This window comes from Trematomus bernacchii, unplaced genomic scaffold (genome assembly GCF_902827165.1).
Source record: "Trematomus bernacchii unplaced genomic scaffold, fTreBer1.1, whole genome shotgun sequence".
NCBI classification, from domain to species: Eukaryota; Metazoa; Chordata; class Actinopteri; order Perciformes; family Nototheniidae; genus Trematomus; species Trematomus bernacchii.
Window position 1 is genome coordinate 4,368,303 of NW_022987409.1, and position 144,179 is coordinate 4,512,481.

The window sequence follows — 144,179 nt, forward strand, 5'->3', positions numbered from 1 at the left end:
TGTTGGAGGATACCCACTTCATTTCCTTAAATTGGATTGTTAAAAGTGTGAAAAAATGCAATGTTGCTGCATGGATAGGAGGATCAATTACATTTTAATGCATTATTATATCTTGGTTCGAGATAGACTTGAAAGAAAATTAAAAAAATCACCAGTTTATATTATTTTGCAACAGGATTAAGTGAATACTGGGTATATATCTTATTAAGAAAGGAGGTCAGGTCAAGCATGAGACATTTTAATGCGTTTTGATAAATGTAATACATTTCGCCAACAAATCAGGAAGGGTTTTCCTCTGACATGCAGCTTTCTGTTTTTGCTTTGGGCTGTTTTTTTTCTTGGATCATTGATATGAGTGGGCTGGCCAGGAGCACAGAGTAGAATGAGTACACAGTCCTCCCAGCCTTCAGGTCACTACACAACTGGGAGCCCTTAAATGTGTGCAACCTTTGAAAGAACTGTTTGCTGAACCAAAAACGCTGTGGCCACAGTGGAAAAAAATGAACACAAGTACTTTTTCTTGTAAGCACCAAGATATCACAATGAAGAACCTGCTGCTGATATTTCCTGTCAGTCTGAAGGTCATTTCACAAAAGCTTACAGTTAGGCTATGTGCTGCTTGTCAGCCATTGTGAGAGCACTTCTTCCCCTTCAGCCTTTCCTTCCTTGTGGCCTCTTTTATATCAAAATGTAGACTAGATAGAAGCGGTGAAGTGAATGAGGCATTTTCTATAAACTTGACTTGCTAATGGCGAACCTTTGACTATTATTAGTCTTTTCATGCTGTGATTTTAATTGGTTTTCAAATAGATTTTAGAACAACAAACATGTTGCAAATAAAGTTAAGACAAGGATAGTCCTTGAAAAGCAGCAAGGACACAAATACAAACTCATTTGCATGTCTTGATTTGAAAAAAAAAGTGTTTTGTATTAAAGACTAACAAATAGGATAATAACTGAATCAATACAATTCCTAAATATTTTAGACCAACCAATACATAAGTATTAATGTAGATTGTTTCACTAATTACTATTAATTGGGATAGATCTTTGTTGATGACTTCTTTTATTCTAAAGTTACCATCGTAATTGATAAACATGCTCCAATGAAAACAATTTGAGTTAAAGTTAGGGATTAACTTTGGATCAGCTCACATCTTATTAGTCTTCACAAACAAAGAGATAACGCCTGGGGCAGATTTTACTGACTAGAAACCTACATATGGAATTATGTTAGACCAAATTAATGCAAAATGCAAAAACTACAATGATACCTCAGGATTTTTTATTGTCAATAAACAAATTAAATAAATGAATCGGATGCAAATTAAAAACATAACTTCTGATCCTTATTGCCAATAGTTTGGTTTGTTTGGTAGATGTTCTAATTGCTATATATGTGAGTTTACAGTAACGGCCCCTACACATGGCGGCGTGCGTTGAAGCTTGCCGGCGGGCGTGTCTGAAGCTCGACCAACAACCAATCACATGAATCTCCCGCCCCGGACACACAAGCACACGGTTTGATTGGCTAAAGCTTGTACTGGCATATGATTCGATTGGCTGACGCTTCCGTCGAAGCTTCAAAAGTAGAACATTGCTCTACTTTTGAAGCGAGCAACGCGAAGCTTTGCTCCCACAATGCGTCATTCAAAGTGAATGGGCAGAAGCGTTGAAGCTTCAACGCACGCCGCCGTGTGTAGGGGCCGTAAGAAGTGCCGGTACTGCTCATGTTTCCCCTTGCAGATTTAGTCAACTTGCCTGTGTCTGCTTGTTCTTTTTTTAACTAACTAATCAATTATAACAATACATCAATCTGTCAAATTATTTTATCTCTATCCTAATCTGGATTTAGACCTATAATTTCCACAAAAACGGCTCTTCTGAAATTCAGTTAAGTGTTCCCATCCTTTAATTAATGGCTAGCTTAAAGGTAGTTATATCAATCTTCCCAAGGATTTGCATGAAATAATAAGTTTCACCCTTTTATGGTAAGTGGGAATGCACTAGGATTTTTACTGAAGCCATGCGCACATATTATGAGCACCGTTATTTAGGTCATCGGGGTTATGTAAAATACATTTTCTAGTATTTGTGTTTGCTCTGTAACTCCTTTCAAACGTTCCCTTTTATATCGTCTGAAATGTTTAATAGATCAATTACCTTTCGTACTGAATTGGTGATATTTAGTTTCTTCTTGGCATGAGGGAAAAAGTAACTAATAAGTTTAAAGTTTTGAGTTATATCTTAACTGTATTCGCAATTGGGTTTGTGGTTCCAGGCGATCATTATCACTGAATTTCTTACTTTATAAACACCAGCATGTTCACAGTTCGGTTTGCAGTTGTTTGTAGTGTTTTCAAACTTCAAAAGCCAAGATCTGTCTTCAACCCTTATTGAACGTGTGTTTTCCCACTCATCAGCTGTGCTCAAAACATGCTCTGTGAAGGGCACAAGAAAAATATTTAAATGTTCATGGTCCGTTATCCTTACTTTTCTTATTTTGACCCATTTGTAATGAATAACTTGAATATGTACGGCACCCTCTGCACTCTATTTCTATGCTGCTATGTTCCAATATCTTAACTTGTGTCGTAGCGCAGCGTTTAAATAATACAGGAACAATTTAGTAAAGGTTGGTCTGTTAGATCACAGATGGTATCTATTTTTCTTTTGCAAATGTGATGAATAATTTACCAGTGTTTTAGCTTACTGTCTCCTAAATGATGAAAAGACACCACGTTCTTGGTGAAAAAAAACCCTCATACAACAGAATTTAACAAAGAGTGGGATCGGATTTACGTTTTACACCGTCCTGGTGAAGCTGGTATCTGCTGACAGGTGGTTAGAAGTGGCTGGTGAAGCAAAACAACATGGAGGTAGCAGATGTCCAAATAGAGTGGGGATGTATGAGAAATGTTCAACATTGCTAGAAAAGACCATCCTGTTTTGCCCTTGTATCGTAAACCATTATTAACATGTGAAGCTGTAGGTACACTTCTCTTCCTTTATATTTGCCCCTAACTTACCTTTTATTAAAGGAGACATGTCATGGCCATTTCCACTGATCATAATTCCATTGTTGAGGTCTACTAGAATAGATTTATATTGTGCAATTTTCCAAACTCACATTGGTTTCTCATACAGCATCTTTGTAAACTACGTGTATTCACTGAATTTCACTCTCTGCCTTTAACAGCTCGTTGTAGCTCCAATAGCTCCAGCCCCCACCCTCCCTGTGAGCACAGTGTGCTCTGATTGGTCGGGACGTTGTGAATCGCGCTGAGCTCCGTGGAGGTGTTGTTTCCTTGTTTAGGATACATAGCGAAACACAGCCAAACTCATCCTGAGCACACACAAACTCACAGCCGAAGTAAAAACAATAAGTGTGGCTTGATATTGAGTAAGAAAAAGGTTGATAAACTCTGTGAGAATGGGTCTGCAGAGAGAATTTCGCCGCGATCCCAACTGTCTGTTATCAGCCTGCAGCCAGGGAGGAGAAATCAGCAGAGCTGCCTGCACTGAGTGTGTGTGAGGAAGTCCGTGGATTGGTCAATTTGGACCAATCAGCGGGGGCTTAACGTAACGGCTCCGCGGATGTAACGTAACGGCTCCACGGATTGGTCCATTTCGTTGGGATCAAGAATCAAATGGACAATGACGTATCTCCAACGAGGCGTTTTGGGGAGATATTTTCTGTGTTAGAGTTTTACTCGCTACAGGGTGTACTTTGAGGATTTTGACTCTGCAGACCGTTTACATCAGGGGTGTCAAACTCAATTTCATCACGGGCCACATCAGCAGTATGGTTGCACTCAAAGGGCCGGTTGTAACTTTAAGACTATATCATTAATTAATATAACTTCATAATTAACTACGTCTGAAAGCAGAAGTCTAGAGCAAATAATTGCAAGTCTTTTCAGTAAGAATGTCACAATATGATTTTAAAAGAAAAGCCACATTCTGGAAAAACATTGATTGTGACATTTTGAAAAAGAGAAGTGACATTTTGAAAAAAAAATCTATTTATGAGAAAAAGGCTAATTCTAAGAAAAAAGGCATATTTGGACAAAAAAAGTCAAATTCTAGATGCATTGTGGGACATGTCGTTTATGGGCAACGTGCTTCTGTAAAGTAGCATGTAACCGTATAATAAACATATTATATTCTTTGCAAGCTCTTGTGGGGCCACATAAAATGAAGTCGCGGGCCGGATTTGGCCCCCGGGCCTTGAGTTTGACACCCCTGGTTTACATGCATAAAAACCTTCATAACACACAAGGGGACGAGTAATAACCGGAAAAGCATGACATGTGTCCTTTAAGAAGCACCATTTAGTGCTGGCATAAGCCCTACAGCCAATGTCATCTTTCACGTGTAGAAGAGTCATCAGTGCTCTGAGTGCAGTGGATCAAAGAGATTGTGATTTGTCGGTTTATTCCTGTTATAAAAACCCCTATCAAAGGTATTCACACAGACTCAATCTAATTTTTCTCATCACTATGCATAGATTCAGTCCATCAGCAATTCCCAAAATGTCTAACATTCATATCCGTATTCATTTGGTTTGAAGGAAAAACTTTTTTTGATTATAATCAGGGGTGAGTGTTAGACAGCCATTTTTGGGGGATTCTGGACATCTTTAAATTATTCCGCTTGTGCATATTCAAGGTTAAAGCTCTCTGAATGAGGGATGATATGAAAAGAAGCGATGGAGGAAAGCATCAGTTGCGATGCTGATACCTTGTTGCTGCAGGCCCTGAGGCCGCTGCTCCTCTGCCTTCCAGTGGGAGGCAGATAAAGTCATCATTAGAAAAGGCTTGAGAGAGAAAGGCTTGAGAGAGAGGGGAGTCTGAATCAAACACAGGAAGGGAGCGAGAGAGGGAGAGGGAGAAATAACAGGTTTCAACTCTACTCCCTGCTCTCACTGATTCTCTTTGAACTCGCAGCCAATTTTGCATGCTTGCGCAGACCTTCGCCTCTAAGCCAGAAGAGCCCAGCGCTTCCGACATCTAACCCCGGTGCTCAACCTGTGGAGTCGATTCCCGCTCACCGCCTCAACTATCTGCTTCAGAAAAAGGGCCAAAGTTGAAGTGAGGAAGTTGACACACCCCTTAGCTCCAGTAATCACCTGTGGCATACGATTCTTTCTCTCCGCTGCCTGTGTGAAACAGTTTTAGCCTTAAGATGAGCGCTTTTACAGCAGTAAGCGCGGCAAAGCATGTTTGGAGGAAATGTGATGAATGGCAAGTGGGAATGTACTAGGATTTCTAATACTGAAGCCAAGCAAACTAAAAGTTCACACTTTATTCCATGCACACATATTATGATCACAGTTATTTAGGTCATTGGGGTTATGTAAAATCAATTTACTAGTATTTGTGTTCTCTCTGTAACTCCTTTCAAAAGTTCAAGTTGGTGGAAGTTAGTAAAAACTCCATAAATTAGAAAAAGCGTACTACAGTATATGAAATATGTATCACGATTAAATAATGTTCTGTTTCTGTTATTCATTTTTGGCAATAGCTACTTCAATATCCCAGCCTCCATATCCCATCTTAGTTATATGATATATAATGTAGTCATTTCTGTGCACACTGCCAGCATTTTTTTTTTTTAGTTTGCGTTCTGTTCAGTATCCTTACTTCTAATCTACATTCATATTATTGTGACTGTTAATCAGTACTATTAAACAGTGTATTCAGTATAAAGAGATAACATTACACAGAGAAAACATTGTCTTATCTTTCCTCAGTCTGTAATTACATTTTATTCAATTTAATTAGATTTTGTATTGTATTGTACTTTAGATATTGTAAATACATTAGTTTGTGGGATGTATGCGAAGTACATTCTGAAACACTGCAATTTTTCTTTTATCTTTCACTTCATTCATTTACACTCTGACTATGCATGTTGGTCGGATTGCCTTAAAACATAATTTAGCTTTGATTTGGAACTGATTTATTTCAGTTTCAGAAGTGAATATACTGTATAACCTGACCCTTCTCGACATGCTTCAACAACTCAGTCCATGTTTTTGTGAAACCTAAATTCCTCCAGTAGAAAACTCCCATAACGACTCCTGTCTCAGACATTGAGCAGAAGGTTGTTCTCCCTAAACCACCCAACAAAGCTCTCACTACCGTCTCCTTCCTCTCCTTCACAGATGTATCCCACATGAGAGGAGTGAGACAGTCCTGGATGAAGCATATATAAGGGCTGGATCGCAAATTAGTTGAGAGTGAATAGAAAAGGTGACAACACAGATCCCTGAGTCATCCCTTGGTAAGCCTTACACCGCTCAAAAGTTAGAGAGGAAGTCCTTTATGTTCACACCGTTCTCTGTTCTGATCCACTGCTCAGATCGGGTTTAGGTTGATGTTGTTGTTAGGCTGAAAACATTATTCTCCATGTGGAAATTATCTGATATCATTATTGAATAACTAAGGTTAAGTTAAGTTATGTTTTTAATTCAGTTTCCTTATTGTTTGTCAGAAAACTTCAGGTCAAAACTGCTTGTCGATTACAATCAAACTTGGTGGAAGGGTGGAACATGGGCAAAATATAACCATATTTAATGTTGCATCAGATCCAAATGACTGGTCAGATACACACATTTTTATTCACTTCTGTTAACATTGGGCGATAGGGCGAGGCATTGATGGAGGTCTGTGGTCTCCAAGTGCCGTTTGTTTTTGTTTCAGATAAACAAAACATATTTTAGTCATTGTGCGCTTTCACATTTTTGTTGTCCCTTAGCTCTCTGATCCTATAACTTTGTTTATTTGATGAGGACTTGCTATAGTGACAGTAGTTCTTGTCTATTGCGAGCTTAGCAGAAAAAAGTGCTGTTTATCTGTAGTACACTGTAATACAGAGTACGCACTCTACATCAGAAATACTGTTAACACTTTCATTGATAATAATAATAAGGTTTCAAAAGTTGACAAACTCTTTTGTTTTCCTACCAATAGCCTAGATTCTAGAAACACAAACAATGAAGAATTGGCAATGTTTCATTCAGTTTCTTAAAATGTGTTTTGTTACACCATAGTGTACGGTTAGAAAATTCTGGCATGTGGGAGGCGTGTGGCGCGTGGCGCAGTGGATAGAGCCTTGGTGTTGGGATCAGGGGGTCACAGGTTCAAACCCCACTGCAGTCAGCATGTCGTTGTGTCCCTGGGCAAGACACTTCACCCCAAATTGCTCCTGTGGGGATTGTCCACAGTATTGAGTATGTAAGTCGCTTTGGATAAAAGCGTCAAACAAGTAACATGAAATGTAATGTAATGTTGTCTTCTCTGTGTGTGTCTTGTGAATACGTATAGTCTATGAATCTGTTACTTTTGCTGAACAAATGTTCAGTTGCATTGGTGATTTGGTCCAGAAAAAAAGCTTCATAACTTTTTTTTTAATTATTCAATCAAAACTGGTGTCATGAAATATATATTGAAATCGTATCTTGGAACAAATGTAGTCTAACTCATTAAGAAACTCAAATAAAAGACGCATTGTCAGTTACACGGTTGTTTATAAAGCCACCTCTGAATTGTGTAAATCACACAACGGTTATATATATATATAAAGTAACTTGTCAGACTGTGTTTGTATTAGATGGAGACAAGATAGTGGATTGTGGACTTTGTACTGAACTTGTACGAGAATGTTCCAGTATTATACAAGCCAGACTCAATGTGATTGAACTTTTTCATTTTCCACTCATATTCTTTATTAAAAACAAGTGTGAGTCGCAGGGGATTTTCACCTGCAGCGTTAACGTAGCCCAGGAAATGAGGTTGTTGAATTATACCTGTTAAGAAAGAAGCTTCACTCTTTTGACCCTTACCTGCACCTCACCGCTATTCAGGGAAGGAGTTTATCCTTATAATTACAATATAATTGCCATTTCATACAGAGTGTGAAATAGAAATGTTCTTATACTGGAAGTGAACTGACATAACCTGCAGTGCACATACAGTATAAGTAATGTCATTAAAAACCCAGAGTGCAGGATGAGTCACATAACCTGTATTCATAAGACTGTTCCGGCATCATTGTGTACTGAGAATCTTTCTTCTGATTTTTTTTTACCGAGCTGTATTTGTGCTATAGGTTCACCATTTGTCATTTAATTAGGTCTTTACGAGAAAACCTGAGCAAATAGTTAAGTCGTTACGGCTGAGCAACTTCTGACTGTTGGCTAATCTATTTTCAGGAATCAGTTTAAACATAAAACAAATGTCTTTCAAATTACGCAGCAACAGCTGATTGCATCGTCCTGATGAAATCTTTTGTTTTTAGATACTTTAATTTAGATGCATATAATACTTTTGAAAGAATCACAGAACTACGTATCGACCTCGTTATTATTTTCACGATTCATTTGTGCTGCAGTTATTTTCTAGTTCCCTCTTCTAGTTTTGCCTATTACAGTTCAGACAATTGTGAAAAATCCCAATCAGAAATTAGTTGTCATATTTAAATTGACTGTCTTTAGGTGGGCAATGGTCCAAACCCAGAAGATCATCATATTGCTTTAATTAATGACCAAATACACCAGCAAAAATGCAACAAGGATTTTATTTTTCTTAAAAATGCAGTTGGTAAGAATGTAGCCCTGGACAATTAATGCTGATTACAATCTTGAGAGACAAAACACATTGAAATGCACTTGAATTTCTTTTTCTATCAAACACGACGAACATCTGTGGGGCAGAAGATCTACTCTGTGCTCTGTATACACATCCACCCACATGTAGAGCGCTGCCTTACTCTGCAGACATTGCGTGTAGTGAAAGGAAGCCTCTATTACAAATGGTTCTATTAAGTGCCCTCAATGGAGGATTTTTAAGTAGCCTTGTGGTAATGATGGCTCCCACCTTCTCTCTCTGCTCTCTCTTACTCTCTCGCGCTTCTCCTAAGCTCAAACCGACCCTGAGAGCACTAAAACACACTTGTCTCCTCATTTCTTTTCAACGACAGAGAAAAGAAGATGACTCCTCTCTCTTATGCCACCCCTTATGAATATCTTAGCCGCTTTTTAAAAGGGGACTTCAGGATTTTGCAGGGCCGTTTGGTATTCAGCCAGGCCGGCTCGTGGTAGGGATGAATGCAGATCAGTGCTTTTTACTTCAGAATGTTTGAAACATCCAACAATCCCTCGTAGAAAAGCGATTATGGATTCCGGGAGAATCTTGGGCGCTGTTTGAATAGGCCGAGCTGGAGGCTGATTCCACTGCTAAGAAGAACAGAGGAGATCAGCCTTCATTGTCAAGCCTGACAAGATTAAGCCGACCAAAAAAGCTGATCAAACCAGGCACGATTCTGCGTGGCGTGAAGCCGTGGCATAGGTGGCTTTTCTGAGGTGTAAACAGAGCTCTGACATTGACAGGGACACTTCATCTCACCCTGCAGGGCCAGACAGAGGCCACACCCCCCCTTGCAACACCGCAACCACCTTGTGAGGAGACGCGATGACCATGAAATCCTTATCTCCCTCACTTCAGCACTATAGCAGATATTGCTGCACAGCGGCATTGGCTGCTACGGTGAAGGAAGTGGCAGTTGGGTTTTATCTGTCTGCAAAGGAAAGAATCAAATACTGGTTGTGTTTCCTTTTCTGTCAAATTATAATTATCTTTGACCTCATTATTCTGGTGCGTCTATACGTGTGGATATTGCAGAAATGTCCCTCACCTCAACTCCAGAGCTTTTTTTTCTTCTACTCTCTGTTAATAATGGTCCACCCCTGAATGAGGTTATTAAAGGAACAGCTGTACAGAATGGTACGAACATAAATTGGGATTTCTGCCCATTTAATAGCATAGCAGATAAATACATCTAATTTGAAATGTCAACCATCTTCAGTTATTCTGTTTTTGTATGTGTGGTCGCTTATGAGCAGCCATGCTAGTTGATTATAACATTAGAAGAGTTGCCTGCTCAGCAGTCAAAAGTATTACAGCCTCCACTACTGTAACAGCCATGTGTCTTCCCCTCGACATTTTCATCTCCTATGCAAATACAGACCCAATGGAGCCGGTAATCATTCATCAGGAAACTGTCTCCAAATGGTAACTGCTTATGTCCTGCTCATTCATTATTCATCACCATGGACGGGTCAGGCAGCAAGAGGCTCCACTAGCACCACATACAGTCAGCCTCATTCCACTGTTTATCTCTCACTATGAGTGTGGAAATTAGGAAGTCCAATATTCTCTTACTTAGCTCTCCCCTCAGAAGTGAGAGCCTGGTTTGCTTCCCCGCCCTATGTATTGATAAAACACCTCGCCCGCTGCTGATACTCCTGTTCATTACTGTGCTTAATGAGAAACTTCTGCATACACTGCGCCGAACACACAGCGAGGGCGCATTTCACAAATAAGAGGGAAATGTGTTTAGGAGGAGGTGGAAGCAGAGTTTCATCACAAATGTGACAGGAAATATGACATGTGAGAAACACCCTCATAAACAGTCCAATAAACAAACACCTTAGTGGAAACTCGTATCTATAGTCTCTCTCCTGCTATCGTGTGCGGTGTTTGATTCAAATTACACACAGGCAGCGAAAACATCAAACCCAACATGTTAACCTAGCAAAGGGAGAAAAACGAGCTTTCTTGGATGCTGCTGCGCCGTGCTTCTGTGTCTTTCTGGTGTCTCGTCTTGATCCCTGCAGGAATTCTCTGTCTGTGTATTAATAACCACTTCAAAGAGAATATGCTCCTCTGAATGTGTTGTGCATGCATTTAGAGGTCTATCTTCCTCTGTTATGATCCCCCAAAGCCGACTACATGTAAACACACCAAAGGCAAATGCATGCATGCCGACCTGCTTGCTGTAGTCTTCCACCGTGTGAGTGAACTGTCTGGGGTTTTTAGTTTGATTCGTTTTCTAGCAAGAGCCCATACTTGTGATGGATGATTTCCATCCGCGATATTCATCAAGGCTGTTGAGAGGGTTACTTATCACTATTTAAATAAACGGTAGGAACTATTTGTATAATGCGATGGAACTATTGGCTGGCAACATTTGAATTTACTTTGCTAATGGAACACATCCAGAAATATGAAATGCGTCCTGTCTCAAGGTTGGCTGATAAGCTACATTTAATGCAGTTGACTTTTGCCCTATGGCGACAATGTCAGCGGGGGATGCCACAAGTTTTAGTTTGTAGCTGTGAGGGTTTTGTGAAGTTTATAGAAAAGGGCCAGGGTACATCCCCTCTAGTCTGTCATCATACTTAAGTGGAGCATTGTCTAGCCCCTGCAGCTCCCCCAGATAAAACTGCCAGTGGTGCAATTTCCCCAAGACCCCTCAGGGCCCATAATTCTCTTTGTAGGTTGTCTGACAATTTGCTAAGCAGTTGAGTCAGGGACACGGCAAGACTGAGAAGTCTCACAGAGCGCTCACTGAACAAGAGGTTCTGCAGACAATTCTGCTAGGTTATGCAAATCATTTAACTCTGAAAAGGGAAATGTCAGATCATCATTCATTACTAAGAGAAGCACAAACACACAGGAAGTTAATGAATTCAAATAAGACAACATGGCCGTTCCTTCAGGGAGCAAATAACGATCCACATAAGAAAAGAAAATCCAACAGATGTACAGTATGAGCACGAGGAGCCAGAAGGCAAAAGGTGGAAAGGATTTTGAGCAGCACTCTCATCTAGCCCTGGTGCTTTCTGGGCAACCCACATTTAGCGCCTCACAAGCGTTAATCACGTTGCCAAGTGTAAAATTGCACGGAAGGAGGGTGTAGGCTTTAAGCTAGAATGACATACATTCAACACGCATGAGACGCTCCGACTGATGTACTTCTGAACGTAAAGGGAGCCAAGTCCTCTAATGATGCGCAATGTTCCCATCCACTTGTCATGTTGCAGACATGATTATGAGGGAAGTTGTTTTTTTTCGGGGTGTTTTTTATCAAGCCATCTGTAATGCTGCAAAACTATCACTATGCTATTCACAAGCACACACTGAAAAGTTAAATTTATGCAAAAATCTGTTGTGCTGCCTGTAAAGAACTTTATATTGTGGTGATTTGTGTGTGCGTGTGCATGTGTGGGTGTGTGTGTGTGTAAGAGCAAGGGGAAGAGAAGGACAGCAACAGACAGTCATAAAATCTATTTTATTTTTATATTTTGGTACGATTACCCATGGATGCATAATCGTATTTCTAATCTTTATCACATTTTTCCCCTCACAATAAACCATTCACAATCAACCTGTAATTGATTGTAAGAATGAAATTGCCAGTTACAATCTGGGATGGAATTGACGAAGGGATGCCAGGAGAGAACTAAATAACAGATGAGAGGACAGGATGAAAGACACTGCTTTAATTTACCACAACTGATTTGATAATAAAACTCCAGCCCATTTCACAGTATAGCCAATTATGTCTTCAGTGTGTTCAGCCAACACTGCTTGAGTTTAATTCCTCACATACATTTAAAACCAGTGTGTTGTCTGTCACTTATCGAACATAGACAATTGTGCATATATTACACTAAATAAATCTGCAAACTGTAAATGAATACCTTGCATTACAATAACTTGTCAAAACATTTAAATGCCCTTTCCACTTTGAAAACTTTTATTTCACAGTGAGATCTCTTGCATTGCAAAACCCTCAAAGGGACCGCAAGGTGACATGAAGTATGAGTCAATTCTTCATGTGAAGGAAGTAATTAATTAGGATGTCAAATTTAGAGAGCATCCTTGCCTTCATTTTTCTTCTTAATTGGGGAATAATTTGGAATTTAGAAAGGCGGCAGATCCCATGTAATGAAGATTGACACCTGTTATCTTTCCCCGTCCCCACCACCCACAGCAAACTAGGATTTATTAAAGCCCCCTGCCCTTCTGTAAGGTTACATCCACGCGCCTCCTCTGAGCTCGGCGTGCAGTTACGAGGGTCACGTCCCGATAGACAGCCACGATTGGTGGGCTGCTGGGCGCCACCCTTCAGGGCACACCTGGATGACAGAACAAGACTGCTCTCTCGGGCTTGACTGCTCATATCCCAGCTGTCTCTCGCAGAGTGATGACTTCATTCTGACTGCGCCGATCCCTCCTTGAAGCCTCCTCAATGGGATTGCACCCCTTAAACTAATATCAGTGTTAACATATGTTGAAAGGTCAAATACGTGTGTTTTCACCTTTCACACCGCACCCTTGTGGTATGATCAGCCCACCCAGAAATTAAAGTTGCTTCTTGGATGTGGAAGGAAGATTAATTGCCCTCTACAGTCTGGTTGTACTTAATCTCACATCCTCGAAGTGTGGCTATGTGGGATTAGGTTGCTCTAAGCCACTAAGCGCTTGGTGAACACACAGACAGGGACATGTCTTATTGCATGCACACATATGTAAAACACACAGCTATGTGGATGGTTGCCCAGACATACATAGGTTCCACCTGAACAAACGCACATGCAAACAAATACACACAGGCACACACACACACACACACACAGCTGCTGAACCAAATGTCAATCTTCTATCCAGCTAAATTCAGCGGAGACGCAGAGCGCTGCTGTGTTGTCACAGGACAGAGAGTCTTAATCAAACCTGAGCTCTGTCAGTCTGTTGCTCACCTTTTTTGTTCCCACTAAACCAAATTAAATGAGAGAGGGTGGGAGGTGTGCGGAGAGTCACTGGTGTGGAACAACCTCATTGACTCCATGGAAAGCAAGACTAAATAATCATTGTTTGTGTGTTGCAGATTGGGCAGCTTGAAAGGGTTAAGCATGAGTGGATTAAAAACGCCGGCACACATCCGTTTCCATACTCTAATCCTCTTAGTGCCCACTCCTAATACGTTTTTCTATCTTTCCTATCTCTCACTGAGGTGAAATATCAGATTAGTTGCCAGGCTTTGACTATATCTTATTACAACCTTATCTAGCACTGAGGGGTTGTGAGCTTCCAGTGAGGTGGGGGACAGCCACTTCGCTGGGCACTGGCCTCACTGCCTTTTGTTTAGAAAATGCAGCATTAAGGCTTTAGTGTTGCTGTGATCAGTGAGATTAGCCTCTAACAGAGATGATTGGTCCATCATCCTCTGATTTGCACATGTATTATTTGTCTACATTCTCTTGTTTACAATGTAACATCTGAAATCTCTTCCTATCACTAGCGATGTGGCAGTTTGACATGAATCAGGAATGTGATACAGCTGTTGTTTGTAATGAGGAAGGTCAAAGTGAATCCAAGGCTGCCTCTTTATATCTGGAGCCCTCTGTGAGATAAACAATGTCCCCTGAGGACCCATCATGTACAGCCATGATGTCTATTGACTGACATGTATAAACCCAATTTTTGCCCCTCGCGTACGTACACCCACATACAACCGATGTAATAGGACACAACTGCAGTAGTGTAAATACTGTAAACAAATAGTCTGTCAACCTAAGAACTGAATTTATACAGTGCCCCCAGCTGAATTAGATCTCGTTCTGCTAAAATCGATCATTTTCTTGCTAAAGTTAATGACACATATGAGAACACGGGAGTCAAATCAATGGGTGTGTTCTCATGGAAGCATCTCTGCTGCCTTATAACATCAGAGAATGTTCCATATTTCCAACTACCCCCTACAGACGAGCCACGGCGTTGCAATAAGCTTTTGGAGTAATACGACTCGCCATTAACACCGAAGGTTATTAAGTGGTTCTGTAACAAAAAAGGTCACCTGTACAGATAACCTTTATTTAAAAGCTGCAAAATAAATACTTCTTACGATAGTTTCTCTCTGTACACGCAGCATCCTAGATCTTAGCACTTTGATTATCGGTCAGTAGACACGACCTTCAGCCTCCCTGTAGCCAGTAACCTCATCATGACCTTCACAGTTGCTCATTCAGATGCTAAGTGAAGCTTTATTTGTATGTATAGCGAATGGGAACATCCTGTTATTACGGCATAGGAGCGTTTACATGTCACTAAAAATGCTTACTTAAGTAGCTATCCCTGCAGTCAGATTGCGGAAGCAGCATGAATTAGCAATTGTAATTTTTACTTAATTCATGTGTATTTGTATAGGGACAAGAATGTAGCATAAACCAATGCCAAACACCACTGCATGTATACCCTAAGCTAATTTTGCGTTGGCCGTCCATAGATTTAACCACATATTTTTTGTTGTTAATTAGCAACTTAACCCAGAAACAAACTGTATGGGTTATATAGCTTCTTTAAAATTAAACAGAATGTGCCATTATGTTACATTGTATTATGTTGGATTCTGTTGTGTACATTGAACTGCCAACAATGCTGCTTCGCAAAAATGTTGGCACCATTCTGTTGACGCTTAAACCGCTCCATGTAGCAGGTGGGAGATATCGCAGCTGTCAAAAAATAGAAGAATAAACTGGGAGTCCAATGTGACAGTTTTTCATGCTCAGGCTTGTCAGTACAATGTGACGTGAATGCAGCAGACAGAATGTGCTTGAAAAGTCAATAAGTTGTAGCGGTAAGTGGCGGTTACTGATGGTGCAGGATGCTTTTATTGTTTCATTAATGTTGTCCTGCTTCCTTGTTGTGGTTCTGCTGCCTCGTTTTTCTATTTTTAGTTCTTTATTGTTCCTATTTATGGAATTGATGTGGCAAATTCACATGTATTTGGTCATGACTCTGTTCCTTTTTCATTATATGTATTTACACTGTTTAAAAAACAAACAATTTGATGCATCCATACCAGTCATCTAACAAAACACTGTGAGCCACCCATTCACACTGATATAATGCCAAACAATACACCTTTGACTTGTTCTGTCTGCCTGCAGTGCTCATATACTGTGCCTGCACTGCAGTGCACTTTCATATCAGCATAGAGAAGGCACCAGCTAATCCACAGGGTTATGATAGTGAAAGTCCTTTTTTATCCACCTTAAGATGATCCTGCTTTTGCAGTCCTGTGCAGCCCAGATATCAGTCAAGAGCGGAGGAGAGAAAAAGTACACAAGTATGCGTCAAATGTACATCCTGAGGTCTGCAAAGGGCCATGATGTCTCGCCCACAAACTGTTTGGAGTTGTTCCACCTTTGTGATCAGTGAGGGACACAGCAGAGGAGCGCCCAGGTTGCAGCACTGACAGCAGTATAAACACATATTGATGGGAAAGTTTAGCAGTGTAGGTGCAGTAGAGGCTGGAAGAAGCTGTTATTAGCCTCTCCATTGTGTGTCTTCACTTAATAAGGTGGGCAGTGGTAAGACAAATGGTCTGTGTGTTTGTGTGAGAGTTGCAGATTGCATAATTTAAAGACACCCTGCAGAGTTTTCGACCATTACTAATGCCATGGACCATTTTATTTGACGAATGGGTGTATGTATTGTACACAAATTGCGTCCAACTCCTATGCTATCCACTGATTGACAGTTGTCTGCAGTAATGTGCGAAGCTGTGCATCATGGAGGATAAAGAGGAAAAGTCTATTTATCAAGTAATGATGTCAACTCTGCATGATTCAAAAAGTCAGCATGTGTTTCATGAGGAAGAAAATGCAGTCAACATGTTGTTTGGGCATCAACGATACACACAATTAGTTTTGACAAGTAACACTGAATGTTTCCAGAGCCCCTTTAATATAGTTCTAAGTTTTATAGTTTTAGTAACATTTTAGTTAGTTGATTATGTTATATTCAGTCAACAATTAACACATTTCTCTCTGTGTTCTGTTATTTACATTACATCTGCAAATAACTCATTGTAACAGACAGTAACACAACGTCTATTGAAAGAAAGGTAAACATTAGTTTGATGTTAGAGTCCATTTGGGATACAGGAAAGATTATGGGAACATCAGTACCTCTCACCCCCCATGACATTTTTGAACAGTCTCCTTTTCAGCAGGCCAACAGAATTTAATCTGACCTTACCATATGTTGAACCTTCTGTATGTGCTAATATCAGCAAAATTCTTCAATGGGCAATTCATGGAGGATAGACAAAAAGGGAGGCACTCAAATTACTACAGGTTGTTGTTGTTGTTTTAGTATTTTTACAAAAACACTTTTTCCAAGTGTTTTTCCAATTGAGACATGTTTGCTGAGTTATATTTTATGTACTCAAAGTGTGCATGCTTTGAATTTCTGTATCCCTTCACAGACTGAATAGCTTGTAAATTATTGTTGTTTTTTCATCTCAAGGTGATATTTTCAAATGTTCTCAGTCATTGTGTTAATTGTGATGTCTCGTTTTAAGGCAGCAATTTCCCTACAATCCCCAAATTGTATTTCATTGAAATCAACAGTTACTTCAACTCATCTATTTATAATATTGACATATTTCTTTACACCTTTTTATTTTTGTTTTCATAGTTATCGTGGCTGGTTTGTTTGCTTTTTGTCTTGTGCTCAGTGCATTGTAGATGAATATATTTAATAAATCTGTATATTCCAAGAACCCGTATCATCAGATAACATTACAGAGACAGCACATTACTTATTAATGGCAATGCAACAGGTCATGTAGCTAAAATAACTTCTGAAGAAAATGTATTTTTGTGTGACAGAGGATACTGTTTTGCACATCAGGAATAGCTACAGTGAGTCAGCAAATGGATGCAAGTATTTGAATAGGACTTTGCTTTAAAACAATTGTTGGTTTATTTATCCATTCTTCCGTATTTTGCATTGTTGTTGAGTTTTATTAGTTGACCAAAAATTGAATCCATTTTGTGGTTTCGGTTTTTGTTTATTAAATGATTCTGGTTCTCGTCTTGTTGATGATTGTTAACAAATACATTTAGCTGGAGTTTGCAAATTCCCACTGCTTTAATCAATGGGTGTTAATCCCTAACAGTCTTTTCCTATGTTATATATAACCAACCACTATAGTGAGAAAATAAAAGAGAATGCATCAAAGAGCTTTATACAATATGAAATATCACATTTCTGAAATGTAGATTTGCACAGTCTGTGCACAGGTCTGAGTGAGTTTTACCTCCTGTGCTGCCATTCACAGTTCACTTCCACGGTGCATTGATCCCGAACTACATCTTGGAAAATAGCCAGAGCCCAGGGAGCAAGTAGAAAACAGTTGAGTAGCGTTTCTAGAAACTGCTGACATCATCTGCATCTCTCTCTCATAAATTGAAATACATGGTTGGTTAAAACACATGAATGAGAAGGAACAACTCAGGTGGAATATGCATGGGGAGGATTTACAACCGAATCATGGAGTGGTTTCCAGGGAGGCAGAGCACCTGACTGTGGACATCTCTCTTGCTATCTCTACTGTTCTCTCTGTCTCTGGCTGCTGCGGAGGGCTAGCTAAGGGGAAATTACCCATGAATGAAACAACTGTTGACACAAAGAGAATTATTTTTTTGCCCTTGCTCCACTGTACGGGCAGTGGATTATGAAATCCTGTGATCCATCCTCAGTCCTCAGGCCTCGGTAAACATTAGATGACACATGGGGGAAAGGAATTCCCATAGCCTCAGGGCCAAATTGCCTCTTGCCAAAATAAGCAGCAGCACCCCACTACATAGTAAGAGAGATAATAAAGCCAGGTGGTGCCAGAAAGAGCAATTATCTTAGATGTTCAGGTATTAAGGACCTAAGCATGCCTGGAGGTTGTATGGAATAATAGAGGAACATGTGGCTGAAATAGAAATGGAAAGAGATATTGAATGTGAAGTTGATATGAATATATGTAACCTTGAGACTGGTCTGAATGACTTTGTGCTTATAACAAAGACACCAGCTGCAACGTTTAGTTGACTGATCAATTAGCTGATCGTTAGAAACAATTTTTAAAACTGTTATCGATGAAAAAGTATTAAATACTTGGATGGAAAATAATCTGCTTATTTATCAATATTTAAAATAATTGTTAGTTGCAGCCGTTATCATGGGATGGTTGAAACCAAAATATTTAAGAAGCATGTTACAAACAAGCTGTTAACAGCCCAACATTAGATTAGAACAGCACATTTTCACTATATATATATATATATATATATATATATATATATATATATATATATATATATATATATATATATATATATATATATATATATATATATATATATATATATATATATATATATATATATATATATATATACTGTAGGAATTGTACTATGCCACACTGATGGACCGAGACACTATAAATCCTCAGGTCTCACATTGTTCACACATTACTACACTGTTGAACAAAGTGCAGTATTATATCTAAAAAAAGACTTCAGCACATAACTGGCAACTGTAACCCAGTGCACAGCACAGTTTGACTAGAAATGAATATAAAGGAAGTTATGCATTGAATACATTGGAAAATTCACAAGTTATTGAAAGATTATTTGATTTTTTTCATTTAACATGCATTCTTCTGACCTGTAGGAGGTGCAGTTTGGTGTAATTTATCCCCCTTTGCACCCAAGTAAGATGTCAATGTGCTTCATTGTTTCAGGTAAGATTTAATTGATACAGCTTCATATTTTATTTTTAAAATAATTTATTTTGACTGCGCTGTGTTTTAAAAACTGAAGTATACCTGCATACTGTCAGCTAATTCCAAGCAATATATTTGTATACATGGTTAAACTACAATAGTTTAAACTTACTGTACCTTTAAGGACTTCATGGTTAGCTTCAGAAGGCAAAGCAGACTCATCTCTCAGGCCTGGGCTTGGTTCCATTGGGCTTGAGTAAAGATTACCAACTGTAATGTGTTTATTTAAAAATGCTGAGGACCTCCAACTCTTCACGGATCATAAATCAGTGTGTGATGTTAAAATACAATCTGCTTATCCCAGACCACTCCATACCGCATGCGCAATTAGTGTATACTAAACAGCATGATATGCATTTCATGTGCCATTTCCTTAATCCCACATTGCACAGAGGGATATGAGTCTCCCAAGGAAATCAATCCTCCTGTAACCCTGCGTTTTCTTCTCTCTCGGATTTCAGCAAAGGGAACTGCCACCTTCCTGTAGCACCTTACAACACCTTTAACGCCAAAGGCTTTGAAGACAGCTAATTTCCATACTAATTTCTTTCTTTTCTCCCTCCCCTCACCGTAGTTCCAGACCAGGCACGAGGCAAGAAGACATGTGTCGCTTGATCTAATGGCAGAGGACTAATTGCATTCTGGGATACATGCCTGGAATTCACAATGTTCAACAAAAACCATGTTATGCAGGCAGTCCACATACAACATCGGGACAATTAATAACCCTCCTTCAGGGGAGAACATTTGGATTGTCCAGCCTCCCTGAAGACTGCACTGCTGCCTTTATTGATATCTGTGGCCAGATAGAGACAGGCCTGCCATCCCTAGGCAGCTTGACTCCACTCGGGCTCCACTGTGACTGGACTGTTATGAGGCCAACTTATCCAGCCTGCTTCAATCATAGGAGCACAAACAAGCCCCTAACCACACTGAATGCTAAGCCAGATCAGTCTCGGGGGTAGTTTGTCAGGTTTTGCAGGGATAACATAGCATGAGATTATTTTTTTTCTCTCTTGCGCTCACTCTCGCCGTCTCTCTCCCTCTATTTTGATCTCTGTGTCTGTTATTTTGAATTCACATCTCTCTGAGGAGGAGAATGCCTTTTCGACACATGCTGACACGCACACACACTCGCATCCATACATAGTGGCATAGACACAAATACGCCGGTGCTTACACCCACACACACTCTCACCTCCTATCTCCTCTCGACACAAGCAGCCAAAGCATTCAGGCTCTCCATTTATTTGGTTCAGATGTGGTTCAGCGGTAAAATTAAGATGAGGTGTTGACAAGCTAATGCTGAAATAACAAGACCTACTAATTTGTGGCGAGCCTTATGGAGCCTGTGCCATCAAATGCTGCTGGAGCCCAGTATTAAGGTGATGAAGTGCAACATTTTAAACTGGCACAATCATAGGGCAAAGCTCTCATTACCATGAGGACACCGGTGGCACATTATGAAAAGCAATAAACATGCCCCCCTCCCTCCCCTCTGCGCCTCATGCTACTGCATCTATCACACTGGCAACATATGGGTGCCCGCAAGAGTGGCTGTTCTTAGCCGCCTGGGGTTTGCTAAGAACTCTGTCATGGTCAGTGTAAAAGGTAATGTTGTTTTGTTAACACAATCTAATTCTTCACCAGCAGGAAGTCAATGTTTGTTAGTGTATAACCTTTAGTAGTGTCACTGAGGCTTCTGTCTTAGGTGAAAACATGCAAAACGGTTTTGCTAGGCGTGTTTCGGAGATATAAAGAGGCAGTGGCAGGCAGAGTGAATGTGTTCTGTTTGTTTGGAGGGAGGTTATCCTCTGTGAATATAACCTCGTTCTCTCATTTTACAGCACACAGCCCGGTCAGGCTAGTCGGGATTTAGAGTATTACCATGGCTAAATCAGCCACAGCCGCTCAAAAAAAATGGTATATTAGATTAGACAGACAGATTAGAGAGGGAATAAAAACCCCAACAATATGTTATCCTCTTCTTGGATCTGCAGGATATGATGAGGGTCAAAGATCAACACACACATTTACTTAAAACTGAAATATGTCACCATCTTTCAAATGTCGCTAAGCATGGCCAAGCATGCACCAATCTGAAAGCTAGTGACCATGATGTCGCCGTTCATTGCTTCACTCTGAGGGGGTGAAGAGGCACACAGCCGCACTAATTTGTCTTGACGAGAAAACAGCTGTAAACAGCCCAAAGGGAGGCTCCGAGATAAGCACCGTGTTGTGGCGATGGTATCAGGTGGCAACAATGTCCCACCCAGGCACCATACTACATTTTCAGGTGTTCCATACACCCTGTTGTGCCTATTAATCAGAGCTGACATTGAATAAACACAGCAGCACAAAGCTAATTGACCGTACGCCAGGTGAACAGAAACTTCTGTGTTCACAGATCATGTCCATTGTCTTTTCATAGCCTTTGGTTTGTGTTGCTTTTTCAGATTTTCTTATATTTATTCTTTGTTTTTTTTAAACAGAGGCACGCCTCCAAACAAAGACAACTGATTTTGCACAGCAGGTTAATAAGATCGAAGTGAAATCTCTGGCAGGGTGTTGTCCTCGTGATTGCACCTATTGTGTTTCATGCTATGGAAACAGGGAAGAAATGTGAAATATCATTATTTAAACAGTCACGCATTCAAAAACATGCAGCTCAAAAATCTGTAATCAATAAAGCAGACTCGGTCCAAAATGCCCAGACTCAAATAATATTTGTTAACGGCTTGGGTAGCCTCAAGCATTCATAGTCGGTGTAAAATGTTCGATTTCCCAATTCAGGTACGTCTAAAAGAATGTTTTTCAGCGGTCAATTCCTTTCAGGCAAAAATGAAATGTGTTAAAAGGAGCACTTTGTTGATTTGGGAGAAATACAATTGTTAATGGCAAATACCAAGAATTATTTGAAGCTGGAATGCAAGTCCTCTTCTTAAAATGTAGCCCCTGCAGGCAGAGGACAGATGAGTGAACCAAAACATGTCTAAGTATGTCCTGCACGGTGTAGAGTTTCTTATGATTGTGTGATTGTCACATTTATTGTGATAATGGTTGTCTCTTTTGTATTTTGTAGACTACATGAACAGTTTTAAAAAGGAATGCATGTCTACCTTTATCATACAAAATAAATCAGAATGAGAAAAGATGGAATAACTGTCTAAAGTTTTCCTTTGATCAAATTCCATTATACAGTAGTTGTATTTCGAATAACCTGCGATATTGACATTTTAGTTGTATAAACCTGTACATCCATTAAAATTACTTTAAAAAAGAGCCATTTAGAGTTTAAATTGCTATTGATCATGGGGACATTCAAAGAGAAGATTTCTCCACATGAGAGGACTTGCATAAAGCCTGTTAATTGCCATCTAACAGCATAAATATCTAAACCAATTAGGCACAAATACAACAAGCTTCTCTTAAACATGTTTCATTTCAGAAGCAAATGGGTCATTGGGTTACTAATTATTAATTGTTCAACACCAAACTGAATATTAAATCAATGCCGCTCTTGATGATCAGGAGCTCCACTAACCATTCAACTTCAAACATCCCCATTCAACAGTTCCTTTATTTGCATCTGTATGCATCAAGGTCCGCATCCACTCTGATGGGAGACCATCTGCAACCTTTCCCTGAACATGTCAGGCAGAGCAAGGCGAGAGCATGCTGCTATTCCAGTACGGCTTTTCATGAAATATATTGGCATTTCCAAAAGAAGCCCTCAAACATCTGTGCCCAACAAGCGCAGCATCAGCAGGCATGAGAAAAGTTTACAATAAGTTTAATTTGTTCTTACACTCAAATAGATAAAAAAGGAAAGTGCACAGAAAGGGCCCACATACTCCTACTTTAGTTTCACTGACTGATTCATACAGAAGTGACAGGAAGGAAAATAAATAGTATTGTGTGGTATTAACGCGGATTGAAAGACACAAAGCGGAGCTGTACCCACGGTGCGCTCTCCTCCTCAACTCAACCACGATGGGAGTCCCAGGCCAGTGCTTTGGGAAAATTAGGATTAAGACAGGATTAAAAATAAAAGTAGCACAACAACAACAAACACCATGACAAAAAATAGTCGGTGAAGAGAAGAAAAAAAGCACATTTTGCTGTTGAATTGTACTTGAAGCCAGGTTGGTGAGCCCAAGGGACCCTCAGATGGATGGGGAGAGTTGATACTAATTGATGAATCATGGACAGCCACAGTGTGGAATGGAGTGGAGGGCGTAACGTCATTGACGAGAGACCCATAGATTAAGCCTGTCAGTTCCCCTTCCTTTTTATGCCTCTGGCAAAGGGTGCTCAGGAGAAATCAATTTTTTGAGAAGCTGTATGGATGAGGACCATAATAATAACGTCATCTTCAGCTCCAGCCAGAATAAGCGTGTCCATCTTGCTTTTTCAGAATCAATGTGCCGCTGTCTGTCTTTGCTGTCTTGTGCTAGCTCCTGAAAGTCCATGTTTGAGCATGGGCCGAGTTCCAGTGGCGGGCAGGACATAGGGGTGATAATGCCAGCATCTGTCAGAGGAGCTTAGATATTCCTTTCCAAGCAAGCAGCAGGGACAGACTACAGACGTGTGCCATTCCTTGGCAGCAGAGAAAAGAAATGATATGAAATAAAATCAGTCATTCTCTGTGTACTTTCAACCGCACTGGTTCAAGCTTTGCACCACAAATGCTTCGAAAGATATGTTCAAAAACCAGTGCGAGGTTGTGAAATTCCCAGGAACTTAAATAGCCTCTGCTGCCTGTCTACAAGTTTAAGAAGAAACCTCTGCACATCCTTTAACGACACACAGCACAGAGCTAAATATATGTTAGGAATTACATTTAGATATTCATATATTCCTCTTTTCTTAAGATATTTTTTTTCTGCCTTAACCTTTATTAAAAAATAGGACATAATATAGACTGGAAAGAGAGTGGGGACAACATCCAGCAAAGGATTTGAACCTGGGCTGTTCGGTTTGGACTTCTCGCTGCACCAGGTGAGCTATCTACACACCCCAGATATTCTTATACTAAAAAATATATATATATAAATAATATTATGCTTGTAAGATTGGATTTTTCTCTAAAATATAGCCTGTGGGGATTGCACACAGCATCCAGTTTGGACTTTTAATAATCCGCTTGTTTTTCATTTTCAACAATGGGAATTAGCTTGAATTACATAAAACAACTGACATAAATTCATCAAACCTTAGGTAAAGTCCCAGTTTCTCAATTGTCATTGCTGTTGACAACCTTTTTGTGCAATGACAGTTCTGTAATGAGTTTTAAAAATCCACTTGATGAATAACATATTGATTTTTTTTAATACTGTTTTGGTACTTTAACTATATACAAATATATTGTATGATGGTGCCAATCAGAAATCCAGCCAGGATATTAAGTGGGGTCAGTAACTCCTGCTTGAATAACTGACAGATTATAAATGAATAGACAAGTAAACTAACACCAGCCAAAAATGATGCCGAGGTAAACACACTCTAATGCTAAACAGTCAATGCAGCTCCTCGGAAAATGTAAGGATTTAAACGTAGTGGTAAAATCAATAAAGTACTCAAAAGACCGTCCACAGCAGGAAGGATATTAAGGTAAATTGTAGCTCATAAATGAAATATGCCACCACTCTCTGAGAGAAAGAAATACATTGTGGCTAAATTACGGCGCTATGGTTTATGATCAACCCTGCTGCTTCAGGCTGTTCCGTTTCCTTTTTTCCAGACTGCACTCAACTGCATGAAAACCTGCAACAATTGTATTCATCTTAGCCCTCATCAGGCACCATAGCAAATTGGACCAAAACTGCAACTCACACTTTAACATGAACCAACTTAATCTTTTAACAAACTAACAACAAAATCAATCATAGAATTACATAAATCACAGTACAATAACAAAAGGCACTATCCTATTTTCTTAATATGTAATGGTTCATACAAGCAGTATTGTCTCCTCAAAAACATGTCACAATAAAAGCCACTTTTATTATCTTATTGTTGGCTGTAACCACAGAGAATGTGCACCTGTCCAGCTTAGGATCACACAGGCAATGCCAGCCTCTGTAACACCACATCATACAGATAGAAATACAAAATTGTACTATGCCTTAAGTTGTACTTAGCCATCAGAAAGCCCAGAGGAAAAGAAAGTCCCCTGCCACCACCTAGGGTTCTTTAACTCGCTGACATTAAGAATTTATGAGCTTAAAGATTCGTCTGGCGCGACTGCAACATGTCTTGAAAAGTGTTATGGAAGAGCAAACAAGTTGCTTTGTTGATACTTGCCTGTTTGTCAAGATGTGATTGCACAAGAGAAAATATTCTCACTAAAGAAAAGCCTATCCATGGCATTTTACAGTGAGGATTGTAGGGGGTTACATGGCTTCTTTTTAATTTGACAACAGTATTATTCATGAATGTGGGTAAATGATTGTGAATATCCCCTTGCTATTGAACCTGTATATAAGACCAAAGGTGCTATACATTTATTCTGAATTATATAAACAGATGTATGTCCCCTTAGTACTCTAATAGACATAGTATAGCTGGCAGCTCCACTAAATGGTAGCTGCCACTAACTCCCATTCATCCTCAAGTGTATAATTTACAGACACAGTTTAAGGAAGTTTAATAAATAAAAACATAAACAAATTGGGTAAATGACATGTCCATATTGCAGAACAATGACCTTATCCATCCTATACACAGTTCAATCACTCCTCATTGATTAACAATGATTGCACGTGGCTCCGATCTAATTCACCTCTTGGACAGCATATTAATTGTGGTCAAACTGCCGACTTTATATTCCAATATAAAGAGGAAATTGATTTGCCACTGTGTGTCATTGTTATTCCTGTGGCACGCTGTTGTTTTTCATTGGGGTGACACAGTCTGGGGGTAAAAAATGGACAAAGTGGAATAACAGAATCGAGCGGACGCTAGGTGTCACCCTTGTGACTTTGAAATCGGCCTGCCCTCCACAGGATGTGATGGCGGCAGAGCGCGCGGGTGAGAGGCAGACTGGCTGCACGGGAGGAGGGAGGGGGTGTGTGCGCGTGCGTGTGTTGAGGGACCGGCTGTGACCGTGTCGCGTCTGTCTGTGTGAGAGGGGTGAGATTTCAAGGAGGGAGATGAGAAAATATGTGCGAAGCAACAAGAGGAACTTTCTATTCAGCCGCTTTTTTTGTGGCAGACTATTGTTTTTTGTCTGCACGTAACAGGCTGTTCACGTCATAGGGAGCCTCAAAATGATATCGACCTTATGAGTTAAATGGGATTCATTGAATAACAGCTAATAATTGATTTGTTGTTTATTTTTCTTATGATGGTGATTAGCGACAGACTACAGGTCATAGTCCACTCACCTCACTATTAACCTTTATAAATGTGGACTGTCCAGCTGACAAACATAAACGATTTAATTAGCTTACAGTGAAAGCAATATCGTCTTTATTATTAAGCTGACTCTATTAGGCTTGTGTCTGGTGTTCATCCAAACGTAGTGAGTGTAGAATTGAACTATTGGTCGTGGCCTTAAAACAACTGAAACCAATTATTGACCTTGGCATTTTAAAGAATGTGATATGTCATATTTACGTGTCCTATGGGGATATGTAACATTAAGCTGTCTGTGGCTCTTTTTCCTGCTGTAACTACGCACATTTCCCCTCCGTGGGACTAATAAAGGTATTCTGATTCTGATTTGTGTAATTGATAGGGAAGCTCAAAGGCAATGCTTTTTCGAAAAAAGCCTTTTAATTTTTGTGACATAGAAGAAAAAAAAACGTGGGTTATTTGGTATTGATTTTGCCGAAGGCTACATGGAAACCATTATCTATAATGTAATTTTTATTCATTATTGTGAATTGCCTCACCAAGGTGCCCAGCGTTGCTTGAGTTCAGACTCAAGAGTCAGGTTAGGGTATAAATGATGTAACAAAAAGTGTACAGCTGCAACTGAAAACTTAAAAATGCTGTGGAAGGAAGCTGAAAATGCTATTAGGATGTTCTGTGTTTGGCATAGAGTTTACCAAACTTTTTTGACGTGTCACTGAGGGTCAAACAGATCAATATAAGTACACAATTACTTCGAGGATCACAATGGAGAAGAGATGTGCTGCAAAATATTACTTAATTGCCCATTGACTACTATGAGAGAAAAACAGGACACACATGTGAAAAGTTATCCTTAGCATCTCTTCTGCCTCCGCTGGGAGAAATTAGTCTGTAAATCTTTTTTTGTCTGCATCACCCCATGGCATCCTCTCAAACACCCCCATGGGTCCCCAGATCCCACTTTTAAAACCGCAGCTCTAACGATCATTTAATACACAGCTTCGTGTTTCAACTTGTACGCCGTAATTGCCTGTCTCGTCGTCCATCTGCAGGAGAACAGGTAGTTGGCGGTGTTTCATTGCTGTACTTTGCCCCACCCACCAGCAGCTCAGCCCTCCTGTGTAACCCCTGATTGGCTGAGGGGATTGCAGGTCCTGAGACTGAGCGCTGTGCTCCGAGCTGCGCGTCCGCCAGTGTGCACCAGTGAAGCGAGAGGAGCGCTTGTTGGAGTCAACTAGACAGCCTACTGGCAACGAGTGGTGAAATCTTTTTTTCTGCCTCAACCAGGCTGGATATAGGGTACTGTGCTTCTACTTTGCTGCAGCCCAGCATGAGACGCATTCTGTACATACACTAGGCTCCTGCATCGTTTCCTCCCAACTGGCTTTTGGCTACGGATTTTTATTTTTTCATGTTGAATGGACTAATTATCGGGATATGTGCAGCCTTTTCCAAGTGAGATACGAGGAAATTAATTACTAAGTAAAAAGCTTCAAGACTCGCGGACGGGATGAAAGACTAAATCTGCTGGAAATAAAAAAGGTAACCGGGACTTCAGTGATGAGACATTTCTGCAATCGCACCCATGTTCTTTAGGCAAAGATAGCCGGACTTAAGCTGTTGAATAATTATCTGACTGGAGATTCTTTAAGCTTCTTCCATCACATATGCAGTTTGAAAGCAGATAGCCGAAGAGGACATTGTATCACTGCTTTGTAATATCTCACAGAGCAAGGTGTTTATCCGAAATGCTTCTTAAGTATTTTCTGGCATCAAGGCGGAGAATTTAACACGGACTTTTTGAACATCGTTACTTCAAATTGTGTGGACTTGCTCACAGGAATTCTCATTCCCTCCCTTCACTTGAAAATGGACAGTTCATCCTATGAGTCATGTGTAAGACCAGTTCTGCCGCTTGAGAAGAACTGCATGGATTTACACCACTAAATCACTGTTGTGAGGAGATTCAGCATGTTCCCACAGATCTGTCGTTCCCAGTGTCTCGCCCGCTGCAGTAGACCGGAGGATGTGCTGTGCCTGAGAAGAGTAAAATAGGCTGGAGCACTTGTAACAATTATAGCTTTCACACCATGATATAATTTTTTACACACAAGAGCTATTTGTCATCCTAACACTTTTTCTGGACATTTAAATGAAATGATTCATTTGGAACATTTTTCCTGTTTCCTCTGACGTGTAGTCCTGTGCGTAATAATCAAGCTCTTTTTTAGGCAGAGAAAACTCAACAGGTACAATGCAAACCAAGGAGATGGAATTAATACAATTAATTGCTTTGTGGCTCTTATTTTGGGTCGGGGCTGAAGCTGTTATCAACCTAAAGTATGGAATAAACGAAGAGATGAAGCCCGGGTCAGTAATTGGAAACGTGACAAAGGACGCACTAAAGCAAGGATTTCAGATCGCACTGCAGCCCCCGTACTTGAGGGTTATTTCAAATTCAGAACCACGATGGGTGGAACTCAGTCCAGCCGGAATCCTTACAACCCAAATGAAAATAGATCGAGACATAGTTTGTCGACAGAACCCAAAGTGCATTATTTCCCTAGAAGTGATGTCAAACTCTATGGAGATCTGTGTCATCAAAGTAGAAATTGAGGATTTAAACGATAATGCCCCCAGATTCCCAACGAGCCACATTGACATTGAAATTTCTGAGAATGCCTCCCCTGGTACCAGGTTTCCCCTAGAGGGGGCAAGCGACCCGGACTCGGGGATCTTCGGAGTTCAATCATATTCCATCACCCCGAATGAGCTTTTCGGACTAGAAATCAAGACCAGAGGGGACGGCTCCAAAATTGCTGAGCTTGTTGTGCAAAAATCGTTAGACAGGGAGACCCAGTCCCACTATTCATATGAAATAAGTGCAGAAGATGGAGGAGACCCTCCTAAGATAGGCGCGGTCCAGTTAAATATCAAGGTGATTGATTCTAATGACAACAACCCTGTCTTTGACGAGTCAGTGTATACTGTTAATGTGATGGAGAATTCCCCTATCAATACATTAGTCATAGATTTGAATGCAACGGATCCCGACGAGGGTCCTAATGGAGAGGTTGTGTACACGTTTAACAGTTACGTCACCGAAAAAACGAGGGATGCGTTTAAAATTGACTCCAGAACCGGAATCATCACAGTCAACGGTATTTTGGATTATGAAACAAGCCAAATATTCGAGATTGACATCCAGGCCAAAGATTTAGGTCCCAACTCTATCCCAGCTCACTGCAAAGTCACAGTAAACGTGATGGACACGAACGATAACCCACCTATCATCAGTTTACTCTCACTGAACACAGAGATGGTGGAAGTTAGTGAAAACGCGCAGCGTGGATATGTAATTGCGCTGGTGAGGGTGTCAGATAAGGATTCAGGGGCAAACGGCAAAGTGCAGTGCAGGCTACAGGGCAACGTTCCGTTCAGACTTCAAGAATATGAGAGCTTCTCCACTATACTTGTTGACGGCAGGCTGGACAGAGAGCAAAAGGACACATACAACCTGACTATCCAAGCGGAGGACAGTGGCTCGCCTCCTTTACGCGCCACAAAATCTTTGGTTGTGAAAGTCTCAGATGAAAATGACAACCCTCCCCACTTCATTAAACCACATTATCAAGAGATGGTGATGGAAAACAACCTCCCGGGTTCGTGCCTGCTTGCAGTATCAGCTGAAGACCCGGATTTGGGCATGAATGGCACAGTTTCCTACTCCATAGTCCCCGGTGAGATTAAGCACATGGATGTAAACACATATGTTAGCATAAACCCATCAGGCCGCATTTACTCCATGAGATCATTCGACCATGAATACACAAGGACTTTTGATTTCAAAGTGTTAGCCAGAGACAATGGTAATCCCTCTTTATCAAGTAACGCCACGGTGCGTATTGTTGTCTTGGATGTCAACGACAACACACCTGTTATGACAAACCCTCCCCTAGTAAATGGCACAGCGGAGGTTTCCATCCCAAGAAATGTTGTGGTGGGTTACATGGTGACACAAGTGAAAGCAGACGACTACGATGAGGGGGAGAACGGCCGGCTGACCTATACCATCTCAGAGGGGGACAGGGCTTTCTTTGAAATCGACCAGGTGAACGGAGAGGTGCGCTCCACCAGGATGTTTGGAGAAAACGCCAAGTCCAACTACGAGATCACAGTGGTGGCGAGGGACCACGGCAAGCCCTCCCTGTCTGCCTCGGCCTACATCATGGTGTACCTCTCTCCAGACCTGAAATCACAGGAGCCTATTGGACCTGTCAACCTGTCCCTCATCTTCATCATCGCCCTGGGCTCTATCGCCGCCATCCTGTTTGTCACCATGATTTTTGTGGCGGTCAAGTGCAAGAGGGACAACAAGGAGATCCGGACGTACAACTGCAGGTACTGACTAAATCTGGCGTGTGTGTATTTGTATGTGTATGTGTGTGTGCATATGAGAGAATGAAGGTGTGCCCGTGCCAGCGATCGTGCCTGAAACGGCGAGTTGTTGTGAGTGCATTGCTTTTTATCGTGCAGCATGTAGAGGCCCGAGTGTGAGGACTGCAGATTTATTTTTTCCCCAAAGCTGAAAGTGAGGTAGACGATAAAGTCTGATGCTTTAAATCAGACACATTCTGCTGAGGCCCACTGTTCCGTGTTGAAACGCAATTGATTGATTTAATCCACCCATTGTAACCAATTGACTCATAAATATGACGGTTCAACTGTCATGTTCAATTTGCGGGTGTGTTGCCGGACAATTAACGTCCCACTGGTTCAATAGCAGTCCCAGACATTTATTATTTAACGTCCACCATGGCTGATTGGCTGTTATCAGATCTAATCCGGTGTGATTATACACACTTCTCTGTAGGATCACTCACATATTCCTCTGCTTTCATCTGCAGCAAGGGTAATTGTGAGTAATAAAATGAAATAAAAATAAATAGCAACATTTAAAAGTGTAGGTTATTTAGCAAAAATCATGTATATCAAATCATTATGAACTCTTTACCCAGTTTCCTGGAAAGTATAACAGATTATTATTTTCCGGTCCTTTTGAATATTGAACCTTCTGTTTTGTTCATCAATCTGAACATCAGCTATGGCTTTGATTTCCCTGTGCCACATTTCCACTATAAATTTACATATAGATTGGATTTGAGAATTTAACCTGCAGCTATAATCATATTTAGCTCTAAACATAAATTTGTTAATTCAAAGTTAACTTGGGCTTTTTTTGATATAGTCATAAAACATATTCTAAAATTCCACAAGTTTTGTTCAGATTTTATATCTCAATATAGATTCAGATTTAATTCTCATTAAACTATTTAATTGAATTCGTCACAAGTACTTTTCAACATTTTTTTGATTTGCAGATGTTCAATTTCAAATGATTGTTCTCTCTCTAGTAGCTCAACCTTACCTTAACATTGTTAAATGAAGAAACCACATCTCTTTGCATGATTGTGGTATAAAAAAACACCTGATTTGATCCAGAAAGACCCCGTGTTGACAATTTGATCACAACACAGCTTCTTTATGCAAAATAATATTTTTTACATAATCTTTACTTTTTGTTCCTTGTAGAAACAATTGCAGAAAACTACAACTTCCAAATGTAAAACAGCTCTGAGTACTTTACTTTCCTAGTGTGAGCCCATTTGGTTGCTTTAATCAGCACTGATGTGTTCTGCTTCTCAGTCGGCACCTTGCATATGAGGAGCAGTTATCTCCAATTTATTGCTTGTCCTCAGTCAGTCTGTCTGAATCTGAACATTTCCCCTCCCAGATTTCAATTTAGGGCACATAGAGAGACAACATGTTACAATGATAAATGAAAAAGAGATTGAGTATTTTCTGCTCTCGCAGCTGCCCATTTTCCTTCCTCTGAATCAAAGGGGAGCAGAATGGGGGAGGGAGATGTTTTGAAGATGCAATCTAAAAGAAAAATGAAAACGAACTACGCTGCTGCGTCTTAGCCAGTGTGATTTTAGAAGCGGCACAGGATTAGAGACACATTTTAGTGAGGAGTAGAGGCCAGTTGGGCCTGGGATAGCAGAACATGTTCAAGAAGCAGGAACAGAGACATTCCAGAAATGGTAATTTAATGGGTAACTTAACATTTGTTGTGGGCTTTAACATAAAATAAACCATATGCTCTGTGCTGTAAGGTTAAAAATGGCCTATTCCAGAGTTTGAAGTTATACAGATGGTGAAAAACATCACAAATTATATGGAATATGTTAAGTGAGGTTTGTAGTCATCACCATGGAGAACTCAGCATCTGTTCTCCTGTGAAAAACTGCAAGGCTCTGCGAAGAATGGATATTTCCCCCACTCTGAGGATCCTTTGATAAAACATGGCTGTGTTGCTCATTTGCTCTTATTAAAGTCAAAATACTCAGTTCAAGTTTGCAGCAGCCACTGAGAGCAGCTAAATGAATTTGAATCTGCAGTTCTCGTGCACTCCGTGCTGCTAGTGGGCTCGCCTGATAATGAAAGAAGAAATGAAATTAGTGTGGGTTGTGTGCTTTGAATATGATTGCATATACCGGTAGTGCTGCTCAGTACCAGTGTGTTCGTTTGCTTTGCTTCTGTGGTTTTGGCATGTTTGCATATTGTTTGCCTGTTTGTGACATTTTGATTATTGAGCATGCAAATGGAAACAAACAAGGGAAAGCAGCTCCATGAAGGCCGGGTGTGGGGAATCACTTAAGTGTGCTGTTCCACCCCTGGACACGAGCAATGAGCGCTTGTCTGGCACCCATGGTCGAGTAGTGCCCAAGCTGGCATGGCGGGCGCGCTCTTTGACCGTGTGGACAGGGGTGGCTAAGGCAGAACACTGCTTTATTGAGTCTGTTCAGTTTCTTCTACTTGCGCAGGGTGGCGGAGTACTCTTATGGCAACCAGAAGAAGTCCAGCAAGAAGAAGAAGCTGAACAAGAACGACATCCGCCTGGTGCCACGTGACGTCGAGGAAACGGACAAGATGAATGTGGTGAGTTGCTCGTCTCTCACCTCCTCGCTCAACTACTTCGACTACCACCAGCAGAGCCTGCCGCTGGGCTGCAGGCGCTCCGAGAGCACCTTCCTCAACGTGGAGAACCAGAACTCACGCAATGCAGCTCCCAACCATGGCTATCAGCACCCGTTCACTGGGCAGGGCCACCAGCAGCCAGACCTCATCATCAACGGCATGCCACTGCCAGAGGTGAGATACAATCCGCTGTGCTCTGTCCTAAATCCTTGGCTGGGCTGCTATGGGTGTTAAGGGGAGAGGAAAAGGGTTTTAAAATGGGTTCTCATGACTAAACATGAATAAACACTTAGCGTTATTAGATTCCCTCTTTAATTAATTATATTTAATAGCTCTCTTTTATCGTGCTGAATCCTAAGAATGAGCAGTAGAGAAGCAATGCAAAACCTATCATCACATCTCAAGGTCTAGTGAAATTTCGCATTCCATCGTGACACAGATTATAATGTCAGTGAAATGTCCGCCTGTTATTGATGGAACACCGAGCTATCTCAAATGGCACGTGTGTCGTTCTGTCAGTGGATGTGAGTGGAATCCTTCACAGCATTTTAAGCCACAGAGACATTGAGGCCGACCTGTGACTGAGAGAGCGCTTCGCCAAGCAGAATTTACAGGCCTGACGAAGTGGATTATTTGGCCCTTCTAACTCCACTTGTTTTCTTTATTTTTTTATTTGTCGGTGCTGAGCTATTGCAAAATGAACAGCGGGTTTGAGAAGCTGCCAGATGTATTGACCCGTCTAATCAGCTCCCCCACACGTCATCTCAGGTGCTAGCGAAAAAGGATAATCATTGCTTAAATGCTTTATCTGTGTGTTGTCCATTTGGCTGCAGTATTACCGCATGGCCGCTCTGCACAGCCAGCCATTGAATTACCCTGACATACCATGCATGGATCCAGCAGAGCAGTGAAAGACTATTCTGCCTGACAGAGTGTATGCAGCCCGGCTGATCTTTAGTTTATAGATTTACCTATGTATAAACCGGTCTATTGGAGTCTTTGGGAAACCTTTCTCTTTGTGACCCACTTGTCCTTGATCCCATGGGGGAACGGGGAATTTATGTTTGTGTGTGAGGGGGAAATGCATTATTGTGTGTGTGTGTTTGTTTAAGAATGTGCATGATGCTCACTCCTATAGACGGCAGCTCCACACACACACACACACACACACACACACACACACACACACACTCTTGTAATTGATGACTCCAATCTCCGTTTGACATTCAGTGAGAAGAAGGTGGAGGGGAAGGGGGATTGGAAGTGTGGGTCTTAAAACAAGAAACACAAGATGGATATTGATGTATTGACTGGATGATCCAGAGAGATCCAGGCAGCGGTGGATCCTGAGGGGTCAATGAGACCTACTTACAGGCATGCTGATTTACTGGGCCTGTCTGAGCTGGTTCTGACTGAGTCTGTGTGTAAGTAACACAGGTGGAAGGGATGAGAGATGTTATGGGGGGCTGTGCTGTGGCGTTATCCTCTCAGTGCAGGCAGAGGTGGGGGATTCAGCAGGTACACGCAGTGACCCGTATGCTGTGATTGTATTTGCTGGTAGGTAGTGCTATGCGGGTCACCAGCAACCTTTGCTCAGCCAAGAAAATGTGCACAAAGAGATCACCAAACGTTGTAAAAAATAACTCCAGCAAGCATCCTGTCTCTGTGGCTTAACATTCCAATAAAAGCACATTTGCCGCAGGATTAGCAGAGACTTTATTTGTTTCAGCTAATGAAAAAGTGGAGAGGGAGACAAATAGGGCTGAAGATTGATTTAGATGATTCCATATGCAGAGCGTGGAGAGGTCTTGATAGAGATGTGTGAGGGCAGATAGAGAGATAAGTAGGGGAGAAGTGAGCGAGGGTGAATGAGTCTTAGTGCCAGGTGTCTGAGCCTCCACCACGTTTCTCATTTGCTTAGAGGCAGATGATTGGCTCGATAGAGGCCGGGCCTGTTTAGCATGCAGCTTCCATTGCTGTCCGCCTTGCCCATGATGTTGACAAACATCTCTTTGACCCAGCCTGTGCACATTTTCCCCTGGACTAAGAAGAAGATAATGTGTGTGTGTGTGTGTGTGTGTGTGTGTGTGTGTGTGTGTGTGTGTGTGTGTGTGTGTGTGTGTGTGTGTGTGTGTGTGTGTGTGTGTGTGTGTGTGTGTGTGTGTGTGTGTGTGTTGTGTGTGTGTGTGTGTGTGTGTGTGTGTGTGTGTGTGTGTGTGTGTGTGTGTGTGTGTGTGTGGTGTGTGTGTGTGTGTGTGTGTGTGTGTGTGTGTGTGTGTGTGTGTGTGTGTGTGTGTGTGTGTGTGTGTGTGTGTGTGTGTGTGTGTGTGTGTGTGTGTGTGTGTGTGTGTGTGTGTGTGTGTCTTCGTGAGAAATAGTGTTATAGCGAGGGAATGCCTTGTACCTCCAACGACTGCTCAACAACAGTTGTCATTTCGTCTCCTGCCCATTGTGGCATTTGCTCTACCATATGCACAAATGTTGCTCTTAAATATAAAATGTTTTCAGTATAATTGCAATACCATTTATAGCATAAACAAACAGCAGTCAAATGTTAATTGCTTTGTTACAATGAGCAAGCATTGGCTTGAAACCACTTGACTCAACAAGTCCTACACCCAGATCACATTGACTGGCTAATACACACGAGTGGTTACACTGTTGTGATTACCAAGGCTGCTTTGTCCCAAAAAAAAATGTTTTCATCCTGAGGGCGACCTCATAATTATCCATGATTCATTTATCCACGGCGGAAGAGCTTTTTGTTTTTACACCGGGGCAGGATGATAACTGTTTGTTTATTTTCTAAACGTAGATTAAAATGATCACAGCCATCAAAATGTGGATAGAGGTCGGATTAGGTTTGCTAATGGAGGTAGAGAGGATATAGAGTGGACTCACGTCTATATGTAAATTGTGTTTTTGATCGATGCAAAATTCTCCTCCATTGTTAGTTTATGTGGGGCAGCGAACATCCTGCCTATGTCAGAGCAGCTAAACTCAAGCTTTTCCTGCTTCAGACAAAGCACGCTGGCACACGTACACACACACACACACAGCAGACTCGGCCAAGATAACAGTGACAGGTCTCCCCGAAGGCTTCATACCTGCAATTGCATTGTGTATATTGGATTCTCCCTTGTGAGTATGTGTACCAGTATATACCTCCCTGAACATGGCTGTCCATTGTTTTGGAAAGCATCAGCTGTGAGATGTTTGTTAGACCTGTCTGTGGTAGCACTAATATGAACGCTCACAAGAGAATAGAGCTGTCTTCCATGGCTTAATTACACTGAATCACTTGGTGGGGGAGACAATTATACAGTAAAGGAATGGCCTTTGGCTAGAATGTTTTTTAATTTGTAATGTCTAAGGCTTCTCACACCTGTGATTGCAGATAATGAGCGTAGCGGGAAAATAAGATATCTTACTTTATTGATTAGCTTCAAAATGGAAGTTGGACTTTGCAATTTATGGTGTAAAATGTTTAGTTCAGTTAATTCATAATCAATGCAATCACCCTCCAGATGCTTATTGCACCGTTTCCCTATAGATACTGCAGCTACATAAGACTCAGTGTTTCTGTAAGGCAGTGTGCTCCTCAGTGTCAGGTTCAGATTCTGACTCAAAGAGAAATGGATGTATATTTTGCGTTTGTTTGTTCGGATCCCTCGGTCAATCAAAGGATCCTAAATGAGAAAAGAAAATTGAGAAAAGAAACAAGTGACAGGGACATGTCAGTGCACCAGTCGTGCCGTTTTTCCCTGTTAGGGAGGAAGAAGTTTTGATATTGATGTCGGAGAGACAACAGGGAGTGGTTCCAGCAAGGCTGCATATCCCTCGCTATCATTTCACATCAGGACAATATGCATGGGAGCATTCAAACGTGTCATATTGAGCATGCAAAGTAGATGTCATGCTGTCAGCGCATACTACACATCTGTTGAAACTGCCAATCTTCCCCCACACACCTACTCACAAACACACACGCACACACAATATTTCTTATGGAGTGTCACATTTATTTGAAATATGGACTGTGATATTATCATTTACATCATTATGACCGCCTCAGAAACCTCAGAGAAGTTGAAACGAGAGGCATAATCCAACATATTCGATAATCAAACTCAGTAGTGATTCTGCATTTAAAGTACTGTTCTAATGTTTTTTTTTTAATATTGTCATTCCCTGGTGTAGAAGAAATGCTTGGCTATGGATGTTGCAAATCAGATCCCCTTAATAGTTTCTGTCGTTGTAGTGTTAGATTTTACGGGCAGCTCTTACATATTTACTGCTGTTGCTAACTGTTTTTCATCAGTGCAGACAGTTTTACAGTATATGAAATAATTGATATTTTCCTCTCATCTAGCAGCTTTGCATTGAAACTGTAATTCTGTTGGTTAAGTAAAGAGGATGGTACAGATTGTGAGTGGAAATTCTGTCTCTAAAATGCGTCCCTCCAGGCTGTATCTGGCTGAAAGCTTTTGTTTGTTGACTTGAACATGCTGTGATTGACAGAAAGTAGGGAACATCAGCAATTGGTAGAGAGTGTAATTGGGAGATGACAACATGGAAAGTAGAGAAGCACGGAGTGAGAGTAGAGCTCCTCAGCGCTCACGTTGCTGCTGAATGCTTCCCATGCTGCAACAGGAGACTCTGGCTTGAGATCATTTCAAAATGTACAAGTTCATTGCCTTCTTTTATACTTTCTAGTGTCTGTCAGTCAGCTTTGTATTCACAGTTTCAATGCCGTTTGGAAGTGAATAGATGTGAATGAGTCTGACATTTCCAGCACAACTAATTAAAAACAATGGACTTATTAAATGAAAGAACCATCCTGTCATTTACACCTACGTGTCAAAAAGAGTTGATGCATGAAATGACATTGAAACGCCTCTTCCTGGACACATTGTCTTTGGTATATAATTATATACAAATATATATTGCTTATACTACACTGGTGTCCATAAAGTTGTAATCAAATATGTTGTACCTCTTCTCATGAAATGATTGTGTCTATATAGGAATACAAACAGGAATGTGTCTAAAAACAAAATTATTCAAACTTTGTGGGCAACAGTGTGTGTATGTATGTATATATATATATATATTGTTTTATTGTTAACAGACAAATTACAGCCATTCTTAAAGCATACACTACATTGCTTCTGATTGTAGCCGAGGTCATATGCTCCAAACCAGTATGGAATGTCCCATTATTCACTTATCCACTAATTTTTACATTATTTCAAGAGTTCGGCTTGAATTTGCATTACAAGAAAACGGAAACAAAACTAATGTCTTGCTGAAGAGCTTTATAAGAAAAACCAAAGCTGCATACTCTGATGGCATACACTGATTTAAATTCCTTTTTCAAAACCTCCCCAGTTTGTCAAAGAGATAGAAAGACTAATGGTGGTGGAAAGGAAAAAACAGATATTTTTAAATAATGGAAGGAATACATAACTGCTTGATCTTAAAAGCCAGTTTTCTTTTTACATTTGATGTGCTGTAGGAGTGTGAGGTGTATGTTGCATTCTTTAAAGTCTCCTCCTTTCAAAGGATTTGAGGAAGAATCTTTTCATCTCCAAAAGCTTGGGATGCACACTGATTGAGTGGCAGATGAACCTCTTAATTATTTAGAGAGGTTATTTGTAAGGCAGACTTCAGAAATGCTTGGCTTTTCAAGTGTCAGTGTTTATAAGGTGAAATAAAGCCTTGTCTGTCAGAAATAAATTACCAGTGTGACAGTGATGTACTCAGTGCCCTCTTTATTGCATTCCTCAGATTGCTCCTCCCATTGTGTTTTCCACACAAAGCTGGGGAAGCTGTAGGGTGATTGTGTGACATTACTCAACAAGATGGTTTTCACTTCATGCACAACCAGTGCTAGTTTTACACTCGGTTGGGTTTTTATAGCCTTGACCCCAACCCGCAACACCCCATCACTTCACGCCATTCTCGATGTTGCAGAGGTACAATGAAATGACATAACAACCGCAGGCAGCCAGTCAGCGGAGGGCGGGCCGCCGGGCTGCCACCCTCTCGTCGGGATCAGAGCGCCCAGCCAAAGAGCTCAGGAGTCAAAACACATGAGTGACGGCGTCTGATGAACACATTTCACTGCATGTGTCCTTAACCACATGTGACTAGAAGGGAGCATGCAGAGGGAGTAATGGCTACTGTGGAGAAATGGCAGGGCAGAGAAAATTGAGGAGGGACGGAAAGAGAGAGATGTCTATTTATAGAGCGCCAATGATTTTCCTCAACCTGTAAGGCTACTGCCTGAAATATGTTATTTTCCCCTGTAAAATGTGGTGTAAAGATGAGATGGTTTTATTGCACCAAACATATCAACCAGTACAGAAAGCAATAATGTCACATAACTATTACTAGTACAAGATGTTTTTTCCACTGGAAAAAAAACAAATATGATTATTTTGATATACCTGCAAATATAGGAGGTGGTATTAACAGAGGATTGTGGTTTCAGAAGACATTTTGCAACAACTCTCTTTGCATAAAATCTTGACAGTCCAGGAGGAAACCATCAAATGATTGAACATCTTGATAACATCAGCAGACTATATTTGCTACAGCAGACGTTTTCAAGCTGTTATACACCAGAGACACACAAGCACACAATTACATAAATATAAAAGAGTAAAATCATATGGCACTAATCAACCTGATAATCCATCCATCTCTCAAAACGATTTGACTTGGTTCAAGACGAGAGAAGGAAAATATATTTTAAATGACTTTAAAAGCTCTATCATGTGGCAAGAATTAACTTTTGTGTAAACCTATTAAACATCAAAGGAATAGGATTTTCTTTGTGGAGCCACAGATAGGCACATAATGGCATTAGTCCTTCAACAATTTATGTTAAAAGATTTCGACTGGAGACGTACGTTAATGCAAAGAGGGTTATAATGGCATTGGGCTTATAGGTTGATGGGTTCACACGCTAAATAGAGTGAAGGAAATGGACATAGTGATGATGTTTATCTCTGGGGAAGGGGACATCATTACGCACCTTGTTAAGCCCTGCAAGCAATGCTGCATGGACGTAATTACCCATTTAAATGAGTTTCCTGCAGCAGTGTTTTTTTATTTCTCAAATTAAACTCTCAGACACAAATATGCAGCATTCTGTTTTCTGTCATGGAAATCCAAGTCCCAACACAGAGGGAGCTAACGTGTGACAATTTACCCTCAAGAAAATGGATTTATTAAGACATTTTGAAGCGAGCATACAAAGCCTTCCTCACATTTTCTTGCCAAGTTTTAGTGTCAAACCCCTGCCGTTTTTAATGTCAAGCAAAACTAAGTTGGAGAAATCTAATAGTGAAAAAAACAAGTCTCAGGAAGAGCGATGACAAGGGAAAGCTACAGGAGAATAAAAAAATAACCCCATATCTGATTGATGCAGATTTTGCTGTAGTTGAAAATGGCTGAAGTTACATTATTATACTGTAGGATAGAAAAGGTCATGTTTAAAAACAGAAGCCCTAAGACTTGTTATGGCCAGGAGTGAAATCTATTTGCCGTGGAACACTATTTGTTCTGTCGTATCCACTGTATGTCAAGACAAATGTGCCCGCCTCTGTCCCTCTAGCTCAGAAATATTAAAACAAAATCATTTGTACAGTGCGTGTTGGCATGCAGTGAAAGGAAACATCGACCTCGTCGTTCCTCACAGATAAGAATAACAAGGGACTCACAATCAAACTGCTCTTTGGGGAAATTATCATTTATTTTGTTCTGATGTGTCGTGGAACAACACAACCAGAATGTTTTCTACCAAGTAAACGAAGTGAATAAAAAGTAATTACAATTCTCTGGTAATGACCATTATGATTTGAGTGGACCAAAAACTAATTTCATCCAAATGTGCAGGGAGAAAAGATATTAATTAAAATTCATCAGTATCAGTCTTTTTTGACTGTCCTGTTTTAGTTGAACCTCGGGTTAGCAGACGTGTTGCCACATTGTTAAGAGAGTTCCCAGGGCTTGAGGCTGATGCTATGCCATTTGAATGACAGGGAAATTGGGGTGGGGGTTGGGATTCTGTGGATCGTAACAATACTAGCTGTGAAAGGAAACTTTTCCAAGCAGCCAGCTATGACACCAGGGAAGAATGACCTTTCCAAGTGTCCTGTTTTTTGCCTAAAACAAAGAGGAGGCAGGACGATGTTAGTTAGCATTTCCCCCCATCAGATTAAATGTCAACTTCTGCATGCATAATTGTATGGAGGAAGACTTGGACCAATTTGCTGGTGGACACAACAATCCCGAGCTTAGTTATCCACTGCATTGCAGACAGTGTCACGATACTTCAATGTCGCCTGCTTATACTTTACTGACTTTATTTTTGTTATGTTTGGATCTGTATGTCAGAGACTGGCTTTACAATAATTGCAACATCGAGTGAAACTTAATTCAGCTGGATACAAAAGAATCCCTTGGTGACATGCCTACCATTTTCAAAGTATTTCAAGAAGGCAGAGCAGACAAAAGGGAGCAAACATTATTGTATTACACACAAAACTGCTGCATTATACCTTTGTTTTGTTCGCTCCAGTGGTTGAGCAGTCTTTCCTGTTTCTCCCCTCCTTTCATTTCAGTAAATTCATGCAGCACTTTTGTCTCTAGACATAAACCTGGATGTGCATTAGGAAGTGCATGTATGGGATGTTTGATGAGCACAGAGGCTGTTGGCAGGCGAGCCGCTATAGCAGCAATATCGGCCGCCTCGGAGCCATGCAGCAGTATGGCTAGGAGAGCAGCAGGGTAGCGTAATTGTGCATTGTTCATCCACAGAACAGAGGCAGAGCATGTAATGAGCTGTAGCATTTTCACCCAGCCAGCCTAATGGGCTATGACCGAGTATAGGCCTCTCGCAGCCCCAGCGTTCCCCCTGCCCTGTGTGGCCAGTGTCTTGGGCCTCTTCTTTTCTTTTCTCCTATTCTCCCCCTTCTCTCTGCTAGATCAGCATCAACCATTCCTTCACCCCTGTTATCCCCCTGCTTTATCTCTGCTCCCCTTCCCATTGTCCCCCTGTCTGAGGAGATGGTGGGACCCCTAATGTGTTCAATGTGTGGCTCCTTTTCTCATTCATGATGTCTGTAAAGCTCTAAGCAGTCAGTCTGATTCGGGCTGACATAAATCAGAATAGCTCATTGATGGAGCGCCCTGTGCAGTGTGATTACATTAAAAACCCAAACACAGCATACAAATAAAAGTTCAGGAGGAGAATTTGCTGATGTTAGGTGTAGGGGATTTGTTGTAAGAAGTCGGCTTATTTTTCTATCAAAGGCTGTTTTGCATTTTGATTATCTAGTTTTCCTGAAAGCAATTCAGGTGGGCCCGTTTCATTCAGGTTTGTTTTTTCTGGGATTAGGGCTTTTCAGAAAAGGCCCTAGCCTATTATTTACGCCCATATCTAGTTTCTTGGGAGGCGGGAAACCATTTATTTGCTCAAGTGATACCAGGTCAAGTTGGAAAGACAAGGATGTGTGCCAGGGAATAGATTAGGTATCCACTTCGGGATGAGCTTGGAGGATAAAAACACTAATAATGATAATAGTTATGATTGCCTTGCAAAGGAATTGACAACGACTTTGCTCGCCTCTTTGTGCTCAGGAAACAATATTCAGGGTTCAGTCAATGTCTGGCTGTGGAGCACAATCGGACGTCAGTTTTTACTTTCCCCTCACGTCCACCATTTGACATACCACAGCATAGACAGCCCAGTTAATGAATGAAAAGCACTTGGCCTGTGCCAGACTGCTCCGAGTGCACTACTTTCCCAAGTAACCTCCTTGGTTCAAGATTACTCTCCTGTACCTGCTGTCTTTTTCAGAGCTGTTCCCAGTTTAGTCTTGTGGTGAGCCATTGAAAAGGGAAGGCAGAGTATGAATATTTCTCAAAAGCAGGACTGCTTATAATCGTTGTGCTGAAATAAGAGAGGTTGACTGCGCTGTCAGGGAGCACGGCAGGAGGGTCACTATGGAGCTGCCCAGTGCCCTTTGTAGTTCAGGGATTGTTACATCAAAGCAGGCTCTGATGATGGTAATGCATCAACATATAGGGTGCACATATAGTAAGACGAACACATTGTCAAGTAAAAAAAATATTTAAATGAATATATCAACATTAAGAAATGTTAGTTATAGAAATGTAACTTCATTTTTTGATGAGAAGAAGTTAATGAGAAAGTTGCTCTGTGATATGTATAGCCTAGCTTTGCACAAAGCATAGGGAAACGGTAAGCTTCCCACAGTGTTTAAACATTCACTTAAAATAAACGTTTGACAATTAGTTTCTGGTTCAGAATGGAAAAAGGATACATATATATGATTACTTTTGGAAATATTTTTTCAAATTAAAGGAATAACACATACTGGGTTCATGAGTGAGCTTAAGAGATGCTGCTTTTGTTCCTTTTTGACATTAATTTTAGCTCTTTCCCCTTGCCTTGAGTCATAATGCTAGGCTAAGCTAACCTTTATTTTAGCTACAGCTTCATATTGAGTGGTATTCATTTTCACATCTTAAGTAAATCACTGTATTCCCTAAATGTTGATATTTTTCTCCAAATATTGTTGCATAAATGTATTTTCTCCTTGAATACATTTAATATTCCAGAAAAAAGAGAATCCGGTTTTAGCTTGGTTTTGTTTTCTGCGTTTTCAGCATTAGGCGAAATGTGGCCCATCCTAAATGTTAATGTTGCTGCCCTCTTTTTGTTTGTGTGCGATAGGACAGCAGACAAAATACCAAGAGTGGCGGGGGAGGACAGGCATGGGAGTTGGTGTTCTGACTTTTCATTTGTTCGCTACCCAGTAATGATTATTTTAGCCTCTAAGCCCCAGATTTGGCCTTGTTTTGCTATGGGAAGCAGCATCAGTAGGGACAGAGCAGCCTTGCCCGGGCTGAGAAGCTTGTCTGTGGATAAGCTGGTTGGCAGCGACTGTCAGGTACACGGCACGGAAGACATTTTGAGTGCAGTCACAGGGGGTCAGCAGGGAAGTGAAAGGGGAGAGAAAGGCCAGCTATTGAGTTTAGGTGAGGACAGGTCGGGTTTTGCTTCCAAATAATGAACGTGTTTTGTCCGGATAGCTGAATGAGAGCATTTTCTAATTATAGACCGCCATCGTTTGCCTTGTTAGTAATGCTGGTAACAAGCCAGTCGCCAGCTTGCATGAGCAACTTCAGAAAGCTGACTTTTGGTTTAATTTGGAGGACTAGCTATAATCCAGACTAAATCCCTTAAAGCTGAAGCCCCCCCCCCCTCCCTCCCTCCCCCCACCACAGTTGGATTACGGGAGTGTCTTTAAAAGGATAAGGACCTGCTTATCACTGCTTCCCTCAACACTTGTTTGGGGCTTCAGATGTGGGGGAGGACGGTTCATCGTCACTCAACGTGGCCGGTGCGGATATGAGTCAGAGATTAGGCATCTGACGACTGAGATCAATGATAATCACAATTTATGTTTTTTAAACCCCAGCAGTCACAAAGGCATATGGATTTGAGCACATGCCTGCGCTCCCACGCCAGTGATTTTCATCAGTAAGTTGAGTCTAACAGAATGGAGCAGCTAAATCAGATGTCCTGCAGCACTTTATGCTTGTTGACTTTAATCATTTTCACACGGACATTTATGAACTGTTTGACACCACGGCTCCAGCCTTTGTTGCAGAGAAAATTTGATCTGAGACCCTTGGAAAAACATGCAGTTTGTATTTATTTAGCAATATTTCCATACATTTTCTCCAAATAGGAATATTAGACAAATGGACCATCTCTGAAAACCACTGAAATAACATACCCATTAAAAGCCTCATCCAGCATTAATTTATTTAAATGAATATTTTGTCATTTTGTTGTTGTTGCTCGGCTATCAGCGGAGACTCCAGTTTAACACTGCCTCTGGCCACAAACTCACCCTTAAACCACAACTTGTTGCTTTTACACTTCAGGTTTCTAGTTTATTAGTGGGCTGTTTCTTGTTTTTTTTTAACCTTGGATTAAGGCCAGCTGTTTGAAGTCGTTATCAATCATCTCAGCGAAGTCTCTGGAAGAAATTAAATAAGTGTACTTCTCCTAAAATGTCGAACTATTCCTTAATGCTTCAATGAAATGAATGCAAACCATTGGCTGCCCAGAGGCCGGGCAAACACATGCAAAAATGCAAATGCAAAAAAAAACTGATATCGACAAACAAAGATAGGAGCTACAGAAATGGTTCACCCTACCAATCTACTGCTGTTTTTAACACTCGCTGCTAATGAACTGTTGTTAGATTCTGGGGGGTGGGGGCATCGGGGTTAGTGTTACAACAGGGAATAGAGACCAATCTAGGACACATATATGTTGTTTGAGATGCTATATTTGAGTGTGAGTCTGTTATCTATCTCATCTGGGTGTGACGCTGGGGAGGTGAGGGAGCCGAGTGAATTCCCGGTGGATCCGGGCTGGGAACCCTGCGCTCTCATCACGGGCAGACTGGGAGTTACAGAGAGAGTCGAGCCACATGGGGGAGCGTAGAAATAGAAGTACTTGTGTGTGTGTGAGAACTTGTTTACCTCGGTGTCAACATTTTTGACTCAGCTCATTAACCTGTGCACCTGGGTGAAGCAATACATCTCTCTGTCTTTCTCACAATTAATAATGATAACTGAGGGTGTTATACACATTAAACCTGAGATAATGAACAGATGAAACAGCAGGGTGACGGGGCATCTATCGCACCTCAGAGGCAGCGATCGATCTCAGCTGATTCCAGTTCACAGATACACCCTGTAGCACTTTCCTCAAATCTAATCATGGATCCATTTTAACTATGTTAGCGTGGAGTCTACTTGCCATTAAAATGGGTTTTCAATTTCTATTATTTTGAGAGCATTGGTTAAAAAATGAACCAAGTGCAGAGGGAAAGTAACAAGCATTCGTCTTCCTTCTCTGAAAGATGGAAAAGGAGAAGAGTCTCCAACTCATGAGAGCTCCCCCCCTCCTCTTATCGCTCCCCCTCTCTTCCTATTAGCCATGCAGCCAGCATCCTCTCTAAATTGTTTTGCATGACCTTTGCTACAGTAGCTCTAATTATTACCATCACACAGGCCCTGTAAGGCACACAGCTAATTATACCGGATTTATCTGAAGGGACATTGGTGCCATTCTTCATAGACATGTCTTGGCTACCGTCAGTGCGGGTGATCTAAACCCAGAATAAGGTTAATTTGGGTAATACAGTAATAGTAATTAGAGCCACAATAATTACAAGCATAGTTGTAATAACAATGAAGACGAGGTTATTAGTATTAGGGGTCTAAATGAACACATATGCAATACCTAATGTAATTGAGAAGAACCACATTGTCAAAAAAGCACCAGGGTGAGAGGCGCTGTGCAATATGCATAATGACATTTTTACGGAGCCAGATTGTTGTTTCCCCTGAATCGGTGTTTGACAGTGGTAGTTGAAAGATATATTTTCAAAGGCATTGTGGGATTACCCGAAGTGTAGGTACCAGGACCTCTCGTCATTGCATCTCATAAAGAGTTGTTACTAGAGGAAGTGATATTTTTCAAAGCGCCAACATGAATGGAGAAGGGCAGTTGGAGCCGTCTTTTGGCTGGCGGGCAACTTGTGTAATGAGCCTAAGAGGGTTCCAATTATTCCACTTGCGATCAAAAAGGAGAAGGAGATTACTTCTCTTGCGGTTTTTTTTTCTTTGACATTTTACACAGTAACATCTTTTGATAGGGGCTGGGGGAGAGAGGGAAAGAAACGATTGCTACTGAGTGCCTCATAGTCTTGAGCAGACTCCTGCAGCACAGTCCTTTCTAGCAGAGACAATGCAATGCTTTTGTAGCTCACACATATTTTTGGGATTTATTTGTGATAAAACTACTTTTCCCAGTGGATGCAACATTAGCTGTCGCTCAGACTGTGTCACCTGCAGACCCAAAATTGAGCTTTCACACGACTGCAGGCTTTGGCTACAGCAGAATTGATGCCCTATTTGTCCACAGAGCTATTGTAAATTGTGAGGAGGCAACAGTGGAAGTCATGTTCAGCACAATACAATGGGGACTTGAATTATTTGATTGTGCACGGATTTTTTCCTCTTCTTTTCACTTATTAAATTCCAAGATTACAAGTAAAAGCACATTAGATGCCTGGCGGTAACTAAAAGGATTTCTCCACTATAGGATATCAGCCTAGGAGAAATAAACCATGAAAAAATCCACAAATAATATTATGTACCACTGCACTGAGACAAAGAAAACTCCAATCTGCATCAGCACAGATAAACATCCACCCCTAAGATATGTTCTTGGTAGATAACGGCTTAGTGTGTGTTTTTGCAACATGCACACACACAAACGGAGACACACAAGTACACAGAGCATAGCTTTGATAAGCAGGAAAATTACTACATGTTGTTCATGGTGGCAGAACAAAAGGATTCAAGGTCTTCATTTAAAGAATTCAAGCTGTGGAAAGGTGGATGCAGGGTTGAAGATGCATTTGGAACAATTTGACTTCATAATATACATAATTAGGGGGGAAAGGCGATGTGTGTGAGGTCTGGGAATACAGTGCCTTGCCTTCCCCTGTGAATCCACGGCAGGGGTGGGAGGCAGAGAGATTCACCGTCTGTTGCTGTTTTCCACGACCCTGTATATCCCCCTGCAGTGAAAAACGATGTTTGCCCCCAAAGACAGCCCTAATACAAATTAAATTAAATGAAGTCAGTGCAGCTAATCCCTGTGTGTTTCAGCTGCCGAAACAACCCCCTCCCTACCGAATGAGTGGGTCAAGCCCGCTGCATCTGGCCCCCTCTCCACCGGCCCTGCTCTCAAGCTGCTCGGCTCCCAGTCCCTGACGGAGACGACAGCAGGGCTCGCTCCCACTTTCTGCCCCACTGCGACTGTATTTGTGTGTTTGTGTAACACGTCGCTTTCACTGTAAATTCCCGTTGTGTTATTCCCTCTCTGACTCACAGTGTTTATTCCCTTTTGCTTGTTTTGCTTCTGCCACTGTGTATCAGAGCATTTCTTCAAGAAAGATTTATTTTTGTTTGGCTAACACATTTCTCACATATTTTTTGTTTTTCCTGGGGTTTCAGTTTTTTGTTGTTGTACATTTGCAGTTAAATGTAAAATATATAGGATTCACATGTCCACATTTTTCAGACAAAGTACTAAACAGTGTAATGGAAAGCAAACACAAAGCGGCATCGGACCACTTAGTGTTGTGTGTTGTTTTGTTCTGCCTGTGCCCTGATGGCAGCCTGTCACCGTCCTGTTAACAAGCTAGATTTAAAGATACCGTGGTGATGTGCGAGCAGCTAATACTCTGCTGTCAATCCCGCCGCTGACAGCTGCCGAGAAAGACCATCGCAAATATTAGCACCAGATGTGCTTCTCATTGGAGCAGGCAAACTGGATCAAAAAGCTAACTAGGCTGGATCACTGATAGGAGTACCCTTGTTGTGACGCGAGCAAAGAGATCTCGTGTGCCCATCTGTTTAATAAAAAGCCCCTTTCTGTGATACGTACCTTGGCATGGGGCCCGTTCATCCACCCCTGATTTGTGCCCCTGCTCGGATTTCCGAGACAAAGTGCACCAACTGAGTTTAGGCAGCTGGTGTACACTGATATTGCTTTCAGAGGGTTGAGGTAGGCGGGTTGCTTTTTGATGACCAGGAGTGTGGGGTATGTGTTTAGCGACAGCATGCGCATTAGTGTGTGTGTGTGTGTGCGTTGCGGATCTGAGCACCTGCACACATGCCCTTTGAAAAGCTCCATCACCTCTCCATCCAGCCAACACGCATTGTAAACATGGTTTGTTTGAGCGAGTGGCCTGGGGTAGTTGGATTAATGAGCACTGATGAAGTTCCACTTGTATCCTGGGTGCTGCCTCCCTATTTGCCCGAGTGGCTGTAATGTGGTAGTGTATCTGGAGGCGGTGACTCATTCCCTTTACCCAGTGTCAGATTAAGGCATGTCAATAAACAGACCCACTCAATCCATCTCCGAGAGACTGCATCCGCTCACAGAGCCTCCCAGTCTGTAATGAGCTGCTGCAAATCTCCATCTAACTAAAATGCCTGGAAAGATGCCTTGTCACAGTGAGGGAGAGTAAAACAGCGAGGGAGTGGGGGCAGGGAGTCTACAGCAGCACCGATGTGACTGGCAGCCACCTTTAAGCTGCTGAGAGGAAACGTAGCAGGCGTCGTGCTCCACCATGTTGTGGAGTGCAAGTGGATCAGCTTTCCTCAAAGATTCCCCATTTCTGTCGTCCTCATGTGTATTGAGTTAATCAAAAATTAATACTAAGTTTACTGATTTCAAAAGTGACTCAAAGTTAAGCTGTTTATTCAGTCACTGCTCTCATGTAAGCATTTAAAGGGATGTGTTTACATAATCTGCAGTGTCTCTGAATGTTTATTTTTATGTCCCTGCCCAGGGGAGGTGGGAGAAACCTCTTGGGAATTCCTAGTGCACTAATTCAGCGCCCCCCCCCCCCCCTCTCTACACAGGCTAATATAGGGCACAACTGAGAGAAATAAATTGCTATCTAGCAATTCTCTCCTTCAAATTATAATAATTAATATATGAAACAAAAAGTCTACCTGGATTAGATGTTACACTCAACATTTCTGGAGTCTGTTCACAAAAATCACCACCTACCTCTCTCATGTGGCGCCATACACATATGAAATGGATAATGGGATGAGAGAGTGTGAAAACTTTTCGGTCTGACATCCAAATTAAAGAAAATCCCTCAAGACTTGCCTAAAGGGGAAGTGCCTGCTTTTTGAGTTTGATTAGGCTCCACAGGCTTTAAGAAAAGTAAGCCGATTTCTTTGAGGAAACAGCCTACATTTTTCCTCCCTCCTTCCGTTTTACTATGTAAAACCATGAATCATAATCTCATAGAAAGACTCAGGTTTTCTTTCTGACTTGAAGACAGAATAAGTCTGGAAACACACACAGACCTGAGCGCTGAACAGGTGTTAAATGAAACTCTATCCAGCCTTATCTGCACCCCTATTAATTCTTGGTGGACATATAACTCCAATCTGAAAGGCTTAAAAGCACCAGCCTTGTCTTTAAAGACAAAGACAAAACAAAAACCCTGACCCGGGAACCCACACAGCCACCAACAGTTTGAAACACGTTGGTCCTGAGCGGTGATTCTCTGGTAAGACAACAGCTTCGACTTAAGCCTCTTTAGCGTCAGCCGACTCCGCTGGAATGCAGACGTCTGCAGAGGGGGCCTATTATTTAAAATCTTTTCATCATGCTGAAAGGGAGGGAAATAGCTTTGACGTTGAGAAGCTCATGAATAATGAATGTTGTTTCTATCAATGTATGTATAATTAATCACATCTCCGCTAACTGGACTTCTGTGGAGCCGGTAGGCCTGAGTGACATGGAGACTTGTCTGGACTATTGTCTCTGTTTTAAGAATGAACGACAGCCGCAATATCTTCTGTAGTTTCCTATGTGGGGGTGAAACACAGGTGGAACAAGCAATAGCTTTACTACTTGGGCCTCACTTTATGACAGGGGGTGATTGTTTTGGTCAGAATGAGTGTTTGTTCGATTTCACACGGTAAGACAAGAAAAACGAGGAGGAAGTGCAAGCAGGAAGTGCTATTGTGTTTTCAAATCTGTTTCGTTGTGTTCCTGAGGAGCTGTTATTTAGTTTGCTCAAACAATACACAACACTAACAGATGTGGTCAAGGACACAATTGACCTCACAAAAGCCCTCAGTTCACCCAGTGTATTTATTTTCGTCCACTCACAAAGGCTGCAGAATTGTACAAGCTACAGCAGAGCAAGGGGGCATTTAAAAACCTTTTCAGCACAGAATCACTCACTTTCATAACATGATTGATTCCCAAATGGGCTACTGGGTTTGGGGTGAATTGATGGGTGATGAAGTGAAATGATGCAGAGAATGTGGCAGGTTATTTGTCACACATGTAGCCTTCTGTCACAATTGATTGTGTATAATTTGAGTTTTCAGGGGAGCCAGTTGATATTAAATGGTAACAACTCTCTGTATTCATCACTGCAGGCCCCCTTTAGCAGGCAAAAATAGAAAATGTAATCTCATCCACAACCATGGATGTGCCTCAGGCACTCTTTCACCCTTTTTACCACTGATCCTCCCTTAGGGGCCCTGCCCTCTATAAAGGAAGAGGGAAATCTATAATCTAGCAGATGGCAGAGGATATATGGGAAATTCTATAATCGGGAAGAAGGGGCTGATAATGGTCGTTGGGGTGGAGGGCAGAGGGGTGGAGGGTTACTGCAGCTCAGGGGCCGAAGAGCATGTCTTCATACTCACATAAATAATAATAATAGACAAAAATATAAACCCACTCCCAGCAGGTGCCTTGGTGGTCTCTGTCTCCGTCATGGGTGTCACTCTGACTGGATGTGAGCTGCCTGGAGGTGCTGCTGGGTGCAGACGCAGAGGCAGAGTGGTTGGGCGCCAGCTCAGTCCTGCAAGTCAGGGATTGGCGGAGCCGTGCTTTTGTGGGGAAGCAGAAAGAGAGAGTCTGTGTGTGCAAGAATGTGAATGTGCAAGAGGCTCAAAGTGTAGCATTTCTTTTCATAGTCAAAGTGTATAGGATGAGAAAGTCACCCGTAGACACACACACACACACACACACACACACACACACACACACACACACACACACACACACACACACACACACACACACACACACTACTACAAAATTACATGAGGGGAATAAATGCATTTATAACAAGGCACTTTAAGACACTGACCATCTTTCATCCGGTGGAGTTTTTCCTCTAATTTCATTCTCTATCTTTTTTTTTCATCACTACTCTTAAAACTTTATCACAGCCAAACCTAGCTGGATAATAAAGCCTTTTTATTTTCTAATTGCAACTGGCTTGCCCTGTAAACCCCTTGGATCTATTTCTCCTCCTCTCTCCCTTTAGCAATGGGATATCAATAACAAGGCACATTATGTGTAACATTTCCTTCCGGGACCGAAGGGAGTCCATGAGCGTGCTGCAGAGAAAATAAACGGCGACTGAGGCACAATCTCAGACTGCTCAAACACAGAATGAAGCAGCAAAATTCGATCTGACAGTTTTAATTGATTCTGTCTAGTCTGTTGTTCTGTATGTTTAAACTGTGCATTTTAGTGTGGCAGTAAGAGCATTTTGTATCCACAACAAACACGGCTTGATGTTTTTCGTCAGCTAAATTGATGACATTAAAGGGTAGCATCCATGACAGACATGAAACACTCACTCCTGAAATCAATTTTTCTTCTCTTAGATGCTCAATTTTTCCAGACACAGTCTGGTACAACCCGCCCCACCCTGCTTACATACCTTCTGTTTTTAAGCAGTTTAAATCATATTGGATGGCTACAGTTAATGTCAAATGATGACTTTGCTTAAGATCAATCATGTATCAAGCAAGGTTTATTATTGTACTTTAGTAAACTGACATTATTCCAGTCGCAGACACAGCCTGGCAAAGACTGCAGAATTCTGATTTCTTATCTGTCCGTTTTTTAAACTGTAAATGTAAAAGAAAACTACTTTAAATTATATTCTTGACTAAGAAAGAGATTGCTGATGGAATCATCCTGCATCCCTTTTTGAATACAGTATGTTATCAGTGCATGTCGCTGCATCTGTCTATATCTTTCCAGCTTGCTTCCCTGTTCAAATGTTATACTGTGCTGTATCAGCCTCAATAATACATACAGTAGGGCAGCTGTGTGACATTTTTTTCTCTCTTTTTCTCTCCTATCTGTGTGACATCTGCTGAACTTGTCGGGTGTTTACTGGTGTAACAACTGGTGTCTTCACTCCCCACCCCTCCTCTTCTCTCTGGTGCTCCCCATGCCCCCACACAATGAATACACTTGCATCCAGACTACAGAACCAATTGTCACGCTGGGAGGAAGGCAAATCAAATCTTACGGCAGCAACTAGGCGAGGAGATTGCTTTTCCTCTCAGTCGCAGAGGAGCGAGCCCATCGTCCCTGTGCCTCCGGTTTTACAGGAGAGAAAGAAGCAAAGGGTGAAAAGGGGAAAGCTACTGGGCTGCAGCAGCTGGACCACAAGTCTCCCGCAGGTCAAGTCTCACCCATTTCCTCCCATCTTCACCCTCTCTTTCTTTCCACTCCCTTACCCACTCATCCTGACACTACCTATCATTCACCCGGCGACACCAGGGACTACATTCCTCCCTCCAGTCCTCCAGATGAAACGGAACAATAATTACGGGGATAGAGTGACTCTGGCCGCCAAACTGGGGCCGCTCAGATCACAACAACACATTGTCCAACCTGATTAAGTAGCCATTTGTGGCATCCTCGCTGTAGTTAAGCAGTACTCATCCTCTTGCCTGAAACTTGACCTCCCAGGAAGATTTATTGACATGTCCTCCAATTTGAGGTTGGTCAGAAATGTGGGGGAAGACATTACATTTCTTTACAGGAAGCACGGACTAATGCATCCGATTCTCCCTCAAAATAGGCTCTGTTGAGTGACTCACCATTGCCTAAGGTTATACACTCACATGTTGGGAGTTGTGTATTTCCTCTGACAGTTCCTCAATTGAGGAAATGTGGTTATCTCCACTGAACCCTTTATTAACAAGCAGCTGCCGGGGTGAACGTGAGCTGTAGAGGAAGCAGCAATTTTGAATACTATATGAAGAGTCTCCTTTTGGTCGTACCTACTACACACACTTAGGAGAGCTCAATGTAAAAAGCCTGAGAGGGTATTGCATTATGGAGAGTACAATTCCATTTCTGGACTGGAATAGCTTGAGAGCCGGGGCATACTGCCTTCCTCTCCAGGTCGTTCCTACACACAACCTGCCATCCAAACCAATTACAGGCTGCAGCCAGAGTGACATTCACAAGAAATGTTCTATCTTGTCTTTTAAATGAAGTTTTCCCCTTGTTACTCATGCCTTGCATTTTCATTAGTCTCCCACTGGATGCACAGCCACTGTAGAAGATGAGGCAGTTTAATTCTTCCTCACTGGGACCATTGGACTCCAGGCACATACAGCACATGTTTTCTATAGCATAACAGCATTATTAATACACATTATTGATCAATAATAGAAGCGTATATCTATTATTCTTTTAATGGAAATATATGAATCTTTGATGAAACACCACATATATGTGGTGCGATTTATAAATGAATTAAAATGTGTTAATCATTAATTAATAACAAATCTGAGTTGCAGTGTGTTGCCACCGCCGTTACCTTTGATATTTAATGGAGTAAAGCTGAACGGGAACAAAAGGAGTCAGGGGTAATACAAGAGAACAAACATGGTGTGCTCCAAATTAAGAGCTAATAATAAAATGTTAATTAAATTCCTTTTTCATGATTTAACCTCTCTGTATTAATGAGTTAAAGTTTAATAAGGGGTAAATGTTAAAGGGAGACAGAATGGTGTTAACCTTCAGCGCAAACACATTGCATCATAATTGAGCAAACCCCGAACAGAGGCCTGCCCTTGCATTGTTGCTGATCATTATACACATTTTCTGGAAAAATAATTAGGAGGTGAGAAGGCAAACAACAGATTATCCCCTAATGATTGAAGGTAGACCTATGCATTTTTGAGAATACTGAAAGATAACTGTATCTCTGATACACACACACACACTTTTTTTTAAAGCAACTAAAGAGACAGGAACAGAGTCAGCATCAGTCGGATAATAACGCTGCACAGCATATATGTTGTCTCTGAAGTTCAGAAAATGGCATCAATACCGCAAATCTAAACAAACAAAGACATGCATTGGTAGCATTAACTAGCTCTTACATATTTCATAGGCTGCAAACAGGTCATGGGAGCTATTTGCCAGAGGTACTGTAAACATCACACATCGGCTGCTGTGATCTGTCTTCACTTTTATTTATTCATGTATTTAATTATATATTTATATCAAAAGAGACTCGTGAAGACTTCGACTACTGTGTGACATTTCCGCGGCGCCGTTGTCCTCACTGCTTAGATTCTTTGGCATTGTGGTTTGATTTCCACGGAGAAGCTGAAAAGTTCAAAAATGTTCAACCCCATTAACATCTCCTGAGAAGAGTGTGGGCACAGTTTGGTCACCATGTATGACAGCTGTGCGCGGCCGCTGCTACGTCAACAGCAGGCCCGTGTCAAATGTGTAGCTCACTTGATAATCAGCAACTGCTTCAGTGCCTGCATTAACCTTTCTTATCAGAGAGGATTTTTTTTTTCAACAGGTCTTTGATATTGGTACTACGGACTTCCCTCGGAAGCCAGCCATTGACTCAAAGCTCTTTTTTATCAGCATGATGTATCTGCGCCGTGGAATTTTAAGTGAAGGCTCTGCTTTCTTTCTGCAGAAAACACCTGCATCTTATCAAACTTTGTCCAAAGGGTCGTATCCTGGCTTTTCGCAGGACTGGGGAAGTCCTTTGAGAGGCTTTGATACCCTTTGGCCCCCTGACATCTTACCAAGTGTGAGTAGAAGCTTGGCAGACGCAGCAGGGGTACCTGCTCAGTGTTCACTCGCCCCTCTGTCCATGTGCTCTTACTCGTCAGACATTCTCCTTGCTAAATAAATGTTGGAAAAAAATGAATGTCGGATGCCTTTGAACTGTGTTCTCTAATGTGGGTCAGAGATCTATCGTATGCATATTCAGAACGTCTTTTCATCTGCAATTGTGGAGTTAAAATTCCCCTGGTACACTCTTAATTTCATCTACTTCTCTTGGAGTTATTTATTTAATATTTCTACATTAATGTCTTCTCAAACATGGTAAAAGTGAAGAGTTCAGAGAAGAAAAAAGGGAAACTTTTCTTCTCCCTCTGTCTGCATGATAGTCTGTCCGCCCTAATGACTCCATTTTAAAGACGGTGGGCTGACCGGCAGCGGAGGGATGGAGAGCGGGGAGGGTGAAGAGGAGAAGAGAGGCTCACTGCAGCACTCTCCTCGGCTCTCCACTCCCAGTCAGCCTCTCAGTGTGTGTGCTTTGAAAGAGAATAGGATTCAGCCCTTTGAAAGCCGAGGCTGCTCACCGGGGCCTTTGTGGAAAATAACATTTCAACTGAAAGCCAATTACTGGTAACATTATTTTGGTTGCTTCCATTATTAAAAGTACCTCTCTCTGTTTGCCCCCCATCATCCCTCAACCACAACCCCCACCCCACCCACTCATCCCCCCCACCCCTTTGCTTCGTTTTTTTACAGACGGAGAATTATTCCATCGACTCCAGTTACGTGAACAGCAGAGCCCACCTCATTAAAAGGTATGTGTTGATTAGGAATTGTTACCAGCACCTCGTTACCATTATTATCTGTAATTATGTTATCTAATGAGTGCACCGCTACCGTTGCAGCAGCTTGCATGTGTTCCTGCATGTTTCTCATTCAGTGTAATTGCAATGGGAGGATAAGATTTGGGGATAAATAGCATTACTCCATAGTGCGTTTAGTAGACATTTGTTGAAACGAGCCACAAACTCACGCTCACAGATTATTAGATTACACACAGCAGCAGCATCAGCAAGTAATGATTCTCATATTTACAGGTAACCTCATTACTCGGCTGTAATTCAGTTTATTAGCAACACGTGTGGCTTGAATTGCGTAAGTGTAAGACTTAAAACAACTACTCAATGATTGCATTATATTCAAGAGATTTCTCAAGTGCTTTTCCGCCACTGTTTTTCAAAACATGAATAGCTTCATGAATAGTCAATAATTATCTTCTCTGTTTTCACCGGGTGGAAGAAGTGTGGTATAAATGTTTTCATTGTGTTTTGTATTTCAGTCTACCTGAAACAGGATATTTGATGGGGGTTACGGGAATGCAGGGTTTAGGGTCATTTAATAACTCCCTGCAGCCAGGGTTTTGTTACCAAGCCCACTTGGGAAACTACAATCTTCCTTTTTACCTGCAGCTATGTAACATCCCAGCTTTTCTTTTGTTTGAGGCCTTCCCAGTCTTTTGAAAAGCTATTATGGCAATTTCCCCCTCAAAAGATTCCGGCATTAATGTAAACAAAGAGCATTCAAGTGTGGGCCTCTGCAGCACACTACAAAGAAATCCCCCCAGGAGCCGGTGAGCCTATGGTCTGGGACAGGTGCAATTACAGTGATAACATCAGAGAGCCAGCATTACCTGCAGCCCTCTCCCCCAGCCGGGGGAATTTCAGGCTTGGGCCCAGGAATGCAGATACCTTGTACTGTCCTTCACTTTCTCTTCATTTCTTTTTGTTTGCACACTTTTGTTTACTCTCATTTTCTCCTCTCTCTACCGCTCTCTCTCCTTTTATAACCTCTTTTCTCCATCTGCGTGAACTCATCTCTATATTTTTTCTCTCCTGCAAGAACACATGTTCATATATTCACCCCTATTTAGTGTTGTTTGTAAAGCGGAATTTGTTCCAGTGGGATGGAAATCAAATGAAGGGAAATCATGCTGTTACTGTGCAGCTGTTGATTGTGCCCCCCCCACCCCACCCGTTTTATTGACTGTGAGCCCCAAACAAGACAGATGCTCAGTTTGTATGCTTCCAGCGTTTCCTACATCCATCTTCCTTCCAGGAATTCCTGATTACTGCAGTATTTGTTTGATTGTAGTGAGTGAGTGCCTCCTGTTTGTTCAATGCGATGCCCTTGAAGTCAGTGCATCCATCCAACATGTCCTTGTCTGAGACACCCCATAGCTGCCGTGCTATCTGTGAAATTGAAAAATGATCCAAAAGAGGCTTAAAACGTTTCCTTTTTTCATAGTTAAGGCAATTGCAGAAGCTGTATTCTTAGTATTTGAAACAACTAAAAAAACACAATTTATCTGTTTTGAATTCCTGGAAATAGACCAGTTAAATAATTTATATGAAAAACAGTAAAAGGGACAAGGAGAGAAAGACAGACTGCTCGTCACAAACCATCAGCGTAAAGGGGACGAAGGAAAGCATGTGAAATAGGTGATGTGACATTTAATCAAAATTTTCCCTCTCCTCCCTGTTGGCCCCCATGTAGCACGTCGACATTTAAAGACCTGGAGGGGAACAGTCTGAAGGACAGCGGCCACGAGGAGAGCGACCAGACCGACAGTGAACATGATGTCCAGAGAGGACACTACGTTGACACGGCTGTCAATGACGTGCTGAACATGACTGTCCCCCCCAATGTTTGCCAGCTGCCAGACCAAGGTAAGACTGCTGCTTGTCTGAGTGTGTGCGCTGTGTGTGCAATATCCTTTGGAGTTTGTTTTGCCAGTTTCAAGATAAGACCAATGTGTATTCATTTGTGCGCCTGAGTCTGTTTTTATGCCACAAGAGCATCTCTTAAGGTGCATTATGCCCATTGCGAGCTTCAGATGTGCAAGTATGAATAACAGCACAGTTTTTTTCAGTCTTTGATGTCCTGCTAGAGCGGCTAATGTGAGAGATCTCTGGCAGCTAAGGCTACCCTTTGATACAAGCTTAGGCAACATTATTGACTGATAGAAGCCATGTCTGCTCTCGGAGGGGGGGGACCGACTTTAGATGTGCTTGAATGGCAGCAATTAGGCACACAAAGGTAGAAGGTGGAAATCTACATATCTCCACATGTCCTCATCCATTATTCAGTAGGATCATTTAGCAGGGAATTAATGTTGATGTTTCATTTCTGACTCACCGTTTAAAAAGACATCCACTTGGTTGGCAGAAGTCAGTGTAAGGGTCATACTGATTCTTAACTACTGCCAGTCAGACTGAGGAAGAGAGTGGGTCAGTAAGGGGAAGAGTGGAGCAGACCAGGAATCTACTATATGCACCTGAGGGTATTTACCAAGCTCAAAGGTAATGCCACATGCACAGGTGTAACAGCTCAGCAGAGCATGAGAGTCGGTGTGTGTGTGTGTTTGTGTGAAATACGCAGGCATTTCAGAAATACTAACATTAGTTATTATATACAGAGTGAGGTGGAAAACCAGGATGATATTTTAAATCCCGCTCCTGAGGACAGCACTCTCTGATATCACTCGCTGTATCTGAACTTTACATATGCGATGTGCTCCAATTTGGGAACTTGCCAAATTTCTTTTTTTCAAAATGTTGGTTCTGCCCCAGTAAGGCTGTCTACTCTCTCTCTACTCTACTTTTTTCTTCCTCTGCTCTTATAGGGTAGACATTTTAATGAGCGAGAGATAATGAAAAGGATCCTAGTTTCTGAAGAAAAGCATAAAGGAATGAAGATTATGGGATTTTTTAAATGTATTATTTATCCATCTATTTTTATCAGGGGACTGTGAAGTGTGTGGGTGCGGTTGGAGAAGCAGTAATAGACATGTGGGGGCTCTTCCTTGTCTGTTCTTTGGCACATTTACCTTACCAGATGCTTCACTTGGAGTCATTTGGCTGTTGATGTTGTTTGACTAGGGAATAATACCATTAGGCAACCTACACTTCATGCTAATGTGGAATACAGTCATACAAATGGATCTGCCTTCACGGCCAGTTGCCCATATATTGTAATGAGCTGAGAAATACAGATAGACGTACACAGGGTCAGGAGTTATGGTGGTAACCATTAGAATAAACGTGTACTGCATCAGACCGTAATGAACAATGAAAAGTGAATTTGCTGACTATTGGTTGCCAGCTGTAATCACTTCACAACCCGCAAAATAATAATTTGCCTTAAAAAATGCATGCTGACAGGTCTTCTACTGGGCGTCTCATTATTGGAGACAATTAGAAATGATGTACATGAGAAATATTACAAGTGGGAAGAGCTCTCTGAGGCAGTTCTTTTTTCATTAACACCACCAATGATTGTATCTGTTTCAGCAAAATGAATGCATGCCTCTTGAATGTGTAATGCAGTCCACACGGCTGGTAAACAAACAGGAGGCTATTTCACAGTGCTGTCCACTTTTGACCAGAACAAATAGATGATAACAAAGTATCTGTTTTGAATTACAATTAGGTGGTTTGTTATTGGCTTTTCCTTTTTTTTTTTTTTTTTATTCCTTCCTGTTACTGTCTTACTTCTGGCCAGCAGTTTTCCTCAGTCAGGTCTTAACAAAATAGCTCCACTAGAAGCTGCTTTTGTTTTGGTAGTCAGTCAGCAGCAGTGGTCACACCAGAGAGTAATAAGAGGCTGTTCATAATTATTAAATGAAAAGACCAAAGATCCTTACACGTACAGAAATGTAATGACAGAGCAAATGAAATCGTCCCTCTATTACCATCTCATCGAGTAATTACACAGTTAAAGGGCACAGTGGGCTGACAGAGATGGGCAGATTCAGCATGAGGCACATTTGAATCTGTCTCTCCTGTTGTATGAGATGAGGTTGTTTTTTTTGTGGCGCTCCTCAGGAGAACACTAGCTTCCTCGTTTCCCTCCTCCATTTTCTTCTGTGGAAACTCACTTGAGGACAAAGGCAGAAATAGAACAGTTGAGGTTTATACAATATGAGAGCCGCAGCGGTTACAGTCATGTGATGCTGTGGTTTCACTTTGAGCTCATCTGTCTTAATTGACAGAAATGGACACTATCTGCGTGTTCTACTGCGTGAAATGAGGGAATCGTCAGAAAACAAATAGGCCTGTTCACTAAACACTGTGCTGCTTAGGTGTCTTGCGGGACTTTAATGTTGTATACTGCGGGTCTCCTGCCAGCTAAAGCAGAAAACAAGTTGAGAGACTGCAATTGCCAAAGGACAACAACACACACAAGCCAAGGAGAGAGGAGCCTTGTTTCTTTCTTTTTTTTTTACTGTGCTGTTTTTTTTATTGTGTGTTAAGTGCCAAGAACAAAAGGAAGCAGGAAGGGGGAAGGAGGAAGGGTTAAACTCTCGGGCTTTAACAGAGCAAATGTTTACCATTCCCAGTACCATGTAAAGGTGATGTTTGCCCAGGAGACAGGCCGTTACCTTTTCACAAAGACCCTGCGTTCCCATCATGTTGGGAGCTTTCATGTGGGAATCCAATTGTGTGACAAGACTCGGCTGCTAACTAGCCGTGCGCTGAGTCACCGTGGGCTTGTTCTGTATCAATTTAGTTTGCAGTTTGATATTTGGCTTTCGTCCATCAGAGAGAGCTGTGCTTTTTTTTTCTTCACTGATGCGCTTTCAACTACAGCTATTCATTATTCCTGCTCCAGCCACCACCAAGGTAACTTTCAGCGAGGTGCTTCTGAAGAGATTTTGGACTTAAAACTGAGCGAATGCCTCTTTGTTGAATCCCTGCCAAGAGTCTAAAAAGGCGTGTGAGCTCTTTTTTTGAAAACCTGACCTGAAATATCCTTATCGCAGTGGATTAGATTAGGAAGTATCTGAAGAACAAATTACATTAAATCTCTTAAAATCTATAAAGGAAAGGCTATCTTTAACATGTAATGGCTCTGACATATCTGCCAATAGAGTAATAATGGCTGATATGGGTGTAAGTATAGACTGAGAAGAAGAGCTATATAAAATGAATTCACTTTATCTTTATAGGCATGTCTGTGAAGTTAGGGGGATTTGGTTGAAATGTGCGACATGCTAGCTTTGGCTCTGTAGAACCATTAGTGTCAAGGGAGAAGCGAGGGAACAGACTCCGAGGGGGCTGGTGACAAAGAGAGCTAAATCTATTTTTTTCAACTTCCTTTGATTGTCATAGCTCACACTTTAATTCCTCCCGGATATGGATGAGCCATGGTTTTAAGGATTAAGATTCATGTATTGTTAAATCTCTCGAGTTATCTCTGCAGGCGGGAAAAGGGGAGCATGATGTTGCTTAACAGTGTCCGATTTGTGAGTTTAGAGGTTTCGGTTCTTGATTTTGGAATTATTTCCAGGTCAATTTGTAAGTGTTTTTCAAAAAAAGCCCTTCCTCTTGGCTTATTAGACTCAAAGGAATCCAAGACTGCTCAATTAACCAGAGCAGGCCTCTTTTATTTCTGACATATTCCTCGGCCTCCACCTCTGGAGAATATCTCTCATCTATCTGTTAGCTCCCTATGGGTGTGTGCCTGAAGCTGGAGCCCAGGAATGGAAGCCCCCTACGTGGGCCGCAGACTTCTCCATATTCCCTTCTTCCATCAGCAGATCCACAGGGTTTCACTGTTCCTAATTGATTTCAGGCCACTCTTTTTTCTTTCTCTCATTCCCTCTCCCTCCATATGTCTCTTCTGCCTTCCTCTCCTGTTTCCATCTACTGACTGCAAATGTCTCCAACCCAACATCTCCCAACTTTGTGCCAGTCAAGCAGTTTCTTTCCCCTGTTGAATTAAAGAAAGAGTAAAGGCACCTCACATTTTTCTGCTGCCCTAAATTCAACACGGGAACATTTCTAGTTTGCAGTTCTCTGATCTACTAACGAAAATGCTGACAGGTGTCAGAATCAGGAAGGCAACAGGAACAGGGCTGTGCTGACAACACGAGAAGGGGAGAGGGTGTCTGTGAGAGAGGGAGACAGAGATGGAGAGATGAGCTGAGAGTCTAGTAAGCAGTCTTAGCGAGGGAAAATAAAAAGAGGAAAGGAGGAAACAATCTCTCTGACAGGTAGGAGTGATTATTTTTTGCATTCTCTCACTCCAAGATAACTCTGTGGAGGATTTGAGTGATTCTCAAACAACATTAGATTGAATTAAGCACCAAAACTCTCCTTGTGATTCGGGCTGGCAACAACACGTGTTGCGTTATGATATTTTGTGATTAGATTAACATACAAACTCTATACTGACACCATCCATTTTGATTTGGATTTGCCTAATCTAATGTGTAACCCATGGTGGAGGTAAAATGGCTGACAGTGACAAAGAGCTCAGTGCAATACAAGCATTAAGGAAGATAGAGTGCACACACACTGCATGCTCAAACACACCAGAGACGGCTTGCTAGCAGGTGTACTGAGGTCTGTAATGAACCACCGAGATGCACATTTTGCCTCCGAGATGTGGAGACTTGAGGAAGTACCGTATAAGGAAATGAAATGTCATTTCAAGCTGTGTCCATCTGTGCTCATCTCTTTTATTGTGCTTACATCGCTGAATGAATTTAGTTTGGCTTATTGCGATTAAACCTAATGTACATTTAAATAAAAAAAGAGCTGACTATTGTTGATTTTGCAACTGGTACCATCATTTAGAAGAAAGACGTAGAATGTGTGTTCTCCATATTTATTTTTAAATACAGTTTCTCACCGAGTAAAACAAGCCCGTTTCTGCCCAAACTGCACTGCTTTTATGTTTGCTCTGAATTCAAATAATTGGCTTTTGCCTCTTGGTAGTTTTTGTTTGCAGTACTTGCATAAGTAAACCAACAAATTATTTAAAAAGAAAATATGGTATGTGAGCTCTTCCCTTTAGTTCTTTAGTTAATACCACAAGGGAATGAGTTAAGAGATGTGAAGAAGTGCTTAAACAAACTTGACATGTTTGGATACTGTTAAGTTTTTACGAGCGTCGCCTCTAGCTTTCTCTTCCTCAGTTTTACACAGCAAAGCCAAAGATGTATTCAGAAGGTCTTCTTCCCCAGCCCAGACGGAAAACATATAGAAATGTTATTATAGTACAATGGCATCCCCTGAACCCTCATTCTGCCAGAGCTCTCCTGAATATACCCCGTGTATTTAATCAGCTCAAGAGGGGACTGCTTATCTCTCTGCACTTGTCATGGATAGCGTATTGAACATATCAGAGGGAGAAATGGGAATAGTTCATTATTTTCTAGGGCTCACAATGAGCCTGATGTATCTCATTGCAGGTCCTCCACTGACAGCTCATTTTCTAGACAATCCTGGCATTCAGTTCACAACGCGGCAGGGCGAGAGAGGGAGAGACACGGAGAGAGAGGGAGGAAACACAGAGACAGGGAGAAAATAGGGCTCCGGATCTCCATTGCTTATTCATGACGCTGTGGCATGCTAGGTGTGTTAATAATCTCCGCAGAAACCAAGTGAATCACAGTTGTTTGTTGAACACCTAGCCAAGCTGGGCCCCAATCGACAGCAGATGGGAAAACAGGGGGATCAAGATGATCCCAGACAGAGGGAGGGAGATTAAGAACAGGTAATGTGCTGAAGTTGATGGGGGCCGAGTGTGTATTAAAGCGAGAGGAGAAAGTACCTGAATTTTAAATCTTGTCTGAGAGCGTATGTACAAAGTATATTGAGTGTGTATGTGTGGCTGCAAGTGTGTGTCTTTAAAGGTTAATCAGGGAAGAAGAGTGAGAGGAGGAGGAGGATAAAGAGATGGCGCAAGAGAGAAATACCATTGGTGGGGGGAAATAGAGTGAAATTCAAGTAGCAGAGCTGCAGCGGTCTCTATAGTCTTCTCGCCTTTTGTGGCTCCGATTGATTCTAGTTCTGGTCTGAGGGACCGAGGGAGCAGCCGTTTTTCCTAACCGCACCTTTGTGTTTTTAATTCTTTGAGGTCACTGAGTGGGCACAACCCCATTTCCACTGCAGCAGAATTCAAGCAATAAGACTGGGGGTTAAACTAGAGGGCTGTGTGGCTGGGCGGCACTGCAGATAAAAATCTTTAACGTGTCGAGGGTCTTGTACCTCCGGTTTGATGCAGGCTTGCTGCCATGGACTCTGTCTGAACACAATTTACATTTAGCAGTGATTATCTTATCTTCATGTGATTTAAAATGTAACATAATGAGAGGTCAACAAAGCCTCTTCCCCCATGGTGTTCTTAGTTTTACAGCTTTCCCACCCACAAACAGTGCAAGTGCTCTCTCACGCTGCCGTGTCGTGACAGCCAAGGCAAATTATTTTTCTTTTAGAACTACTAATACATTCAATGTGATGTTGCACGTGTGTTGAAATGTATTATGTTAAATATAAAACAGCTAAACCAAGCCATTAACTGTAATATACTGAACAATACACAGTACAAGGCTCAACATGAACAGTTGTCAGGTTGGCATTGCAAAGATTCTTGAGAAATAGGCAACTCATTCTTGGCCTTATAAATGTGTAAAAACAAATCATGCATAGAAATTATTTGACTGAATAATGTATGCGTTATAGATATTTCATTATGTATTATATCTGTGAAGAATATGACAACAGCTGGTATTTTATTCAAATTCTTTAAAGTATCCGTTAGAAGAAAAAACACCACACATTCATTTTGGTTTCTGTAATTAGGCTTTTATTCTTTCAAAGCGCATATTTGTTAAAATACTGAAGTAAAACTGCATAGTATCTTAATTACTCAAAATATAAAGTGACTGAAATTGAGGCTGACATCAGCTCTTAACAGTCAGCGTTGAACCCTGCAGTAGTGAATTACATTACTGTCTTACTGAGAATGGTCATTTGATGACCTTAACATGGTAGATTTTAACACTTCCATCCCAGCACTGGTCCGGACATGCTAATATCCTGGAGTTTTAGTGCAAATGAGGAGGCTGGATGACTGCTGATCAGCTGAGTGAAAGATTTCAATGCCCTGCCGGGGGAATGTGTCCCCAACTGATGAGCCATTATTGTCTGTCTTGTCAGGAATCTAATTTGCGTGGGTACTAGTTGGCCACCAGACCCACTCTGCCTCGAGGACGGAAAAAAGTAGATAATGTAACTTTAGACCCAATTCTGATCCTGTGCTGACAACTTGAGTCCCTCTCAAGAGTCCCTAAGTCCTGCTTTTGTTAAGGTATAGTCCCTAATGCGCCTGACAAAAAGCATGACTTACCACAGCCTTGTTGCTGAAATGGTATGACTAAAGACTGATACCATGTGGAGTAAACAACCTGATGAGGACATACTATACACATAGACTGACTCAAAGGAGCCTCAGTGTGTGGCTGGAAGTGGGCAGAAGAGTCACCGAGTGACTGCCAAAGCAAGGCTTGTATTACAGGGATCCCAGGATATCAGACACCAGGCGGCCTGTGTTCCCTCCAGGCAGGGCAGAGTCTGGCAGCTGGCCCGTAGCCCAGATAGCTATAATCAGCTCCATTACCTGTGACTCCCATTTATGAGCCCTCATGGTGGACCCATGGCTATACTGCGGGGGTTAAGGATGCTGTGAAATGTAGGAATAGCTAACTGAGCATGCAGTTGCACATGCTATAGCTACACCTGCTGCAGACACATCCTTTACACACACAGAAGCACATTCGTATGCGCCACATAACCACATAGTGAATGGGGAGAGATTTTCTGGGCATTATGTGTCTTGGCACGAGGCGTTTGTTTTATCTTCTCCCTCTGTGAAAGGAAAGATTACAAATATACTCTGCTCTGTTTAAGGGGGGAATCAGCTGTCTTCTGACAAGTACATTGTAGACCGCAGTTGTCTGTCCAGAATACAAAGAGACATTTATCACTGCAGCTGGGGTAACGGAGGAAGTGAGAGGGGGTGTCTCCTGTGCTGCAGCAATGTGCTTTTTTTTTTAACCCCTATTACTTCCTTTCTGTGGGAAAAACACTATAGCTCCATCCTCTTTAATCCATTTGAGATGATCTATTTTTCTTTTTCATTCTCTACCTGCCACATGCCTTCCCCCCGCCCCCCCTATTTTTTTTTATCTTAGTTCTCATCACCTTGTTTCTCCTGACAACATTATTACTCAGATGGAATATGTAGCGGGAATATGTTAAGTTATGTCGTCCTCCTCAGTTGTGGCAACAAAAGGTTACTACCTCAGGCATACTTCTATAATATTTCCATATTTCCCCTCCTCATGTATATTCAGTTAGATGATTTATTCTGCAACATTTAAAGCCGTTGAAATGCAGAATTTCTCTCTCAGAGACTCTGCATACCCTGTGAAGCATAGCATGGCAGAATCTTCTCTTAGGATTTGTTCTCAGCAGAAGTTAAACAGAGGTTAAAGAGAAGTCGTCCGAACCACCTCTATCATTACTATCTTTCATTCACCAATTAGTGTCAGAGATCTCTCTCTGTCCCCTAGATGACCTTGCAGGGATGAGCTCCCTGTGTGGTAATTCAACATTTTGAGTAGGCCTCAATGGTGGGAGTCACGTTTTGGCTGCCAGTGACCCAGATTATAAAGTATTGATGAGAGAGTGAAGGGACTGTAACAGAGACAGTGTGTGTGGACCCTCCCCCAGCCTTTTCTTAGTCACCTGTCTCTGCAAGACTTCACTTGGTTCCTGTCTTTCAACACTTCTTCATATTCAAGAAACTCCCCAGACCTCAGCTCTCTTCAACTTAAGGCAGTGGATTAACATGCAAACTAGTTATTCAGATGAATGACACATATATGTCTATAGAGCAGGGTTATCTTGGTTAAATGTAGATCAATATTTGAACATGCATAACCTGAACACTACGTTGAGTTAACTAGTCAATCTAAATGACCGTGTTATGCACACACTGCAAAGAGCTGCCTGCCTGCGTTGTTTCTCTTCATGTGTTCAAAAGGTCAAGAGCTGAACAGGATGCAGCGTTGTGTTTCTCCATCGGGCGTAGCTGGCGGTGGTAGATCACCAAATTAGAGTAAATTCATCAACATTAAAAACATTATTCCGACTTTGTATTGTTCCGCTATAAGATATTTCCTTTAGGCTACCATTCATCTTTCTGGGCATTAAGCTAATTACCATACTATATTAGTACATTATGTAAAATAAGGTTTGTGTAAACCATGTAAGAACTACATTAACTGTTTCACAAATCTTATTTACATTATAATGTTGTCGTTCTTGCACAGTATGCACAAATAATTGCGGTACACTCCAGGAGACTTTACTGTCGACCCTTTTATGTACAATTGACTAAAGGACTGATCTCTCTCAGTGGATGCATCTTGCCAGCCAAATGTCACTTTTCAAAGCTCACTGCCCTCCACCCCCCCATCTTTAAGGGGAGGATAAAAGGTAATGGAAGAGGTCGGCTGTTAAGTTTAATGGCAGACAGGAAAGTCTCAGAATGGCTCTTTTTAATGATGTGCTTGATTTCATGCAGTCCTCGTTAAAGATTAGGCCAGAATGCATACAGAGCACAGGCAGGGAACTGTGGCCAGACTCTGCACTACCCCCCCCCCCAACATCTGTAAGATCTGCAAGGGGGTCTCAGGCTCCTTTGTGAGTTCTCAGGCTCATCGCCCTGCGCTCCTTCTGTATTCAGCTCACATTAGCATCAGAAAATAAATAAAGCAAGCAATCAGGCCGTGACCTCTTATCCACGGTGCCTCGGCCCCTCACCCTCCCTCCTTCTTCTCCTCCTCCCCCGCCTCCTCCGCTGAACTCGGCATAGGTTTAACTAGCTTGGATTTGCAACTGAATGTCAGGCTTGGTGTTTGGCTATACCACAGGGCAGGTTGTTCCTCGGCTGTCTCCAGAGAAAAGAGACTCGGGGATCGAGGGGAGCGAGGGAATTGGATCTTTGACACCTGTCACTTCCACTCTGCTGCACCTTGCTCCCTTGCCACACATAAGGACTTTTCATGTCACAGCTCAGCATGTTATCATGAGTGGGCACAGGGTCTGAGAAATCCAATTACTACCAGTGTGTCAGACCCCTGCCATCATCCTTATGTATGCTATAGTCATGTTCCTTAAATCAGAAAAGATGTGCCTATTAGTTCCTTCTCTTTTCTTCAGACCAGTCTTCCACCTCCATTTCAATCTGTGTGTCTTAGATACGAGCTGCAGCTGCCTCACTCCCGCCGACAACCCTCCATATAGTGCAGCGCTGACTGGCTGGCTGGTGGGTGGGTGGGTGGCTAATGCTACGGACATTGCTTCTGACTGTCTGATATTAAGTGGTATCATGGTGCAAGCCTCACATGGAGAATACAATGGGGAACCTGGGAAGGAGTCAGCATGCCTCACAGTTGCCTAACTGAATGGCCTTTGTGACAGGAAATAGAAAGTGTACTAAGAAAGGCCTCTCTTCTGCTTCTCCTCTGCCCAGTAGGTGTGAATCTAATGCATTTCCACGCAGCAAGGGCCCAGCTGTTTTCTCCTTATTTCTTTTATATACAGCTTGTCCCTGAGTGACATTGTCAATCCGGTTCAGGGGGAAATAATGGGCCTCTCTTTTCAAACAATAATAGGTGTCCTTATGTATCCCACTCCATCCCACTGTATATGTGTCTGCATGCTGAGCCTAACCTGCCCATCACTCCACATACCACTATGTTATAGTGTCCTACTTCTAGAGGCTGTTAAAATTGCTGGGAAAAGATGAAAAAAAAGATCAAATATAAGAGAGAAGGACCCATGCTGGTGCTTCTGCAACAAGATAAAATAGAATTTAAAACACATAGACTTGGCTGACACAAAGTGAACATGACTGAATGAGAAGCCACATTATATTAATTATGTAACGCCACTCTTTTGAGCCAAAGCTGAGGTTCACAGACAGAGAGAAAGGAATTCCTAAGTTATTGGTATGCGGTCAGGTCCTTGGGAGCTGGACACATTGACAGTCGCTGAAGAATTGTGTTTATTTCAGATGGCTTAAAGAAATAGAGCTTTTTAGGAAATCATTATCTAAAAGAAGAAACTATGACAAATGTCTCTTAGGGCAAATAAGATAATGGTTTATTTTTCTAGGATGTTTATGGGTTATAGATTGTTCAATCATAAATCTATTTTCCCCACAATAGTTCATGTTGGATTTTTGACTGTTGGGATGAAATCTTGGCTACGCAAATAGGAATCTTGGCATTGGCCAAACATCATTTGTCATGGACCTCTCAATTTATAAGGGAAAGCTTAATGTCAAATAGACATTGTGACATTGTGTTTTTTATCATCCAGCATAACATTCTCTTGACATTTCCAGATTGTTAATTCACAACAATTAAAATAGTATAAAAGGGATTTCCTGACCTATAGATTCAGTGTAGGAATGTCTAATTGTGCTTTTTGGTTTAGGTTTAAAACCAAATGACATCATTGATTCACCTGACATAAAGCAATGTTTTGTTCCCCACAGTTTTACATCAGTGAGTCTATCATCAGGGGGCGCTACCATCCCTAAACAGCATCTCCTCTACATCACAGCTCCCTGTAAAGCTTTCCTCTCCCGACAACCCCATTCATAGATGTAATTTAAGAGTCTGTTTCTGTTCCCCTTGCTTCTCCCAGACTCAAGGGTTTAGGAGCAAATTAGCTTGCAAGCTCGGTCAAGCTTAAACACAGAAACAAGGCGTTTTTGCCGGGGTATTTAAAGATGTCCTCTGCCGATGTATTGTTGAGGAAACGAGCCAAGCAGACAGAGGCAGGTAGGCAGGCGGTCTGAATGGCTGGCATGCTGGAGTGGGTCTGCAGCTGGCCTGCTGTGCGGAGTTCTGGGCTGCATTGTATTGTTGCTGTGGGCCTGGGGCGCCAGGACACAGGTTAATTTGTAGCCCATCATTAGAAGGGCAATTTGGACGCTGAGAATTGACAAGGGTGACATTTACTGTGTAATTAGAGCAAAGTACATCACATCATGGTACAACACAATACTTCTTCTACCTTCATCAACAAAAATTAGTAGTTATTTATTGCTGATGCAAACCATTAGAGCAACAAACTAACTATTAAAGAGTCAACGATAGCCCAAATGATGTTACAGGTTATCTATTGTAGATATTATCTATTTATTAACAAGTGTTGAATGTGGAAAGTATTACTAGGCAGAGCCACCAACATAACTGGAACTGAATCAAAAACATTGAAGAAATACATACTTCCTGAAACCTCTTTTCATTTGCATAATGCATCATGACGTCGCTTTTTCTTTGTACATGTTTTAGTTGACATGTTTTTTCGAATAAAGTCTAACTTAAGTGTAAAGTGTACCAAGAAAAAATGATTAGATCTTTCATATATGCCCCTTTGAATGACATCCAACTCTTCTGTGGCTAGATTGGATCAGAATAATGTATAGGCAACAACATATGCAGTTTGCTCCTTTGGTCTGTTATTACTTTTGTATCATATTGACCATGTAAAAACACCTTTTTTCTTCAAGCTGGATCTGCAGTGTGATTAAACAGTTGGGCTTTGTTCAAGCATGACAGCGGCCTTTCCAGAGGCTTTCGTGTTTAGTAAAGTTCAGCCTCATGCAGCCAGGCTTAGGTCTCTGTGTCTGGGTTAAATCCAGTCCAGAGTGCCTGTGGAGAAAGTTAAACAGTCACTGGCTCATGTCACGTTTGAAAACCAGGGCATGAATTATGGTCTAAAAACCTGCCCCTCCAAGCGTTGCATATGTGATGATAGAAGCCAACGGTAATGTTTCCACAGTCTGACTGAGAAACTGCGCCCTGTAGGAGCGAGTGATTGTAGAAGCAGGGCACAACAAGGTGAGGAAATCCTTTCTGCAAACATTGTTATATATTGTATTATTAGAAACCAGACCACCCATGCACATCATCATGAAAAGCAGCTCACATCATTTCCACTACATCAAGCAGTCCATTGGCTAGTGGTCCTGCTTTTGAACAAAACAGTGCTCTGCGATGACATAGTGATTTATAAAACACCATAGCGATTGCTTTTTTTCTTCCCGCTGCTGTTACACAGCTGTTAAACAGATGCTGTTTGTACCAATTTAGAAGCTAGTGCATTGTTTGTCAACACCAGTTTGGAGATGCATTCTTTATACCAGGACCTGCTGCACAATGCACAGCCTGCATGGGCCAGCAGAGAGGGAGGGAATACATACAGAGTAAGTAAACATTTGTCTTGAACTGCTGCTCGCTTTTAAAACAGTTACTGACAAGAGCTTATAAAGAACAGCGACTGTAACACTAGCTCAAAATGGAGTTAACTTGCCATTTGGTATCGGCTTTTGGGAGGACACAGAGAGGCCTGGTGGAAGTGACAAACTGTCAGACACTTTCTGCAGTGCTGCATGGATTAGACAGTGAATTTGTTCTTGATAAATTGACTGGTACTAATGCTCAGAAATAGAACCGGTGCCACATGAACCCCTGGCTTCACCAGCCGTATGACAGTACTAACAAGGCCGCCTAGTGAGCCTAATTTCCTTCACAATTAATATTTGACTGGAAGAATAGAAGGAATTCGGTTCAGATAGGCAGAAGTGAGAGATTTTTGGGTGAAGGATTTATTTAATTACAGCGATGTATGTGAGACAGCAGTACTGATGAGATGAAAGAGGACAGAAGGAGGGGAAGTATAAAGGATTGGCTTGTGCAGGGAGCTGCGAGGGATGAATCTGGGGGTGTCAGAGGGGGGATAGCTTGATGTGACTGAACCAGATGCTGTTGGGAGAAGGTGAGGACTCTGTGCTGTGTAGAGAATGATGGCTTGCGTGGCGCACTAAGGGTGCCCCTCTACTGTTTGTAAAAACAAGACCATCACACTCCATCTTGCCGCTCCCGCAGGAGCCAGGCCTCCAGGCTGATTTATGGCCCACAGACTGAATTGGCTGGCTGGGATGACAGCAGAGCTCGGACTCTCCCTGGTGTGTAGTGTGGGAGACTGCTCGGCCAAGCCTCAGCCTCAGCTGGCCGGAGAACTGCCCTTTGCTGTAGTTAGGGCAGACTAGATGTTAAGCTCCATCCCCAGTGTTAGGATCAGGCGGGGCCAAGCGTGACGCGTCTCCAGCATGCTTTGCAGTCAGAGCACCAACCATTCACAGTCATCCTATATTCTGCTGGTGCCATATTTTCTGCGTTTTTCCTCCCCTGTGATACTTCCATCAGCTTCTGCATCACAGACTCCATCAAGACTCTGTAGTAACAATTTAGATTTAATCAATCTTTGCCATCTGACTGCCAGGATGGAAAATTAATGTGGAGAGCAATTAGAAAACAGCCATCTCAGTGTCAAAATAACACCAAGATGAGAGCAGAAAAGTAGGCGGCATTTTAGCAGCAAATGAAAGCTTTCTGTACTCCACTCAGACATGGCTCCCAGGCTGTCCTCAGAAAGGGTCATCAGGACTCTGCTCACATGTATTTCACTTTCTGTACATCAAATCAGTCCTCGCACACAGCAATAACAACAGGCTTAAAGCAGCGTCAGGGTTGCTGTTAGCTTTTTCAATCACTAGAACTCAATAATTGTCTTTCCAGACTCGAGACAATATATTTGATGGCTTTTTGATTGGGTTTAATATCAAGGACGTTTAAGAAAGGACAGGAAAGCAGGGAAAATCAAAGGGATGCATTAAAGTGCAGGCCCCAAGAAAACATCACAGTAATATCTACATTATTCTGTCTGGCTGTCTGCTAGTGCTTATTTTCATGTGACAAACTAAATCAGAACACTGATTGTTATTGCTACAACAGAAAATGTCAGCATAGAGGAAATACAAAAAAGTAATTTAAGCCAAAAGTGGCAGACACTCTTTGTAAAATGATTTATCATGCCACGCTGCTGTTCCAAATTCTTTTCAGGGTTCATGCTGTAAAACCGAACTGACTGAATTGTGTCATGCAGCATGTTGCCATCGCCTTTGTGGCTCCAGTTAAACCAAGAAATAACAAATGAAGATTTGTCACCTGAATATGTTCTCACTTCAGCTCAACCCCGTGTCTGGCCCTCCAATCCTGCCTTCTGTTTATTGTGGCTGCTTACAGACTCATTCTACAGGATTACATCATTGTTCTCAACCTTGAGGCTGTGTGCACTCATTTTGGAGTGAAAAGCGTCTGTGTTTTCCAAGCCCTGCTCCATGTGTTAGCCAGCCAGGACGCAAAATAGCTGGCGAAAGCTCATAGAGCTTTTCGGGGAGTTGCCTCTTTCACTGAACACATACCTTCCCCTTTGTTTCAGGGGGTTTAAGTCTTTTGCTGATTCTTCTCTTTTTTGCTAAATTAGCAACAAACAAATAGCACCTCCAGCTGTAGGACATGAAGGGATCATTATATGCGGTGCACAGGGGTAAATTGAGCAATGAGCTTGTCAGGTTATGGGATCCCCATGCTGAAGCTGAGGATCTGTCTGCTGTAATTTGAAGTTAAGACACCTTGATCTGATTGAGGGGAAGCGGCAGGCCTGAATCGGCTGCTGGCATGCTGCAGATGTGAGATGAAATGGCAGGGAGCATGTGGGGTTTTCTCCCTGTGCTGATGCAAAGTGATGCTATTCCAGGTGACTACAAACGCAACAACATGACCTGCATTATCAGGAGAATTTGGCTTCTGCATTTAAAGTGGCAGTATTTATAATTTTTCAAAACCATGCGCATCGGTACATACATATTTAATGTGCTCCCTAGTGCCTTTATACGTCGTTGGACCTTATTTCAGCAGTAAGTACAGTATATCTGATTTGATAGCAACACTTTGGTGTTTTTCTTCCTCTGCCTCCACTACCAACAATCTGTTTGTATTTCAAATGTGGAACACTTAAAAACCCAGGCAGCCTCCGCCTCCCGCTGGAGCTCCTTCAGTAATTAATAGGTATTAAATTGTGAATAGGAAATGTTCCAAATGACATCCTGCACCGTACTGTACTTTAAATCTGCTCCTGGAACTGATTGGCAAGCTTATTTTCCTGAACACTTTGAATACACATTCACAGCAGGAGGTGCCTTCACTGTCTTCTATTCTCCACTTGTTGACTTCCAAAGTACCGCGGTAAAATCCATTAATTCATCTCTAACCATTACAGTTTATGGAATAGGAGGAGATTGTATTTGTAAGAGGTCGATGGCCCGTCACTTTTTTTATTTAAATGTTTTTCTCTTCCATTTTTTGTGAGCCTTTTCGAGCAACATCTGCGTTTTATGAAGCTCTAAGGAGAGGCAGGATGTGTCAGTGTTAATGGCACTTGCCTTTCAGAACAATGTCATTTACAACCCAGTTGCTCTCCCATAGACCCCTAAAGCAAAGAGAGAAATGCCATTCACTGCATATGCATGCGCTGCTAAGTAGCGGGCATACAACTCGTGTATTTTTCCTTGTGCCTTGAGGCTTTTCATGCTTTAGGAAGTGCTCTGGGCTATAGAAAAAGAAAAAGTGTTTAGAGGAAATTGCATTCATAACCAAGATGCTTGCAAATCTTTAATCAGCAGAGAAAAATATCTGCTTTGTCTAACAAGATTTGTAGAACACTTTCAGAATGTAGAGAAGGGAATTGTGTAAAAGTCTACAAGTTTTTTCAATGTCAGAAAATACATTATATATTATTTCTAAATATACTTAACATTGCTGGAATGAATCTCATCTTTATTGTTAGCAAGTTCACAATAAAAGTGCATTAAGTTCAAAATGCAGTTGATGACAAATCATACATCAGTTTAAAAAAAGGACATGGGATTTGAAAGGGATTTAAAATAACACCGCCGCAGTGGACAATCCAATCTAGTATGTGGGCAGGTTTTATATTTTTTTGTATTCATCGCCTCCATTATGTTTCCTGGTACCTGGTAAAGACTCTCGTAAAGACTTTTGATTACATTATTACATTCTGATTGGATCCCTTCTCTTTAAACAAAACCCCCAGCTTCATGCCTTTTGTCTCCTTGATTGCCGCCGGTGCAGTCCCTCGGACTAATCAGCGCTCATGCAAATGTACATGCATACCGGAGTGGAAAACACATTTAATTTGCTCATTCTTACTATTTGGCCTCATAAAATTATTCTAACTGTATAGATATTTTATGAAACTGCCTTTTTATTCTGCAGTGTGGATAATGTGGACGATAGTGTTGAATGATATGTCATATAGTTTACACAGAAATATTTCCTATTAGTTGTTAATTGGGGTGTAATTGTAGGTTATATTTGAGAGGCTCGTAACAATGCTGTCCCTTGTAAGGATGAGGATGTCTGTATTTATTCAATTATCAATTCTGTGCCGTCTCTGCCTCACTATAAAACATTCTTGTAGACATTGGTCACTCATGGTCTGCATTTTTGTGCGCTGATGTTCATTTTTCAGCCTTCAGGCATGGTGATTCCTCCAGAATACCACTTGCCATATTTGGGTTCAAACAGCCCATGATCCCCTTTACTCATGCATGCAGTCATTTAGTCACCATGTTATCTGTCTGTCTCATAAGATTATACTTTATGAGAGACAGCTCTGGCATATCTGCCCCTGAAAAGCCTGTCTCCAATCTTTAAATATCGATCCCCAGGGTCTAAGCAGAGGTGCCTCTCATGAGTGCAGGAAAGAAGGGAGAAAAACAGATCATTAGTGATTTTAATTAGGTGATCTGTCAAGCTGCGATTGCCAGATGTAAGCGTATGCATTTGGGTCGATGGCAATCCCTCTCACAATCCCCTCTTGTCACCTTGGGCCTCCGGAACGGAGGATGGCTCTTACTAGAAGTGAAACAAGCAGTAGGGGAGCGAAGAAATGTGTCATTGCGCATCTGTGTGGCAGGTTCTTTCTCAAAATTGGAGCAGGTGGAAACACAACAGCGCAGTGGCAAAGATACATTTTGGACTTGTTAGGTTTTCTCGGGCTGAATCATTTTGAAAGTGTGTACTATATATCGTGTTTATAGATTTCTCCCACCAAGCTCTTTCACGATGAACAGTGTATGTATATGTGAATTAAAAACAAACATGAAAACTTAATTAAAGAACTTCAGTGTGAGTACCGTAGCATGACACTTTTTTGGTCGTTGTAATGATGTTAAAACTGTCTTGAAAGTCATTCCCCTCCATCACAACAAAGTACGATAGAGCGCCACTATAAAGACTCAGGCAAATGTTTTTTTCACTCCAGCGTTAAACATCATTACATATTTATAACCCGGCGCCAGATGACAGAGACAGAGAGGAAGAGAGAGATGAACCAGGCAACATCACCGCAGCTCGTCTGGTGTCTCTCTCTGCGAGATATCTGATTGCATTGTTTAAACCTGCCTTTCATCTAGTGTTGCTACAGAAAACCCAATTATACAAGAGTTGCAAATGGACTTTTGATTTAACAATACATAATTTAATTGGCATATTAGAAGTACCCTAAACATCCAGCTCCAGTTATCAGTGAGCGGCATTACCGGGTCTGCAGTCTTGAGCAGATGCTCAAATGCATTGCAAGTGAAAGCTAATCATTCCTGAATATTTTACTTTTTTAATTAAAACAAAATGCAGCATTGGTTTTCATTTATGTGTTCTATTATTTCATGACAGAAATTAAATCAAATAAAAGCCTCATGGTAGAAAAATCTGAGTGCGAATGAGTACAGAAAAAAGGCTGGTTTTCAGACAAATCTAATATTAATGTTCTCTCTCCCTTTTGTGTCTCCACAGATCCCAGCGAAGGCTTCCACTGCCAGGACGAATGTCGCATCCTTGGCCACTCGGACCGCTGCTGGATGCCCCGTGTCCCGGCGCGTGTCAAGTCACCAGAGCACGGCCGTAATGTCATCGCTTTGTCTATCGAAGCCACCACAGTGGATGTGCCCCACTACGAGGACGGCACCATCAAGAGGACTTTTGCCACCTTCGGCAAGGATGGGCCTGAGGACGTGGAAAGGGGAGAGTTAAAGGGAAAGCGGACTCAGGAGTCTCAGGTGTGCAGCCCCAAGGCCAATGGAGGGGCTGTCCGTGAAGCTGGCAACGGGCGTGAGGCATCCAGCCCCATCACTTCCCCTGTGCACCTGAAGAGCCCATTGTCCAAGCCGTCATCTGCCTACAACACGCTGAAATGCCGCGACGCAGAGCGAATCGCCAACCACAGCCTGCTGCGGCAGCCGGAGGGGAAGGACAGTGAGCCAGCTGTCAGGGAGATCAACACGCTTCTCCACGATGGCCGAGACAAGGAGTCCCCCAGCAGCAAGCGACTGAAGGACATTGTGCTTTAGCGACCTACTCTATGACACACACCAACACTCATGCACATGCCGTGTAAACTCACATATATGTACCCCGCAATAGCTGTGTGTACACAGAAGAAAGTCAGGCTGTGGAAGTAGAGAGACACATCCATTTGCAGTATGCAAAATTCACAAGCCAGCTCCTGCTAAGGATGATGAACTGTAGTATGCTGCAGCTAGTTGTGTGCTCAATCTGAGGTAGTGGACGTGGCTTTGTTGTAGTCGCAGTACTTTTTCCTTGTTTGCTTTTTGTTCAGTTTTTCGTATATCAGTCTGCACTGAGTGGACAGGCAGGTTACTGTTGACTGCATGGACATGGACATGGCCAGTGGACCTCTGAAGCGCTTGCGCCAAAACAGGACCCTGCGTGTTTGGACACCTGTGGTGCCGATTCATAAGTACAGTTATGCCTTTTGAACTACTTTTGTATCACAAACTGATATTTGCCTTCTTTGGTTTTTGCAGTTTGTTCTAGCTGCCAAAATCGCTCTTTGTTCCTTTGTATAGTGAGCTCAATCGATGTAATAAACGACATACACAGGATTCATCTAAAAATATTCTCAATGTACTCCTTCAACAGTTCTCAGTGTGTTCAGGGGAAGGAAAGAGAGGCCTCCTGGTCTCATTTGCCACTTTCCCTGAGTAATAAGAGAAACTTTCTCTGCGTATCCCCGAGGACATCCCAGTGTCATCAGACTGAGGTCTTTACAGTATTTATATTTTATCAAGGATGGAGCTAAATGAACTCTCGCTATCTGCCCAGCCGCTCTGAACACTGGAAGTGGGACAGACAGATCCTTGTGTTCAAATTGAGTTGTATGAAAAAAAGACTTACTGCTTTTGAAATCTCCTGTGCCCAACCTTGATTGTAGCCAGTGGAGCACAAATTAGACCTTTGTGCTCTGGTCTTGTACTTTTTTTGACTTTTGACTATGGGGCTAGGATAGAAGGGATCGTCACTCATGTCTTGCTATGTGAAACTCTCTATAGGGTTTACTATTATCATTTTGAATAACCTGTTGTTATGTGACAATCCCTTTAATGTTTTGTTTCAAGAGAAAAAAACAAATAAACATTGGTGTTCAACTGAAGCTACAGTAGCGTTTGTTACACAAACACAAAAATAAAAAAAAACATATATGCCAAAATATATTTTATAAATAATTTAAAAATGTATAATGAGAATATTTAATGCTGTGTAGTTATTTTATGAGTAAGTTATACTTGAAATTAACTTGCTTTTGTTCATTTTGTCTTTTGCTTTTATATTGAATCTGATATTCTTTTCTTTTTCAAAATGAACTTGGATTATTTTTTGTTTACTGTGTGACCCCTGGCAACTGTTGCAGTCTACCTTGTTGTAAAGAGTTTCTTATTGGTCAGTTCTTGTGCCATCAAGTTTCTGTGTGGGCTACTAGAAAAAGTAAAAAGACAAAAAAAAGCGATATCAGCACCAACATTAGTGTTTCAGTTCAATGAGCTTAGAGTGAGATAGCAAAAGAAACCAAAAAAGATGCAAACAAAACCTTAAAATGGCCGGATGTTTCTTATCTTAGAATCTACGGAGGAGAGAAACAGCACCCAGTGTTCTCCAAGCTGGTAACAGGGTTCCACCTATTTTATCTGTTTAATGAGTCACCTTTCCTATTGGGCCCAATCAAGTTCAAACAAGACTTTTTCAGCCTCAACTGAGGGCATTTGGAAGCAGAGACTAGCTGTGCTCAGCACTGCTATCACCCATGCCATCTGTGTTCAGTTGATCTCAAAGATAAGGTTGAGACCAGAGTGGTATAAACAGGGCTCTCCCTCCTACGAGCATCACACAACAGACTGGGTGGAATCATGTTTGATCAAACTAAGGTCTTGGAAGAACCGTGTTGCACATCAGCAATGTGGTTTTATGTTGCTTTGCAGTAAACTATGTACAATGTGGAAAAATATGAATGAAAATTGACAAATTGCATACAACAAACTAGATCTTGTAGCTGAATGTTTTGCTGGTCTCACCCATGGCTTGTGGCAACATGAAAATCGGAATAATCACTGAATGTATACAGCAGCTTATAATTAAACTATTAAATGTTCACTGATTGTTTCCTCGTCTTTACTCACCACACGTAAATTATAACGTTTTACTGATATTTTGTGTGCAGAATTATAAATCTATCGATCAATCACTCAAAGTGAATGTATACAGCCCAATATCACACATTTTACATTTGTCTCAGGGGGCTTTACAGTTTGTACAAACAAACTACACACTCTGTCCTTAGACCGCCACATCAGACAAGGAAAAACTCCCTCAATTAATTGGGGGGGAAAGGAAGAAACCTCAGAGAGAGCAACAGAGGACCCAGGATGGACAGACTCGCTATACAGTAGGTGTCGTGTGAATAATAGTAATAATACCCATGTCATGCTTTTCCGGTTATTACCCGTCCCCTTGTGTGTTATAGCTTTTTATGCATGTAAACGGTCTGCAGAGTCACAAACCCTCAAAGTACACCCTGTAGCGAGTAAAACTCTAACACAGAAAAGAGCTGTCTCTGCTGCCCCAGAACGCCTCGTTGGAGATTTCTCTTTTTCCATTGTTTACTTCTTGGGTATAGTGACGTATTTGGGTATAGTCACGTAACGTAACGTTATGTTACGTCCGCGGAGCCGTTACGTTTGGACCAATCCGCGGACTTCCTCACACACCTCAGCGGGACGTTGCGAGGCTCGCTGCTGCGAGGAGCGAGACACTGTGAGCTGGCTCACTGGTGTGGGGTCGGCGAGACAGCGAGACACCGCAGAACTCAGCCTGGGCACACACACAAACTCCCAGCCAGGCAGCGGGTGTGTGTGTGTTTCGGGCTGGGTTTCGCTGTGTCTCGCTGTCTCGCAGATGGCCACTGGGCTCACAGGGAGGGGGGGGGCAGGAGCTCCAACAAGCCGTTTAGGACAGAGAGTGAATACACATACTATACAGAGATGCTGTATGAGAAACCAATGTGAGTATATTTTAGTATACCTCAACAATGGAATTATGATCAGTAGAAATGGCCATGACATGGGACCTTTAAAGGATAACAATTATTTTATTTATTTAAGGGCCCCACACTCCTCTGCAGCAATGCATCTTATTCTATAAAAAAACATTATATATTTGTTGTGTCTGTCCTGTGACAAGCAGGTGATTTTCATAATATTAGAAAAAAAAAAACAGTGCTGTGATGCATTTTACATTTTATATATTGGGGTTTTTAATAGTCTATTTGGCTTATGTAGACCTATGCTATGTGTTTATTTTCTTTATTAATTCAAGAACATCATACATTTTTCGTACAAAAGAAGTTGGTGAGAGGTAAACATATCAAGTAATACAAAATGACATGACATAAATAAATGAACAAAAACCAAAAAATACATAGGCTACCGTTTCATATTTCAGATACCTATGTGTTGCAATACCTATTTGTTAAGTTTGCTACGAGACAAGCCAAACGTCATCGCCAGCCAGGTGAGGAGTACTAGCCAATCAGAGGTAGAGGAGGGCGGGTCATGCCTTCATCTTAATTAACTCGTAATCTCGCGTTGCTGCAATGTAAACAAAACGGATGAAAAGGACTTCCTGCTCTGCTCAGGTAGACATTCCTCCAACACATAGAAAAAAGTGTAATTTCTGCTACACAAATGTCCTGAATTTAGAACTGAAAACCTTTTGCAAACGTTTATACAGCATTAGCAGCAACACCAACAGACTCTGGTTTGGAACCAGTAGTTTGGAAAGAGGAAGCTAGTCAAGCTAATAAGCTACTACTCGGAAAATATAGGAAAGTTAGCCCAGTTGATAACATTGTAACTGATTTCAATTAGCTTAGCTTTTTTTTATGTCAGCATGCATCCATTGGCAGGTAAGTGTTCATCCCACTTTATAAAGAAGACACGGCTAGCTAGTGTTTAATGTATTTTTTTACTGCCAAAACCCACACTACCATTAGTCCTGTATTCTTAGCATTCAGTGTGTCACATGATTTGAATCAGGACCATTATGAACTGATGTGAGTTATGGAGTAACATTCTTCACAAAAACATGGGACTAAGCGGTCCACCAAGCTGGTCAACTGCCTGTGTGGCCCCTTACTGTAGATGTGCATATAAGTACCCATTCAAATTGAAGGAATCATTTTTTTAGTGCCTATACCCGCACCAATCTGCTACGGCAGAAAAATAAATCAAACTGAAAATTCTCCTTTTGGTTGGCTACTAAACAATTACACTAGTACCAAACAATTACAGGAGCCAGAATAAAAACCAATGTGTACTTACAGTATGTACTGATTTCTTAACAAAAGCAGATGTTAACTTCAGCACCAGTTCATATTTGTTAAAATGACCATTGACCAACTTGAATAATTTATAAAGCAGAAATGGATGTGAGTGCATGCATGAAGTTCTCAATTTTGAACTATATTTAGATCTGCCATAATACATTTACAATCTGTTATTTAATGTGAGTCTCTGAGAACTGTTGTTGTAAACAGCATGATAACACATGGAGTGATGTCTATTCTATTTGTCATGATAAAATGGAAATTAACAGTTTGAGTCGAAGCTGGCTCCAACTCTGCATTAATATTCAATGCATTCACTGTTGCTCTTTCCCATTATTTCCAAAGCAGACCTTTGGGAATGGTCCAACAAGTGAGGTGAGTGTGCGCTCATGTCTGTTTCTGATGGTAGTGCTCTTTTCATTTGCTAGAGTGGGTCACATATGCAATTTTTGAGACATTTAACATCTCCAAATGTGTCTCAAAACAGTACAATGCAGACGCTGATCAGGAACATGTAGCCTGTCATTGAGGCTCACATTCGGCTGGTGGTTAATGTGCTTTCACAGCCAACAGAATGATGTCATTAAAAACAAGATCCTGCTTGAAATATTGATGTTTTTGTCGACTTTGAGTGGAAGGGTCTAAAAGCTATGAAATAAGTTGAAAGGCAAGATGGAGCCTAATTCTTCCTCTGCCAGTCTTCAACAATTGCTATTGCATTTTCACTCAATAAGGGCTCCACTTTTCACCTATCCCATACACAGCAGATCTCAGTCTTGAGTACGTTTGTATGGATTTATGAGGAAAAGCACAGAGTAGATGTCGAACAGGACACATTCCAGCGCTGTAGACAGAGAAGAAGGGGAAATGAGCGAGGGGGAAACACACAGCTGCCCTCTATGATAAGAAAAGGAGGTTGGCTTCATTTCTATAATTAATTTGCCATTCCCTCTATACCCTCTGGTGGAGCCAACATGAAAGCTGGTCTGAAAGAGCGCTCGCTAACACATCCATTAGTCTATAAGGAGGATCTTGTTTCTTCCAGCTAAGTTCCTTTCTCATGGGCAATACCACTATTCTGCCTCACTCACACGAGTTACTCATACGAGTTCAGTAGTGTTCAGACTCCTGGGTCTCCATAACAAACTTGCTAAAGGTACTACCTCCAACTGAAGGGTAGAATATGCATATTTAAGAAGCCAGTCTCATAATCATTGACCTGAAAAACTGACTTATTAGCATAACACTGCAGTAATTCTTTCAAACCTTTATGTAAAGAACTTTGTCTTCAATATCAACAATATTCCCCAGGGTCAAACCCTATTTGCAATGCAGGAACACTATTTGTAAATCCCCAAAATAGTGCTTGTCCACGCATTTTAATTACTCCTGATTCATGGTGGTCATGGAGAATATTCTCCATTATGGGCAAGATTGATATCAAAGGTTACCAGGACACACATCCTATTAACATCCTATTAATGTTTCAATTATCATTTTGCAAAACGGTGAGAGGGGGAATCAGAGAACAATTAAAATGATTTATTTCTGACAGAGACATGCATTTGAAAAAGAGCAGGAGGAGAGCCTGCAGCCTCGCATTCCTTCAATACAAAATAGTTTGTTGCCAGTTCTTTTGAGTGAGACCCCCCTGCGACCAACCCCCAATCAGGCACACTGATCTCTGTCGCTCTAGTGACCTCATTCTATCAAAAGGGCTTGCAGCTGCTCCTGCCTCATTATGGCCAACTCCTTTTCACTAACCTCTGGTGGAGCTTTAGCATGGGATGAGATGGCAGTCATGTTTGATACAGTCAAGTAACATACAGGTCCTACTGTCCTGCTGTTTTGTTGCATTCCTTGAACATCAGACTTTTAACTATGATTTTAAGGATGATTTAAAAAAATAAATAATACATTCTGTTGCTATAGAATAAGGGGGAATCGGTTTTATCTGTTATTTTGATGTGGCAAGAAAGCCTAATGGCACCATGTGAGATTGTTTATTCCACTGACGTTTCCCCAAAATACAGTGTTTGCAAATAATGACTGTCTCTCCAGTCCAGTGCCGTTTGACTGGTTTTTCATTTTATTTCAAGCATGCAAATGAGACACTGACTCTGAGCTCTTTACGCTCACATTTCTCCTCTAATTTCCTTCCACTGAAAAGCAGGTGAAGTGGTCAAGACTTCAGAGTCACGATGTGGAGAAGCTCGGTCAAACATGAAAAATGAAGCTTTAACTTTTGACAGCTGTTCCTTATAACTTAACATATTAAGTATCTTTAAAGAACTGTCCTATTAGTGCTTTTTCACATTCTCCCTAGATAGGAAACTAAACGGATAATGGTTTTGTTCCACAGATCCACACCTTTAAGCAAGACGATTATCATCCCTGCTGGAGAGAAATGAAATTGGCCCAGAGCTGGAGTCACCTCGCCCTGCATGTGTCCTCACACCACATCTGCACCGCTCTCAGTCTGGGCCTGCTCGGAGATTTGAGATGCTTGGCGGAGGCCGGCTTGCTCTGCCTTGTGACTGTTCAGTTCAGACTTTGCCACTGTTGCTGCAGTCACAGTCGTTTGAAGGTGGCAAGCTCCAAGAATTAGATATTAGCTCAGAGACTATAGTGTGAAGAGAAAGTCTGTTGAAATTATGAAGACTCTGGAGGACGTATTTTTCCTGGCAGCAAGGCAAGGCTGCCCAAACAAGAAGAATAACCTTTTGTTATAGCTTTATTTTTGTATTGAAGAGGTTAGTCTTTGTCACAATGAGAAGAGGGCTGGTCATTGCTATCAGTAAGAAGACTGATTACCCTCTCCATCTCCCCACCACAACTACATATCTAATAGGCCTGGCCAGTGGCCACTTCCCTTTGTGGTAGTCACAATGGAACTTTGATCGCCACTGAAATGAGAGGCTTAAACAATAGTCTACATTCAGCGAACACTACAGAGCCCTCAATGAGATGGGGTGCAGCCACATTCCCCCAGCACGCTTTAATTGGAAGTGATGCTAGACAGATCATATCATAACCATTAGTGATGCCCTGATAGGACTGTCCTAGGAGCTGCTCTGTGAAGTGTCTTTGTCGGAGAATGGTCCGATGAGCCCCAGGACCCTCAGTCTGCCATCTCCAGCAGCAAACAGCCTGACCTCAGCCACCTCTCTCAGCCCTTAATGCGCAGGATGCTGGCTCTGGGGCTGTGCAACAAGGGCAGTTGACCTCCCCCTCTCTAGAGGATAAAAACGCTGATGGCGGGGACTAGAAATTAAAGACTATGGCCTTTGAAAGCCTCCATTATTGTCAGCCGGAGCACAGCAATGAATCTCAGCAGCCCTCTCCATAGACATGCATTATCAGAGGGGTGATTATTTGACCTAAACTCTCCGCTTGGCAATGATTTATTTTACCCAGACACAGGTATGCTTCATGACCTCTCTGCCCTTTTGGAGGACAGCTGAGTGACAGAATACACCAGCCTTTTGTTGGACTTTGGAATATAAGTGGGACAAATGTTTCAAAGAAATGTTAGGAACCAATTTTAATCTATTTTGGAGTCCATCTCAACATTTTTTTATCTCTGTGGAATGAATCTTTTTACAGGAATATACAGGGGACCGAAAAGATTGGATCAATTGTTCCACTGCTACAGTAATTCAGAAAGATGGATTGCAGTCCAAAGTGAAACCAAAATGTGCTGTGAAAAGCTAAAACCGAAAGAGCAACTCACTTCAAATGTCAGCTCTCATGGTTAGTGAGGTATGATCGCAGACAAGAGAGTCGTTTTCTAAAATATACAATATCTTGAAATACCTTCGCAGCAGGGAGAGGTCTCTGAAGCGTTTCTTGCTGTTGTTCTTTTCTTTCTGATCTTTCAACAATCAGCCTACCTGTAGTTTGAAGATATTCCGACAAAATCTAAAGTGTTTTGCTGCACATTTTCTCTTTCCATCTGCATGACTCACACCTTTACTCAATTTAACCTGCCATATTGATCATCTACTATGCATTTGATGACATATTGATTTTAACCTCTTTCATTTTTTGCTACTACCCAACATAATGTTTTCAAGCAACCGGTACAGTTTACGCAGTTCATTGCTCGTTTCTTGGCCCTCCGTTTTCATATGGAGTGCCAGGGGAAATAATGCCTCCATTGTGTGCAGGTAAAGAATGCAACAGTGAAGTAAGCTTCCTAGAAAAAGCCTGTAGAGCTCAACACTATGCAAGCAGTGGGATAATGGTGAAGAAGATGAGCACTGAGAACAGCAGTTAGTGTGTGACTGACACTAGTGGCTGTAGTGGGCCCTCATCAGAAGTCATTCGGCTGATACAACATGTTGAATTGAACTGTCAGTGGAGGCATTCAATGTTGTCTGACTGGCTAGTAAACCAGTGATTTCCTCCATTAAGTGTCTTTTTGCCCATCTGATGATTGCATCAGCCTTTTCTTTTATTCTTCTGCAAGCCAAAGACTTCTGGCTGTCTACGCTGTCCGTGACTAATCTGACAATGGTTTCTTAAGCACACAAATAAAACATGATCCGACAGGGGTTAAGTGAGGTTAATTTGATTTGTTTCATTCTTCTATGAGGAAACAAAACAGAGATAGAGTGTTTGCTTACACTATAACTGGTGTGGGGAATGTCGGTTTACAATCAGCTTTAATAAATAGGTTCATACTGTAAAATGTCCCCAAAAATCCGAGCATACATGCTTTTTCATTAGTCATTGCACGTTTCAGTAATGTAGGCCTGACAACTGACATGTATATACACACACGACAATCCAATAACAAACACTATTGTTCATTAAAATATGCATTTATTTTATGAAAACGGAAATGATGAAGGCTTGCATGTTTATTTGCTTATAGTGATCACACTTGGGAAGTAAGCTCTTTGTGGTACATGCTGGGAAATCCCATTTTAACGTTGGATACAAACACAGCCTTATTTCACCATTGGGCGATGGACAGTCTGTATCTGTAAAATCGTTCCCTCCAACTGTCAGCCATGTCAGGTCCCTTACTGTTACTAGACTTCATTTTGGTTTTAAGCTACTTGAAACTAGAAGGTAGAGACAGTAACCGTCTGAACATTAATTTCAACTATGGTGGCTGTCAGTCCTACCTCAAAAATGCCTGTAAATGAATAAACACATTTACAAGATATGGCTACATTTCTCAGCTGTTATTTCTTTCCCAGAAAGACACTTCAACTGCATAAAAGATAATACAAATGTGTCTGTCAGTGATTTGAAAAAAGAAAGTCATAAAACATATGGCAAAACAAAGTTATTGCCTTCTCTCCTGTGACCTTGCTGTTAGGAAAAGATTAGTTTTTCTTTTCAACTTTAATACTAGTGCTTCAATTCTGCTGAAATGCTATTGACAATTACAGGGTTGTGTTTCCCATTGCACTGTAGCCCTGCATACAACCAGTTACCTATTGTGATTTACTATGTGGCTCAAAGACATCGGTACAAAAGGCCTATGGCGCTTTGAAAATATATATTTTACTGCTGGCAGAGCAAACAAAGTGAACCGTGAATAGATAAAAGGCTGGCAGCTGGAATATAAAAAAACACTTGTTTTGTCCTACATGTCACCTAATTAATTTCCCTGTGATGTCCCATTGTGACAGAACAAGGCAGTTTTATTCTGAGCTGCAGTAGAGAACGATACACCCGATCCAACACATATTGGATATTAACTGTAATAGATTATTCATTTTTTTAACATCAAGAAATGTTTCTTTGTGATTATGATTTCGGCCTTTTATGATCCAGATATATTCCTCTGACAGAAGCACAATTAGATTTATGCTAAACTATTATACCGCAGCAATTTAAGTAACTTTAGATCATAAAATGAAATTATACATTAGACAGTACTTGGGTGTAACCATGAACAGTGTTTATCATGAGGTAGCTGCTTTAATTGTACTGCAAGATTGTAAGCATTGTGCAAATAAGTTCAATATCGATATTTTTCACCATGACAGATATGTCCATTAGGAACATTTCTCCTTTTCTTTCATCAAACATGTTTCTTTCACAACGTATTTTCTTTTGCAAGTGAAAGTTATAGTAAATATATATAAATGAAATTCCATAGGGGAGCTTGAGGGATAATTAAAGTTTATTATTAAGCCTATTCCTTATAACAAGTTATTCATGCGTCAGTTTCCAACCAGCCCATTCGACCTCGATGCCAACCTGATTAAATGTTCTTTTCACTCTAGTATGTAGTGAATTGAATGCTAGTTTACAGTTGTGAATGTATGATAATATCACTATTTATTATGTGCTTAATGTGCACTGCACTCGTGGTAATAATGACATGTTTTGACCTTTTTAAGCAGAAAAATGTAACCATGGACAGGGGTCACCAACTAGCCTTGGCTATAAATGCTATATGCAATATATCTACATAATGGTATTGTAAAATCTAACATTGTTTGCATTGTCAGTGACAAATAAACAAATAAATAAAACAGTTGAGATGTTAGAGGGCAGCTTTTGTGAATATCACTCTTCAGTATTTATTGATGCATAGTGTGCCTTTTTGATCAAACCAAATAAAGTGTTAACATATTTAGATAATATGCTAAATATTTACATAGGACGGCCGTAAGAAAATGCTTTTGTACTCCTTCTAAGAGGCAGTGGGAAAAAAAGGTTGAATGGTTTTCACTATTCTGAAGAGAAGAATGAGAGATTACTCAGAGAGCTGAAATTGGAACAGTGTGTAGTGTGCACGCTTCTTATTGTTCTCTACTTTATTTAAATCTCCGAACAAAAGTGAATGGATCGCCTGGAGCTTTGGCTACAGGTGTGTGTAGCTTCTAGTGCAGCTGGTGGAAGAAATTGGACATGTTTTTTGTCGAGTCTAAGTTGTAAAAATGGTAAGATACAGATTCCTCCACGACACAAAAGCAGAACATGAAATAGTGTCTGGAAGAAAGCAACAGGATAGAAAGAGAGCGATTGGGCCATGGTGGCGAGTAGCTGCATCATGACAAATACATCTTCACAGATTTCTTGTGGGTGGTTTATGTAATTTGTTACTCGACACAGGGATAGTCACAGCAGTGTAAATATCTCCATGCTGTGATTATTGTATCGTTAAAATCCTCTAGTTCAGCATACAACAGCTGAAGAATTACCAACACTTGTGGCCACACGTTTTGATGTACCATGCCTGCAAGATATCTCCGGTCCAATTGTGTTGTCCAATGCCATTCTTACGGCTCTCAATGGTTTCATTCAACTGTGAAAACTTCAGCGCTGGTGATTGAATTCAAATTGATGAGCAAATCAATTTTTCTCCTTGATGGAAGGTTTTATTCTGACTCATCGAGTGCAGCTCATTCTAACGACGTTATGCTTTTCCAAGTAATAGAAAAGTCTGGAGAGTGGCTGTCTTTGTTCAATGTGACCTCATGACGAATAAGTAGCCTTCTGCAAGGTTTCTCCCCTGAAGTACTTGAACAATAGAAGGCCTGGGTGATGCAACCATCAGTGCAGGAGAGGGAGGGTTACAACTTCCCTCCCCCATCTCTAGTGATTTCTTTCCCCCACTCTACCCAACTCACTTGGGAGATTATTCTCGAATTCAACAGGATGGCTTCTAATGAACCTGAACCTCAATTTCCAAAGCAAACTAGCATTTTCATAGAACATTGTGCCACCATTACGAGGAGGTCCTTAAGGGATTTAGTGCAGTCTGCATCACAGCTTCAGTGGTGCAGTTCATCAAATGTTAGATCAGCACTGTGGGGCAGGCTACTGCAGAGGAACAGGGAAGGTCATCGGTAATGGAAATGAGGAGAGACCAAGATGTTTTACTGTTGAAGATCTTTTTTCAGTTACAAACCCACAGGTCAGGCTGTCTTTTAACTGCCACACACCTAGTCACTTTTGTTAAAGCAATTACATTATGTGTCACTTCAAAACAATTCCTACGTCCTTTTCTGCCTTTTGCATGCCGAGGGATGCTATTAACGTTTTTTTCAATGCTTTTTGAGACAGTAATTGAGGCAACAGGAGACAAGAATATTCTTGCCCCCTCATATAACAAACATTCTACTCTCCATTCAGGCAAAAGCTTTTTAGACAGACAAGCTGACGTCACAGATTACAATAAAACTAAAATAATTTGCATAGTCAATGCATTATCAAATACAAAAACTATTTATTTTTAACCATACACCTTTTTTTTGTGTATGAATGAATTATACAGGAGATAAAAGGTCAAGGATAATTTGAGGCAGTTTTTTCCCATGATTCTCCCACAATATTTTCTCCCAACTACAAAGATGAATTAATCTTAATAGAACACCTTTATTTCGTACTGCACATCAACTATTGCTAAGCAATGCAAAGTGCGTAATGTTACCATAGAAATATGATTATTATGATGATAATAAATCAAGCAGAGACCAATGTCCTTGTGCTGCAGACATTAAGATCATCAAAAACAAAGACTGGGAAAAATAATATGAGCCCCTGATGGTTTATTTTTTCCCTTGGTAGCACCTTTAATATATAACGAGAAAAGAGTTAATGGTGTGACAAAATCCTTTTTTCTTTCATTACATAAAGAAAGAAATAGGGTATTAACGTTGCTATAGCAAAGGTTTAATTTATGCTTTTTCTAAGTCCTCTCTTGCATTGTGGAAAACAAGGCTGTCTCATTGATTAACTCAATGTTCCAAACTGAAGACGCCTATAATAAATATCAATGCAAGTTTCAGATTTATTTTTGCCACTGCTCTCACAAATATCCGGAGATTATAGCTAAGGCTTTTCAGATTTGAAATACAAAATATAAGTTGTACAACTGGATACCCATCATCATGGTCACAGTGAGGTTCAACAGAGCAAAGCATGTGACCCTGAAAATCAACAGTATAGTAATAGAGATAACACACTTGTCCTTCAGTGCTACAGTGTTTTTCTTTGGAAACAAAGAGCGTTGCGGGGCTGATGCAGACATTCATTAAAAATGGTATTTGGCATGATTAATGATACTTGTAATTTGCTGGGAAAAGAACTGGCTCTATTGGGGCTTGGGAAGTGGAAATTGCACTGCATTGGGTAAAAGGGTGGGTGGTCCTCACCCCTCTCTGTGGAAATCCACTCGCTCTGTCATGTTGCGTTGGGCTGCAATGCCTCTCAGGGAGCAGCTCTGCGGAACACACTGACTTGATTTCCTGTGACGAGTACTCTCTTACTTTTTTCTTTCTTTATTGGACTGATCATTATTTCCTCATTTTGCATTCATTTCATCAGAGATCATTTATCTCTGCCTGCTTTAATGAAGTGATAATTCCATGATAATTAACGTAATCCTGCACCAAAGCAAATTTGCCTAATGACTGTTGTTTTGATAGTCAGAGTTGGTGCATGGGAGAATGTCCACACTGGGAGGAATCGAGGCACTGTGCCAAGCAGAGGAAACAGGAGAAAGCAGAGTCAGGAGCCAAAGGACGGAGAAAAGTACCAGAGAATTTTACTTTGTGACCTTAACTTTCTGCGGTTGGTCGAAGGGACCCTGGCACTTTTTCATTCAGCAGTTCAAATAATTGGGTGCTAATAGGTCAGCTCAGTGAAAGAAAGCCTATTTGGTCTGCTCTCTTGTGTCTGACTACAAACATGACTGCCTGGAGATGATGAGCAGGTGAGGGGGGGCGCGAGCCGAAGTATTGTCCCTGACATTTCATTTGTTCACAGGTACCAACTTTGACATTTCAATTGTTTGATATGTGTTCAACTCACACCCCAGCAAAATTTAACCTTTTCAAATCCTGGATAAAACATCCATAAATTATGCCTTTCTGGTAAAAAATAAATACATATTGAAACAGATTAGCATTGTAAGACCCCATATATAAAACTGTAAACAGATTAGATTTACCATTATGCACATGCAGCCTGAGGAACTTTTCTAACAATTTATAACTACAGTGCATGTTTTTCCTGTCAAAAATGATATCTTGGTTAATTTACTTCAAAGTGAAGTCTGTTAATCACTTGTCATGTTTTCCAGTATTTGTACTGATAGATGGAAATAGAGATGGATAAAAAGAGACCCGACTATACGCCCATACTGTAAATATCCGTTGATTATTCCTGGATCTCCACACTACTTTACATACATGGAGGTAATTTGCATAATTCTAAAACACACAGTCTAGTGACAATTTACTTGAACTCAAAGTGTAAAACCAAATTCATTGTTGACTTTTTAGGATTAAAATGGTTGGGTTCAATCAGAGAAGATTTTATTTTTTGATTATATAAGCTGGAAAATACCATACTGAAGAATTATAATGATAATTTATTGACATGTTTACAGACCAAGACCAAACATGTGGGTTCTGTTTCACACTACAGAAGTAGAAGATTGTGAAATCCAGCATTTCGCAAAACTGACATCCATATTCATATTGCGTCTTGTAACTGTTAGCAAATGATAGGGAGTGTTTTATTTTATCAAATAACAAGAGATAAAGACATAAAGACGCTCAATAACAACGTTAAAGGGAAAGTGGACGTGGAACATTCAGCTGGCTTCAAATATCTACTGGCTAGTCCCTGATGATGGGGGGGCTGGCAGCCAACACATCACTATATTTGTGTGTTTTACATGATTAAACATATGGAGGGAGCTTTAAATCACCCTCACCTTGCTCTGACATACTGACAGCTGGGAAGACCCTTTTATTATTCTCTGTGCGTGGACCGTCAGGAAGTGATTCCATTCAACAAATTAAGATTTATTCTCTGTAACTAAAACTTGACCATTACACCTGATAACAATAAATTAAAAAAAGCTTTAAGTGAATGCTCGGCCCTCTTAGTGTTGAGATCATCATCTGTATTTTTTATATGGTATATCATATAATTTATTAGAATACATAACACTATCAACATTACACAAACCATTTTATAAAATGCTCTAATGATTAATAATTGATTGAGCTTCATACCTCCGCTATTAGAGATATTAAGGTGATTTATGAATGGCTTACTGGTGAGCTTTGAAGAGGTCTTTTGAAGTTTTTTTTCCGACGTATCTACTTTGATACATTTTATATAATGAGACATTTTTGGTTTATAAATGTGGGGGAAATGTCTCCTATTTATTTATATATGAACTTATTTACACAGTGGCATGTGTAAAAAGGCGGCAGCAGGCGGCGGGAGTAAGCATAAAACCTGTTAAAGCAGTGGGCAAAAGTTGCCGTTGTGAGCAGTTGATACAAATTGGGTCAAGATTGATTATGGTGGTAGATAAGAAGGACAAATAAGACCAAATCTGTGTGGTGAAATTCTGTAATAAATAGATAAAAAAAAGATATGACTTTGAAAACGTGCTCAAGTGCTAGTGGTTGTAAAGTACAGTACAGTATGGATAGATGTGTGTAGAAAAGGTTTACGGATAAAAATGATTCCTTTATTGACCGATGCAGCACATGTTGTAAGATGTATTATTCTCTTCACATTCTAATGTCTGCTCAAAGAAAGACAACAAATCCCTGGTCCATGAAATGCCCTTTTCAAAACTCACATGACTTCTTCTGCAAACACCAGACAACAAATGAAAGCCATGACAGCCATCACAACACCCAAACAACAATGTGGGCACTGTATTTTGGCTGAGAAGATATTTGTGAGCAATTTTCACTTTAAAGACTTAAAGATTATTTTCAAGAAAGTGTGGCAATTATGCTGTTATGTTATTACCTGCGCTCCATGGAGCTCACAAATGGCATTCTGCTCATTGTTGCTCCTGGTCACAAGTCCTTCAAGTCCTCCAAATGTTCTGAAGATAGCCCTGGAGGAAAAAGATGGAGTGGAATTACAGCCTGATGACTGAGGCAAACAAAATTGATATGTTATTGATGTGATGATTATTTTGCTCAGCACCCTTATGCCACTACAGGGGAGACAACCTGGACAAGGGGAATACTTTTTTTGCAAAACTACAATGTTGTTCATCTTGTAAAAAGAATAAAATAAGAGTTTAATTACATCTTAAGGAAAGAGGTCAAAATGAAATACCAAAGTATAGTTTACATTTTGAATTACCTTCGCTTCATCATTTCATTAGGTAATTGTTATGACATCTACAGTATTATTCAAATGAAGTAATTTCAAAGGAAGAATCTAATTAAGCATAATATGCTAAATTAGATTCTTTATCATCATCTTTATCAATCATTATTCAAAATGAGCTGAACTTAACTCACATTTGCATTAACTAACAGATTTGCATGTGTTGATAAGTAATTCCACATTAAAGTCATGATGTGATAGTTGTGACTACATTTAGAAATGAGAGAATTCACTAATCACATATTATTTTGATTGATGTATTTAAAACTGCCATAAAGAAACTTCCGCTGATAATAAACAGTTTGCACGTAGACGTTATTCAGGATGATTTGTCGAAACATCAATGCAGATTAACAAAGTGTTGTTACAGATGTAAGTGTTTTGCAAAGGAAATTACATTTATAATTGAGAACTGATCTGGTACTAAACAAAAAAGCTATTACTGCACTTCATCCCATTTACTGAGGAAACATAATGGAAAGTCTTTCAGACCCTAAAGTCCAGCTGTGGATAGCTGTGCCACAGACAATGTTGGAGATACAGGGTGGTCGCTCATTAAAACCTCCAATTTGCCGGGAGAAGAATGGCAATGGGCCCAACAGGCCGCTACAATGCTGGGGATCCGCTAACCCTTTCACAGTGGTGTGTGTGCTTGTGTGTGGGTGTATCAATTAGGGAGGCTTGTTGGGTTTCTCTCTTCAAAGTACCTAAATAATTCAACCATCAGGGGTCAGATCCTATTAACCAGTGTGACATCAGGTCTATATTGTGGCAGTGTTTATATAACTACAAATGATTGGGGAAACCAAAGAGAAACAGGATTGGGAAGGTGTGACACTACATGATGCAGCCTTGCACACTTTGTCTGACAGTGAAAGGGTATCATTGCTATAACTACAAGTATCTGAGCTCGCACTACTAAGGTGGGAGCAATTTAAATTGGCTCTGCTGATTCTCTAACCGCTTCCACCAAACTAGATTAGGAAGGTGAGCCGGAAGATGGACCCCTGATGGTTAATTGAAGTTTTATTAATGCTGCTGAAATTCAAATGGAAAAGAGCCGATACGACCGCAGGGCTACTGGGGAGTCTTCTACATTGCAGTTTTAAACCAATTAAAGGTATTTCCCAGTGTCTTTGTCCTTACATAGTTGGCAAAGAAACCTATTTTCTTTGACCTTGAACGTCCCTTTACGGTTGTCTGTTCTGAGGATACAGGGTAGCTCCCTAGTGAGAATTCTATGTATTATATAATTAATAATTCATCGGCTCACCGCTAACAGATAGCAGTCTGGTGAAGGGACTGACACATTAGTAGTTTGGGGCAGTCTCTTCACTCAACCTTAATGAGGTGTTGATAGTTGATTATGTAACAATACTAAATTTAACTTTGACCTTCTACTTCTTTCTACCACTGTCAAAAGGATTCTAGTCTTTTTCTCAGAAAGCATTCTGACCTACTTTGTGGCCATATACGCGTTCAAATATATACATTACAGACAGTTATCATTATCTTTTGAACAAAAAGACATTGCAAAGTACTTTTGAGACTTCCTTAAATGATTAGTTAGACATGATGTTCACGCTTCATTGAAGTCATTTATCTTCTGAAGTTCACACAGCTTCTGAAAACCCTGACCGCTGCATTTCACATTTGCTCCCTTAAACATTCAGAGGCTGACTGTAGTTTTGAATCAGAGTGCAAAAGCAGTGGGTCTGCACAGCGTGAAACAAATTCACACTGGATGAATGAATGTTAAAGGAATAATTTTACAATTTGAGACATACCCTTATTATTGTTCTTGCAAAAAGAAAGGACACATCTAAAAGAGACCATATAAAACATTCTACCCACTGTGGTTTTGTAGTTAAAGGACAGACAACAGTGCTATATTTCTCTGTTTCTTGTGTTACTCAAGAAAGCAAATAGGCACATTTTCCAAAATGTCCAACAATTCCTTTGACGAAAGAACATGTTTTTCTAGGTTCAGTGCTTCTTCTCCCCATATGTTCTAATAAGTCAGAAAGAGGAGTCAAAAGTGTTTTGAGATATTCTCAGACTTCTGATCTGATCTGTGTCCTTCTAGCAAGTTCCTCAGCTGGAGAGTGTGCGTACTGTATGATGTTGCTGTCTGTGGCTGTTTACTAATATCCATGGATGAATTGACACGTCCGCTTGCTGGTGTTACTGGTGTCAAGTAAATTGAAAACAGGCAGTGGTTGCCGTCATAAATGTGAGTGTGATGGTAACTGACACTATTTACTGCCTTCCCAAGATCAAGGTTGCTCATGCACACACAGTTTTGTCAATTTACTTCTCTCTGTGACAGTGGGTTCCATAAATATCTATTTACACTCTCAAAACTTGCAGTGTTTATGTAGCTACTGTGAATAAAAAAAAGGAACTATAAGCATGTTTTGATAGTATGGTATTTTCAAGTGATTAAGAGTTGGCCATTCCTCCCATATGTGTCCGTTGATTTGATTAAGGGCACCGTGTGCAACGGTCCCCCGCAGACATGGAAATAAGGTGCAAACAGCACTTTGCATATTGATAGAGCATGTCTTTCTGCAGGATTGGACCTTCACAAAAAGACCCTATTAAGTACACCCAGAAATCGGCGCTAACAGCCTTTAGACTGACGACCCCTTCTGCTACTGCCGCTTCCAGTTTGTATGATATTAATATTCATTTTCTTAGTTTTAACGAAGCAGGCAACAGGCATGGGGTGCCCTGGGAGAACTGCGTTTAGCATCAATGGAGATCCAGTCAAACAACCAAACACAGAGGGAGGAAGTTGGCTGTCTCCTTCCCCTGGGCTCCATATTAATGAGATAATGCCACACTGCAGCCAATTACAGCCACTCCCAGACAGATGCCTTTGGTCCAAGACAACCTCCCACTGTAGACTCAACCCCCACCTCCCTCAAGTCACCATTCCTTCACTTGACAATACATACATCATTTCCTCCTGACACCAATCCATACAGGATATATTATGCATGATATTGCACAAAAAAAAGAGCCACCAACAAGGTACTGTATAAAGAAACACTGAAGTACTAAAATGTTCCTTTAACCTTTATTTACATCCTTTGTGTTAAAGCATTGTTTGATTTATTGTCAGTTATCCATTTACCCATCTATTCTCTGACCCCACCTGTACAGGGTCATGGGGGGATGGAGTTTATTCCAGCACACACTGGGCAAGAGGCAGTGTGAGAGGTCACCAGTATATCATATGGCTAACTGATACAGACAGTCAACCACACACTCACATTCACAACATTTTTACCTGACCTACACCTGGCAGTTTTCGGCCTGTTTGAAACCCATACAGACAGAAAGAGCAGGAGAGCAGGGGGGCAGGAGAGAAACTCAAAACACAAAAAGGCTCTAGCTGCTGGAGGTGGGTAAGAAAGCATGACCTTCTTGCTGTGAGGTGACTACCCTTCATAGTCAAATATCATTCATCAAAACCTTCCCAACAGAGTACTGTGAGAGTTTTGACTGTGGCTTCCAATAAAAATGCCATTACACAGCAACCCCCAATATATAACCTATAAACTACTACAACTTCTAGGTGGCCAGTCTAGCATGACAAAAGACTCCAAGTAAGAGTGCTCTTGAAAGTACCTCAGTAGTTAAAAGTCCTTGTCTCACTCGTTGTGAGATGGCTCATTAATTGTACATTACAAAGCTTAAGGCAGTGGAAATAAGGCTACCTGCCTGGCATCACAGCAGCCCTGATTCTGGATGGCGCAACTACATGATCCTTTGAAAAGGCAGCCTTAGTGGTATGGCCTTTACTCAGCACAATGGGAGTAAGCAGCTGCTGTTTGCCTACCAAACTCTGTATTGAGACGGAGAGCAATTATCATCGCCTAAGCTCTTTGGAAAAGGGCCCCGTGGCCTGATGGAATGTACCTTTACCCAGAAACAGCTGCTCCCAAAAAATAACAGCTTTACAAAACTAGCTCTCATGTGACCCCATTACAAGAAGTTTCTTTAAACTGTCTTAACTTTCCCTTATTGTTATTAAACCGATGCTGGCCTAAATGTCATGGAGAGCAATTATGTACAAAACTCATCATTATGATGCTTCAGTGTTTTAACCTTTAAGGTTGGAACATTAAATTGAAATTGACGATTTAGCAGCAATACGTGTTTGCTACATGCTGCATCAAATCAAAAATCATTGAAGACTTTGCACACAAATAGATAGATATAGATAGATATACACTCTATTTATCCCACATTTGAAAATTATTTTGTTCCGGCATTGTGCTCTTTATTTTTGTTTTTTTTACCTTACAATGTGTTTTATTAATATTGATGATCTGGTAAATGTAATGGTGGAAATACAAGTGCTGAACATTGTCAAGCAAAGATAAGCTTTGCAGTTTGAAATGATCTGCTAGTATAGAATACAAAAAAATTACTTAATCTGCGTAAATCTTGCAGCTTCACATGTGTGCAGACAAAAGACTAGCCCATTTCGGGAGTGGAGGCAGACAGATACCAATAGGGGCCTGGGGACTAGAAAATCGTTGGGCTTGGCTGGTACTCAGGGTGAATCAGGGCCAGTAGTACGATGTGTAGGCCCGATACAACTCAGGGGAAGGGGGGAAGGAGTGGCATGACTGGAATTAATTTCCTGTGATTGAGGCAATTGCCAAGGTTACTGCAGAGAATCAAACAGTGGAATGTCACAGGAAGTGTTGTTTCAGAGGCAGTGTATCCTTGGTCACAGCTCATACCAAGGAGATGCTAATGATATCTCTATCTTGTATCTCTTTGAACAACTTTAAAAAAGCAAACCTCTTTCTTAGGTAAGGAGCATCATAGTCTTATTTTCAAAGGAGATCTTGCCACTTCAGCCTTTTGAAGTATTTCATAGTCAGTGGTGTTATAGTGAAAAGACATGAGCAAGGAAAATGAGACGTTTATATGTAACAAAACAATGCAGAAGCCAAATTCAAAGTAATTCATCGTTTGCAAAAACATGTGATGCACCAAACTCAAGTGAGTAACAGTTGTGTTTTGCTAAATGAGATATTCTGGTCTCCATGGTGCATCAGTGTTGTAGTGCCACTATGGGTAATTACACCTTGATCTAGGTTTGTAAGGACCTAAGGAATTGAGCGTAATAACCATAAACTGAAACCAGGCAACTCAAGTAATTTCATCCAAATGGAATTCAGATTGTTAACCTCCTGCAAACCAACTGTGAACCTTGAGTCAACTTTCACACATCTCCTGGGTGTTATCCAATGGGACACTTTAAAAGTCTTAAGAGAGCTGTATTTAGTGATAGGAAACAATATAATCCTTATTGGAATTATGAGGTGATGTGTTAGGTACAGTGGTGAATAACCTTGTATAACTATAATTAAAAACATGTGAAAATATTATATATATAAAAGGTTTTGGTATGACACTATTGAGGTTGGTGAAAGTTGTAGTAATGGATTGAATTATATCGAGAGGTGTTTCTTATATTCTTAAAAATGTACTTGTGTACTGTTAATTTAATGGTGTAAAAAGTGTTTGTAAATAATGTTTCCTTGTAAAATGTAGTGAAGTAGAAGTATAAACTAACAAATAAGGGACAAACGTATAAAGTACATGTATGTTAAATAGTTCTACTTGAGTACAGTACCTATTCATTGTAGTTAATTTCACCACTGTTTGTGAGCATGGTGTACCACCACATTCGTAGCCATTATTTACTGCAATATACCTTCCGGCCACAAGGGGCAGCCATACCTTAAGGCAGCAGTGAGCGCAATGTTGATAAGAAATTCGATGAAGAAGCACATATTGACGTTAATGAAATGCACCTGTTGGAATAAGCTATCATTTTGTAAACTCGCGGATTTATCACACTGATATAAATTGGCTTTAACTTTAGCAGGAAAGTAATTATATGTGACAGTTCTAGATGATATTGTTGCATCACTTAACATTTTACTATTGTGGACAAAAAAAAAGGTTCTGATGGGCTTTTGGTAACATATTTGAATAGATGCATTTGGTTAAAAGTTGCCAAAGCTGTTAAATGAATGTAGCCTACAGCATCAGGGCTATCATCGGCGGCGTAAGAAATGTTGGCTTGGCAAGACTTGGGATCTGACAACTCCATGCACACAGAGACGGTGGGAGTTTGGAGGGGAGCTACATTGAAAGTCAACTAATTTGTTCAAGCCAGGAAATCAGCAAGTATATTGCACAGTTTATTCAATTAAGAAAAGCTGTTTTAGAGCTGTTCCTCAACCCCTGCAACCCAACGAAAATAACTGTATGACACTAACCTTGATAGAAAACATATTCCTTTACCTGTGACCTGTAGTTTTGTGACACATCTTTTAGTTAATTTGCATCAGGAAGTTGGCATTTACAATGTTTACATTTCTGTCATTGTTCCAGAGCTGACTGACTTGGTCCTGTCATTGCCGGCTTTGGAGTGCAACCCAATGTGATCGATGGAGTTTGAGCATTTTATGGATCAGTTTGTACTCTCAAAGTCAATGAAGAAACTCCTCTAAAGGTAAGACCTTGCTCCATTAACTCTATGCAGTGTGATGTTTTGTTTATGTGCATTATCCTAAGCTAGTGTAGTGGATGTTTATCGTGGCTGTTTTTTATTTGGCTTGGTTGACCTGCTTGTGGATGGTTATTGAACATAATTTCTGCTATAGATTCATCTCTTTATGACATTGTTTTCATGAGTTCAGTTTGTCTTGTCACATGATCAGCCTGATGTTGTGGTTGGTGTTACTGTTCTCTGGCTATAAGTAGAGGGCTGAAGGGTAGCTGCAGTTATTGAGAAGGGCTATCATATCAAACTGTTATTATGCAACTTGAGACAAGTTAGGTGGGCATGCCCTTTATTTTCATTTTGGACATTTAGGCATGATTATATGTTCTATGTGGTATTCAGAAGTGCATATTGGCATTGATACTAGAGCTGCAATGATTAGTAATGATAATTCTGTCGGATAATTTCCCGTTTCTCTGTTTTATATCATATTAAACAGAATCTTTGGGTTTTGGACTGCACATTTAAAAGACATTTTTAAACATTTTCTGACAAGTGATTAAAGGTGGGGTAGGTAGGTTTGAGAAACCGGCTCGAGATACAGTTTTTGTTATATTCCATGGAATGCTCTTAACATCCCGATAGCAATGAATATCTTAAGTGCTTTGACAAAAAATCTATAAAAAAATGTCATCTGTGGAAGCCGTAGTACTGTAAAAAGCACGACCAATCATTTTAGCCGGCCCGGCTAAAATAACTGGATGGCCTACCTGCCTGTCAGCCTTCCATCTGTGCACAAACTTATCTCGTGCCCTCATTGGTCATGTGCGCGTTCGCGTGTGTTGGAGGAGGGGCTCTGTAAGGAAGTGGCAGATTTTTTCCGGCTGTGTATTTTCAAATTCTAGCGATCTCGAGCTGGTTTCTCCAAAATTACCCACCCCACCTTTAATTAAGAAAATAATAGCCAGAATAATTTATAATGAAAATAATCTTTATAATCATCACATTAACCTAAGCCCAGGGCTATATCATTTACACAGCACTTCTACCAGCCCAAAACATGTGGGCCTTTTCTGTTTTACTTTACACCTGTTTCACAATGGCAACTATTAAACCTGTGAATAGTCAATGTTCAGAGGATAACCCCACATATTCAAAGATGACCCCTTACCGCAGCAGTGCCAGCAAACACTGAACTAAAGTCAGGGTTGGCCCACTCTAGGGTTTTGCCAGAATGGAATCTTCCTCAGCCCCAGGCCAACAGCTCCCATAGCCCCGGGCAAAGTGCTATTTATGATTAATGAGCTGAATATTTTCTTAACTATTAAATAAATTGTTTAATCCATGAAATAGAGAAACGATAAAATTCTTAAATCTCAAAAAGTTTTATGTTTGAACAACAGCCCAAAACCTTAAGATATTCAGTTTACTATCACATTAGAAAGACGATAGAGAAAATAATTTAAGTGAAACCTGTCATTTTTCTTTATTTGGGTCAGTTTACCAATTGTAATGGATTAATTGAGTCTTTCAGCTCTTAAATCATTGCAGTCTTTTCTATATTGGATCTGCTCTATGCAAGTTAAAAAGTTGGTACTTACTGTAGGCCCATGTTGTCTAATGCACGAAACTCCTTACTCCTTACTACTACTCTTGACCAGTGTGCGGTGGTGCCAATGTTCCATAAAGTGGAAAATAGGATTGTTCTGCAGAAGAAGTTTGAGAAGCTTATATAACAATTGATACCTTGGTCATACTGAGACTACTAAAACGAACACCAAAATTGTGTGAGAAAGATAGTGCTGAGGGGGCAAGGATAAATTAAATGAAAGTGATAACTCTAATAATTTAAAGAAACTGAGTGAGTTATTTAAGGACATCTTATAATACATCTGCGGAGCACCTGCAGCCATTCTCCTCCTTGAGTTTGTTCAGTTTGCCAAGTTTAATTATCCAATCTTGACAAGTGTGTGCAATGTTCTGCAAAAACGACACATCTTTATTCTCCCTCTTGATAACAGTTTTCCTGTAGAAAGTTTTGTGTTAGCCAATATGGATATCAAACGACAGATACACAGATAGGTTGGTAAACCAAGTGAGTTTTGCCTTGCACGTCCAGTGTCAGACTCGCATCATTTATAAAATGATCGCTACTTTTTCCCCTCACTTTCTGTAAAATTGAAATAACTTTAAAGACGTGTCCCGAACTGAGTCTACAGCTGTTGTCTGTTATCCTAAACAAGTTGTCAGCAGCGCACTGGACTGAAGTCAGTTTGTTGTGTACATATTTTGATATGTTTATACATGACTTAGTGCAACACAGTAAGGGACAGCTGAGTTGTGTCAGTTTATGTATGCTTGAGACAAATAAGAAAAGCAACAAAGAAGAAACAGTTTTTTGAGAAATAAGTTGCTGACAGCGAGTTTCATAATATTGTCCTGACAAAATGCTGTTTAGTATTACTAAACGGGAGGAAAACATACCATACCAGTCAGTACTTTGGTTTTGCTTATGACTAATGATTTTAGCAAATTCATCTGACATTTTACGATCAATAGAATGATTATGATAATTTGAATATGGTCATACTGTAAGAAAAAGTATGCCATGCTTAAGTTAAGATGTAACTGCAGCTCACTAAATTCACCCTCATTAGTGTTGATTGCTAAGCATTTTGTCACAGTTATTAGGCCTATACTACAGTACATAGAAAATGCAGTACATAGAAAATGCAGGGTCTTACTTAAGGGGTTACACCAGTTAGGCCCTTCATGACAAAATAAACAGTGGAGAGGTAATGACTTTGTAATGAGGTGTTGCTATGCATTGAGATTAAAGTGAATCTGGTCCAAAGCAAATGAGTTGGGAGGTCCGACCTCGCTACAGAGAATTACATTGCAGTAGAAGGGATTCAGGGATATTGAAAATATGCTTATGCTAGTCTTTTATTATGGAGAGGGAGTGCAAATTACCCTCCCTAAGAACTTAATTTGTTTGAGCAAACTTTACAGCGAAGAGAGATGCGATTTGGCACAGAGTGATCAGGAGAGCCCCAGGAGTTCTCAGATCTGCATATTTCTCTAATTGTGTCGCATGCCTGCAAAATACTGTACACTACAAAAACAGTTAGAGCACACTCGATATATCAATCTATTGTGTAATTTATTCTTTAAAATCGTCTTTAAAGAAGTTGAGAGAATGTTGGAAATGTTTTGAGACAAAAGCACCCCCCGTAGAGCTCATTCACATCTCAGATCTAATCTAGCCGTTGTTGTTCTCCACCTCCAGTGCATTTCAATTGAACCACAAATTAACAGTCACACTTATGGGAAGCAAATTGTAACTTGCAAAATGCTGGCAGTGTTACGATGCATAATATCACTTGAAAGAGTGATGGCAGCACATGACCACAAGTTTCAAATCTAATATATTAAGAACTTCAAAAATGATCTGCAAGTAAAGGTGTGAACGTGATGTTTACATGGCATTTTCATCCAAGCATAACTAAATGAAATGGAATAAATTGGCCTGTACATTATATAAGGGATTATAATCTGACTATGATATTTTAGAAGAATCTATAATATGTGTTTAAAGTTGTTGACTAATTTTATTATTTGGAGTATAATGATAAATAGCTATTTTTATAAATACATATAACAAATACACAATTTTAAAGATACTAGCCTACTATTGATGTCGCCTAAAGGAATTTACAACAAAAGCCAGGGCACTGCTTTAGGCCTTTTATTCACACCTTTATTTACTGTGGAGAAAAAAAGGAACACCCATCAGCAGAGATTATTTGACCTTGAGACCATACATTATGATACCATTGGAATCAACTGAAAACGAACATTTGGCAATGACTGTCCGCCCTTGGAGAGGTCGCTTCTGCCTCTGTCCCTGCAACATATCTTTTATGGCCGAGGTGTGTTCCATAGTGACAATTTGCCACGAGGTCTAAGTAATGCGATGTGGGCAGACAAAGGCGGCCTTTGCCCTTCCTGTTGCTTCCCACAAGGCAAAGAGAGGTTTCTGTCTTGTCAAGGTCAACCTCCCTTTCAAGCAGACAGCACTTCAAACTGCAGGGACTGCAGTCACCTCTGAGCCACCTACAGTAGGAGCCTCACAGAGAGCCCGGCCCTCTCAATACTTGCAATTACTGCCGAGAACACCACACTGCTGTTGCATTGCAGGAGCTGAAATGACAGCAGAGAAGTGTAAACAAAGAGGTGGTTTAGATGTTCCACTGACACATTGGGCCAATTACTCATGTCTGTGGTCTACAATTGGCTGTCTGGAAAAAGGAAAATGGGTCTGAAGTGAAACATCATTGAGGTCCAACAACATAAAATGTTATTTACGTTTTCCCTTCATACCATCAACAAAGAGTTGTTTGGAATTTTGAAGTGTGAAGGCCAATAATTTATTTTTTAAGTTGATAAATGGTTGATATATCACCCTGTGTAATGTTATGAAACAGTAAAACACAAGTACTTTTTGAAGGTGACATTCTCTGTTCTCTGCTGCTGAGAAATGTAGATTGGCTTGCAATGTCTTGTCAGGTCACTGAATCTGGTAAACAGTGCCAATAAAGTCTGTTCAAAAACAATGTGGGCGCAGAGGGAACAATGCTTTTCTTTTGCCAGTTTTGTACATACTGTATTTTTGCTTGTCAAAATCAAGCATAAGCCTTAGCAGAACTGCAGATAGTGAACAGAAGCCTTTTCCAAGTTTTGCAGTGTTTTCTTTCAAAGTAAATTGCAGACTTCCACCACACGACTGTTTTCTTTCCTGTTGACTAAAACCACTCAATTTATCTCAGAACCAAAACCAATTTATTGCCAAGTGCATGCAATTAATACATATATACATAAGTGCCAAATGCATTAGGTAAAATGAGTGGGTAACCCTAACCCTTTTTACAGTGCGCTGATACAACTCTTATACGCATTACCATACACTCCACTTTCTGTGTGCTCATGGTTTGCATGCAGCTGACGCGCAGCTGTACCTTTATACAGACAGATATGCATGTTAACATCAGTGTACAGCGTTAATGTAGGCATCAGTTACCAATTGTACCTGTGTCACGGAGGTCTACAACTTTGTTTTCTAGGAAGAATGTTTTTTAAAAAGCTGTACTTGTTGGGGGTGCTGTTGGCAGTTCTATCGCATATTCAAGCTGGGAGCGCTTGGAAAATGTGCTGGCTTTTCTCTGCTGATTGGACCACAGCCTTTTGTTGGATGGCTGCAAAATAATATGATATTATATGTAATGGAAATATAGAATAGATTCTGTGATGACAGTTTCTTTGGGAGCTGTCCTCAACTCCCACAAGCCTGGACGTTACTTTTACTCCCCTATGATGATAATCTTGATTTTCCGCCACACAATTTGGTTGCTATTGAGGTGAAACAGTGCCACTTTGTATGCTGTCAATGATGACTAGTCAAATCAGCTTTTTCCCTTCCATTCAAAAGCAGTCAGTAGCTGCTCATTGTGACACGTCTGTCTCAAAATACTGTATGTGTCTACAATAAAAAAATGCCGCCCCTTTTCTTGGTTGAGGGGTTTGTATTAAAGCTCAACATATCCACAAATGCTATGTGGGCTATCAAGTGCAAATCTTCATCATCTTTGAAATATCATTTCATGTCAATACCATATAGTCACCAATATGCCAATGCATGAAAACAACTAAGAAAGTAATCATTATTTCTTGAGGTTTTGAATTCCCTTGAGACCATGTTTTATCAAATGAGCATTTGGTCGTTAGTAGAGATGCACCTTGGTGTGATCCCTTTCTAAGATGGTCTCTAGTTTAAAAATAACAGAATATTTTGTTTATTTGTGATGATGCAGGTGTATGAATTTCACAAAACTCTATGCTCTGTACTGTTATAAACATGTTTTTTTAATGTCGATGTTTCATAAAAAGAGAATATGCATTCTGAATGTCAAATGTATTATACTGCAAAGTGAAAGAAACAAGAGAAAGGTTGACAAAGTTGGATAGAAAACCCATTACTGTTCTCCTTCACAGTTCCCTCCATACCTCCTGTGTTCTTGTGAATTAACTTTCAAGGGCAAAGAGTTTCGGCAAATATTTCATTTCCCAAGATGGCCATCACTCAAGCTATCACTTGAACAACTCAAATCTGTCTTTTGTGAAGGAATAAGGGAAAAAGATAGAGGGTATATAGCAAGTTGAAGATGACTGAGATTACTTTGTGGTCTTTTTTCAGTGTCAATATCTGAAGCCAGAAGTAGAAAAAGTAATTGGATTCCTCAAGATGTCTCTGTTATCAGTGGACAATACATATAAAAGATATCTCTTTACTATATTGAAAGACATTTTAATTGTAATTAACTATTAAAACTACACAGTTGCACATCATTATAAATGCTTCACTTAAAGGGGACCTATCATGCAAAATGCACTTTTGTACGTCTTTTATACATGAATATGTGTCCCCGGTGTTCCAGGGAACTCACCAAGTGTCAGAAAACACAACCCTCTCTATTTTCCTCCATACCCAAATCTCTAAAAAAGGGGCTGCAACGGATCTGATAAAAACTGATCCAGATTTGAACACTGTCCTGACGTCAGGACGGTGGCGCTACGGCTATTGGGCCAACTCCACCAATCAGGAGGAGACAGCCACGGCCATTGCCGTTCGAAAGCGCTGGAGACGCTGTAGTACATATGCCAGGCCTGTAGGTGGTGCTGTTCTCACAGAATCAACCCTTGCAAAAACAGAGCTAACATTTTTCAAATTGAGCGAAATGAGGCATGGCTAAAATGCATGATCTGTTTGGTATTTTGAAAAAAAAAAAGTATAAATATGCCTTATATAGGTATGGTCCTACAATATATTATTCAAATATAGCATGATAGGTCCACTTTAAGCTAATTAGGATGAATTTGACTTATTTTAAGGATAAAAAGAAAACTGCTTGTGACATTGTGTTAAATGTTATTTTTTGCTTACTTCAAAAGTATCTATTTTTAATGTATTGGGTCTTTCTCTGTTAGTTTGCCTGTTAATCATTTGATGGTTTGAGCAACATGGCAGTTACCCAGCAGCGATGTAAATTGGGCTTCAAAGACTAGGTTTATTTTTAAAATCAGAGAGCTTGCGGTTCTTATTCAGGTTGATTATGTCGACATACAAAGGCTTGACGGAGAGAATTAAAGAACAAGCGGCAGCGTGTGAAATCAATGCATTCCATTTCCTTTACACATTTTCGATTCTTTGTGCTCAAAGGAAACATCTTGATGGGCCTCATCATGGCGCTTTGAAGAGTAATAGTCTGTTTTCATAAAGCATATCGTCAAACTGATAACAGTGTCAGCATTTTCTCTGCTGAATTAGGTATGTTGACAACAAACGAGTAAAACAAAAAAAGACGGCGTGCTCTGCGTTTAAAATGGGAGGCCATTCAAACATTTATCATACCCGTCGGTAATTCCCCCTTCTCCCACTTGTTTGACTATTAACTGATTATTTGTATATATATATTTTAGGGAGGACAACAAAGTTGGTGTCTAAAGTGCATGTGTCCATGAGGGAGGGGGGGGGGGGGGTGATGTTGAGGACAAGGATCTAGAGGTCAACGTCTTACCGGGTGCTGCTTTCACCACGTCGAAACCAGAGGCAAAAGGTCGTATTACCCCCACCAGGATATGAAAAGAGAAAACAGTGCATTAGCCAGCTTTTGTTCCCCCAGCTTACAGGGGCTGCTCCCACTGGTGCTGCTGCTTCTTTGTCCCCAGGGTCTCAACGGGTCACAGGCCTTCGGGGTAGAAAGGACAGGGGGTTGTCATACTGCTTTCCAAAGGTCGGTGCCTTCGTCTGTCAGACCCCTAAGCCATCAATGGGAAACAACTGTTGCTCCGTTATCGCAATACAGGGATATTAAAGCTATTCATCTCGATGCCCTGCCACTGCTGAGACAGCTCGGAGGGGCTCTGATGCATGCTTAATACACTAATCACGCTCTCTAGAACCCCTCCTTGCTCCCCTAATCTCTTTCTGTCTCTGGGTCTCTCTTTCTCATAACTTTGATAACGCATGCCATGCAAACATAAATTGACATGGAGTACACTCAGAAAATACTGACATCCCCTGCACAAATACATCACTGTGCGCTGTCTTCTGCTCGGAGCCGGCTGGCAGTGTGGTGCCTTCAGGGGACTTGTTTATTTTTCCAATGTAGACCGCTTACTTTGAGGGCTATTTCTGTCTGAAGCCAAGGTCCCATTTTACACCTTCTTCTGGGTGTCCATTTGGTGCCAACATATCAAATTATTTGGGATAAGGATGTGCACGCTCGTGGGTGCTGGTACCCATAATGATCCAACAGAGCTGCTGATGTCACAGACATGATATTATTATGTATGCCTGGACATTTTTAGTGTGGTTAAGTGGTTAAGTGGTTATCATTTTATTTTTTTTGCTTAATTGTTGGTCATCAACATTTTATCAGTTTTATTTGATATTCAGTTTGCAGTAGTAGCGGGAAAAAGAGAAGCATTCTCAGAGTTGAGCGGCAAGAACAAAGCAATTTTTAGCATTTTATTTGGAAAAAGTTGATGAATTATCGACATTTGATCAGACTGATATCTGATATTAACAGATCACTTTAACTCAAGTTGTACAAAAATAGGTAAAACAATATGTATCATTATGTTTTTTAAAAGCATAATCTGAACGTTAGATTAGATTTCTCTTAAATGTGTCTAAAAACATGCATATTGATTTTGAAATGAGCAAATCAAATGGCTCTAATATATAATTAATATATTAAAGACTTTATTGTGTAGGGTAGTACCGAAACACCTTCCAAACTCATTAGAACTAGCTCAATGCATGTTAACACACAAACTCTCATGAGAGATAGTAATGGCATGGAAAGCGCTATGAAGTAAAGGTACTTCCCTAAACAACAGTTGTATTCGATTGTACTGAAGCTCACTATGCAGCGAACTGTAGGTTGACTGATCAATGACTGTGGTAATGTTCATTTGAAGCTGTTCACAGCCACTGGTATGAATCAATAGCTTTTAATGACGATGGGGACTATGTATTCTCCGTTATTATTGTCAGTGATCTTTTTCGAACAAATAATCTGACAAACTAATTCCTGTTCTATAGCAGAGTTTACTGCTGTAACTTATTTTCCAGTCATTTTAACACGTCTAATGTAGTCTAATTTGAAAACAATAGCAGGCCTTCTCTTTTGCTATTTCTAACTTGTCACTTTCTAACTTTATCTGTTGAACACTTTTCTATAAAATATTTGCTAATTATAAATGGCAGAACCCTAATTCCATTAAAATGTGTATTTTTGTTTCTTGTACTGTATTTTCAAAGCTTTATTCCATGGATATAAAATGTAATTATCTTTGGTTCCCTCCCATACCACAAGCTTCAATGACCCTACCATGCACATTCTTTTTTTTTTTATTCTAACTGCGTATGTTTTCCGACATCAAAATGTGTGGCACCCATTTAGAGGAAATTGCTTTTTTGCTAAAAAGCCATTCAATCCTTGGGTCAAGGAAAATCACCCGGGAATAAAAGTTTAAAAAAACATTTTATGTGGATACGTTTTTGCTTTGCTAAACTTCAATGTTGACTGACTGTAGATGAATAGCTTTAGCCTGTCAGAACATTACTATCTAAACACAGTTGTTTCTTGGCAGGATTTAATGTAAACTTCACAAAGGAGCTTTCCGTTCATTCCTCCATCCGGTGTGCTTTAAACCAAGGTTAGCAGAGGTTGTTTTTTTTACCATAACAAACTGCAAGTTTCGTATTTGAATAGTTTTTCATGTTATTGTTTTATGTGATCAACAATCACCATTGTTAAAGGAAATGTAAAAAAAGTGAAATTGTGATCTTGATGTGCATCCAATGTGCGTGGATCACACTGCTGCGGTAGTGCTTGTCTTATTTTTTCAATTGCAAAATAACTTTGCAACTTAACAATTAATATTTATATTACCAACAAAATAACCTTCAACTTGGCACTGTGGTCTTCTCCACACAGCTCATCTTCTTCACCTCACTACTTGCTTTTTACCCTAAACCAATTAACTAAGTCCTTCTGATGAATGAATAAATATTTATTTATTTTTCTTAGTGCCTGTCGGCACATAAAGCAAACAAACACAGGCCTGCTCTAGTGAAAAGATCACTACAAATATATGCATAAAGGGAGAAGGGTCCCTATTAATAATGTTCATTTGTCATTATTAGTTGATGCATGTTGGTTTAATAAATAAATAAAATCTAAAAGGCACAACGTGATTCTTTTAATGTGTCTCCTCACATAGTTGTTATTTATATCATATTTTCTATATGATATTTATATAAAACCATTTTATTTGTCTGTCAGTATAATTTCAATTCAGTCACAGTGCGAAAAGATGGCGACAGATCAAGGCTAAAAGGTGATATGTACTCAATGACTCTTCCAGGCGGTTAAATGATGTGAAATTTCAAATCGAAACCATGACAGCCATCTAAAGCTCTCTTCAAGAGTTTTTCCTTGTGCAATGCAAGTGTCTAAGAACACTAAGGATGCTACACACACTGTAAATCCCCCTGAGACAAATGTGTAATTTGTGATATTGGGCTATATAAATATAATTTGATTTATTCATAGTTTGCTATTTGAAAACAACATGTTTTTTCAGGATGTCCATTTACATGCTAGTGATGATTCTCTCTTACTGTAAGTAGTCTGCGGTGATTTAAAGTCCCCTTTTTTTAGTCTTGGCTCAGTATGCTTTAAACCTCAGCTGAGGTGGTACTGCAGAAAGTACCAGGTACTATCCATAAGGAAAACCAATAAAGAGCAGGAGTAGAGCGGTACCAGGCGATTGGAAACATTGCACAACATATTTCAATGGGAGGGAACTGAATGTACTAATGATAGGGCCTCTTTATTCTTATTGAGTGAGGTTCAAGGTCACCCACTGAGGCTGGCATATAGCCATAACATATTTCCACCTGCTCAAACTGTCTCATCACAACCGTCGAACCTCAACAGAATATTACCTTCGTGCCCTCTGGCTCAGCCCACTTATCCAGAACATCAGGTCGGATGTCATAAGAAAAAGCTATCTTAGATTCATAGTCGGAACCTCCCTCCACTCTATGTCCTATTGTTACAATGATTGGATATGTCACCCTTTGAATAAGACCCATACCTTCTGACTACACTGAATGACTATATAGCTTTAACCAGAAATGACGGTTCCCTGTACAAACAGCAGGTTAAACAGATCTGTAGAAAGTGCCCCTAGGAACAAGAACAATTTATTTTCTAAAAATGCACCCAAATCCTTTAATACCTCCAGCAATCAATTTGACTTTTCAACTTCAACATACATCATAGGGATGGGAATCCCCAGAGGCCGAATGATATGATAAAATTAAGATACTTAAGTCACAAATACAAAATGATTGCGAGTCTAAACATTTATAGTACGTTTCACTAAATGAAGCCTGTACGCATCATATTGTAGCTCAATGGAAGGACCAATTAAATGTTGTCCTTCAACAAGAAAATTGCAAGTTTTTTTTATCAATGTGGAAATACTTATTCCCAATCAAATTAGCACGGGGCTAAACCGATTGCTAACCCTATGAATGCAAGAAAATGATTACCAATGGAAATGCCATTGAGAAGATAGCTTTTTATTGTAGTATTTACCGTTACTTTTATGCAAATGTTTGCAAATGTTTTGTGTTACAATTTGGTATACTGTACAAGTGACTGTGTCTACATAAGTATGTCTTCTTCTTAATAATTGTATTAATTAAGTTAAGATGGTCTGAACAAATAATCCATTCCTGAAACAATCAAACGGGCAGGTGGCATGGTTCAAAGTGAAAGAACACTAAGTAAAGTACTTGCCGGTGAAGTGAGCTGGAAACTCTAAATTGTGTTTGTCTAAGTGTGTTTGCCTTGTGATAGACTGAAGATCCGTCAAGGTTGTACCCTGCCTCTCACCCATTGCATGCTGGGATAGGCACCAACCCCCTGTGTCATTGAACAAAATAAGTGGATATAGAGATGGATGGATGGATATAGTCGATACAACAGTCACATCCGTCCGTCTGTCCCTCTTTCTCTTTCCTTCTCTCTATTCAGGGTTTTTTCAGAATTATCATTCTCGCGGCGCTGCTGTTCTGTCGAAAGGGTCCTAAACTCTGAAACACCGTCAGTTCACAGGGGACCTAGTCCTTTTCCCTGAGCTTTAGTTTCAGTCATCAAGGCCCTATCCCTCATGGCTGCCGTCTCAGGGGAAAAGCCCAGACAAAGTGGCATCTGTGGAATTACAGGAAATCAAGAGTAACAAGATAACTTTGAAGAAATAAGAGCTGCTGGCTCAGTCGTTGCAATAGTAATTATGTAATTCATTACACAGTGTACACTACATTTGTCAAGGACTATACTTAATAGTAAATCACACAAAATGTAACCAATGAATAATCAATATCATAGTGACAATGATAATTAACCGCCCCCAACCTAACCCTTGCATGTTATTGTTTGATACTTTTTTTATTTTCAAGTCATTTTCAATCATTAGGGTCACAGTGCATTCAAATACAACGTTGATAGTTCAATAAGTGTTTTCACCAGTTTTCTGCCTTGACGTAGTAACAACTAAACTCTTGTAGAATTTCATTATTCTTCATATCCAGACTTATGTCTGAGGTGATAGCCCTTCACAATTCAGAGGGTTCAATCGTTATGTCTCCTTAACTGGAAAACGTATTGTACTTATTGCCTAAGTTTGTCCCGGCTAAATATTGTTTGTGTTAGCTGCTGTTGCGCCCAGAGCTAGATGATGACAGATATTTTTATAAACTATTTTCTTCCCTGGCCTGCAGCACACTGGCTAGCAAAAATCTTCAGCTCACCTGAGACCAATGGCAAGGTCACTGGCGATCAAAAAGCCACCTGCTTCACTTTCTTTTTCAGGGTGGGAGTGGGGTCATGCCTCTGGCTGGCAAATGGCTTAGAATTGCTTTGGTTTGAACTGATGTGTCAATTGTGGCTACGCTTTTTAAACATTTTTGTGACCACCCGCTTTTAAGAAATTCAGTATCCAAGTAGGTCTAAGAAGTTGTTAAATGTGGTGATGCAGTTTCAAATTAAGGAGCACTACTGTTAGCAGGTATATCTTCAGCTTCTCACCATTTCTGTGCTCAGCGGATGATTCGAGTTCACTGACTGAAAGCTGTAGCGTCAATGGTGTTTCAGAAGTAGGTGGGACACATTGTTCACCAGATGTAGCATGTGATGGCTGGTATTGCTTTATCTTCCATGTTCAGTTACAGCTTATTTGTTATTAAATACGTTGATGCTTGCCACTATTTTATTATATCATTCTATGTCATCCAAAGCCAGAAGAAAAGCATAACATGTCCATCTTGAAAGTAGTTGATTGCCTGTTTTACATGTTATAATGCTCATTATGAATTCATGTGGATTAAGGAAATGTCTTATGTGGAAGTGCAGTATGGGCTTTGTTGGTAAATTATCATAAACTTTGTTTATTGTTAGTTCATCATGCACATTTAGGGAATTAATTTTAATGATGAATTGAGTATCACAGCAAAACATTGCGTTTCTCTTTGGCAATCAACCCGTGTAAATTGAGGCACTCATTAAGACCAGCATTGTAATTGCTTGGTGGTGTTACACTTTGATTTACTCTCATCAATACATAAATTACAATCACTGCTGTTTGATTATACTGTGTTCCCTATTCTCAAGTGATGAGATGAGGCTGTTAAGAAGTTAATGTATGATATACATGAAAATGTAATCTAGGATAGATGAGTGTTCCTCACCCTCTGTATTCTAATGATATATCCTATTTCTGTGCTGTATACAATATGGTGGTGTCATTTGTCCTGTAGGAATCTGACTACATCTCAATATTTCAATGTGAAGCTCCTCATTTCTGACATCTTCCTCTCTTACCTTCCTGTCAGGCACTTTCACGTCACTTGTACAGATCACTGTAAATATTGTATTATTTCATCTGACACTGAAATACACCTATCTCTGATCTGGTAGTGTTAATTTAAACTAACAATCTTTGTTTTCTATGTGTAACAAATCTGCTCAAATCATCAGTGTTTTAATCATGATTTAAAATAAATTCTGTCACCTAGAGATGTCTTGCTATTTACAATGCCAAGCCTCTTGGCAGATTTGTTGACTCCAACAACAGTGAAATATAATAATTCTGAAAATGTTTAGCCCAGTGGTGTTTTGCAAAAGGCCATTTCAAGAACATAAAGAGCCAGAGGGAACATTTCTTGGAGGCAGAGTTTCTTTTGTGTTGTATCAAATTCTTATGGCATGCTGCTGTTACCCTTCTCTAGTGGTGCATAAAGCCACCCGAAACATTATTTTAGGAGCCAATCTCAAGGGTTTTTACCATTGAGTTGTAAGTCAACTGCAGTGGGATTGTACACTTTACATCATTCCTTAATGTTAGAAGGGCGTGTAATCCGTCATAACTGGTGAAATAATGATATATGATGCAAAGCAGCATATGTCACATAGATACAGATGATGATCTTTAAATAAAGCGCTGTCTGATTGTTCTAATGTGAATGTATGAAGAATTCATGACAAACAGTCCACCAGACGCCAAACTAAGCTTTTGTTTACGAGAATATAGAATTGAATATGCATATATCATTTCAAAAAGAAATAAGCTTTCCAGGGAGAAACAATATGTCTAGATTTGCTTTTTAATCATCTTCAAGAGTCAAACCTCTTAAGCACATCTGTCATCTACTAATTAATGGAGATAGCTGCTCAATGTACTGCCGTTTAGTTATATACAGAATATTACTGTGTGTAATCGGAGGAAGACATTCAATGCAAAAGAAACAATGAATTGTTCACTTTCTGGAGAAACCATTCTCTTTCCAATATATCAGGATTATTCAAACAACATTTCCCAACAGACCGAATATATTTTTTACCCATCAAAATGTTCTATTAAAATGTTTTAGTTAAATGAGGATCTAGGGATTCTTTCAGCGGCTCTACACTTACTGAAGGCATTGCCCACAGCATTTAACTGATGGTATCAAGCTAGGCTAACTAAGTAATGTAATATTGATGAGGGACAATTACCCATAATGGCATGCAGCACTTTCTGGTCATTGTCACCTATTAGCCATTTTCGAAAAACAAAGCCTGTACTGCAGTGCAGAGTAAAATCTAATAGCAGATGCAGCCACAGTCATTCTGTTGGTTAACAAATTAATAATCTTTTTAAATGCTTCTCATGTTGAATATCAATAATGCACTATCCTTAAGGATGCAGTGGTAGCAGCCAAAAGGAAATATATACAGCCGACAAATACATAGATCTGTATGTTGCTTTTCCAACCACTCATCCTTCACCTGCAAAAGCAATGATACAAGCTCAAGGAACGATGTAGCAGAAATCTAAGAGTTAGAAAAGTACATCAAAAGTTCTGAAAGAAACCTATCAACCAGTAGGCAATTTAATCATTTTTCTGCCTGTCATATATATATTTATTTGTATAGATCTTTTATTCAACAAAGAAATTGTAAATTTCAATAACCACAAAGCATAACTAACTAGACCAAAACAGCCACATATTAACATTTAATAAAGATAGATAAATATATTTGATATAGAGTACTAACAATATGTTATACTCCAGTAAAGTGTATATATATATATTAGATCAAATTAAAAGCTACATGTACATAATGGTAAACAATATGCCATGTATCTATTGTAGGTACATAGGGGCATGTCGTTATAATTACAGTTAGAACTGCTTAAGGTAGAAACAAGAAAACCAATGCAATTGTGTTAGCAACAAACAACTTTAAAATGAGCTTTATAATTGCATCGCCCAGCCCTACCAACACATATAAATCAAAATAACTTGGTGACAGTAAAGTTAGATGCAGACAAAAAGAAAAAGGAAGTTAAAGTAAACTACAGGTATATTCACATACATACAAGAAAATGTATAGGACTTGATTTTAGGTTTTCTTGTTCTTGTGGATAGTTTTGTAGTAATTGTTTTATTATAGCCCTGTTTTGAGCGTATTTACAGCTAAGCAACAGGAACAAATCCAAAATGTAATTGCTAAATGTTGATCCTACATTTCGTGGGTTGTGGTAAAAATACAATTATTAATACTGATCAATGTGCCGCTTAAACCGTTGTCAAAGAGCGATCATTCAACTTGACTTACAATCAGTTATTAAGACATGCATCCATTTATTGGGGCGCTGAATTTTCGTCCGCAGACGGTCACATTCCCAGTCAGGAAGCTGGCTGTTTTTAATCCTAATGAGGAGTATTACTTCACTGGACTGATAAGGCAGTAGTCTGTGACACTCAATTTTCAAGACCCAAACCCTATCAAGGAACTATCAAGTGATAGGATAGCTGCAGGACTAGTAAGTGAATGTCTAATGAACTTATTATAAGGCCTTTCTGAGCTGGCTATCAAATCCCTTCTCTAGGCACCAATGCATCCTTCTGACCTGATTTGATTGCACCGTCACATTAATGAGCTCTGTGATGTCCCACATACAGGCTCACTTCGCTTCCCAGCTGCAGCCAACAGCAAAGGGGCATAAGGGGTGGGGGGTTGATTGTGTGTGAGACGGCAAGAGAGATACCACAGTTCTAATAGATGTACGACAAGTGTAACCAGCACTTAAATGCCCCAACTGGTATTTAAAGGTTAATTTGTTTGTTTCTTTGATGAAATAGCTCTCCGTTAACTCTGTTTGTCCAATAGATGTCCGATAAGTAGGCTAACGCTGAATCCTGTCAAGAATACATTCTGTTAGTATGTGTCTGATCTTGCCGTGGTGATTGAATGGGGGAAGGGGAGTCAAAACACTTCGTTTAGACACACAGGACCTGCCCTCACTGCTTTGTGCAAAAACATTGTGTGGAATCAGACCCCATTTGCTATCTATGGGTGTCATGTGTCTGTGCCGGTGGAAGAGAAGAAAAGAAAAGGAGAATTTATTTTCATGCAAAATGAAATCATTTGCATAACACGCGTGAAACTCATTTGCAAGACTCCCCCAAAACTTTGCATGAAAACAACATTGGAAACAAGCAGACAAAAGAAGTTAGGAGTCAGTCGCTTACTGAATCAACGAGCAACTGTGAGGAATTTTAGATAGTATAACTTTAGGCAGTTACCTACCATCAGCTATTGAGACTTTTCTCTCTGTTTTAAACCTTTGGGATTGACTTTTACCTATTGATTTAGTTGCTTGTTTAACACATCCTTGAGTATGGAGTATGTGACCGAAAGTATAACCAAAGGTCATCTCCTTAAGTTGATTGTGAAGGATACTGGTGGGAGATTTTGTTAGGATTACTGTCTCTGTGCGCATAAGCCCTGGGTTTAAACTCTCACTTTATCCATCCACTGTTCTCTCTCTGAATCCCTGCACTGGCTGAAGTCAGAGAGGTTCACTGCACTGCCCCCTCCTGTATGGGAATGACTATGAATATAAATAGGTGAGCTCCTCAAGGTATTACAAGTCGTTCATGCTTGGCAGCTGGTTGAGAATGTCAATACCTACATAATACAGGAATTGTAATTTCCCTTAGTTTCTAAAGGTTACAATAGCTGAAGTGTTCACCTAGGGTTTAATTTATCTTTGGCAACATAATGTGTCACTAAGAGGGTCAAGGATACTGCACAATTATACCATAATCCATCCTTAATGTAACACTTAAATACATCTGGTATTTTACATATTTGAGAAGAAATTACTCCTTGGTACTCAGTTGGTGCTGACAATTAATGCCAGATATATTTTTGACATGATGATAATTGTCTCTGTTTTGTTTTCTTCTTAGCCTCAGGGCGTGCTCTGGTAATCAATGAACAACTTGAACTGGAAATACCTTTTTAAAAGCTTAGCTCTATGCATGTGCAGCCGGGCATGTGAAGTGTGCAAATACAGAACATATTGCCGGCCATTTTATGGGTCAACATGCAACAAGCACGATAAGATTTCTGGGACTACCTCAAGGATCTGTAAGTGGACCACCAGCATACCTGGCAGGAAACAACTAAGCAAACACAAACATGAACAGAGGGCGCATTATCACGCAGGAGACGCATCCAGAAAGGTGAATAAAAGGATGCGGTTTAAGCAGAATCATAGCGATCTGGGATAGTGAAAAACAGCAAAGCTGGGTAACACGTAGGGCCTGATGCTGGGACTGTGTGACTCAATCCTCCCCTGAATTCAAAAATGTTGCTCCTTCCTGTGATCAGTCAGCCCGGGGCAAAACTGGCACTGCTGGACTGCGCCTGAGTGAGAGAGGGAGAGGGTGAGAAAAAGGAAAGGGGAGAGGAGAAAGATGTTGCTGTGTGTATGTGAGTAGGGCTCTAGGCCATGATACCAAACTTCCTTTGAACCAAGCAGCTGCAGGACTGATATAATATTTAATGAAATAATTAGATATACGGAGAATGCATTGGTAAGGGAGTGCACCTTTTTTATGCTGAGGATCTGGAAAAATGCGGTCCTAATAGACATGATTTGGCGAGGTGCCATCATCTCTCTCTTTCTCTTCCTCCCTTCTCTGTGTAATGATTGCAGCCCAACTCTGATATTAAAAATCTGTGCATTAATCCTTTTATGTATTTCTGTGGGCAAAGTCTCATTGTCAGCAGCATTACAGAGACATCATTCAATTCAGTGGTTTTACATTCACAGATATATTATGGATGACTCAACTATTACATTTAAAAGTTGGTTCCATATGTCTAAAGTAAATATGATGAAATTACACCATGTTTATTTGAATGCTGGGTTTTGCCAATAGGCTGAAGCTAAGATATTGCGGCATTAAATGCTTTATCTTATTTTTGTGTCATGTGCTGTCTCTGTAAGTTCAGTTTCCATGGTAATATTCCGATAATGGTCTTTTGAAAGTATACATAAATATGAATAACTGAGATATGAAAAGCTACTATCTACAAGTGCATGTAAACACACTCAGCGATTAATAAAGAAATGCTAATATACTTCTTTTTATAAACTTGCTTTTTTTATTCTGTAGAATATTTGTTGTAATAGCAATAAAGTAGGTATTTGATTTGAAATAGATTCTTTGGGCTGTTACGAATTTCAATGTGATGTATTCCAACGTGTCAACACTCTCATCATTTCTGCTTACGCCGCATCCCCATGCCAAGCGGTGCATATATCAAATCCTTACAGAAACCCATAGCTCATCTTTCCTTGAGCAAACTACGACACACCATGCACTGTTACCTGGAATTTCACATAAGATTAATCGCTTATATCTGAAGTGTAGGACAACTTAAATGCTGCTGATAAATCTGGGATATTTTTTTATTGAAAGCATCATATTATCATGTTTCTTCTGGTAAGAAATGAATTGACATGACTTGATCTTTCTCAGTCCAACGTGATACATTTCATTCTTTTTTTATTATGTTGGACATATTGACCAAAATAAATAAATCAAACACCACATTCTCTTTTTTTTCTTTCGACCAAGTGCCCCACCTTATCTGAAGTGCAGAGATTACCAACGATTTATACATATAATAGCCAAACCCACAACAAGTTTGCTCAATAACAGATAGATGGTGTTGCCTAGCAACTGCTGAGTGCCATAACAGTGTACCTGCTCCTCGAGGCAGACTCCATCTTGTAGGTTTCTCTGTCTTCTAATTGGCCAGGTGGGTAAACACTGATCCCTTGCTCCTCCATCCTCCCATTTTCCGCCAGGGTCTTAAGTGACAGGTAGCACCGACATTATGCTAACCTTCTGACTTGGAGAATGTGCACAAATGCACTGCTACCGGCACGAGTTGACAACATGAAGTATGGGGGACATTTACTCCCCAACTCCAAAGCCCATAACTTAGCTACCTAAAATTATCCTGTTTTCCAACAATACATCAACAGTGTTGTCCCTCATTCCCAATCAATTAGAAATTATTCAGGAGGTAAATTGCATGAAATGCGCTTGTGGCACTTCATGCGCAGAGAAGTCAACAGGCTGCAGGGATATATTGGTAATTATAAACAAGTAAACAGAGGAGCTGGGCCGGATGCAAAACGTAATGTCTGCTCTACACCTTGTCCTATTTTTCAAAGATGGACCGTGCTGTAGTTCTTGTGTGGCAGTACAACAAGCTATCGTCTTTCATAGATGAGGAAGGATTAAAGAGTCAGTCATTGATGTTTAAATAGAAATTAGGGGCGGGACCCCCTTATTTCTAGAAAGTTGCTCAGTTGCGCATGAACCTAATGCCGTATAACATTATGGATATCGCAATACGGCATACAGTAAGTGATTTTTCATCCTCAATTATGCAACTTAAATACCTCACACATAACACAAACTAACTTGTTACAATTTATTATAAAAAGATTACCTTTTGATAACATTAATTATATGAATTATGCTTATGTCTAACATATGTCAGATATCCATTCTGACATCCATTCTCATGCCACTTTTTATTATTTAGCAGCACTTGATAATGAGACTTAAATAGTCTTTGAATTCATTTATCTGTGGAAACGTGTCACACATTGTGATGAGTGGATGTTTTGAAGTCTCGTCTGTTTTCGCATTGAAAAGGTGTCTCACCTCACTACCTATCCCTACTCAAATACTGCCTAATTAGCCACAATTAAGTCTGAACCAAGCTACAAATAGTATAGCAAAATAGAACACTTAATTATCTTTCTCTTCAAGCGAAGAGGGAAAATGCATTGCTAATTAGCTGGTTCTTAATATAGCCCTGCATTTTGTAATACCTTTTATCAACAGGTTCTGAGAGACAATCTGCTCTCAGTTGACAAAATGAAAGACGTTTCCTCAGTATAAAGTATAGTACAGTTTGTTGTACTGTACATTTGCAATGTGGTAAACATAAGTATTTACTACATTCCCCCACTCCCTCGTCAACATGCAACCACGTTTGATCAATAATTCAAAAATAATCATGAAAAAGTGGTAGATTCTCACTCTGAAAGGTTGATCTATACTTATTGGTTGAAATTACCATTCCCAATGTTTACTATGTTCTGCCAAAGTGCATATTAGTATACAGATGAGACTGCATTGATAATTGGCATCTAATAAGCACATTCCTCTTCTAAAACATGACATTATTGCATATTAATAGGAAACCTTTCCAGACATATTCCTTATGTGTGGATGTGTGCATATTCTCATGCATACATGGATGTATGTGTGCATTCATACATAGGCATGCATCATGTTTGTTGCTATCCAATTTGACAGGGTTGAAATACACACTATGTATACAGCTACCAGGCTAAACATTACGTAATGAACATTATGATTCACCAACATGTTTTCCCAGTGACATTTAGACCTACCTCTAATCAGTCTTCCTTCATAGCTGTAACACATGCCTCGGACGGCCTTCCAGGCTGTCATAACCTTGCTGATTCCCCCTGAGTGCCACAGTCTCTGTCCACATACATGATCAGTCATGTCTCACCATTTATCATCAGCCCCGTGGCATGTATCAGTGTAAGTGAGAGGAACTTAGATAGCCATGTGTCACTGTAAAGACAAGAAGGAGTTGGTGACCATCTCGGGAGATTTGATGCAGAGTAAATTCATTTGCTGTGGTGCTGATGATGATGCAGGTCATCTGTACACGCAGACTGGATGGTAGTCCCTCGTGGAGAAAAGAGCAGAGGACAAGAAAGGGGGAGAAATGGAGCATGGGAAAAGGGGGAGGGGGTGAGAAGGGTGCATCCATGCCTCTCTCACACTGAGCTGGGAGGCGAGAAGGAGAAAAAAGCCATAGTGGCTGATAAAAGAGCCATTCAGCTGAGAACACCAAGGACTTAATCGCCAAAAACAGCCTTGAGATTGAGCCAGATCCCAGAGGAGTAAAGAATGGGGAGATAGAGGGATTTCTGTAACCCCTCCATTAATATTATTATTATTTTTTTTTTTTATATTGTCCGTATGACATATATCTAAAGATATTACAATCTAATTAAATTATTCCTTATCTGAGTTAGAACATATTCAGGGCAAACTGAAAGGGCAAGAAAAAGACTAGGAAACATTCAAGAATTTTTAAGGGATTAGATAATGCCTGCATGTCATCACGAGTTGCAACATTGCGGCAATTTCTCTGGCGTGTTTACATTTTTAAATCAAATCCAGATGGAAATGGGGTTTTTAGCCTTCAGTGCTGTTAGCCACTCTGAGTAGCTTTAACTCTTCACATCTGACTGCCTCTCACAGCAAGCTGCAACCGCATTTTAACAGTGTTTTTTAGCCGTAATATATTTTAGTTTGCCTCAAACACTTTAGCATGATCCATCATAGATTGACTTCCACTAGTATGTTTTGGTGCTTTTGTCTATATGGGATTAAAAAGCCATACAAAGTTAAGGGCTACCAAAAATCTAATTAAGGGTAAATACATATTGAGATAAGTAATATGGAGGACTTGTATTGTATTTGAACCATATCTGCAATACTTGTTTTAATATAATATATTGAAGAAAATCTATTTTCTTAAAGGAAAATACCCAGTATGGTATTTGTTAGTAGAATATGTAGCAATACCTGAAGGACTCAGTGGAATAAGTGTAAAGTGTATTCACTGGAAAAAAGGGCAACTCTAGCTGTAAATCAGGGGAATCAGGGGGTAGCAAGTTCGAGTCCCACTGCAGTCAGCATGTCATTGTGTCCCTGGGCAAGACACTTCACCCCAAATTGCTCCTGTGGGGATTGTCCACAGAACTGAATGTATGTAAGTCGCTTTGGATAAAAGCGTCTAACAAATGACATGTAATGTAATGTGATGTAAATGTAGTGAACAAATGACTCTAAAATGCAGTCACTTAACATTATGAAATTATACTCAAGCAAATGACCAATACATCATAACTGTGTTCACCTCCTGTATCTTTATACATTATATTATGATCATATGTTTTTGTGAATAAAGTAAAGCGTGTTTTCAAAGGTTAAACAATATTATGTTATGCAGATATTTATTCACAACTATCTCTGCATCAGGCAAATATTTGTGATAAGGTACTGATTAGTTTTCAACACTATTTAACTGAAGAAGGAAATCGTTAAATGCCCTTGCTAATTTGTGATTCCAGTAAATGCTATTGACAAATGATTCTATACAGTATATCATTACCTCAGACCAGGTGCATACCACCATATGCTATTGAAGCCTGAAAGCTTTTATTCGAAACATTTACTGTTTAATATAAATCTGTTTCTTTGGTTGTAAGTTAATCAATGAATTCACCTGGGCCACATTTTGGAGCTCCAACACTTTAATGGCGTGTTAAATACTCTGAGAATGCATGTATTTACTCAGAAAACCTTTTTTTTCAACAACAGCAACATGATGCAGGCAGCAAACAAGACTCTGATGTTGGTTAGACTGAGAAGCTGCAGACTGTGGCCCCTCAGGGCAGATGTTTCTTTGTCTATCAGAACAACTCTACTCTCAGTTTCTCTCATTGGTAAAAATACGAGCAATACATGTCAGAAGTGTGCACTTTGCATAATGGCATGAGTTTATAAATCTAAATAATGTTAGATAGGTTTACTTGTTATACAAATTTAACCATAGCTTTTTGAAACGGTCTGAACTCTGTAAGAGGCTTTAAAGCTCATATTTCCAGACGAGCATACTGAAAGTTTGTATGCACATTTAAAAGCAAACAGGGTTAGAGCTCATCTTTCCTGATGGAAAGTCTGTGATTCTGTTATTTATCCATTATGGTTGCAGCAAATAATGGAAAAGGAAGAAAAGCTAGTTAAAGGGCTCTCCCTGTGTTCGTAGAACTAAGGTTATAATCCATAATGGTTGCTCTATTTCACACAAGCGTTGCCCTTTAATGAGGTTGTTTTTGCAGGAGGAGTGAAGCCTGATAACTTGCTTTTTGTAAAGCACTCAGTAAGACTATTAGAGTCTTCATGAGCTTCAATTTAGTGCCACTCTCGGGTCAAGTTGTCACGTTTGTACACAAATATAACCCTCGATTTCTCATTATTCTTTTTGAAATATTAACATCTAAAAAATGATGTCATGAAGTTACATTTGGGACCAAAACTGCTTTAATTTGACACATTTCAAGGATGATGAGGCAATTTTGAGTGTCAATTCATTTAGTCTGCAACTACTGATTATTTTATCTGCAGATTATTTCTTGATTTATTGTTTTTTCTACAAAATGTCAGGAAATTTAGAAAAATGCCAATTATCCAAAAACAAAATATACTCAATCAACTTTCATATAAGACAAAGAACATCATCCGACTCTCACATATAGTATAAGCAGCTGGAACATAACTACAAAAAAACAACCTATAAACTATAAGATTTGTTCTAAAGACTGAATAATATGATGTGAGTGCCAGGAAATCTCTACAGCCCTTTTGACATATAACATTTCGACTCATTGTTAAATAGTTTGTGTTTGTTTTGCACCTGGATGAACAAAGGAAGGGCACATTTTCATAGAATTAAAAATGAATTCGCTCAAGCATATGTGCCCTGGACCCGCAAGTTTGTTAGTATTTTTATTAAAATGATTGACATTCCATGATAATCAGCATTTGTTTCCATTGACGCATCTGGGATTGGAATACACAGCAACTACAGTTAGTTGATATGAAAACATGTGCTTTGACCAGACATCTGAGTGAGACACATTTTGTAAAGCATCAAAAACAATGCTCATTCTGTGTTATAGATTGAAGAATGCTGTGATAAAGTGCAAAATAAACAATTATATTAACTGATTCTCACTGGTATGCATTATAAATAATAGCCTGTAGATGACTGCAAACCCTTTTATTTATTACATCACTGCAGTCTTTTGAGACACGCAGCAGGACAGATATGCGTTTTCCACCTGCCGCCTTTAATTTAGGAAGACCCCATTATACACAATAATTCATTGTAGATACTTTGATTGAATCATTCTCAGCCAGCTCCAGGAAGCAAAATAAACATGCAAACTTCTGTGAGTCAGCGCACATAACTCGGTATCTTTCCAGTTTGTTTACGTAAACTAATATGGCTTGGAAAATATTTGTATATCGACTTATCTAATAGCTGTTTTTAGCTGTCAATATATATTAACAATCCCCAAAATATCTAACAGACCATTATCTTTTTTTAAGATCATTTTGGGACTTTTTGCCTTTTATTGATAGATATCTTTATTTATAGTCAAGCAACTTAATTGCAATCTCTGGATACTTTAAGCATCGATTTTAACACCTTCACCTGCACCACCCTCTGGACAAACTTTTAGCCCATTTACAAAGCATAGTTATCAGTATGTAGTTAATTTCACTAATGGATTTTTGTCCTAATGTGAGGTTAAATGAATATTGCAGCCTGCAAGAGTCACTTACATGGGTTTTTGTCTTGATTAAAACAACCTTCTCCTGTGGGCATTTTCATTCTGCTCTCTGCACGTTCACATGGACTTCACACTGCAATTTGTCTGTTTCTAACTTGTTGGAACAGCAGCACCGATTTTCTCAGGTCCCTGTCTCTGGGCTGTGGATGATTTATTTGCCTCCCAAATGCCTGAACCATGACAACTTGTCAATTAAAGTCAGGATCATGGCTGCTGACACATGACACTTTTCATTACATTCACTGCCACGCCGGCACAACAGTTCATATTTAATCACAGCCGTCCATGGGAACCTTAAAATGTTTTTTAATTGGACCTTGTATTACGTAGCATGCCATTTTGCCTTGTTCGCACAAACGTCCTATTTGAAGCCTCAATTTGACTGGGCCTTGGGGCCTCAATCTACATTTGTCCCTTGGGTGAAACTTTATCTTTTATTTTATTACAGCTGACTCTTTGAAGGTCTTTCTACTGTAAGTGTAACATGAACAGGAAGCAATTCACTGTCCTCTTCCAATGATATCAGAGCCACGCATATGTTTGCTTCTACAGAATGCACATAAAAGGATAATAAATGCATGTTAGACCTGAGTCTTTTATGTGATGTGCAATATGAGATGCGGGCCCCGAAGAAGATTTGATGTCATCAAAGCAGAAGGTTTACTCTGGTGTTTTTTCAGGGCATAAGACAGTGTTCATTAGTTCTGAGGACATGCAACCAGCACTGGAGAAAACATTGTGTTTCAGGATCAAATACAACAGATGCATCAATTGACAAGTTCTTTCAGTCCACATAGAAAACTACACAATATAAATTGAGGTTGACACAATTCGCCACCAGTTTACTCGGTGACAGAGTTCGTTGTCAAGGGTAAACTCAGTCAACTTCACCTACATTGAATTATGCAGGAAGTATAGGCAGGGGATCATTATGTGACATCTGCAGTGCCACCAAGTGCTGGCAAAATGATAGCCTGGAGTACTGTGTGATTGGCACTTAATGAGCAAATGTGAGTGACAATGAGCCTTAGCCTGGGGGCAACAACAGCATGGGGCGGTGGTAGGTCATGAATCTAGAATAATGAAACCGTAAACGGTCTCCGTCACTGGTATTGATTTTCTTTAGCCTCTATGTTTTATATCCATGATCATCCACCAACATTGTAGCCACTCACACAAAAGGAAAGCTGCACTTGTAAGCACTATGTATGTTGTAAAAGAAGAAAGGATGAAATAGGGCTGCGCCATATAAAGAAAATCATATATTACTATATTTATGGCCAAAATTGATTTATCGATATTGTGACGATATATTAGGGTTGACCATTGTGTTTTCCCAATGAGATACTCGATAAATAACATGAATGAAATGACTTGGCCTGTAAAGGCAAATAATAAAGCTACTAGAACAGTCTGGTATATTTAGAAAAGTATATTACTTTGCTGTAATGCAGCCTTTAAAACCAGAAAAAGACAACACTTACGATATAAAAATATTTAAAATATAGGACTATCTATTCTCATAACAACACTACTGAAATAATATTGATATTTTGCCCAGCCCTAAGATTAATTAATTATTATTTCTTCAGTGATAAACTCTTTTAGTCCTTATCTCATACTATCTCTTGTGGACTGAATAGTCTTTATAAAACTGCTCATTGAGTATGCAGCTCTACCTTATAGAGCTTAGACTTCAAAGGTCCAAATGGAGGTCCTTTGTCATCACTTTTAAATGGTAAGAAAAAGGACAGGTTTGCAGAAATGACACCTTAGCAGAGGACTTGCACTTGACTCATGCTCTGTTGTCTTATCAAGTATTTCATTAGCATGCTGCTGCTGGAGCTTTTCATAAATGTAGCTGGTAATTCACAGGGAGCCCCCCCACCCGCTGAGGCCTTCTCCTCCCCGTCCCTAGCTATTATGCAATTCCTCATGGCTGTGTGACTCTCCTCCACTCCCACCTACCTTTCTGCCAGTCTACTTCCCCTCCTATCTGCCACTCACATTTTCCTCTGCGACCGCCTCCTCTCCCCACAGCTACTCTTACTTTTCATTTCATGTCTCCATTCGGTCTCAGCTCCTAAGCACAGGGATTGATGTTTACAGTAACAGAGCTGCCATACTCTGATTTTATGTGTCATCATCAAATTAGCCGTGTGCCACATTTGAATGATCTATTTTTTCACTAAGTGATGTTAACAGGGTGATATGATATTCTCACCAATGCATTAAGGTTATGTATGTATCATTACTAAGCTTTGAATAACTATAATAGCGGCTGCCTGCTGGGGAAAGATGGAGGTGTACTCTAGCATCTCAAATGTTTCATTCATCAACATGAAAAATATCCCAGTGTGAGGCAACAGATGTGATGCAGCTTGGTCACATTTTAAAACTCCATTGAATTAATCTGGTGGTTACTCTGCCACATATTTTTTACTGGTCTTAAATAAGTTTAATATTTGGTTTGAGTTTTAAAAATACATTGCACAGCACCTAAAAACCCTACGAGTTAACACTTTTTGCAAATGCCATTGTTATATGTTGCAGAATAATTGTATTGTTGGACATGTAAGCACGTCGGACACATGACCTCTTCATCTTATTTCTTATGTAAGTCTTATTTGCAAGCTGGATGCTTGTAATCATGTGAGGTTTCAAAACAGGACACCCAGTAACATTGATGCCTAAGTAACAAAAATGCGCTCCTGCTGATAAGTCATATTCTATATATTTGTAACTCTTTAAAGTGGAAACAGAAGGGTTTAGTAAGGAAGGAGGATATGGATAATATGCCAAATTGGAAGCTTTGCCTACATGCACTTGGCAAGTCTTGAGCCAAGTGGGAGCTGCCACGCAGTGTCCTGAGGCAAACTATTGTTAGCCTTTGCATCCACCACAACTGACAAATGTCACTGACCTTCTGTACTGCTTAGCAAGCCAGACTATTAGCCCGTAGCCTCTTAGCTGAATGTATTTTATCAATATAGTGGGTGTTTTTGCTTTTCTCTGTCATTTCTCTTCCAAAAACTGTGCACAACATGACTTATCAGGTACATTATTCAAAAATGAATAACTTTGTAATTTTCAAAAGATGTTATTCAATTTGAAACCCCTTCACCTTTTTTTTTTTAATTTCTATTGAACATTCTTTTTTAAAATTGTGCTACAATTCTCTTCTCAGCTGAATGCAGTGTTCCCCTGAGATCTGAGCGTATTTAAGAGGTGAGGGTGATTTCAGCAATCCAAATGCTATTTAGTAATTGTAGTTCTTTTTTGGCTCGCATTATAATCATTTCACTTCTCTGGTATTTAGTGAGGGCCAACGTATTTGTTTGGTTGCACCACAAATAATAAGGGTCTCTTACAAACAGTGTTCTTGTAATTTAAAGGTAGATAAAACCTCTTTCTATTGAATAGAAACCCTTTACTCTAACACACATTCTGAAATGAAGGACTGTACACGCACAAAGAAAAAGGATTTAATTTAGCTGTGGACCTCATAATTAAAGAGGATGATTTCTCTTCTGGCTCCCATTAGCTATGCACATCTCGATTATCTTTATTTATTAAATAAATCTGTCGAAAAGGATCTAATGTTTATTTGTGGTATTACACCGCTGAGAATCACCCGAACGTTTCAGCCTTGTCCAACTGCTCTAAAATACAACGCTGTTTCTCAACCATATGAATTCATTTAAAGTGGACCTATCATGCTATATTTGAATAATATATTGTAGGGCCATACCTATATAAGGTATATTTATGCGTTTTCTTTTTCAAAATACCAAACAGATCATGCATTTTAGCCATGCCTCATTTAGCTCTATTTTGCTCTCCTCCACCCTGTCTTTGCATGAGCTGCAGCTGACCACGCCCCCCTGCAAAGGAGGGGGCCGAGTTACGAGCGTCGTGTTACCATGCTGTTACCATGCCACGGCAACCTCTCATTCCCCTGATAGGTCAGCTCCTCCGTCCTGACGTCAGAGGAATGTTCAAATCTGGATCAGTCTGTATCAGATCCGTTGCAGCCCCGTTTTTAGAGATTTGGCTATGGAGGAAAAGAGAGAGGGTTGTGTTTTCTGACACTTAGTGAGTTCCCTGGAACACCGGGGACACATATTCATGTATAAAAGACGTACAAAACTGCATTTTGCATGATAGGTCCCCTTTAACAATTCACGATGGATGTTTTTATTATTAATGATTCTGTCGGAATGGTGAAAATGTGGTGGTGTGCCACAGATGGCCCTATGTTGGGGAGACACTGGAAACCCACAGTGCTAATCAATTCAGTATGAGCCAAATGTTGTCTGATAACAGTGAGCACCAAAATAAAGAGCGTTCTCCACTCAAACAGAAAATGCTTGCCACTAATGGGTCAGATTCCACTACACAGATCCATATGTGGAAAACAATGTTAAATTGAATCATACAATAGTCTAACCCATGCTTACAAATACAATGCTAATGTTAAAAGCATACTGTATAAACTAGTGAACATTATACTGTATTTGCCATCTTAGTTAAGCATTATTGCCAATTAGAATTTTCTGATTAGCATTGAAAACAAAGTAGGCTAAGGCCGATGGGAAGGTCATTAGTTTTGCAGGTACTTGCTTATCCTGAGTGACACATTCATGTATGTACCCGATGTCATGTAAAGAAAGTCAACTTCATGGTGGTGCTAAAGAAAATATACTTCCAAAGGATTCATATTTGTCCTGCTGGTGGCGCAAGACGAAACATGAAGGGATCTCCAAAGTCAGTTTGATCGCTCCTCTGAGAATCATGAATGTGGGTACAACATTTTAAGCCAAATTGCTGGACCCACAGACCAACCAAAAGCCACTATAGTGACTAATAGCGTACCCATTACCTATTTCATTCAAAATGTATTTTATTGCTTTGTAGAAAAACCATCCAATAGCATACCCACAGTAAAGTATTGTGTCATGTGGTAGCAGGAAGATTTATTCAGAACCGAATGTAAAGTACAACCTCCACTATTGATTTTCATCGGGATATGCGATTCCTTGTTAAGCTCTTTAACTCCAAGAATGTTTTCTCATCACTGTGATTTCTTGGAGTTCACTGGGAACTATAATCACGTGTGCACTCAGTGGAGATAAGCATCCAAGACACCAAATTACTTTCAGTGATTTCACAGTTTTTAATTGGATCCTATGGATAAAACAATTTGTTATCTCAGTTTTTGGGGGTGTTTGTGACTCTAGGCTTAGACAGACTGATCGGATTTGAATGAGAGGAGCAATGTGGTGTTGGCACATTTTCCAGTCTTGAGCAAAAGGAAGTCCCATGTTTCCACACATACATGCATAGACATAAGCACAACTAGACCATAAAGCAAAACTTAAGATCTATTACATTTGCATGATAAGTGACAGAAATTATAACACATAATGTATTGTAAATAAAACGCTTTTTTTTTACTGAATATCAAACAAGGAAAAGTGCATGTACTGTAAGGCAATTTAGAGTAAGTAGAAATCTCAGCAACATAATTGAAATTAGTCTAAAGTTGACATAAAAAATATAAATTACTTAAAACGTTGTCTAAATTGCAGGACATCATTAAAAAGTGAAAAACATTTAAAAGCTTTTGACTGCTTTTGTGGCTTGGCAACATTTGATGTATTATTATTTTTAAACCTTTAGGCGAAGATGTCTGTCTTGGGTAAGGGACCCCTCCCCGTTGCTCTTCCTGAGATTTCTTCCCTCTTAAAGGGGGTTTGTTTGGCGAGTTTTTCCTTATCCGAAACAAGGGTCAGAACAGGACAGAGGTTGTCATATAATGTGCCCATTGTGAGCCTCCCTGAGGCACATTTGTGATATTGGGCTATATAAAATGGACTTGACTTGACAGGTTCATCGGGCGGTGCGGAAAGAAATATTAGGAACAAGTTTTTCCGACAAGGAAAATTAAAAATGTTGCCTTTAGCCATAGCTTTTTCTCAGTAAAACTTTCTCATTACAAACTATTCAGCAATGTTAATAGTTGACTTGGGAGTGCTTATGGCAGATGTTCAGTGTTTATGTGATGGCTCAGGGGTATGAGTTGTCCCTGTTGAAGGTCTTTTATTCAGTTAATGTGTAAGAAATCTACAGTTGGAAAAAAACCCTTTGAAATGTCTGGCCAGGCCTATTGATATTTTACTCCTCTCTCTCCCCCTCTCTCCCTCCCATTCGAATTCAAATAGCTTTAATGACGTTCAGTATTGCTAATGTAAAACATTACGATGGACTCTATACATCTATACATATGTGTATTAATTTCAAACAAAAGAGGAATTACATTCAACACATTTTATGCTGCTCCCCTTGCCCTATTACTTAACTCCGTAATGTGACAAAAAGAAGAAAATAACTAAATGGATCTAGATATAACTGATAATATATACATATATACATGAATAAAAAAGAGATGTGAGGCTTGGTGTAGATAGAGCAGGTCAGTCTTATTCCTTTATGTTGTGGCAGGCAAAAAATGTCCTGCCAGAAGGCAGCTTTCTGTCATTTCCTCCAGTACGATCTTTGCTTTTAATCAGTTTTTTGATTTACCAAATGATTGTATCGTATGATCTATCTGGCAGGTTTACATTTGCAGGGCTGTGTGAGGAAGTGCTTCTCTGTCTGTACAGCAGTTTCTCATCACTGTTTGAACACTTGCTCCACTTTTGGCAGCCGCAATTTCTTGAACCTCAGAATCAAAATCTGAATACTTCATTTATATTTCGTGGAAATGGTACATGCCTCACTCTATGACCAGCATGTGAACACTCAGTATATATAATTTAGTTAACTTATTTCTGTGTTTCACATCAGTGACTGTGCGCAGGTGTGTTGCCTGTCTTTTTAGGGCCCCAGATTCTGTGTTGTGAGTTGGGGTAGCGCAACTACTTACTGTCCTGGTTAGCGGAATAACTGAGAATCATGCACACAATTCACACACATGCAAACATGAACTCGTGCTCATGCATCATGGTTCCTGGGAGTGGGATCGAAGGCAGTGGGCTGTGAGGATGGGTAATGGAGGACAGTATGTGTCCTGGGATCACGGCGGATGGATTCTCCATTGCGAGGGCGATGAGACCTGAAGGGCGACAGGGAGATGGAGGCATTGAGGGAGAGAGCAGCCGCAGCCCAACGCTCTGTTAGGCGCCTAATGGAGAGACGGCAAGGAAGCAGCAAGCACTATAGGGCCCACTGCTCACAGAGGAACACTGGAGGAACACAAACTCACACACAGGGAAGAAAAGTATGCTGCTGCGAGACTGGAGCATTTCTGATTGACAAAATCCTTTTGGTTCTGCATTACAAGAGTTCTTTGAAGGTGAAACAAGGTGCTGCCTAGTAGCACAGAAAGACCATAATGCATCTGTAAGGGTTGACCGATGTTTTGTTTAATGCCAATGACATAACAATTACTACAGCGCATGTAAGTGGCTGTTCAAAGGTCAGGTTACTTAAATAGAAAGCTTGATTTTCTTAGCTGAAGATGGTATTTCTAAGACACTACTCACCCATAGTGGCATCGATATAATAGACCTAAGCTGCTATAACTCCTGTTGTTGGTGACAAATGACACTAACAAAGGTAATAGACAATTAAAGCCAGAACATTTGTACCCATCCATAACATAAGAAATATGTGTTGTGTTTTGTTCTGCTCTTAGAACTCACTCCTACTTCCGAAAGTGCACTATCAATCCTTTAGTTAGTGTATCAGGCTGCAATTAAAAGCAAATTAGCTTTAAGGTTTAAAACCAGTGCTGCATGTTGCTTCTTAATTTGTCTGTCAGGTCACTGCTTTCGCCTCATCGAATGTTAATGCTGATGTTCAGGCATTAATATCACTAACGATGAGTTGTCATACCGAGTTGTGTTAAAACATGCAGATGGCCCCTTGTACTGTTGTTTGCTATCCTATTTTCGGGAGAACTGTATTTAAGGCCAGACAAAATATTTTCGAGGGATTTATTGGTATTATTTTTCATAGTGCTTTATCAGTTTTCTGTGCCAAATCATGCATTACCTTTCCCCAAATATGTATCTTCCCAGATGGCAAAAAGACTACACCATATTACATTACTGGGACTGCGTATGTAAAATCTGCTTTGATCTTTAAGTCTGGGACAAATACAAATGGGGGGACCCATTTTTTCATTTTCTTCAATTTAAAAAGGAGACATTATTTTCAGATACAGCACACGACTCAGTCTACCTTGGACCGCTGTTATCACGCTTAATTGGATCAAAGTCTTCCATCGCAAAAGGCTTACAATTATTCTTCCTCAGTGGTGGAGGTATTTTAATGAGCTCCTTTTCAAACATTCTTACCTTGCTAGCAACTAATCTACATCATTGCTGTGTTTTCTGTACATGAAGAAAGCCTGGAAAAAAAACAGGCCTTCTTATAAATGAGATATTTTTGTTTTACAAAAGGTTGATATTCAGTTAATTGTGGGTAATCTAACCAGAAGCATTTTTCTGCTGGTTACATAAAGCGCCATGAGTAGGTTGTTCAAGTGTTAGAAGCACAGTAAAGTACCTTTCTGTACATTTCACACACATTTAGGAGGTGAGGAAGAGTACAGACTGCCCACTATGATGGCAAAACAACACCACATCCCTGCATTAATAAAAGGATCTTGTGCACAGCATATTTAACATGCTCTGAACGTGCAACATGTTCAAAGCTATGATAGTCACTGACACACCAATTAAGGCAACACACTAAGAACAAGACTGAACAGCCAGCTATGTCTCCTTCTGTTTCAAAAGGCATTTGTTATGTAGAACTATGACAACAAACATTGCTTCCCAATTACAGCTACCTTCATCTGTGGGAGGTACACTAAAGAGAGTAAACAACTCTTTCAAGAGTGGTATGAGAGTCTTGAAGTAAACAGATACATTTCTAGGTTTTGAAACACATTTTCAGCTCATTACTGAGTGTATGGCGAGGACTGCTTTCGCCACACCAAATGTTCATATATATCTATCCGTATATATACCAGTGAGTGACTTAATTGGGTGGAAAAGGGTAAAAAAAAAACACATCAAAGAATCCGCAATTTACTGCAGCTAGACATACACTGTGCAAGGTATAACTTGTCAAATATATGGCATGAAATAATTACGAACAGATATCCTCACTTAATTAATCATGGTCTCCTCTATCGATGGCCTTTGTGCTGTTTCCACATGTATTCACAAGTGGGAACAGGTTCATTGAAAAGACACAGAGGAGGAACTAGGTTAGAGAGCTGAAGCCCCAGAAGGACTCCACTACACTCCACTCAATAAGAAAAGCCCTAAACGGATTTCTGCGAGGAAACTGCTCAGGGAGAACTGAACAGATTGATGGATACACGTTCTGCATGCTATTGCTAGTGGAACAGCAACACCAAAAGCTTCTCATCGACAATTACAGCAGTGAGAGCAGAGAAGGAGATAAGGCCAGGGGAGACGATGCATTTCAGGAAGATATTAGGTTTGGGCAGGAGAAAAATATATCCACACAGCCTTATTCAGTCTGTTTCCAGCACGGCGTGTCGAGAATCCTTGGCAGTATTACACGAGTGTGTGCAATTCAAATCCTCTCATTGTATTTCTGCAGATTCAATACGTTTCAAGGTCACTCATAGGCACCTGTAATTGATTATTACACACAACCAGCACCAGACTGATAAGCTCCTTTCACCATCTTAACACTGAGCCTCTTTGACGAAGAATGTGTTCATCTCCACTGTTGACTGTCGACACGGGAGGTGTGGCCCATTAATAGAACAGGCGCAAGCAATATGACTGATCTCCACTGTGCCATTTCAAGTCACAGATAATGGAACACAATGATATGATTGCAGAGGCCTTTTCGCTGCAAGACAACAATTATATATCACCAATGCAGCGCGGTCAGTCAAAGCATGTGTGCATTAGGCGGGCCGAAGGAGAAATGGGTGCAGGTGCCAAGAATGTTGTTAAGAGAGACACGTTAGATCACGAGAACAAAACAGATGCATTTCTTTCCTTTTCTACAGGCGTATTGAAAGCAAAAGCAGGAAACCTCACTGCTAAATTGTGTATTGTAACGGTGTGGAACACAATCACAGAAGGAGAATAGGCTATAAGACAAGCCACCGCAGGATTCAAAGGGACACATCACAGGTACTATTCAATGCATATGGCGAAAAATAACATCAGCTTCTGGGGGGCTTTGATAAGTAATCTCCCTCTCCTGTTTCTCCTCTCCGCCACTACTGTCTCGCACACTGCGGGAAGCGTGTGGCTTGGCACAACTTTTGAAGTCTCACTTGGACACACAGCAAAGGAAAGGGTTGCAGGTGTTGATTAGACGTCAGCTTCACTTTGGGAGATAAGTTGCCGTGTGAACAGGCCATTCTTGATTTTCAAGGGCACAGGATGCATTTGAGAGCCTGCCAAAGGTCCGCCTTCATGCTGCTGTTCACACCAAAAGCAACCAAGAGCAGAATGATGCTGTCGTTTTCATGCAGGCTTTTTTTAAACACGGAGAACACACTGTAAAATAACTCTTTCAGTCATTTTATCTAATACTATTGCAAAGTCTTAGCTAAATCAGACATTCAATTAGATGTTCTCATCAAATTAAATTATTTTCAGCAGAATAATGCGTCTTCATTTTGCTTCTCGTTTATTCATCAATAATTCTGAAGTACAAGATGAGAAAAAAGGCACCAAAGAAAAACTGCAGCTTTTATTAATCAGTTACTCAACCCTATACAATCTTTTTTTCACATATATTTTATATTCATATATTCAACAATGTTTACTAGGTCATATGGAATATGCAGAAAGAAAAAGAATGTCTGTAGAATATTCACTTGGCTGCAGGCAGTTGTACCTGGAGAAGACGGTAGAAAATCACTTGAACCTGAACCTTCACATTCTGCAATGTACTGCGGGACTTGAGCTCAGTAGCTCATCATTCAGTGTGTAAAACAATGCAGGTACTGATGATGTTGTTGCTAGGCAACACTAACTACTTGATTATTTATTAAATAAAATGAGGTATGCTTGTGTGTGTGTGAAGGGGATAGTGTATTATTCATGAAAATCACTATTATCTTTCGTATTTTGGCAATCTTTTCTCTCTAGAGGGGAAGCCATGTGATAGCAATGTTCCTGTGCTTATAAACACGATGTGCTTCGGGGCCGACAGAGCTCAAGGCCAGATTGAGATGTGGTGAATGAGTGTGTGTGTGTGTGTGTGTGTTTTTGTAGCTGTGTGGATATGTGTTCACGTTAGCATAGTTTATCTTTTGAGCATAGTGTGCATAGTTCTATATAAAAAAAGCAGTCCTGTAACTGAGAAAAATCACCTAAATTGCAGAGAAAGTTAATTGCTGTGGCACTAAAGTTGTTGTTGCCGCTGACCCAAACAAATTGAACATAGACATTAACTGTTTTTCCTCCTGTAGCGCTGGCAAATTAGTGCTGACTGAATCCTCCTTACACGCCAGTTCCATTTCTGGCGGCAGCAGTATTATTAGACCTTGGACATGTTCTAAGTCCCTGCATTGCAACCGGTTTAGGAGAAATGTAGGTCATCATTGAAACCCCACCTCCAAACCCCCCTCCAGCTCAAATCCAACTGACATCTTTGTAGTAAGAGAAGTATTGGGCTGCACACTAATCCTTCCAGTCATACCGAGTTTCAAATTCCATCTCGTTTTTCTCATTATAGGTTTTGGAGATACTGAGACCCCATATTGGTCAAGAGATAGTTCAGCTAATCTGATGGGGCTCTGTAGTGAGGCCTGTAGAAACCAATGATCCTGGATCCATGGGTTAGGGATATTAACAGCACAGAGCGGGTGGTGAAAACTCAAGGGGAAAGAAGGCCAAGCATGGTGAATATAACCCCACTGATTGCTATTTGTTTGGATAGCCAAAAAACGTGCCCAAAATATCTGAAAGGGTGACTGTGGGTTGTTTGTGCAGAAGTTAAACTAAGAAAGTGAAGACATTTACAGTAGGGAAGGAAGAGGCAAAAACAATCATGTTGCATTGATGTACACGAAAGCAAAAGTGTATTGATTGTGAAATAAATAACAACAACTCACATAGCAATTGTAACATGTGGCTTGTGCCCTGGGGACTAAAAAGCTGTTTATAATTGACTAAAAATACTCTCAGACTTGTCTATACAAGAAAATATACACACCTACCTTCTCAAACACACACCTTTTATTGTTGCACTGCTGTCTGATGTCTGTGTTTCATGTCTTTTTGATGAAGTCATTTTCTCTCTTTGTGCCTTTTCTTTATAATACAAAAGTCATGGATTTTTTTTCTTTTACTTCAGAGATGGCCTCAAATGTTTAGTCACAGTAATTGTATATCTGTGTAACAGGAATCTAATTCCATCTCATAACAGACGAAAATCCTCCTCATTGGGGTGAGCAGTAAGATCAATACTGTTGACATGGTAGAAAATAGGTCAGTATGTGTCAAGTCAAAGCACCACAGGAAATCAACATATCTACTACACTGCGGTCTTCTGAGCTTTGCCTGGCCTGGAAGCTGTGCTTTTGGACGAAACCCAAACTCAAAACAGTGACTAACAAAATGTTAACAGGCAAAACTTCCAGCTACAGCTTACACTTTATATTGCAAAATGTTTGTTTTTTGCTGTTTAGTAACATACCTTACCTACATCATGTGAATATTATTTCAGGCATCACCAGAAGTGATTTACTATACACAAGCACACACACCCTTGTGAGAGCTTAACCACATCTGTGTACACGCTTGTAGATTCACACACATACACACACAGCGGTGGGAAAATGACCTTGGAAAGCTGGTCTGAAGCTTGTGTTGCACAACTGTTCAGTATTGAAACATCATGTAGCAGTTGCTCAACTTCATTGTTTTTTGGAAACATTAAACGTCTCCAAGGTGCTTTCTTTGTAACCTCATTTGTTTATATATTCTCTGCAACTCTCAGGTTGTTGGCTGTGTGAAGGATTGCTCTTTTTCCTTTCCCTGTTCAAGCTGTTTAAGGCTAATCTCCAGCAGAGTTCTGACCCATTTAGGCAGTTTTTATGTAAGGTACATTTTAAGGGAGGCGTGATGCAGATGTTGAGCCGAGGCTGACAGGCCAAATGTCTCCCAAAAATAGAATGACAAGTAAAGCATCTAGGTTTTCAGCGGGAGTTGATTTAAGTTATGTCCCAGGCTGTAAGATACAGAAAGTTGTGTTCCACAGTTGGCAATCTGGCACCATGCTACTGGGTAGTAGACCTTGCTAGGACCTGTGTGGGCAGATGTGCTGCTCTGATTTGGCTTAAGGCTCGCAGTGGTAATGCAGTCTGCAGGGTGGAGATTGAACATGGAGACAGATCAGAGATCTCTCTGTGTAGATCATGTGGATGCTAAGGAGGACATATCAAAATATAAGAGCACAATAAAATTATCACATTTTGAGAACATTTCAGATTAAACTTGCCAAGGGAAAGACGTGTTGATTTCTTAGAGAATTGTTTAGGTAATGTTTATAATGTATTTAATGATTTTAAGATTCACAAACATTTTACACAGCTTAAAAAACATCCTAAATGATTGCCCCAACCTAACCATTTCTATATGTATAAAGACTTATATACAATGCATTTTTAATATGGTCAACATATCAATTGAGAGTGTTCTATTACTTAGGCCTACTTCAATTGAAGTAATTAGTAAATTGCAATTTGATTTTGAAAGAAGTATAAAAAAAAAAAAAAGGAAGGATCATTCCTTGCAATAAGACGCCATTAAATATGATTACTCTCTTTCACCTGTGTGATGAACAAAGGCTGTTCCAAATTATTCCTCCACTCATGTGCTCATCTAATCCTCTTTGGACAGTGAGTGGTTTCTGCATATATAGCTGCTTTAAGAAAGGTACTGTCTTCCCTATAATTAAAGTCATACATGTCTAAGTCCTAATTCAAAAGGCTTGACCTGTTTGTCATGTGAGGAGTGAAGTTAATATCATCAAAGCCGACTTATCTCAAGAGGATGGCTTGCTGATTAAAGGTGGCTTTTAAGACAATCCTCTGCTGACATTCACCTGTATTGGAGGCTAATACTCTGCCTATAAGCTACCTGACTGACAGCTGGTATTTCTCGAGGGGGAATGACACTTTAGCATATGCACATACAAACAGACACACAGCCATCCCCCCCATACAAAGTGTTAAGACCTAGAGGTCCATGGTTTAGACCCGGACCATGGGCACACATTGAACTGCAATCCATGGCTACAAGCCCGGCACGCTTAAGTGCACAGCTATGGATTAGCGGTTAGCCCAGCAGTACCCCTTGATTATGCACTTTGTGGTGACAACCTGAGCACGACTCCATTATAATTGACCTCCTGTTAAACCAAGCAAGCTCACACTTTCCCATAATGGTGCCTGCGAATAAACCTTAAGGTTCTTTACCTGATGCGTGGCCAAGTCACATGGCATTTCACTCTTCAATTACCAGACAGAGAAGACCTCCTGCTCCCAGACTGTATTATCACTACATGCTCTTTGGGTCTCCCAAATGGCAATTATCTCGCCATGTTCACAGGTGATTCAGCATGAGTTCCATTAGTCTCTTGGTAGAATAATGTTACATTAGTTCATGGCCTCTGGTCTCTGGTTAGTTCCAAGGCCACATTAATGACAAATTGGAACAGACTCTAAGTCAGATTTCAAATATAAAGAAACCTTATTACATTATTTCTTTTTTCGAATGACTGGCAGCCCTGTTTTTAAATACAATATATCGTTTGTTTTGATATAAATAACCAATGTCAATGCTTGTCCCTGCAGACTTTAAAGTCGTTCACATAACAATAGCAAAGGAATGGAAGTAAAACTTAATCAAATGGAGACCTGTAGACTTGCTAAGGATTTGTCTCAACCCTGATTTGAATTACTGTCGTGCTTTGCATTTGTAAATGTATTTTTGGTCACACGTCTAAACAATATTATTTGTGCTGGCTGTTTTAGACATTGATACTACTATTATCTGGCTACTAATGCACAATAGTCATGGTTCTTTGTCACCCGTTACAATAATGCTGCATGAAACAACAGTAAACTGTCTACCAGCTCCATTGTTAGGAGCTGTCTTTCAGATTTACATGATCCTTTTCATGATGTCTATGTCACATGTTCTGCGTTTGACACATGGCGCATGAATGCAATGCTGTACAGCAGCCAACTTAAACATGAGTCAGAGGTGTTATGGATGTTCTGAGGCTGAGGATGCAAGAGAGGTCTTTGTCTGAATTTGTGCATAATAAACTCAACCAAGGCCCAGAGGAATATGTTATCATTGGTTTCTTAAATGATCATAGGTAGTGTGATATATATAAAGCCAAAAATGCCAAATGAAAACACCTGTTATGGAATTTGAAGAAAGGCAAGACCCTGCGTTTCCCTGGACTAAATCTTTTTTTTTCTCTTATGCTTCTGAGCAAAAAAATATGAATATTGCATTGCCATTCACGGGCACTGGATCAGGATGCCAGATTGACAACTGCAATGAAATGGCTCTAATGAAGTCTAGCTGTTTATACAAGATATCCCAAGTCATTACACATGCAGACAATTTAAATGTCATGCCATAACACGACATATTCATTTAGGTTTATTATTTGCATTTTAGGTTCTAACCTTACAGTATAAGTACATTTTGCCAATATGGCAGCCACCAATGAGCAGTCGAGTGATTGAGATTATCCAGCTCTTCCCTGAATAAAAATCCATGTCTAAAGAATTTAGATCTCTGGCCATCATTGGAGAAGGGTTCCTGTGTTGCTCATCTGTGTGATTGATGATAGGGCCTTGCTCTCAGTGGTCTATGACAGGGCCTCAGTGGACTAGTCCCATAGCAACTACTCAAATGTGACAAGCAGACCAAGCTGGCAGACGTTGGCCAAGGTGAGAGCAGGACAGATGGGAAGCCTCTCTCCAGAGTATCTGCAACAAAGCAGAACCAAACAAACTGCTTAAAGATTCACTTTAGATTCCCCTCCCTCCCCGTCCTGCAGACCTGGCTCTCTTCTGGCTCCTCCAACAGGTCTGTTTCATTTACGTTTTGACACTGGTGTTCTTCACGCTCCCATGCTATGCCGGGTTCCAGGTCTTCAAGGTTAATCAGTCTTGTTGGTTGTATACGCCAGGATGCATTTGTAATCTCACGGAATTGTCCACATATCACACTGAGAACATTAGGGATAGCAGGAGCGCTGCTCTCTCAATAACCTGGAAGAGTGGACTTATAATGAGTTTGGACAGACAACGCTCCCCTTTGATTTGCTGTCAAATTTTACAACAATGGAGAGGGGTGCTGGTGGAACTCATGTGAGTGCACCTGAGGGGACGGCAATGCTCACACCACCAGTCAACCAGGCTCGGCTCCGCCTCTTCACGCCTGAACGGCATCCTAAACATGGCTGTGCTGACCTTGCGAGCAGCCATTAAACACCTGGAGGAATTCTCCCCGTCTAATTACATCTGCCTCTGCCAGCCCTTCAGTGAAAACAGGGACTGTTCCCCATAGTGATGTTTTATAAAAAGTGAACGGTGTCACATTAAGTTCATTTTTAATTATTCTATGATAAATTGTAGTGGGAGCACAGTATGTGGATAACAATATTTGCTAGGATGATAACAATCTCTGTTTTTTTAGGTAAATAGCATGTACAAACATCACTTCAATATAAAGTTTCTATTTGAGTTGATAATAAATATATAGTATTCAATTTAAATGATAATTAATCTACCTATTGTTTCAATTAATCATGGTCTATAAAAGGTCAGAAAATAGTTTTAAACATGCCAATAACAACTGTAAAGCCAAAGGTGATTGCTTGTTTTGTTTTGCTAACTGTAACACGCCTACTTAACCTCAATATCACATTAGTAGAATACAAGAAACAAATCCTCGACATGGAGAAACTGAATCAAAGGAGT

The 144,179-nt window shown here is 40.3% G+C and overlaps 1 protein-coding gene across 7 annotated transcripts; it reads left to right on the forward strand.

The window, feature by feature from the left end:
- Positions 1–28,049: 28,049 nt before the first annotated feature.
- Positions 28,050–80,717, forward strand: pcdh19 (protocadherin 19). Of its 7 annotated transcripts, none has more exons than XM_034138918.1 (5): positions 28,050–31,236; positions 33,705–34,050; positions 57,170–57,228; positions 58,955–59,139; positions 78,066–80,717. In XM_034138918.1, the coding sequence occupies exons 1-5, from the start codon at positions 29,090–29,092 to the stop codon at positions 78,617–78,619; spliced, it is 3,291 nt and encodes a 1,096-aa protein (XP_033994809.1). In that variant the 5' UTR covers positions 28,050–29,089; the 3' UTR covers positions 78,620–80,717. The 7 variants fall into 7 exon arrangements, with proteins under 7 accessions (XP_033994809.1, XP_033994818.1, XP_033994841.1 ...); XM_034138927.1 differs by having other exon boundaries at positions 58,967–59,139; XM_034138950.1 differs by having other exon boundaries at positions 33,705–33,837.
- Positions 80,718–144,179: the final 63,462 nt, after the last annotated feature.

What these genes read in the sequence shown, in the direction of transcription:
- pcdh19 (XM_034138918.1), top strand. Translation starts at nt 29,090, where the DNA reads ATGCAAACCAAGGAGATGGAATTAATACAATTAATTGCTTTGTGGCTC. An exon ending in ATCCGGACGTACAACTGCAG is followed by an intron (nt 31,237 to 33,704) that starts GTACTGACTAAA and finishes GAGTCTGTTCAG; the next exon opens with TTTCTTCTACTTGCGCAGGG. An exon ending in AGAGCCCACCTCATTAAAAG is followed by an intron (nt 57,229 to 58,954) that starts GTATGTGTTGAT and finishes TCCTCCCTGTTG; the next exon opens with GCCCCCATGTAGCACGTCGA.